The sequence below is a fragment of the Miniopterus natalensis genome, chromosome 1 (assembly GCF_054644295.1).
Source record: "Miniopterus natalensis isolate mMinNat1 chromosome 1, mMinNat1.hap1, whole genome shotgun sequence".
NCBI classification, from domain to species: Eukaryota; Metazoa; Chordata; class Mammalia; order Chiroptera; family Miniopteridae; genus Miniopterus; species Miniopterus natalensis.
The window spans coordinates 37481683-37625861 of NC_142081.1; the positions used below are offsets into that span (position 1 = coordinate 37481683).

General features: G+C 36.2%; 3 protein-coding genes and 2 pseudogenes across 4 annotated transcripts in view; 4 read left to right on the top strand and 1 right to left on the bottom strand.

Annotated features, from left to right (window-relative positions):
* Positions 1 to 8004: 8004 nt before the first annotated feature.
* On the top strand, positions 8005 to 8482 carry LOC107525973 (small ribosomal subunit protein eS24 pseudogene; annotated as a pseudogene).
* Positions 8483 to 14399: 5917 nt separating this feature from the next.
* Positions 14400 to 35130, top strand: SAV1 (salvador family WW domain containing protein 1). The gene is made up of 5 exons (XM_016198099.2): positions 14400 to 14514; positions 17031 to 17474; positions 25286 to 25556; positions 28430 to 28573; positions 33694 to 35130. Exons 1-5 carry the CDS (start codon positions 14421 to 14423, stop codon positions 33896 to 33898), a joined length of 1158 nt encoding a protein of 385 aa, XP_016053585.1. The 5' UTR covers positions 14400 to 14420; the 3' UTR covers positions 33899 to 35130.
* A 917-nt stretch (positions 35131 to 36047) lies between these two features.
* ATL1 (atlastin GTPase 1) lies at positions 36048 to 71483 on the bottom strand. Of its 2 annotated transcripts, XM_016198097.2 has the most exons (14): positions 71341 to 71483; positions 63507 to 63754; positions 60025 to 60159; positions 59475 to 59579; positions 57692 to 57742; positions 55214 to 55270; positions 50756 to 50848; positions 49530 to 49668; positions 44262 to 44389; positions 43130 to 43186; positions 42263 to 42334; positions 40362 to 40793; positions 38736 to 38750; positions 36048 to 36828 (listed from the first exon to the last, which is right to left on the bottom strand). In XM_016198097.2, the coding sequence occupies exons 1-14, from the start codon at positions 71372 to 71374 to the stop codon at positions 36718 to 36720; spliced, it is 1677 nt and encodes a 558-aa protein (XP_016053583.1). In that variant the 5' UTR covers positions 71375 to 71483; the 3' UTR covers positions 36048 to 36717. The 2 variants fall into 2 exon arrangements, with proteins under 2 accessions (XP_016053583.1, XP_016053584.1); XM_016198098.2 differs by lacking the exon at positions 38736 to 38750.
* Positions 71484 to 88429: 16946 nt separating this feature from the next.
* Positions 88430 to 144179, top strand: part of MAP4K5 (mitogen-activated protein kinase kinase kinase kinase 5) — a 92464-nt gene continuing 36714 nt past the window's right edge. The window contains exons 1-13 of the mRNA XM_087820563.1: positions 88430 to 88628; positions 109586 to 109643; positions 115575 to 115665; positions 116155 to 116219; positions 119868 to 119923; positions 126426 to 126473; positions 126562 to 126604; positions 127712 to 127784; positions 131555 to 131686; positions 133672 to 133734; positions 135633 to 135714; positions 136503 to 136619; positions 142213 to 142291. Of these exons, the coding sequence (XP_087676689.1) occupies positions 88521 to 88628; positions 109586 to 109643; positions 115575 to 115665; positions 116155 to 116219; positions 119868 to 119923; positions 126426 to 126473; positions 126562 to 126604; positions 127712 to 127784; positions 131555 to 131686; positions 133672 to 133734; positions 135633 to 135714; positions 136503 to 136619; positions 142213 to 142291 (1015 nt within the window). The 5' untranslated portion in view covers positions 88430 to 88520. The remainder of the gene's footprint in view (positions 88629 to 109585; positions 109644 to 115574; positions 115666 to 116154; positions 116220 to 119867; positions 119924 to 126425; positions 126474 to 126561; positions 126605 to 127711; positions 127785 to 131554; positions 131687 to 133671; positions 133735 to 135632; positions 135715 to 136502; positions 136620 to 142212; positions 142292 to 144179) is intronic.
* On the top strand, positions 94908 to 98866 carry LOC107525858 (large ribosomal subunit protein uL6 pseudogene; annotated as a pseudogene).

Sequence of the window (144179 nt, forward strand, 5' to 3'; positions counted from 1 at the left end):
GCACAAGTAGCAGCCAACTATGGTTTTCTGAGTAGCTCATGCTGGGAGGCTCTGGGCAAGGCACTGACACAGGCTGACTCTGCACCTCCCCAGCGGCCACAGAGACAGTGCACCCAGTGGTCAGACTCAACCACACTGGATCACAACCCTACCACATCCACGAGTGACACACTCAAGGGGTGCACTTGGTGAACACCAAGGCACCACTGAAGTAAATCCTGCTCCATAGGGGTGTCTCCATCACAGCAGCTCTTTGGCTGTAGTTGCAGCTGGTCCTCACAGCCGATTGGCGTGGGGATGAATTCCTCCCAGTGACGCCAACAGCAACCAAGGCTCAACTACAACAGGACAGAGCCCACAGCCCACACAGGGGAGCACCTAGAAGGCCAAGCTCAGGTGACTGGGGAGGCTGAGCCACTGGACCCTACAGGACACCTACTACACAAAGCCATGCTATAAATTCCAGGAAACATAGCTGCTCTACCTAATACATAGAAACAAACACCAGGAATCAGCCAAAATGTGGAGGCAAAGAAACATGTCACAAAGGAAAGAAGAGAAGAAATCTCTAGAAGAGGAACTAAATGAAATAGATCCAAGCAAGCTAACAGATAGAGTTCAGAATTTTGTTTATAAGGATGTTTAAGCAGATTATTAGGAAAATAATGAGAAAAATCAGTAACATAATAAAGTATCAATTTGAAATGAAGGCTACACGAACTGAAATGAAGAATAATTTACAGGGAATCAACAGCAGAGTAGAGGACGCTGAGAATCAAATCAGTAATTTGGAACATGAGGAAACAAAAAACACCCAACCAGAAGAACAAAAAGAAAGAAGAATCCAGAAATATGAAGATAGTATAAGGAGCCTCTGGGACAACTTCAAGAGGCCCAACATTCATATTATTGGGGTGCCACAAGGGGAAGAAAGAGACCAAGAAATTGAAAACCTATTTGAAAAAATAATTACAGAAAACTTCCCCTACCTGAGGAAAGAAATCAACTTACAAGTCCAGGAAGCACAGAGGGTCCCAAACAAGAGGAACACAAAGAGGCTCACAGCAAGACACATCATCATTAAAATGCCAAAGGTTACAGACAGAGAGAATCTTAAAAGCAGCAAGAGAAAAGCAGTTAGTTACCTACAAGGGAGCATCCATATGACTGTCAGCTGATTTCTCAACAGAAACTTTGCAGGCCAGAAGGGAGTGGCAAGAAATATTCAAAGTGATGAAAAACATGGAACTACAACCAAGTTTGCTTTATCCAGCAAAGCTATCATTTAGAATGAAGGTCAAGTAAAGAGCTTCACAGATAAGAAAAAGCTAAAGGAGTTCATCACCACCAGACCAACACTACAGGAAAAGTTGAAGGGTCTTCTTTAAGAAGCAGCTAACGAACAAAAGAATCTGACGAACTAAATAGATCCAGAGACATTGACGCATGCAACAGACGATCATATTTCAGAGGAAAGAGGGAAGGGGGGTGGAGGTTGGGAAGAGATGAACCAAAGAAGTTATATGCATATATGCATAACCCATGGACACAGTTAATAACGGGGTGAAGGCCTGGGGGGAGGGTGGGAGCAAAGTGGAGGGGGTCAGTTGGGGGGGAAAATGGGACACCTGTAATACTCTCAACAATAAAGATTTTTTAAAATACCAAAAAAAAAAAAAAAAAAGATTTTGGAGTAACTTCTATATGGTACTGAAAAAAAAAAAAAAACCCTGGTAGCCTAGAATTCTTTACCCAATAAAATAAAAACAAAAACAAAATAATGTGAGAGAAAAAAAGTGAAGTAACTTTTCCAGAACATAAGCAAACTTTAATATTATAAGACCAGTAAACCTGCACAAGAAGTGTTAAGGAAATTTTTTACATAAATAGAAAATGACACCAAAAAATTAGCAAATCTGGATCTAAAGAAAAAAATGAAGGGCACTGGAAATGCTAACTATATGGGCAAATGTATTCTTTCCCCTCTTGCTGCTATAACAAATTATCACAAATTTAATGGGTTTAACAATATAAATTTATCTAACAGTCCTGTAAGTCAGGAAGTCCAACACAGGTCTCATTGGGCTAAAATAAAGGTATAGGTAGGGGCTGCATTCTTCTCTGGAGTCTCTAGAAGAGCATCCATTTCTTTATGTTTTCCAGTTTCTAGAGGTTATGGTCCTCTTCTTTCCATTTCAAAGCAAGCAATATGAATTTCTCTGACCTTTTTCCCATAGTCACATCTTACTCCAATTATAGTTGGGAAAAGTTGTCTGCTGTTAGAGACTCGTGATTAAACTGGACCCACCTCAACAATCCAGGATACTGTCCCTATCTCAATATCCTTAACCCAATCATGTCTGCAGAGTTCTCTTTGTCATGGAAAGTAACATATTCACAAATTCTGAGGATTAAAACATGGCCATCTTTTAAGTTTCTGTTGTTAATCCTCACCCAAGGATATTCTTCCATTGACTTTTTTAGACAAAGTGGAAGGGAGGGGAAGAGAGAGAGGGAGAGAAACATCGATGGGTGAGAGACACATTGATTGGTTGCCTCCCACACCCACCCTACTGAGGGCCCAGGATTAAGCCTGCAACCCAGGTACATGCCCTTGACCAGGAATCGAACCTGCAACCCTTTGGTATGCAGGCTGATGCTCTAACCACCAAACCACACCAGCCAGGGCAAGACATGGACATGTTTGAGGGGCTATTAGTCTGTCTATCACAGATGTAGAAGACTTGAACACTATCAACAAACTTGAATTTACATTATAGAACCTTCCACTCAACAGCAGCAGAATATACATCTGGGCCATGAAACTAGTCTGAATACATTTAAGAGGATTCAAGTCATATAAAACATTCTTTTTAAAATATATATATGTTTTTATTGATTTAGAGAGGAAGGGAGAGGTAGAGATAGATAGATACATCAGTGATGAGGAAGGGTCACTGATAGGCTGCCTCCTACGCTCCACGCTCCCCTACTGGGAATTGTGCCTGCAACCCAAGCATGTGCCCTGAACTGGAATCGAACTGTGACCTGGTTCATGGATTGATGCTCAATCACAGAGCCACATTGGCCAGGCAAAACACATTCTCTTTTAAGGGACTTTTACCAAGTATCATGAATTCTCAAAATTCAACAATAAATAAATCAATAAAATTTGGCAAAGATTTGAACAAGTACCAAGTAAGATATTAAGAATGGCAAACAAGCACATGAAAAGAAATTTCAATCTCATTAGTTATTAGGGAAAAGCTAATTAAAACCACAATAAGATAGCACTACATATCTATTAGAATGGCTGAAACAACTGAACAAGACAAGTGTGGGTGAGAATATTGAGACTGTAAAATGGTACAACTACTTCAAAGAACAGTTTGACAGATTCTTTAAAAGTTAAAAATATACTTATCACATTACCCAGTCATTGCTTTCCTAAGTATTTAACCAAGAGAAATGAAAGCACATTTTCATACAAAGGCATGTACATGAATGTTTACAGCAGCTTTATTAATAATGACCCCAAACTGAAAACAGCCCAAAATATCCATCAATAGGTGAATGGATAAACAAACTGTGGCATGTCCATACAATGAATTACTATTCCAATTAAAAAGAATAAGTTACTATACATACATGGATGAATCTCAAAATAATTATTTTAAGTAAAAGAAACAAGAATAAAAGAGTACATACTGTATAATTTCATTTATAGAAACTTCAAGTACCTGAAAACTAATCTATAGTGACAGAAAACAGACAAAATGGGAGGTTGTGGGAAGGAGCAGAAAGGGGGATATAAAAGAGGACAGGAAACTTTTGGAGGTGATGGCTCTGTTAATTATTTTGGTCATGGTCATGGTTTCTCAGCTTTTATACATCAAAAACTTATCAAGTTGCATGCTTTAAACACGTGCATTTTATTGTATGTCAATTATACCTCAATAAAGCCATTATGGAAAAAAAATGAAAAGGTAACCTGATAGAAACTTGCATTAGAACACAGGTGGAAAAAGAATGAGTAAGAATGTGTTAATCATGATCTGTGTTCAGGTATCTGTATATTAATCTGTATAGTATGATATTTCTATTTCTTTCTTATAATTTTTTCCCAGTTGCTTCTCTCATTTTAGTCACAAAATAACATAGTGAGTTGCCGTTTTAGCATGAGATATAAGCAATTCCAGGAATCTTTACACCTACTACTTGATGCTTTTTTTTTTTTTTTAACTCCAAAACACATTGATATGATACTCTAACTAACTCAGAGAGTTCAAAGTGGAACTTATGCATTTCTGTTTTTTAAAATCAGGTAACATATTCCTTCAGTGCCTTCTTATGCTACTAAAATCCATCAACATTGCTAATATACATACTTTTCTGTCAGGTTCAGGATACTTAGGTGAGATGAAAAGAGAGGTAGAGGACATATTCTGTACCCTAGAAAAGTTTACAGACTACTTATATAAAAAAGAACATAAAGTAGAGATTAAAAAGAGACTAATACACTGCTGATGGAAATTTAGTAATCAAAACCTTGAGAGTATTTGCAAAGTCACTGGTTAGTTTCCTGCTGTAACAAATTACCACACATTTAGTGGCATAAAATACCACAAATTTATTACTTATGTTTCCGGAGCTTAGAAGTTCAAAATCAGTCTCATTGGGCTAAAGTCCAAGTGTCTGCAGGACTGATTACTTCTGGAGGCTGTGAGGGGAGAATTTCCTTGACTTTTTCAGCTTCTGGAGGCTACCTGTGTTCCTTAACTCATGGCTTCTTCCTCACATCACTCCAACTTCTATCACATGCCTATTTCTACTCTTATAAGGACGCTTGTGATTACATTGGGCCCACCTAGAAAACACAAGATAATTTCCCCATCTTGACATTCTTAAGTTAATCACATCTTCAAAATCCCTTTTGCCATGTTAACATATTCATAGGTTCTGGGAACTAGGATGTGAACATATTTGGAGTGCCATTGTCTATCCTACCACATTCTTTGACCCAGAGATGATTCTTCTAAGCATTTATTTACTATTTATCTATTTATCTATTTATCGATTTATCGATTTATTTATTTATTTATTTATTTATTATGGTTTTATTGATTTTAGAGAGAGGAAGGGAGAGGGAGAGAGAAAAACATCAATGATGAGAGAGAGTCATGGATGGGCTGCCTCCTACACACTCCCCACTGACGACTGAGCCCACAACTCGGGCATGTGCTCTGACCAGGAATCGAACTATGATCTCCTGGTTCATAGGTCGATGCTCAACCACTGAGTCACCCCAGCTGGGCTTCTAAACTTTTAATCCAAAGCAAATGTGCATAAGGATTCAACTATAAAGATATTCACCCAGGGAACTAATCACTGACTTGATCCTGGAAGAAAGAATTTCTCTACATCCATTAACAAAAGCTACAGTGATTCTCCTTTATCTGTACCATTCTAGCCATGGATTGTAATATTACATTAAGTAGTCAGTAGTTCAAATATTAGTTATTAATATTACTATTAGAATTCAACAAAGTTTGGGATTCAGATTGGAGCAGTTTTTACATGAGAGAAGTGGAAACAGTAAAGAAAATAGGTTGAAATTTGTCTTTTTCTCCTATATTTTCCGTCATTGTAATTCCAAATCAAAAATATCATCAAAGTTGTCACTGGAAAGATCAATTATACTATAACAGAATGGATGCAAGATTTTTCAGGATGATCACTTAGTAAGTTATGTAATGTCTAATCACTAGAGTGTACACCTGAAACCAATATAATAATGTCAACTGTAATTGAACAATAAAAAAAGTTATTTAAAATTTTAAAAAATAAATAAAATTTTTAAAGAGAAAATTGTCTTGATTGAGAGGTATAATCAATTCAGTTATATTAACTAATCATATATGAGATAATCAGTCCCTAGCATGCAAGTCTACATATACATGCTTTAAATTTGGAGGAGACTATTATGGAAATTCTGAACATTAGTTTGCTGAGCAGCCTAATAGCACTGTGAGTTTAACAGTGAAGTACATCAGTAAAACACAATATTCGAACGCTACTACTGAGATTTGGAATAGAGGTTCCAAATAGAATCTCTCAATAGAAGTTCTAGGAATTCATAGGCCTCTCATGAATCTTAAGGGGAAAAATCTGTCATTTGTATGCCTTTTATTTATACTATCCTTTTCTTTTTCTTTTCTACTGATTTCTGGGACAGTCCCTTCATCTTTTTTCAATGGCTCATGGTTTGTTTTTACTGTATTCCATGTCTTCTGACATGCTGCTTCCACATTACTTAACTTTCTCAATTGCATCATTTCCACCTCTACTCCAACTACTGGCTAATGTGGTCACACCTGGTAATTTATCATTTAAAACTCTTGAAATTCCTCAGACCACAACCTCCTGTTCATGCCCTCCCATTTCCTCACTCCACTCAATCTGTTCTTTGTCTACATTGTTATTTCTAGTTTCTCAGTCCTGATCAGCATGAGATAAACGGCATCACCAGCCAAACACAAAGGATCTTGATATTTAATGTCCTGTTCAGACCTGCTTTGACTAAAAGCATGATTTGGGTTAAGTGTTAAAGATATTAAACTCTTTAAAGTAAAAAAATTTAAAGATGTATTTGACCTGGGAAAGCACAAGGCAAAGTCTGATTTCTTTAAAATCTTAATTCTCACAATTGTTTAAGCTTTTCCATATTAAAGTGTATTTTAATGCTTACCACCAGTCCATTTTCAACTGCTCCGCCAATCCCGACTTTTAAATTTTGACTAATCTCAAAGAGTCAAAATCCAATGGTTTGTTGGATTTCATTCTCAAGAAGGTCTTTTTAGAAGGGCCCACATTGCTATATTCCCCCAAGTTTTTCATGTTTTACTGCCTTTCATTTTTCCTTGAATCTTCAACCTTTGTCATCTTCTTAATTTGTTCCAAACTGTACAGATTTCTTAAACTGCATCTTTTCCTAGGTACTTCCTACTAGAGTCTACTTAAATCCTATTCCATTATGGACTGATTGAGTTCCAGATGTACAGTCATGGTACTGAAACTTAAATTTATTATTTTCTTGAGTTAGACTATTTCTTTAATCCCTATTTCCTGCTTTTGTTTTGTTTGTTCTTTGTATGTAGGAGAGTTTATTCTCTCATTTTGTTAGAACTAATCTTCTGATCATTTACTAGGATAGGCTATATGGGAAGTATACTTTCTGAGTTCCTTCATGTCCAAAAATGTCTTTATTCTCCCCTTGCTTTTTATTGATATTTTGGATGAATATGGAATTGTAAAATAAAACTGATTTTCCCTCATTTATTTGAAGGCATTGTTCCATTGTCTCTTAAGAGTCCTTGTTGATGATGAAAAACCTGATACTAGTCTGCTTCTTATTCCTTTATAATTGGCCTTTGCTTCCCTTTAAGTGAAGCTTTTAGGATCTCCTCTTTATCCTTGATGTTCTAAGGTTGAGACATGAATCTTTTTTCATTATTTTCAAGGGGAACTTGAGATATCCTTTCAATTCAGAAATTCCTTTCCTTCATCTTTGAAAAAAATATCTTGTATTACTTTTTTATGATGTCCTCTCCGTTTTCTCTATTATCTCTTTCTGGAACTCACATTTTCAGGATATGGGGCTTCTTATAGAGAGACTATTATTTCCCCTTATATTTCCTGTTTCTGTCTTCTGTTTTCTGGGAGATTTGTTCAACTTTACCTTCCTTTCTTCTGAATATTTTATTTGGCAACCCCTATCTTTAAATTCCAGGAGCTCTTTATTGTGCTCTGATTGTTTCTTTTTCATAGCATCCTTTTGTTGATTTATGGATGCAATATCTTTTCACAAATATCTCTGTTCATGGTAATACGTATTGTTGCTTAAAGTATTCATCTATCTTCTGAATTCTTTCTTTTCTTTGGAGTCTATTTTTTCTGTTTATCTGCTCTCTCACATGTTGCATTTTTTCCTAAAATTTCTAGTGATCTTTGGTTGCACATTTATATTTAAGAATGACACATTTTTTTAAAACACGCACATCACTTGGCCTCCCTGTCTGCTTGAAGATCAATCTCCATCATGAATGACACAGTAACTATCTGGACCAGAAAGTCCATGATCAAGACTGCTTCAGCAGAAATATATGGGCACTGACATCCTTCACCCTGGGAAGGCACAGTACCCAAGACAGAAATTTGGGAAAAACTAGCCAAAACTTTTAAGACCACACCAGATGTCATCTTTGTGTTTGGATTCAGAACTTATTTTGGTGGTGGCAAGGCCACTGGCTTTGGCATGATTTATTTTTCCTTGGATTACGCAAAGAAAAATGAACCCATACATAGACTTGCAAGACATGGCCTGTATGAGAACACCTCAAGAAAACAAAGAAAGGAACGCAAGAACAGAATGAAGAAAGTCAGGGGGACTGCAAAAGCCAATGCTGGTGCTGGCAAAAAGTGAGCTGGGAATTGAACAACAGAAAGAGTAGACTCTTCAGTGACTTTATCTGTGGTGATTGTTCAGATTTTTCATAAGAGGATTAATAAACTAAGAATTTAAAATAAAAAACACTTGGGAGCCCATATAAAGGATCAAGGCCTATGAGAGGAGTTGGCTGTTTTGTTGCAGGACTTACAAATGTTAGAATGTCAAGATCTTTGTTGCAGAGCCATTCAATTTCTCCAGTAAAGAACCCAAATATTCCCTTTCTGTGAGATAGGACCTAGCTGCCTGAAATTCTGAGGGCAGGGGGCAAAGGATGAAGTTTTGACTTTTAATTAATGTCTATTTTCAACTCCACATTTATTTCCTATTCTTTAATTAAACCAGATACTTGTGAGCCCCAAGCCTCTCCTAGGTCTTTGGCTGTATGTGTGTTCACATATATTTTAGGATGCAGCTACCTTTATACTGTTTCATCTGTTCTCTTCACCTCCTTTCCACCTCACCTTAATCCCATCACTCTCTGGTTGAAATTTATTAATGTCATGTCCACTGATGGCTCATATTTTGTTCCCATAATATTTATGGGCTTACTCCCCTTTTATTCTTTCTTCATCAATTAAGTAGTGTTCCAGGAAGGGGAGGAGTTATAGTTATGGCCATTCTCCATACGGAACAGGACATTTCCTTTTCCCCCCCTTAATCCTTTGTACTTTCGTCCAACCGCAAGAATTGTATTTAAACTGCTCTCTTGAAAATATTTCAAACAAATGTACTTTTCATTCCCTCCTTCCCCATAAATCATGTTTACCTTGCACCCTAAGGCTAAAAGCTTATTATCCCAGAGAAAAGGGTCAGTAGAGCCTTCAAGAAAGCAGTCCAGCCCTGGTAGATTTTGCTCAGTGGTCAGAGCATCAGCCAGCAGATGGAAGGGTCGTGGGTCTATACATGATCAAGGGCATGTACTGTGGTTGCAGGCTTGATCACCAGCCTGGGTTGGGGCACGTGCAGGAGGCAACCATATGTGTCTCTCTCTCTTACTCCCCTCCTCCTCCCTCTCCTCTACTCTCCCTAAAAATTCAATGGAAAAAATATCCTTAGGTGAGGATTGAAAAAAAAGTAAGTCTACAAGATAGGGAAGAGATGATGCAGAGTAAGTTGCCATAAGTCATGACCTGGAATTAGAGTATTTTGGTAGGGAGAAGAAAGACAGAACAGAGAGAGTAGGCCCCAATTTCCATTCAGGACTCTTGTAGAGCATCTCTGCAGGTGCCCTCTGTATCAGCATGGAGTGGCCATAGCAAGAGAGAAATAGTGGCATGACCTATTTAGGCAGATGAAGTAGATACAGTGTTTCTAAGGATCCCTTGGTTCCCAGGTGATGTAGAAAGGAATGCAGGTGTTTCCACATTAGATAAAAATCAGTAGATACTCCATAATGAGGGCCCTCAGTAAATTTTTACTGAGTTCTCAAAAAAAAGAATCTTACTACTAGCCAAGTAAAAACTGATCATTGCAAAGAGTAGTTAAACATAAAGTTGAAAATGGCTAAAGGTAACACCCAATTTTGGAAGAAACATAAAAGTTTCTAGGGCTAGAGAGACAAAGATACAGAATGGCCTATAAGAACAGCCAACTGAATTCTAAGGATAGCATTGCCAAGAATAAAAGACTCATTTTGGCTAGCTGTGAAGGTTTCAGAGGACCTCTAAATCCAGGTAATAACAATATATAGGAAGAAGAGCTAAGCTTTGGGACACCAAATTTCCCAGCTTGACTTCTTTTGATCAGATTTGTGATACTAATTCTCTACATTACTTGGCCGGGGGGGGGGGGGGGGGGGAGGGTACTTAGTTGCTAATATTAAGCATTTTATTTTCAGACCTGTGTACACATCACACATCCTTATCCTTCATAGAAAACAGCTGAAGCTTCTGCCTACAAGGGTACTCAGGAATGTATCCTCCCAGATTTAAAAAGCAAAACTTTGGGGGCTTGAAGAGTCCTAGATTCTAGCATAATTATTGTTTCTTTCTGAGACAGATTAAGTTTATCTTGTTACATGACCAAAAAGAGTGGGTTGGAGAGTAGAAGTTCCTCTCCAATTTATTTATTTTTTGAAGAAGCTCCATATGTAGGGCTTATTTCCATTTGGTTCTTTCTTGGACAACCCTTTATTAGATAATTCACCCTTTTAAATTTTACATGATTCTAGTAAGAGAAAGAAAAATAGCATAAGAACCTTGCCTCTCTTTGAAAGCAGCAATCAGGCATGAAATTTTATTTTATGGTAATGATGATTTTATATAATGCCAATATGCTAACACTTCCTTTAGCAGTTGGTGTTTTTTTTGTTTGTTTGTTTTTATCCTCACCTGAGGATATGTTTTAATTGATTTTTAGAGACAGGGAGAGAGAGAAACATGGGTCGGTTGCCTCTCACAACCTTTTTATTGTATGGACAATGATCCAACCAACTGAGCCACTTGGCCAGGGCAGCAGTTTTTAAATTAAAACATAACAATAAAGATAAATTTTTAAAGAAGAAAATCACCTATATGCCTATTGTCTTACTTGGGTAGCTTTTTTATTTCTGTATATTTTCTTCTGCCTATGTGGCACAAAAATGTAGAGATGAAAGACACTTTGGAATTCAACTTGTCCAATTTCTTCATTTTCAGATGAGGAAACTAAAACCCAGAGAGCTATGAGGTTAGCTCAGAATAATACCTTATTGCCTCCTTTAAAAGAAATTTTAATATTAAATTTTAAAAAATTATTGTTGATAAGACATGAGTAACTCCCTAATTGTCAATTTTCTCCACTGAGAACACAACTGCAAGGGGGGGGGGGATCTCTATTTTGTAATATAGTATTAGCCTTATCAAGAGCAATGTCTGAAGAATTATAGCTGCAAAATCTGGACTCCTAAAAACTCCCAGAAATCCAGGAATTTCTAGAAAACAGATGTGAATGCAAAGTATCTATATTTAAGCATTTGGAATCAAAGTTCACATACTGCTATGTGTTGCTACTGCTGATGCTGCCTGCAGATTGTTGATTCTGAAATGTATCCTCCTTGATAAAAAGGCAAATTATAGCTCTTAAAAAGGGCACCTAATTGCGCCTTTCTCTCTGCTGCAATTCAAATAATTGAAATAGCATTGAAAAGGGGAGTACTTTGTACAGAACATGGATGGTTTTCAAAACAACTGTGTCAGAAACACTCTGGACTCACATTAGTAGGATTCTTAATGTGCCATAGCAGGAAAAGGTCCAATATGCAAATAGAAAACTCCAGTTCTGAGACTAGCCACTAACCAGGAATATAATCTGAGGCAAACATTTAATGTTTCTAGTTTTGTTACCACATCAATAAAATGAGGCTAGCTTAGCTGATCTCAGAATTCTTTTCCCATTATAAAATTCTATGACTCTATGCGAAAGGTATCCTGTTATTTCAATCTGTGGGGAAACCCCAGGTGTGAAGAGCTGGCTTTATTAACACTGTCCTGATATCCTTTTGTTCTCTTATCCTTCTGAGGTAAGGCCTGGGCAGAAACCTGGCACTTCATTGGCACCCCCTTCCCTCCTTAATCTCCTGCCATCCTACCCTTATCTGTAACAAAACCCCATTGTCTCTTCAGTTATGTTTCATTACTTTTTCTTCTCCATCCACACTATCAACAGTTTAGTACTGGTCCTCGTACCAGGACCATAGGAACAAGTACCTGCTTTTCTCATGTTCTTTTCAGGGTCCAATCTGCTATTCTATTGAGCTCCATTCTGTTCTATTGTTAAAATTTACATCCTGATGGGAATGATCCTTGAGTTCTCTCTCTCTCTCTCACATTCTGTATTCAATCTGTCAGCAAATCTTGTTGGCTGTCTTTAAAATATGTCCAAAATCTGCCCACCTCTCATCATCTCCACTGCTGTTACCCTGGCCCTAGCCAGCAAGAGCTTCTGACTGATTTTCCTCACTTTTACTCTTGTTCCCTTCCAGCCTATTCTCAACACAGCATCCAAAGCAATCCTACCCGAACATTAACTTAGATCGTAAAGTGAAATTCCTTACAGTGACCTACAAGGCGCTAGGTGCCCTATTCATTGTTATCTGACTTTATTTCACACTGCTCTCCTCTACTCCAGCGACACAGATCTTCTTTATCTCCAAGTTGCTATGAACATGGCAACTTGCAGTGACTTTGCGCTTGCTTTCTGCCTGGAATACCAGATACCAATTCCCTCTCTTCCTCACTACACTCCAAGGTCCCCTTCTCTGGTCCTTCCATCTCACTGTCTAAAATCCCAAGCCCTCTTTTTCTTGTTTTGTTTTCACGTCAGCACTTATCACTATGTAACCCTTTTCTTATTTTCCTTCTTTATTGTCTCTCTTCCCCACAAGAGTAAGGAATGTTGTCTGTTTTGTTTACTGCTCTATGTCCCAAGCACCTAGAACAGGGCCAAGCATACTGGGTGTTTAATAAATTTTTGTTGGTTCTGGAATGAATGGAGAGCTCTGTACCAAGCAAGGGACGATAACAGCAAGCATGTGTACTAAGAAATTCCTTGTCTGTTAGTTGTTTTAGGTTTCTTGTAAGATGTTTTTGACCTCAGGGAAAACGTTCTCCATGATTAAAGACTTAATTTGGTCACTAGGAGCTGGATCCCATCTTTTCTCCTGAATGTTACCCTGTAAGTTTGACAGCTCTGCTAAAGTTATATAGAAGAAAGTAAGGTAAGTACTAGGTAAGGTAAGGTAAGTACTAGGTAAGGTAAGGTAAAGTAAGGTAAGTACTAGGTAAGGTAAGGTAAATCTAAAGTAAGTACTTTAGATTTAAAATTTCAGATCTTGGCCTTTAATGCTCAAAACCCTCAAAATTCTAAGATTGTAATACTCCGCTCCAAGAGGAAGTATGGGGCCATTAAGTATAATAATGACAGTGATGATCAAATAAAATTTTCTAATGTCAAATTTATCTTAAATAAGAGGTAGCAGTAGACACTCCATTTTTCCCCTCTGTTTTTTCCTTTATCAGAGAGACGCACTCCCTGGCACACAGGAGATTACAGAGTTATATTTCATTTGTTTTGGGCAGAGCAATGTTTTCAACAAAAAGAGACATCTAGATTTTGGGGAGGGGGACCCTAGCCTGGGGGTTGGGGTCCTTCCACTCTATTCGCATTCTGAGGGACCCGAATTTACCAGCCCAAGAAACTCCAAGGGGACGTCCGCGCTCCAGGATGACGACGGGAGCGCGTCTCGGGGTGCCGCCGGCTCCCTCAGAGTCCTGAGGAGAAAATCTGTGGCAGGAGGGGGCTGCGCGGCGTGAGCTCGCGACCTCCCGCGCGCAGTGTGGCCGGCTTTGTCCTTGTCCTTCCCCGTCCCCGGGACCTGCTTCTCGCTGAGGAGACGGGAAGGCGGCCGCTGCTCCTCGGGGCCGGCTGCGGGGCCAGCCCGTTAGCTCCGAGCGGACCGAAGTCGCGCAGCCCGAGCCGCGCCCCAGCCGGGGTGGGGGAGGGGCGGCAGCGGCGACAGCGCTGCGTCGAGTTTCCCAGAATTCCCAGCGGCCGCGGGGAAAGTTTACGGGACGTAGGCGGCGGCGGCCGTAGCGGTAGCGGTTGTTCGGCGGCCCGAGGCGGACCATGGCCCTGGCCCGGCGTCTCTGGCCTCTCCTCAAGGAGTCCTCGGGCGGCGTCGCGCAGCAGGCAGACTTCCGGGAAGGAACTGACAAGCGACTGAGCGGCGGCCGGCGCGCTTAGCGCCCCGAACATGCGGCAGTCCCTGCGGGCGACCCCGGGCTGCGGAGAGGCGGCGGCAGCGGCGGCGGCGGCGGCGGCTCGGGAGGGAAGGAGGCGGCGGCGCCGGCGCCGGCGGCGGCGCGAACGGCCCGTGCCCGGCGCGGAGCCTTAGGGAGGCTGCTTGGCGCGGTGTGGGGCCTCGTCGACCAGGATGCTGTCCCGAAAGAAAACCAAGAACGAAGTGTCCAAGCCTGCCGAGGTGCAGGGGAAGTACGTGAAGAAGGAGACGTCGCCTCTGCTGCGGAGTGAGTGTCGAGCGGGGCGCACCCTTACCTGTCCCGGGCGGCCGCGCCTCCCCACGCCTTTTCATTCCTGCTGATCTCTGTGAAATACTGTTTTTTTGCATTTCATTTTGCCTGAAGCCGTGTTTGTTATTTGAAACCGATAAAGACTAAGAAACTTTAGTTCCCCCTCCTCCCTTCGGCCCCCCTAAAAATAACAAACTTCCCGGCCCTCTGTGACAGAGTTGTTTTACAGGAGAAAGAGGCTCTTTAGGAAAAACTTAAATTACTGATCCCTCTGATGCTATAGGAGTAAAAGTGAGTAGACGGGGACACTTTTTTCTCTTGTAGAGACGTGGAGATACGCCTTGTGTTTGTAAACATTGCGGGTGTCACTCGCTCACGCTGGGCGTTGTGCGAACTTGGGCTGGAATTCCTTCGCTCTGCTGCTGGACGCAGACGCGGGAGGTGAAGGCTGAAGGTCGCTGTTGTAGCCGCTACCCAAAGCCTCATCAGTCTTAGATCTCAGAGTAGAGGAACCAAAATCACGTGTATTTGGCTGTATTCATGAGAATTGCTTCAAATAAAAATCCCCAGGGACCCCCCCCCCCAAAAGACAAACATACTCAAAATGATTTCTGACATATTTTAGGAGAAATGACCAAAAAGTGGTTTTTTGAAGACTTTAATAGGATGTATTTCTACTGCCCCATCCCTTGCACTTTTTTTTCTCTTCAGTTTAAGTATTAGACTCTGGCTTTTCAGCTTAATCTTTTAAATTTTTAGTTATTGCTATCTTTTGAATTTTTAATACTGTGTGTTCAGAACATTTGTGATGTAAGGAGCTAATATTTTGGGTGCTTATACTGCATGCTGGCCCTTTGTGTAAGTTTCCTTCTTGGAAGCTGTAGTAACCTTGTGACTTAACCATTACCTCATATTATAATTGGGAAAGCTGTTCATAGAGATTCCTAATATTTGCCCAAAATCACACAGAAAGGGGTGGAGAGCATGTTTTTCCATTAAAATCACATCATCAACCTTCTAGATTTAACCTTGTATTTTCAGTACTTTCTTTTAGAACAACAAAGTAGATTAAATGGGTACACCAGTAACCAGAAACTTGGTTTTTAAACCTTATTTTAACAGTTCATTTTTCAGTTACACATTCTTTTACATTTTTGGCAAAGTTTATGATAGCTTGCAGTGTGCTGCCAATAGTTTATTAAACATTGCTTGAAATAATGAAATATGTTTGTCATACCTTTAAGTAAATAATATAGTATTTTGTTTTTGTTTTGTTTTATCAAATGTTGAACCTTGTTTATTTAGATACTAATTTCTGTCTAGAATTTGCTTCTGAAGCTTATTAACAAGTACCCTCTAATATTGTTTACTTAATGAACGAACAAAACAATCTCCAAGTCCAATTTTCTTCATGTTTTAAGGGTATTTTTCTTTCTAACCAGGAATGTCTAAGCTATTTAAGTTCTGTATTCTGAAATACTATATCCTGAAAGCCATTGTTCTACTGTTATCTTCTGTTTTGAATTATAATTACTTGTTTTAAAGGAGCCATAGTTTCAGGCTTGGCGTTTTTTGAACTAATTCAACATTGTGTACCTCTGTGAAATGAAATCTTATTATTTTTTAATTTTCATAGCTAAATTTTTGCCTTTCCCTTTTGCCATAATACCATATTAGTGTTATGTAATTCCAGGAGTAGGAAGACCAGGTTAATAATTTAAAAATCTTTATATGTTTGGGAATAGCAATATGTTCTATTTTTAAAAAAATAGTTTGTTTCCTATTTTTACACATTTATTCATGAGTATTTCATTAATATGTATTTCATAGCTAAGTTTATTGATACTTCATCATAATATATATGGTAGTATGCAGAATATATTTGATTTTATACATTTATACAAATTATAAATTCATTGGAGTGGAAAAATATTAGCCTCAATTAAAAAAATTTTTTTTAATCCTCACTCGAGGATATGTTTCTTGAGTTTGAGAGAGAGAGGAAGGGAGAAAGAGAGAGAAGGAGACATCAGTGTGAGAAACATCATTATTCCATTGCCTCCCATATGCATCCCAACCAGGAATCGAATCAACTTTTTGGTGTATGGGACAGTGTTCCAACCAACTGAGCCACCCAGCCAGGGCAGCTGCAATTTTAAAATATCCAAGTACTGTCTTTTTTATTATTATTATTTATTGATTTTTAGAGAGGGGAAGAGAGAGCAAGAGAAACGTTGACTTGTTTTCCACTTATTTATACATACATTGGTTGATTCTTCTATGTGCCCTGACCTGGGATTGAACCTGAAACTTTGGTGCATTGGGATTACGCTCCAACCAACTGAGCTACCTGGCCATGGTCCCAAGTACTATCTTAAATCAAAAATATTAATTGTGTTTTCTTAAGTCCATTGAAATTTCACAATTTGGGGTGATTGATAGAAATGAACAACTTTTAAAAAGTGTATTTATTACTTATTGAAGTGGTCATTTTATTACTTGTTTGATTGTAGATCTCACGCCGTCATTCATCCGGCACGGTCCAACAATTCCAAGACGAACTGATATCTGTCTTCCAGATTCAAGCCCTAGTGCTTTTTCAGCTTCTGGAGATGGAATAGTTTCAAGAAACCAGAGTTTCCTTAGAACTCCAATTCAAAGAACACCTCATGAAATAATGAGAAGAGAAAGCAACAGATTATCAGCACCTTCTTATCTTGCCAGGAGTCTAGCAGATGTCCCTAGGGAATATGGCTCGTCTCAGTCATTTTTAACAGAAGTTAATTTTGCTGTTGAAAATGGAGACTCTGGATCCCGATATTATTATTCAGATAATTATTTTGATGGTCAGCGAAGGCGCCCACTTGGAGATCGTACACATGAAGATTACAGATACTATGAATACAACCATGATCTCTTCCAAAGACTGCCACAGAATCAGGGGAGGCATGCTTCAGGTAACTTAAATTTATAATTGCTACATTATATTTATTAACACTTAATTTAAAAGATGCTCTTTTCTGGATTTGCTTAGAAAGTCAACAGCTATTCCTAGAGAAATCCTTCTTCACTTTGCCAGCCTTGCTAAGCCAACTTGCAAATAATTATTAACCTACACTGAGGGAAAGAATTTTGTATTCCTTTATTTTATTAACTCATTTTATAAAAACTTGGCACTTATTTGAAGGCTATCTTTACTGTTAATACTATGAACCTTGAAAACCTAGACAACTTTATGTCTACAGTTAGATTGATTCTAGGTTTAGGTTTGGTAGAATGGAAAGATTAGGGTTTCAGAAAAACTGGACTTAAATGGGGGAAAGGCAAGGCAGATAGGAAGAATTGGGCATGGTAGAGGACTACAGGTACCATGGGCAACTGCATCATTACTTAGCTAGAACCTGCACTGTTTCTCTTAACAAAACTACTTTCGTAGTTCAATAATTAGTTCACAAGTTGGTCAGACAGACTTACTGTGAAATAGTTAATTGTGTGTTAAGCATGTCTTTTTGTTCATTTTTGAAATGGGCAAAAATATTAGTCATAAATTTTTGAAATCTGCTTTCCATATTTGCTGACTTAGGGATTCTTATGCAAGGAGCTGAAGAGAGAGGAGAAATGCACACAGTTTGCTTTAGTCCTAAAGTACTGAAATACACCAAATAAATTGAAGCAAGCTGAAAATTAAACTTTTTCATCTGACTATTTTTTTCCTTTAAATTTTGGCAGGTTAAAAATAAAAAAATATGGGAAACATTTACTTTGTAGTCCACAAAATTTCAAATAAGGTGACTTAGGAACACTTGGGAGCATGAGTGTTTTGAGTGTAGAAAAATTTTATTCATTTAATATGAATCATATGTTTAGCATTTTCCCTGACCTTGTTGCTCCTCTCTGGTACCTTATTTGAGGGAACAAAACCAATATATGCAAAATAATCACAAAACAATTTGTATACTTTGTGGTATAATACAGAGTCAGAGAGAGACAGTCAGGGAAGGCTGGAATACTTAGAGGATGATTTGTGGAAGAGATAGGACTTCCGTCTGTGTTTTGAGCTTGAACTTTATTAATGGGGTAGAGGAAGGACATTTTAGGTTTAAAATTGGAAGTAACCCAGTAAAAACAGAGTAGACATCATGTAAGTCCAAGGAACTATGTAGTTTTGCCTAGTTTGAAGAAATGGTATAAGGCGGAATGGAGATTTGTGGTCCAACAGGCTGTAGGATTTAAACTTGAGTCAAGCAGAATCATTGCAGATTTCAAAAAGGCAAATCATTTTATGAAAGCACTGTTTAAAGATTAGTTTACTAGTTATACTTGGGGTACATTCCTTGAGAAAAGAGGACTGCAGGTACCAGTGGTATTGAAAGGAAAGCACAAATCTATGACATTTTTGAAGGAAAAATGAGACAAGTGTGGGTTTGGGAAAGAGTAAATCACTAAAGTTTTGAAAATTGAGTAGTGTACCAAGCAAAATAGAGACAGACTCATAGATAGAAAGCAGGCAGACAGCAGCTTGGGGGGCAGGGGTAGAGGGTAGTGGAGGGATTGAGAGACAAAGAAAAAAAGATAACTCTTGGTCTTGGACAACAGTGTGTTGATTTTGGGGGTGGAGGGGGATGGGTGGAGGTGAAAGGGCATAGAGGGAATAAATGGTGATGGAAAAATAAAATTAGTTTTAAAAATTGAGTAGTGTGGAATAGTTGGTAAGAGCAGCTTATTTTGTGAAAGTCAACATTGAAGTCTCATTGGAAAATTGAAGAGGAGAGGTTTTCTAGGTACGTAGAAATACTGTAAAGAGCATGGGTGAGTGCTTTTTAAATTTTTTGTTGTTAATTTTCACAGGAAGATATTTTTTCCGTTGATTTTGTAGAGAGAGTGGAAGGGAGGGAGAGAAACAGAGAAACATTAATGTGAGAGAGACACATTGATTGGTTGCCTCCCTTATGTGCCCCGGAAATCAAGCCTGCAACCGAGATATGTGCCCTTGACAGAAATTGAACCTTGGCCCTTCAGTCCCCTGGCGGATGCTCTCACCACTGAGCCAAACCAGCAGTGCGCCTTTTTAATTTTTAAAGAGGTTCTAGGCTAAAGGATTAGACAATTGCATACTCCAGTGTTTATTTTGGCTCTTTCCAATATGTAGTTTTAAACCTCAGAAATAATCTATCCAACCAAATTGTAGTAAGTTTTAAAATAAAGTTCATTTATATATTTTAGAGTAATATCTGCTTATTATAGGAAATTTACAAAAATGCAGAAAATAAAGTACCCATCATACCAGAGATTCTTAATAGTTTTTTTCATGACATTCTTTTTCTTTACACTGTTATAATTAAAATCTATAGTTTTGTATCTATCTTACTTGAATGAGTTTCTTAATGTAATTGCTATTTATTAGTAGTTCAGTGACTCTTAACTCTATAATCTTTCATTTGGTGCATGTTTGGGAGCTGATACTTTAAATGTTAATGAGGACCTGACCTAGGCTGGGGACATTTCGAAAGGGAAGAAGTAGGACATATCTGCATTGATGGGACTTGGCCACTAATGGGGTTGTAAGGATGAGGGAAAGAGAATAGTCATATATGACCCATTAGCATAGACCTGACTATATAGGAGGAGCTTCAAAAATAAGTGGTTGAATAAGTGAATTAATCCAGAGAGTTCAAGTCTGGAGTCTTAAAACAGTTTTGGTAGCTAACAGGTAGCACAAATAATAGCTTATAACAATCTGTTTACCAATAATACAGATTGTTGTTCTTCATACTCACCTTTCCTATGTATATTTATATTACAAAAATCACAGATAGCTCCTAACACTTTTCTGCCTGAATGTAAGTGTGAAGAATTAATAATACCAAGTTAAAATCTTGTTTTAAAATTCTTATTTGCAAAATATTGAGAAAATACTTTAAGAAATAAATTTCTACTGATCTTCTCAGGACCAGTCTGACAGTTTTTGAAAGTCTAATGACAGACTTTAAAACAATTTTCCAGACCTTGAGAGCATTATGCTAAGTGAAATAAGCCAGTCAGAGAAAGAAAAGTACCTTACGATTTCAGTCGTATGGGGAATCTAATGAACAAAATGAGCTATTGAGCAAAATAGAGACAGACCCAGCTGGGGCGGGGGCTGGGACCGGAGCCGGGGCCAGGGCCAGGGCCTGGGGCTGGGTGGAGGTGGAGGATGGAGGGATTGAGGAAAAACTCGGACCCAGACAAGTGTGGGAATCATGGGGTGGTATGAGGTTGGTGGCTTAGGGTATAGGGGGATAAATGATGATGGATGGAGACTTGACTTTGGGTGGTGAACACTCAGTACAGTGTACAGATGAATGTGTTGAAGAATTGTGCACCTGAAACCTGTATAATTTTGTTAACCAGTGTCACCCAATAAATTCAATAAAAAGGAAAAAAATTTTTCCAATCAAGATTTAGAAATAAAATATAATTTAATTAGATACTTGCAATAAGACTTAATGTTTTATCATTTAGAAAAAAACAGTGCTTTGAGGGAGTGTCTTAAGTGGCAGGGAAGGATTAATAACCAATTATTAATGAAACAGAAAAGCCTAACAACTGTGTTTTCCAGAAGGAAAAAAATTTGAACATGAGACAATAGCTGGAAGTTTCATAAATTCATCTTGAAAAGATTTGAAACTTACTATATTTTCAAGATTTATGCTGGAGAGATTTCAAGGAATTTGAATGAAATGAAAGGAGAAAGTAAGTTTGTGGGAGGGTAAGGATTTATTTTCACAAACTTTAAATTTTGATTGCTGTTACTAATGTAATAAGCATAAAAAATGTGTGGAAGGAGATAGGTTTGTAGTGCGTTAGAGTAGTAATTGCTACCAATTAGTTACTGTTTATACTTTCCGGGACACCTATCTCAAGGGTTAACTTCATATTATTTTATTTAGCAGAAGTATAAAAGCAAGTTTTGTAACATCTTAAAGGGCTTTAGGGCCTAGTAAGTTCTTCATTTAGCTGTGAAAGTTAACCTTTAACATTTTGGCCAACATATCTGTCAGACACTTATTGTATGTTCCAAAGGAAGGAATCCTGTTAACAGGAAGTCTTTAGTTAGAATGCTAAAGGCAGATTGAATTCCTTTGTTTTGCTCTTAAGTAATTTAATTTTATACAGTTTTAAGTAACAAACTTTAAAATTTATTTTTAAAGACATCAAGCTATAAAAATCAAAATGCAGTGTCAGACTTTACAAAAAAAAACACTGGAGTTTCTCTTTCTTCCAGGATATGCATAAATACAGGGTGTCCCCCAAAAATGTATAGACATTTTAACAGCTGATAGCTTGATTTTGAAAATGAAATGTATTCTAATAAACACTGCCTTTATAATTATTTAAAGTATGTGTATACATTTTTTTTGGACACCCTATATTTAGTAAACCAGAGTCATCTTTTGAGGAGGGGTTCATAATCTTTAGGGATACAACTTTATTTGTAATTATTTTACAGAGGAGGCAGTTGGCTTGCTTCAATACTTAGATCTCTTTAACAACATCTTGATTATAACATGTGCTATAATGTTTAGTATTTATTACCCTGGAGCTTGTAGACCTTCAGTAGCGTTCCAGATTCCATTTTGTTCTCTGTAGCTCCTACAAAATTAGGAAACTAGAATTTTTGAGCTTTTCTGTAAGGGCAGATCTCATAGGTATCTGCCTGGTTATATGAGAGTTAAGTTCTTTAGAGACATAATTAGTGAAAGCTGGGTAGACAAAAAAGATAATTCTTTTTCCGTGTCTTTGGAAAATCAGGTATGGGGTCAGCAAAAGTAGGTTTACAGTTAGTTGTGAGCACCCGAAATACAGAATAAATAAAGCTATTGTAATAATCATAAACTGCATGTATTTTTCCATACACACTTGCCCACCCCTGTATTTAGCTTATGAATGTTTTATTTTATATAAATGAAAGGTGTGTGATTAGTTCCTGCAAATGGAAGTTATTTTGAGGATTATGAATGCCACTCATTCTTTCCTGGGACCAATTGAAATTATGAAAAGCTTTTTTTTTCCCTTGTAGCTCAGAAACAAGTTCTCATTTTCCACTGATTGTGTTCAAAATTGATAGTTGCTTTTTTTTTTTTATTAGTAGCAGTCATATTTTTCTTTGCAAAAGTATAGATGATCTTTTGTTGCTAAGATTACATGGTTAGTAATATTGTCATTTGACCTTATACCATCTGTGTAGCCTTTGGTAAAATAACTTACTTGAACCTTGGTTTCCTCATTGTAAATTGGTAGTGATTCTACTACCTCATTAGAGTTGTTTTGAGTATGAAATGGTACATATGGAAAGGACCAGGGGCAGAATAGACACTCATAATTGTTAATGTTCATGCCTTTTTCCAGATTTGGCGTGTTTGCTACTGAAGTTTCAACTTTCTGGCTGAATTATGTGTATTATATAGGGTGGGGCAAAAGTAGGTTTACAGTTGTGAGTACGCAAAACAGAGTTTATTCTTGTGTTATTATTTATTAATTATTATTTTCCATACAAACAACTGTAAACCTAGTCTTGCCTCACCTTGTGTGTGTGTATAATTTTTTATTTTAAAATTACTGTCCTTGGTTTGTGGCTAGTGGTACAGTTTTAGTGATGGAAGTATGAGAAAGCGTAGAGCCATTGCATGCTTACACAATGTGATTTCAAAGTTATTAGCTATGTGTGTATCTTTAGTACATTGGCTTATTTTTTTTCTGTTTAAATATTTCCTTTTTGAAATTTCATAAGCTACACTTGTTAAGTAAACCTTCAGTTGTAGTTTGACAGAAGCCAAGGTCAGTTTCATCAAAACGTTTTGTTCTGTTCTATGGTCACCATCTGCTTTAGGAAGGTACCCTTTTCTTCCCAAAGAGTACTGAGCAAAAGTGATTGTTTTCTTTCTTTCATTTTCCTTTTTTCCCAGAACACTTTATAAGTGGCGTTGTGTACATTCTATTGTGTCACACATAATGATTGATTTCTCTATGATGTTAAAATTGATCATGGGATTAGATGTCAACCCCATTCATTCATCATGAAGTTCTCCTTCAGCCTTTTACCTAATGATTTGGCAGCTATTAATGATCAATAGCTAGATCCAGTATTTCATTAGGTGTTGCAAATTGATGATACTCCAGTTCTGTCATTTCTTCTCTATTAGTTGGAATTCTGTAATGAACTTTTCCTTATCAATTACTTGATTGTTCATATAAGATAGGGTAAATGCTAGATCTTTCCTTTTATTTACTGTTGTTTCAGAATAGTGATTTGGTACCCTAGCCACCTCCAAATGTAACCACTGAGTTTGTATTTTAGTATCTTTATGAACTCAGGGATTTATTATTTTTTTTAGTTGAACTCTGAGCTTTATTTGGTTAAGAACCCTTTGCTAACAAAAGGTTACCAAAATTTATCCTACTTTTTCTTTAAAAAGTTTTATAGTTTTGCCCGGCCGGGCGTGGCTCAGCAGTTGAGCATCAACCTAGGATCCAGGAGATTGGGGTTCTATTCCCGGTCAGGGCACATGCCCGGGTTGCGGGCTAGGCAGCCGATCAGTGACTCTCTTATCATTGATGTTTCTCTCTCTCTCTCTCCCTCTTCCTTCCCTCTCTTTGAAATCAATAAAGATACGTTAAAAAAAAAAATTTATAGTTTTATGCTTTACATTTGATATATGATCCATCTAAGTTCATTTTTATATAAGGTAGTAGGTATAGATTGTGATTAATTTTTTTGCATATGGATGTCCAGTTGTTCCAACATCATTTGTTGATAAAACTATCCTTTCTCAATTGAATTGCCTTTTCATCTTTGTCAAAAATTTATTGACCATGTATGTGTAGAAGTATTTCGGGAATCTCTGTTTCATTGATCTGTTTGTCCTTTTGACATTACCACACTGTCTTGATTACTGTATGTTTATAGTAAGTCTTAAAATCAGGTATACCATGAGTTCTCCAACTTTATTCTTCCTTTTAAAAATTGTCCTGGTTTCTCTAGTTCTTTTGCCTTTTTATGTCTGTATCTGTCTATACCTACAAAAACTCCTGTTGGAATTTGATTGAAATTACCTTAAACCTAAATGTCATTTCAAGAAAAACTGACACCTTAATAATTTTGAGTCTTCCAATCCATTACTGTTGGTAGGACCTCTTTCATTTTTTTCCTCAGTGTTTTGTAGTTTTCAGCATACAGTTCTTACATGTGTTTTGCTCAGTTTATATGTAAATGTTTGATTTTTTAGAGCTATTATAAATGGTATAAGTAGTTAAATGTTTTCAGTTATTGTTAGTATATATTTTTTTGGTGACCTTATACCCTGCTACCTTGATAAACTTATTTAGTAGTTCTGGGGCACAGCCAGATTATTTTTAAGAAATTATAAACTGGGAATCATTTTACAAATTCATTTTGCTGTTTTAGATGAAATGTCAAATCTAAAATCTTGAATGAGGTGAAATTTTCTTTTCCTCACTTTTCCTTTAGCAGTATATATATTTAAGTAGCTTCACTAGTAGTTAAATGGTGATGGAAGTATCAACTAAAAACACCCAACTTCAAAGAAGGAGACTATTTTCTCCTTGTAATACTGGCTAGTTTTATGAAGAATTTTATTTATAATGATAAAATTATGAATTTTAACAGAAGAGTATAATCAGGATAGCTAATTTTGTAACTGTTTTTCAAACAGCATCTTTTAGCTTTGAATAATTGTTTTATTTATTCTCTTTTTCTCTTTCTCCTCAGGTATAGGGAGAGTTGCTGCTACATCTTTAGGAAATTTAACTAACCATGGTTCTGAAGATTTACCACTTCCTCCTGGCTGGTCTGTGGACTGGACAATGAGAGGGAGAAAATATTATATAGATCACAACACAAATACAACTCATTGGAGCCATCCTCTTGAGCGAGAAGGACTTCCTCCAGGATGGGAGCGAGTTGAGTCATCAGAATTTGGAACCTATTACGTAGATCACACAAATAAGAAGGCTCAATATAGACATCCCTGTGCTCCTAGGTATCGACTTTATTTTCAACCTTTTGTTTTGAGATTGTCTAATGTTAGATTGTGACAACATATTTTCATCAAAGAGAAAGGTATCCTGAAGTCTGATATTTGAAAGCTTTATTTTTCAGTGTTTATGATACCTTTCTCTGGACTTTTTTTTTCTTTTTCTTTTAGTAATGAATGACTTTATAATTTAAAAAAGCTTTTTTCTTTAAAGAACCTCAGAAACAGTATCAGTATTCTTATGATCAGATTCTGCTTTAGTATGCCAGAATGTTTTTGCTATAGATACCGAGAAATTGAAATAAATAAAATATCTGTCTCTTTATATTTAAATTCCTATAAATAATACAGACCTACCTCCTAATGTGTCAAAGTATACTTTTTGGATTGTAACATCTTGCTGTTTTTCTTCAATTTCAGACATTTTATGTTCTGTTTTTCACCATTACCAGGCAAGGAAAAGAAAATTGGAACTGCACAAAACATCGTCAATCTTGATTATGGCCAGACTTCTGGCCCTCTTAATACTATAGCCAATAGTCACATGTGACTGTTGAGCACTTGAAATTTTATTAATCCAAATTGAGGTGTGCTGTGAATGTAAAATACACACTGGATTTCAAAGTACATTAAAAAAGCTAGTATTAGGTTAGTAATGAATTTGCAGATATTCCCGATTAACTACATTAAAAAAAAAATTTGATCTTAGAAAAAGGGAGAGAGAGAAACATCAATCATTGCAGGGTTTGAACCCAAAACCTGGTCATGTGCCCTGCCTGGGAATCGAACCCACCCCCTTTTGGTGTCTGGGACGATGCTCCAACCAACTGAGCCACACTGGGCAGTGCCCAGTTAACTATATTTGAGCTTTCAAGAACTGAACCATAAGATTAAAAGCTGTGTATACTATCATCAGCATGTTAATAGGTGGTGGTTAGAATCATCTAGCATAATACAGATCTTTGGTAATTGCAGACATTTGCATTTTTTAGAATAATTAAAATCATGAAAACATTTTAATATCACCACGAAAACTAAGCTTTATCATTGTATTGTTTTAATCATTTTACATACATGTTTGGACTTCTTAATTCAAATTTGAAAAGCGGTTTTTTCCAGTGATTCCAGTTAGTGCCACGCAGTCGTCATGTATTGAACAACTGAGGATGTCACCTTCAAAAGAACCAAACCAACTGCTCTGCCTGTGTTGGGCTCTGGCCCCTTCCCCTACTCTTTGTACCATCTCAGACAAGCTTATGCCTCCCTGGCCTCCATTTTGAGACCTGTGACATGGGAGTAATTCAGAGCTACCCACCCAAGGGCAGGAATGAGTCCCACTTATTCCTGCTGTGTCCCCAGCACCCAACACAGAGATGGGCCTGAAGTGGGAGTGTAGCAGATGTTTTGTTGAATGAATGATGGGAAAAATATATGGTTATAGTTTCACCAGGTAGCAGAGGACTTTGTGGTTCAGACAACCAGATTTGAAAGTATATTGAGTTTATTTTTCTGTTCTTTATCATTAACCTTATATAATTACAGATTTTTTTTACTTTACAAAGCATTTCATAATTAGTTAATACACTTTTCTCAGCAACTCTATAGACATTAAACAGGAGTGAATAAATATCTTCCTTAAGCTCACATATGTAGGTAGTGTTAATAGCTGTTTGTCTATATTTTGCTAACCCTTATACAGAACTCTATATTAGGTCACTTAATCCTGAGAACAATCATCTTTGGTATGAATTGATTCCATTTTAAAAATAAGGAGGCTGAGGCTTAGAGAAGCAAAGCAGTTTGCTTACATTCGTACAGTTTCTAAATGGCCAACCCCCCTAGACATATCTAACTTCAAAGCCTTTTTTTTCCCATCCCCCAATTGTGCTATCAAGGAATATTTTACTTTGCACCTACTTATGAAAGAAGAGCTGAAGATAAAATTCAGTGCCATTTGCACATTGATTTTTAAATTGTTAAGCACAGTCTAAATCTGACACTTATTTTAATCCCAGTTTAGTATTGCAATAACCTTTTCTGATATACACTTTAAATATTAATGTTGGGAAGCAGGCCCTTCCATTTTTATTTCCAAGACTGGAGTAGACCATTTTGACCTCCTAAAATTCACCCTTTGGTTCAGTACTCTCCCTAGCATTTTTCTATATAACAGCCTCTTCCCTGTGTTGCTATTACTCGCTACCCCCAACATATACTAGCCATTAGAATTCATTAAAAACATGGTAGGTTTTTTTATGTTTTTTGTGTGTGGTTTTTTTAAGTCTGACTTAAAATAGGTTCTAATCAACTCTAATTCCCATATGCTCTCTTAAGGGAAAAGCAGAAAGGAAATATTACAGTTAATGTGGATATTTCAAGCACTCCTATTGTACTACATATTCCAAACCTCCTTTTCAGCCTAAAGGATATAGAAAATACCCGTTGTAATTTTGAGAGAACCTATCAACTTTTCCAACATGAATTTGCACCTGATTACTAGTAATTACTGGAATTTATGATTCTGGTTTTAAGCCTCTATATAAAGCTTACAACGTACCTCCAACTTTTTTATAGCCTTTGAAGTCATCCTTGAAAAGACTAAATACCAGCCAGAAGAAGTTTCTTAAAAATATGCAAAGATTTAGCTTAGTTTACATCCATCACTAGTGGCCTACTAGTTTCTAAGAGAAGGTGGATTTTAATTCCTCTATAGTATGATAAAAAATAAAAGCCAGACATAATGGTTTTTTAGGTGATAGAAGGAACTGAGTTTGGGTAGGAGGCTCATTAAAACATGCTTAAATATTATTCGTTCTTTATAATGTCTTGTTTAAGTTTAGGGCCTTTATCCTAATGAATGTCGATTTTTTTCTTCTTAGTGTACCTCGATATGATCAACCTCCTCCTGTCACATATCAGCCACAGCAGACTGAAAGAAATCAATCCCTTCTGGTACCTGCAAACCCATATCATACTGCAGAAATTCCTGACTGGCTTCAGGTTTATGCTCGAGCCCCTGTGAAGTAAGTGAATTTACAGCACAAATTTTTGTTGAGGGATGAGTAGAGGACTGAATGGAGTCTGTGGGCTGGTTAACACCCTCCCCCCACCCCAGCACCATGTTTTGTCTCTTAATAATTGATCTTATAAATAATACTTCTGTTGGAAGAAAGGATATCACAGTTTATAAAGCTGATTAGAAATATGTTCTACAAACACTTTGAATCTTCATTTTGTATGCAGACCTATAATATATTAAGGATACAATAAGAAGCTTACATTCTGATAGGGGAGATTAAGTTGTAAATAAGTGATATAATACCTTGTGATAGAAATGAGGACCCAGGTAAGTCCTAAGTACATGGGTGAAACAAAACAGTACACAAAGGTGTTTAAGTTATATGGGTAGTGGCTGCAAGTTCTGGGATAAAATGATCTAAATTCACTGGTACTTTTTAGCTGTGTAACCCTGGGCAGGGTGTTTAATTTTGTTTTGTCTTCCGTAAATTGGGAATAGTAGTAGTACCTACTCTTAAGGTTATTAAGAATTTAATAAAATGATGCATCTAAAGTATATACCACAGTGCTTTGCACATGGAGAGAACTTAGTAAATTATTATTACTATTGAGGATAGAAGTATAGAGTAGTGGTTAAGATTGCCCAGGAAGGAAACTGAGTGTGATTTCTGGCTCCTACTTACTGAATGACCTACTTACTGAATGACCTTGTGCAAGTCACTGAACTTAGATCTAAGTGTTTTCTCTACTGAAACATGGGGGATAGTAAACTTGCCTACCTTTCTTGGTGTGGTGAGGCTTAAAAGTGATCATGCATTTTTAAAGCACATGGTGCAGTGGCTGCCATGTGTAAGCCCTTACTATGAGTGGGGCAAGGAAAGCTGCACTGGAAAGGGAAATACATGTGCTAGTTTTTAAAGATGGTTATGAGCTTGCCAGGCTCATTGAGGATATTTATTGGGTGCCATAGTAGGCACTGTTCTTGGAATGTGATCATGAATGAATGAATGAATGAAATCTTGCCCTCAGAGAGCTTTTCTCTTCTGGGGAAACAGAAGTTGGTACTCCAATCAATAACCCAATGTGATGATTAGTAATAATGTTATATACAAAGTGCTATGATTTCAGAAAAGAGGGTGTTTGAAAGTAAATAGTTACTGATTATCCAGTGCTTTCTGTGTTCCTTACTGTGCTAAACTTTTAGGCAGGTTATTTCATATAATCTTCCCCAAACTCACTTTACAAATGAAAAAAGCAGAGACTTTATCTTTGCTCAGATCACACAACTATTACGTGGTAGATTTCGAACCTTTATCTCTAACTTCAAAGATCATTAACTTTTGTCATTGGTACTTTCTTATTTAATATTGTCATTTACTTAGCAGCTATTAAATTTCTAGTACTTTGGTAGGCATTTTACACATAATTATTTCATGTTAACTATGTAAGGTAACATTCAGTTACCAGTTTTTATAGTCTTACTCTTAATTTCCCTTTTGTATTTCAGAAACCAAAATTATCAGCATAAAATAGCCCAAAGGATAGTTTTAGAGAGTTTAAGATGATTAGACAATGAGTTTGGAATAAAATAATTAAATCTTTGATATTCAAATAAAAGGAATGTAAAATCTCTCATATAGACACTTTTTGAAATAGTAACTCTTTTCTATAATTATAAAGGATGATCACTGAAATAAAATTTCCAAGGGGTCTAAATTTTTACCTTCTGGCTATGTATTTATGAGCCCTTTGTGTTTATGTGTTGTGTGTGTGTGAATATACCTTAAATTATTTTTTATTGCTTAGAGCCATTTGTTCTTATTAGCTTCTTTTTAGGCTTTTAATTTGAATAGTTGGCACGCTACCTAAAGGATATGCCTTATAATTATTTGACCATGATTATTCTCATTTAGGCCAGTTTAACATTCTCATAGTTATTGATCATTAATGAATTATTAATTAATAGCTGTTGATCTATGGCCTGATGCAGAGAGACAAGGGGATCCTACAAGAGGGTTGTAGTCTGAAAGTATCAGTGGTTCCCCCCCCCAGTCAAATATTATGTAATTTTTAAAGATTTTTTTTTTTTTCTTAATCTTCACCGGAGGACATTTTTTTCCATTGCTTTTCAGAGAGAGTGAGGAGGGTGGGGGAGAGAGAGAGAAAGAAACACTTGTGTGAGAGAGAGACATCGATTGGTTGCCTCCTGTATGCACCCCGGCCAGAATAGGGGTTCGAGCCTGCAACTGAGGTACGTGCCCTTGACTGGAATCGAACCCGAGACCCTTCAATCCCCAGGCTGATGCTCTAGCCACTGAGAAAACCAGCTAGGTCTGAAGAATTTTTAATTGTAGATATTATTCTGCAGGGTATATATAGTGCTAATCTAAAGTGTGGTTTTAGTTGACTTAAAATTAGGTACACATTGATCCAAAGAAGTTTAGCATGGTTTGGTGTCTTGGCTTCTTTATCTGATTATATCTGTATAGTAAAAGAATGGGATTAGGAATGTGATAGCAGATGGACTTTTCTTTCCTTTTTCCCTTTTCTCTTTTTATTTTTATTGGGTAACATTGGTTAATAAAATGTATAGGTTTCAGGTATACAATTCTGTAATACATCATCTGTATATTGTACATCATCTGTATATTGTTCACCACACCAAATCAGGTGAAGTCTCCTTCCATCACTGTTTATCCTCCCTATGCCCTCTTCTACCTCCCCCACTTCCCTTCCCCTCTGGTAATCACCATGCTGCTGTCTCTATGAGTTTGGTTTTTTTCTTAATCTCTCCTCCTCTCACTCTTGAATGACACTTGACCCACTACTGTGTATAGCCTTTGTTCATATGATGATCCTAAGTCAAATATAATATGTGTATGTATTTTTATTCTCCTTAAGCCTGGAAGAATATGTGCCTAACTGTTAACCTTTGCTATTTGGGGGAGTTGATAAAATTGAAGAGGGTTTTGTTATTTCTACTTTATAGTCATAGTTAGAAAAAATAACATAAAAAGCTTTTCTTTTGGGGAAAAAAGATAGTACTTAGATGGGATTCCTTATTTCTTATGAAAAGAAAGACTCCCAAAGATTATAGTCCCTTTCCTATCTGGTTCTATGAGATAGCTACAAAACTTTAGGAAATTAGCAACTCTTTTTTTTTTTTCAAATAGCTCAGAAATCTCCCAGAATGGGCAGACTGGAAAAAGGGAGCAAATATTTCTTTGCTAAAAGAACTTAAGAGGTCTAGAAACCTGTTGCTTTTTAGTTGCTCCTGAATTTTTATCCCTAAAGAGTATGGAAATGGTTAATATGGTTCTGTCAACAAAGGGTTAGATGTTACCTGTGAATTAGATGATGGAGAATCAATTATTTAACTTATCAAAAAGAGGGTTTTAGCCAAAAAACTAGCCTTTCTTCCTCTTGTTTAACAACTGACCATTTTCTAAGTTCCTGAAATTTTTAATTCTATCTCTAGCAGTAACTTACCAAAATACTGTTAGCATATACTTCCAGAACTTGACTTAGATTATGTTCCAAATTATTATTTATTAATTTTAGTGAAGTTGTTTCTGAGTCTCACAAGTCTGTAATGCATCATCTGTATAACTGTTCTTAAGCCAAATTATCAGATAAAATTATAAGATTTAATCTTTAGCAGGAAAAAGATGGTCAGGAACTTCCTTCCTAATATTCCTCACACATACCGCAACACCAGTCTCCAGCAGCATTGTGGCATGGATTCTCTTTCGTTCCTGTTGCTTGGTGATCCTGCGGCATTACCATTGACCCAACTGTGGGACTAAGTGGAAAGAAATAGTGGGTGTACTGTTATAGGGGGCAGATGCAGGGAATTTAGACTACATTATAATACTTGGAGCTGAGAAAGGCAGTACTTTGGGCTCCTAGAGGCAGCACCCACTGCAGTGTGAACACATTTTTTGGTAGCATTATAGCAATAGTTATTTGCATATAGGGTTATTTATAAGTAGTGTTTGAATAGAATACTGTCCTAGGAAAAACAGCAAAAGAGATGCTATAGACATAGGCTACTGGAGTGGTTTTTACAGCCTATTTGTCTAGTCTTAGTATTAATAGTAAAAACTATTACTCTGAAGCATCTCGGCCCACAGTTCTCTGCCTTTCTGATCTTTTAGTCACTAAACAATTTTGCAAGCTATAGATAGATAGATAGATGATAGGTAGGTAGGAAGGTAGGTAGGTAGATAGATTGATTTATATAGCCTCTTTGTGTTTCAGTTTTTTCATATGTAAAATAAGAAAATTGGATTAGAGTGCTGTCTTCAAGGCGTCTTTCAATTCAAAGTGTGAATTACTGCTTTAGTAGTTTTAGTAGTTTGTGGCATACTACCATCTCAGTATGTCATCTACTTACCATTGAAGAAGGCCTTCTGAGATACAAATGTAAATATAATTTTACGAGTCCTTCCCCACATTGTGGGATCTTCAACAGTCTACTTTCTCATTTTGAAAAGAGCTCATTTTCTTTCTGCTTGAGTTTTTCTGTTGTGTGTGTGTGTGTGTGTGTGGTTTTTTTTAAATACTGTATACTTAGCCTTAGGAAAACTCAACCCAGGAATGATGGTTCCTATTCATTCCTCTTCTCTTTAGTTCCTTCTTTGCTGTAGTGAACAGCATTCCACAAAAAACTCTATCAACACTAATGACACAAATGACTGTGCCCATTTTATGTATTGTTGTTTGCAGGCACTGTGTGGTCTAAAGCATTCTTAAGTTCCTGACAATTAACTTTGGATTAACTTATGAGTAGCATAGAATGTCTTATTCAGGAATTATAGAACCACAGAGGTTTTAAATCTGTTGTTTATTGCTATCTAGTGTTAATAGTAGAAAAACTGATACTTAAAATTGAAAGAAGGGGGTATTTTTAAACTTAAATTGAAATGAAATAATAATAGTTTTCTCCTCTCCCTAAAAAATAGTATATTTAATTAGCAGTTAATAACTCAGTTATTTTCAGTTATAGCTCATGGTTTATATAATTTTAATAAAGTTGATATTTATAAAAATAGACCAGTTGATTACTATAAATACATATTTATATGTGTATTCTGAATATATGTATGATTGTGTTTTAAAACAGATATGACCATATTCTGAAGTGGGAACTCTTCCAGCTAGCTGACCTGGATACATACCAGGGAATGCTAAAGTTGCTTTTCATGAAAGAACTGGAACAGATTGTCAAAATGTATGAAGCCTACAGACAGGCTCTTCTCACAGAGTTGGAAAACCGCAAGCAGAGGCAGCAGTGGTATGCCCAGCAGCAGCATGGCAAGAATTTTTAAGTAAACTTAAAAAAAATAAAAATACAATTTAAGTTTTATAAGGGCTTTAAAATATTTTCGCAAATAAAAGACTGCAAACAAGTACTTTGGTTAATAAAGGCAGCTTTTTAGAAATTATAAGATTCTAATTTTACAATGTATTTTGTTATTAAAAATACTCTTTTATTGAGACAAAAAAAGTGTTTATCATTTTAAGAGTCAAAATGGCAAACTTCTAAATGCTGCATATTAGGCAACTGCTTTGAATTTTCTCAGTGGAGACAAATTCAGCAAGGTGTCATTATAACGAGATATTAAATAGGAAATGATCACTCGGTAAATAAACTCTTACAGTAGCAGTACTTTTCTTTAAAAAACAGAGTGAGAGATAACCTATGCAGTATTTAAAAAAAGATGTTTCCTGCTTTAGTGTGGAACATTGTCTGGAATCAAATGCTTTAAATGTTACTATTGTGTATAGTTCAAAACATAAAATGGGATTTGGGACCTTTGTTGTCATAAATTTTTATATGTAATTTATGAGATTCCCTTCCGCCCAAAATGTAGAGAACCCCTTTAAATGTGATGAGAAAGTATTTTTTTTAGTATGAAATGGTGAAGGGCCTGTAATCTTTCAGGAATAAATTTTGGCATGGGGCCTTAGCCTGTATGGGAAAGGTGTGTACAGCACTCACAGTTGCTAACATCACTTCCTTCCTTTTGGCCAAGGCTCTTGGGGCATTTAGGAGCATGGCTCCGATGAGACAGTGGAGGGCTCCCTATAGCATAGCGTGCTGTCATCCTAACAAGCTGGGTTGAGCTGCCAAAAATGACAATCAGGGATTCATTAAGAAATCTTGGTCAATAAATTGATTTTACTTATCTTTTATCTTTTAAGAGTTTGTCACAGAACTTAAAACCCAGTATTTCTTTCCCAGTTTTTTTTCTTTTGATTTGATAGTTACTAAAACATTGTTCATAATTTGCATAGTACATTTGATTGCAGATACATTTATGGCACTTTTAGCCTATAAATCTTTAGAATTCCATGAATTTCAACATTAGTTGAAGTAGCTCTTCAGTTATATTTACATGTGTTGTAAATATGTAAATATATTTTTAGTTTAGGTAATCTTCCAAAATACAAAGCACTCCCAGTTACATAGCAATGAGTTTGAATTGTTGATAAAATGTTGGAAATATTAAATGTTTGATTTTATACAACAAGCTTATTAAATATATTTTTGTGGAAACTACATGTTTTGAGTCCATGTTTTATACATAGTGTTTTAAATATTTGATTTTTTCCATTCATAAGACTCATTGTCAAAGGAAGCAGTATATTGAAAGGAGTATTGAAAAAACAAATAAGCTAGTGGAATTTTATCAGTGGGAAAAGTTACTTTGTAGGGCATGTGATCAAACTTTTCTAAGATTTAAGCTTATATATCTTATGAACTGTCACATACTCTTCTAATTATTTTCTGTTGCTCCTTACTTTATATTACTATTTAATTACGGCTTAGCCATTTCTAAGAAAGTTGGAAAATTACTGTTTTAGAGCTCCCAGGTAAAAGGCATTACTTTTCTTTTTTTCATTACCACACTTTTTTTTTCTCTGAAAGCTTTGCTCAATGAAATTCCACTAGAGATTTTAGTAATTAGAAATACAGTATAGAAACACTGTTTTAAAAGAACTAGAAGATACTGAAAAGGATTAGCATATGTTTCTTAAAATGGAAATCTAAATTTATAATGTGGTCAGCATTAAAGAAAATGCATTTTATTTATTTACTTACTTACTTTTTGTTAATCCTCACCTGAGAATATTTTTTCCATTGATATTTTAGAAAGAGTGGAAGGGAGGGGGAGAGAGAGAGAAACATTGATGTGAGAGAGACACATCGATTGGTTGCCTCCCTAATGTGCCCCGACCAGGCCAGGGATCTAGCTTACAACGGAGGTGTGTGCCCTTGACTGGAATTGAACCTGAGATCCTTCATTCCGTGGGCGAACGCTCTTAACCACTGAGCCAAACCAGCCAGGGCATGCATTTTGAATTTTTAAAAGAGAGATAAACCGAAATCATTCTTTATCAACACCTCCCAACACATTTCCAAATTCAGTAGGCATGTTTTTTTTAACCTTAGGAACCAGAATAAACTTTTAATAGTAGTTCACATATTAAAAGAATAAACTTATGATGAATACATTTCTTTGTGTACCAAATGAAAAAATATACAATGCAGAAACTCAGATACATACAAAGTGATTTTTTTGTGCGTTTTTGATCAAGAGGTTTATAGTCTATATTAAATCATAATATAAAAGAAGCAATACATAGTTTTTGATAAAGCTCCCTTAAATGTCTTTAAAAATAAGAGTTTATGATATATGTAAGATGATATAGACTGAATCAAGCCTGTTGAGTTCTGATGCTGTGCTTTTAACAAATAACTGTGAAATAATTTTAAAATTCTTTAGAAATTAAATGAGCATATCCAAACATGGAGTAATATTACTACATGGTTTAATTATAACCCAGTAGGAGAATTTAGTTAATTCAAGCAGAACACATGTACTGTCATCATAAATAGACAAATAACTTTAAATTATAACAGCATATTTGAAGACAAAATCAGGAAACGGTACATGTTAACAAAATGACAATAACCATGCATACATACATCTATTAAACACTGAAATAAAAGAACTAAACCACTTTGCAGTCTTCAGAGGTGTTTGGTATTTTACTCTGTTCTGTTGGAAGCACTGTGAATGTTTACATGGAGACATGTAACTGACAATTGGTCATGCACCTGTATTTTTTCAAATTTGGATTAAATTTTCTTCTTTTCTGATTGTTCAGTAGTTTCTGACTTTGGTGCAGGAAAAGCTTGATGATACAGATGTCTGTGGGTTGCTGCTGCATTGTAAAGCTTGTATAAAGCCTAAAAATACAAGAATACAGATTATAAAACATTAAAAACACAGATGTAAACATTTTCCTTTTAAGTGTAATTAGTTTATGGTACTATATAAAATTTAGCAAGCTAAATTTGGAATCTATATCATTAATCTATATAGGATATAAATTAATAACTGATATCTTAGAACCCAAAAGTATTTTCAACTCTATAATGTGTATGCAACTACCTTTGTGGATTGATCTTCATGACAAATGTCTTATTGTCAGACTGCATTTCCTTTTACCTTGTATACTTCTTGGAGCATGTTGAGAACTTGTCAGTTTTAGAGGAATTATATGGGCTTGTAACTTCTGACTGTCGATAGCTACTTTATTGTACATAGCTAGACCACTTGTTATCAGGACTTCCTTATAGGTTTTTCAGAAAGGAGCCACTTTTATTCTCCATTATTTCCTGATATAGTCATGCAAATAAGCACATGTCACCCCTCCCTCCTTCACACTGGGGTCCCCCCCTCAAACATTTTCTTGCCTTGTTTCTATTAATTCCTATTTTAAAAACCTTATTCAGAAACATTACTTCAGAAAGCCTTTCATCATTAAAACTACCTCTGTGATTGTTCTTTGTATCTGTTTTACAGTGTCTGAATCAGGAATTTTACATACTGCTTTATATAAGTGTTCATAAATATTTTTATGTTCTCTCCCCCCCCTCCCCCCCCGGACCTAGTGTCTACAATTCATTCCCTCTTCTGACTTTCACATAACGAACACTCACTTAAGACCGATGTATGTAATCCAGGAGTCTGTAAAAAAGTCTGAATATTTTTTAAAGCTGGATAAAAGCTTGATATTCTTTAAATAGTAATTGATTCCCAGGAAATACCATTAATTTTTATCTTTTTGAGTCTGTATGGCTACTTTGTTAAGTCTAATGGTACCATCTTTAGTTTTATGAATGCATATTGGTGCAACATGGCATTGTCCAAGTTCTATTATATTCTGATTCTAACACATTTAGTTTAATCCCTGTTCTCTTACATTTTTTTCCTTAAGTTTTGGTTTACAAAGTTGAAATTTATTTTTACTTTCGTGAATTTGTTTTACTGAATTTTATATAAAATAATTTCTTATTAACTTGTAAATATTAAGTGTATCATTGGTATTTGATTACAGGACATAATCCAGTCACATGTAGCAGCAGAAACTGAGGAAAGAATTGTGCTATCTCTGTAGTTGTCCAAGATCAGTTTTGCTTCCTGAACACAGTGACCTAAATGACTCCAGAGATAAATGTAACAAATGATTCTTTTTTGGAGGCTCAGATTCTTTCCTCAGATACAGAGTTTGCACATGTGGAAAGTGATAGAGTGGAAGGGTGGTGGGAGAAATGAACGCCAATTTATAGGTCATGTCTAAGGTATGCCAAGGAAGTTACGCTGCATACTGGCCTGGAACCTGCTTAAAGTGTATAGGTAACTGTCACTCAAAAGCCAACGTTAAAAACAACTTCTAGAGGTTGTAGCTCCATTTAAATGCTCTCCAGTAGTTAAGTTTCCTCAAGATTCATAATTCTACTTGTTTCATTCTTACGCAGAGCAAAATACAGAATGTTGGAGCTTAGGAATTTTGAAATTTCCTACATGTTTAGGAAACAAAACATAAGATATTCATGATATTCATGATAATCTAATTTTGTTTCATATGCATATCAAATCACATGATGTCTGGAATAAATTAAATATTGTTTTAAAACCATGTTAAAAATTCACAATTAAAATGATAAAAGCAAGGAGAACATAGGAGCAGAAGTTACCAAAGATTTTCTAATCTATATATATTTAGACATCCTTTAATGGCTAATCGGTTTATAAAATAAGAATATCATGATGTTTACAAATATATAGCTCTTAGAGAAATTTAACTTACCTCATTTGTGCTTCCCTGTGGCAAAGGCAGTTTAAAAGGGAGAAAAGAAAAGTATATATACAGTTTCATTAATAGCATTATGATATTCAGCTTTGTTTACAGTATTAATTTGTGAGCATTTAAGAACAAATACTCCTGCAAATTTTTTGTTTATTTTACATATTTTATATGAATCTTTCGAAGAACCCAATTCTGTATCCCTTATAGGTTTCAGCATCAAATTCTAGGAGGGCATTGGGATTTTCTTCACATAGCCCCTGTTATACCTTTTGAGGTTGAGGGGCTTTTTGAGACAGTGGCTCAGAGGATCTAGTTTTTAATTCATTTATTTTTTTAAATTCTCACCCAATTTTAAGAGAAAAAGGAAGGGAGAGAGAGAAACGGATGTAAGAGAGAATCATCAGTCGGCTGCCTCCTGTACGTGCTCCGACTGGGGATCGAACCTGCAACCTAGGTATGTGCCCTGACCGGGAATCTAACCCGAAACGTTTTGGTGTATAGGACCATGCTCCAACCAGTTGAGCTCTGGCCAGGGCTTTAATTCTTTCTTTTCCCATATTGCTACCATTAGTTTATCTCAACTAGATTTTTCAAAGGCATATGATAATTCCATTAAAGTTCTGTTTCAAAGAGTATATATTGCCCTGGCTGGCGTGCCTCCGTGGTTAGAGCATCGGCTCGTGCACCGAAGGGTTGCCGGTTTGATTCCTTGTCAATGTTTCTCTCTCCCTTTCCCTTCTTCTCTAAAAATCAATAAAACTTTTTATTTTATTTTATAGAATATATGTAAGTATACCCTTTATGCTGGGAGAATTGTTACTACTTGCTGCTCCAGACCATAAATGTTCAGAAGTTTTAACTCCAAAATTTTCTGAAGAATCTCAACTTTAACTTCACTAAGTTCCCCTAAATTTTCATGAGGTAACTGGAGTCACTTCCAGAATGACATAGTGAGTTGATTATTGTTCTAGGTATGTTTATAATTTTCTCCCCTGTCCATAATCAATTATTTAAACAATGGACCATGGTGAGCCTGACTCCCTAGGTTATGGTTAATTGGACCTTAAAGGACAACTGACTGATGAGCAGCTGATGAAGAGATTGACCTGGACACATGTGTTAAGGCCTGGTGCAAATGTGTAGTTCAAATAAAGAATCTAAAGTAATCAGATGATGCTCTTAGGAGGTGGTACTCAAAGAGACAGTGATACAACAACTTACCATAGTGGTTCATATATGATCCTAACAAAGTCAATGCTGGTCAAATAATAGGTTGTAAGTATGAAGTAAGGCTAGCATATGATTGAATCATAATCAGCTAAATAGAAACAACTGTGTTTTCTCATACTTCTTTTAACAACTTTTAACTTTTAGGATAAGAAAAAAACACTTCCTAATCCGTGTAGTTTTGAAAAATACTGGAAAACAGTTGTTGGGACTTCACACATTGTATTATGTAGTTAGTTGTTTGTATCTGGCCATCTTTACAGACTCTCAAGTTCTTGAAAACTGGGCCCCAAGTCATGTTCATCTGTTTATTTCCAACGTCTTAACATAATGTCCTGTATATCGATGGCATTCAAATGTGTGCTGAATTTAGTTGAAAAGAATTAAAAGTGTTCCTACCTGGTCCCACAAGGCTGCAGCCACCTGGTCTATTACAGCTCCCAGCTCTCGGTATTCTCCAGAGTACCGGATGTATGCCCAGGTGCACAGGGTGATAAGGGTCAGTCCCATTATCATATTGCACAAGCTAGCTATGATGTCCAAACCAATGAATCCAGTCACACCAGCAATCACATATGTGATAAAGATGACGACAAACAGTGTGGCTGGAGTACGAGCTGCATGGAAGATATTTTTGCTATCATTGTGCTTGATATACTGGATATAAAGTTCATCTATTTCATTCTCCAACTGCTGCAGGTAACGCCGGCTAAATTCCTCCCCACCCATCTTCTTCACCCCTCGGAACAGCTTCACAGATTCTTCCTTAAGCTCCAGATGTTTGGTCTGCAGGTCAGTAGGGGCCAGAAATGGTTTGTCACCACCACAAATCTGTATCAAAAGCAGAAGTATTGTTTATGCGATGCAGAGTAAAATTAGCAACTGTGTCAAACACTTTCACTTAGTTAAATTTGTCAGAACACATTAATAATCAAGGAGCCTGCATATATGTTTTGTCAACCCATATCTTTCCACAGTTTGTAACTATCAGGTATGACTATAAGAGGGACAGGTGCTTTATAGGTGACTTACATAAGTCACTCTTAATGTTTATTTTCTTTTTGACATTGTAAAGAATATCGATAACTTAATTCAAGTTCCTCCAGATGAACAGGCATGACACAAAGTGAACTGCAAACTGAGTTCATTTACAGAATGCATCCAAACTGAAGAAAACTAGTCCCGTTAGGAAATTTTCTCTAACTGTACTGAAGTAATTTTGACCAATGAAGTTTAATTTAAAACAAGGAGAAGTTCTCTGAAGCTCTAAAGTAAAATCATTTAAAGTTTTCTTTGTCAGTTTCACTGTTGTTTCAATGGAACCCATTCAGTATTTTCTTCAAGAGGCTAAATGGAAACATTAAATGTTCGTGGACCACGTTTTTCATTTTCTTAAGAAGTTACGAGGGAAATCTCACTCATGCCCATTCACTTTGGTTATTTGAGATTTAACTATATAGAGGATACTCTTATTCCAATTACCCCTTAGTTATGTCATAAACACCATTTCATATACTGTATTTTCGACTCTAGGACTCCATCAATTTTGAATGTAATTTTGATTTTATAACATTTTCAGGGGGAAAATGGCCCATCAGAGTAGATGTACACAATAATTATTAGGTGCATCCTCACTGAGAATGTTAAAAAGAAAAAATATGGTATGTAGAAATACTGGCCCTTGAGGTTTAATTTCTCTTTTCCTAACAGGTTTTTATATTTAAGATAGAAATTCTGGAACTGTGGAATAAAGGAAGGTGTAGTGGAGAGAGTAGCATGTTATTTCAGCCACTGAATCTTATAAATTAGAAGCTCTGGCAAAAAAAATAAAAAGTAAATAAAAACGTGTATTAAATATAGACGTAATGCCCGGCCGGGCGTGGCTCAGCGGTTGAGCGTTGACCTAGGATCCAGGCGATCAGGGTTTGATTCCTGGTCAGGGCACATGCCCGGGTTGTGGGCGAGGCAGCCGATCAATGACTCTCATCATTGATGTTTCTATCTCTCTCTCTCCCTCTCCTTTCCTCTCTCTGAAATCAATAAAGATATATTTAAAAATATATATATATATATCGAAGTAACATTTAAAATATGTTGAAAACTGTGCATACATAGTGTTCTGTTCTTGGTTTCTTTGAAATATTTTAGGAATACAATAAACAAATGTGGTACACATAGGCTGAGAAGATTAAATCAGAGCCCCCTCTTTCCTGTGTATACAGTATAACTGGAAGAAAAAGGAGTGAGCTCACGGAAGAAATACAGATTTTATTTAAAACATTTAAAATATAATTTCTTACCTCTTCCATTTTTTTGTTGTATGTATCCTTGGCATTTGCCACGGCCGCTAAATTGTTAGCTTCTGCTGTGGCCTTTGAATAAAGTACAAAATTCTATGTAAAATGAAATTCATACTAACTTACACAGGCAGTTCTCATTTCATTTATAAGCATGTGCAAGAACTCAAGGTCATCAAATAATTTGAAATCATTGAAATATTTCCACTACATTTTTAAAAATTAGTAAAACTAAAATTTCAAAATGCATAATACACAGATGTTTACTCAATAAACTGTAGTTCTAAAATGAATTTTCACTTGGAAGAATTTTTTCTCTTAAAAAATATTTTTAAGCCTCTCACCAGATTGGGCAGGGAAGGCGAATCTATCAATCTGAACACATGGGAAATAATATATATTACATTTTATATATACTAATATATACATATGTCAAATTTACGGACTGTTACTGATAAAACAATGTATCTGAACAAAAAGGAACTATTAACGTAAAAAAAATTTTTTAAATAAGTAAGGAAAAGGCTAGTTTCATCACCTGTTTAAAACCCGGACCTGCTTTTTTACTTCTTGTTACATGTGTGAATCTAAGCAAATTTAGTACAAAGAAAATGAAAATTCTCTGGTATAAAGTGTGTGTATCTAAGCACATGAGGATGCTCTACATTTATGTGCAAATGTTTAGCTGAACACACAACATGGGCAGCTATTAGAAAAGTAATCTAATAAATCATTCTGTCGACTGTTTTAATTTGGTGGTTTCTGACAACCAGACTGGAGCCTATCTTTTGCTTAGATTAGCAGAAAGCTAAGGAAAGCTTAGCTGTAATGACAGGTATGTTTAAAGTATGCCTCCTGATTAATAAATACCTGTAACATGGATTTGGGATGTGGTAATTCTTCACCTTGATAAATCTTTATATAAGCCTAGAAAGAAAGAGAGAAAAAGACTTATGTTCAAGTAATTCTGTTCAATATATCTCTAATTCTGTTCAATTGTATTCTAAGGTCTAAGGTCTTGGCAGTTTCGGGAACATCATCTTTTTCTCATACTTCAGTTCCCTCTTCCTTAGTTCTTGTTCCCTTTTCCTGAAACGCCCTCTTCACACATCTCCACTTGCCAGTCCTACTCCTCCTTAAAGGCTTAACTCACCTCTACCTCCTTTAAAACTTTCTCAGATCCCTCTGCTAGGAATTTGTACCTGCTGACATAATAAGCCTCATGGAACAGATTTGTGTAAGGGTCCTGAATCTCCTAAATTCTAAGCTCCTCCACAATGTTATGCACAGTAAGAATTCAGCTTTTAGATAAAATGTCGTTTATTGCTGAGAGTAATGAAGGTAAGTAACCACATAGGAGCTGTATGACTGCATTTTCAATGACAAAATGTTAATTTTAAAAATCAATATTTTAGTCCTTGGAGCATCAATACACAAATTAGATTGGTAACTGAAATTCTTCACTATATTTGTGGATCGGTAAAAAGCAAAAATGTGTTGTATTTGGTGTTACCAGAGGCAAACAAGTAAATGCAAATTTAAAATAATTCCACTTCAAATTGGCCCTTGGTGCAGAGTGGGAAATGTGGAAGCATTTTCTCCAGTGGGAAGGCAAGGTATAGCCCCTTTGAGAAAATCTTCAAAATGAAGGTAAAATTCAGTTAAAGTCATGACTGAGGACTGTGGAATGGACCCTGGGAAACAGCCACCCCCCCAAAAAAAAAGATTTTTCCAACTCTTAGATACATTCACATTTCAAAATGTATTTCCCTCTAGATAAAAGGGGACAGTAAAGTTACCTCAAGGAGTTTTCTCAAAAAATTGCAGAAAGCAAGTTCCTCTTGGGAATCACATAATTTTTCATCATTTGTGTAGATTCCCCATACCTTTGCCCCCATATTACAGAGTCTATAATTTTTGCTGTTGTAGTTTCAAGTAGAAATTACAGTCCAAACATGTCAAATCTAAGTACTCACAAATGCGCTAGAAATGAGAGCAATACCTTGAAGTATTCCACCAGACCTCGGCAGGTGATTTTGTTCCCATTGATCTCTTTAATATCTAGGCTTTCAGGACTAAGGAGCCAAGGAATGAGTATTTTCAAGTTTTTGATGAATTCATCATCTATTTCTACAAGTAAAAGCAAATTCATCATTATTTTTTAAATTCTATCTAGTCCTCCATGCCATACAATAATACATCCTTTGATTTCCTGTATTTCTTCCCCAGCTATCACTTTCCTATCATCTAAACAACTCCTGAAACCCACTTTTCTTAGGGCAAATGATCCTTTCACCAAACTTGCTACTGCTGCTCTTATCTCCAATTACACATTTATCTTGTCTTCCACCTATGAAATAGCTTTCTTGATATTAAACAATATACAAATATTTTACACTCTTCATATAAACATTTCTTGTATTCAAGTCTTACTTGTGGTTTTATTATAGGCTCATAAATGGAGCAAAAGGCAGATATTTCCCAGCTAAGAAGATGTATTCCTGCCAGAAAATGTATCCAAAATTGTTCTCCGTTTATTGTGTCCACCTTATGAAAAGTATCTAGAACTGGGTATGGAGTGATAACTAGGAACTCAATGAAGTTCAACAAGGAAGCGATGATGATGCTGCCTCTAGTGGTGGAACTCAGCAACACAAAGTAACATGGCAAGAAATCATGGAGGTCTAATGGTGAGCAGATCAGAGGTAGCTGGCGTTATTTATCATGTTTGGCACAAGTGATTACACATAACCTATGTTATAGCTTTAGGTTAATCTTAACATTAGAGACTTAGCAAAGTAACAAAGAAAATAGATCTTCAGAGAGGTCTTTTGAACACTGATAATTTCTTAAATCATTATTACAAAATGTACGGAAAAATACACATAATATATATAAAGGCAACATATGTCCAGAGATTTGATATCTAAGTAAATACAGTAACTAACTGCATATAATTTTTAAAAATCTGAATTTCAGCAGAGTCAATGAGTTTTCGGGATTGGGGATTGGTGATTTCCGAGATCTTAAGGGTAAAGATGAAAACCTTATGATTGTGTTTGCCATTTTCTCTGCTTGTTTTTATAACTTCTATATATATTGAAATACCAATTTACATAAGAAATTATGTTTCTCTTCTTGTTTTCTGCTTTTATGACATGCATGAGCAGATGTTGGAAATCCTTCAGGCTTATTTTGCTTTTGAACAGCTTTGAAATTTTAGTGCCCATGTTTTATCACTATTTGTATAGGAGTTTACTCAACTTTATTTTGCTCTTTGCATTTGTACCAAATTTTACTTATAATTTTGTTTTGTATTATATATAGATTTATTCAAATGTATTTATTATTGTGGTCTGCTATTTAGTTGCCAGCATTCACTGAAATACAGTACTGGTATTGGTATTATGTCACCACCTTCCCGTGTTGTGTTTTGTTGCCCGCTATGTATCTGTGTTTCCTGACACTCTTAAGTTTCTTTTTTGCTATATGATTTTACGCTTTTTTCAACATCCGATAGATATCTACAATGTATGAATTTTTTCTGAATTTCTGTATAAAACAAAAAAGGCTTTCTCCTTATAAAATCATTTTTAAATCACTTTCAAAACTTAACCCCCCCCCCCAATTTCCTTATAAAGTTGAAATGGAATAAGATATACATGTGTATCTAATTCACCAGCAAGTGTAGTAATTATCATTATAAATAATCAGTGTATTTGGATTAAAAATGAGTTCTAAAGATGGCATTAGCTATAGTCTAACTTTGTTCTCACTGAGACCAATGCCAGGTATTTCAATTTTGCATTCAGAAAATATGAACAATATATTCATAACATGCACAAGTGGTGAGCTCTTGCTAACCATATTAGTTGAACACAGTAAATACATGAGCCAGAACATCTGCAGACCAGTTCAGATCAAATCGAAGTATACTAGTCAACTTTGGCCCACTGCAACTGTTCAATAAATATGTGTGGGTAGATGATTATTCAGGATGATGTTCTGTTTTCATCATTTCGTCAATAACTTTTGCTACAAGAGTAAAACCTTGCTAGGAATTCAGGGGTTAGGCCAAAGTGGTTATCTGTCACAATAATTGAGGACATGATACATCACTTTACAAGATCTCTGCAGGGCAGATGCACTGGGGCAGTGCTGCCGTGTAAATTAGCCAAGGAAGATATTTTCTTGGGATTACCTGACCCTGACAAATCTTTAGAAACAGCTTTTTAAAAATAATCACTTTGCGATGGTGTTGGTTATGCTTTCTGAAGTCTTAACTGGAACAGCTAAGACTACAGCTTCACAGTTTATGGTGTGGTTACCTGACATTCTACTTGTGGCACTATAACACAGCAACCTCAAAAAAAGGTAACTCCTTGTTTACTAAAAGATCAGATTTGCTCTGCTGGGGAGGTATCCTGTAGGCACTTGGTAAGGAGTAGTTGAGTGCTGCATGAGTGAGTGTGATTCAGTGCTTTTGGTCCTTTTGATTTCCTATCTGGGAAGTTATTATATCAACTGCAATTAAATTTAATCATAGTATTTTAAGTTTTAAATAACACTGAAAATAGTAAGACAATTTCAGTAATGTGAGGCACCATGAACAAATAGTAATTATAACAATTATTACTATTAATAATGAACTTGAGCCCAGCCAGGCGTGGCTCAGCGGTTGAGCGTGAACCTAGGATCCAGGAGATCGGGGTTCGATTCCTGGTCACGGCACATGCCCGGGTTGCGGGCTGCAGCTGATCAATGGCTCTCTCATCATAGATATTTCTATCTCTCTCTCTCCCTCTCCCTTCCTCTCTGTAAAATCAATAAAAGATATATTTAAAAATAATAATAATAATGAACTTGAAAGTTATATCTGTAAGTGTGTGAAAAGTGTGAGAAACTTTTATCAAAGAACTATTTTTGCAGTTTTTTGTTCAGACATTTCTTCCCCAGAGGCAAACACTCAGATGCCAGCCCTCTGGAGAACAGAATGACCAGCACACAAGACATCCTAGATGGAAATCACACCAAACTGTAAGATTCAGGATGGGATGGAAAACAACACATGCCCAAGGAGAAACAGGCAAAACAGAACATTTTGTCACAGCAGGAGTCTGCAGCAGTCCTATAAACCTCATCAAAATGGAATTTTTTGATGGGAAACTAAAGCTGTCTTTCATTGCTCTTTCTCTCAGGCTATCTACCTTGAAAAACTCATAACTTATGGGTAACTGTAAACCAACTGTGTGGGTCAATACATGTTTAGACGTGAATAAAATTTGATGGAGCCCGGCTGGGCGTGGCTCAGTGGTCAAGCATTGACCTAGGATCCAGGCGATCGAGGTTCGATTCCAGGTCAGGGCACATGCCTGGGTTGCAGGCTCGATCCCCAGCCAGGGGCGTGCAGGAGGCAGCCGATCAATGACTCTCTCATCATTGATGTTTCTATCTCTGTCTCCCTCTCCTTTCTGCTCTCTGAAATCAATAAAGATATATTAAAAAAAAAAAAAAATTTGGTGAACAGATTTGTTAAAAAGTGGGACTCCATATCTGCATGACTTGTCTTAAACTCTCTCCCTGAGATCTTTCATTGCAAAATGTATCAGTTAATTTAAGAACTGCAGATGTATACTAGAGGAACAGAACAAGCCAGAGAACTCTTTGTCCAATAAAGAACTGTTGTTGAAGGCCTGCCCCTCCTCTGCCTGTTTATGGCTCCCCAACTCCAGAGAAGAAAGAAAGGCCTTGTGGGAGCCCTCTTTTTATATAATTTATTCAAAACACATGGAAGCCATTAGGTAATTGCATAGTATCAAGAGATCTGTGTGCTCACTCATGGATTAGAATTCATAAATGACAGAGGAATTGTAGGATCCTGGAATCCATGCATTAATAGCCTTCTGCTATTTCTTCTGTTATAAAAAAGGTAAGATAATTTAAAACATGTATAAAAACTGCTGATGAGTGAAAATTTGGGGATTCTATTTATGATACTAACTGCCATAGTTAAATATGAAGTATCTGATGCAAATGCCGTGGATCGGCTTTGGGGAGGGGTGGGAGATAGGTTTGATTTTCAAACCTGCCAGTTCCATAAAACTGGATATGTTATGTTGTCCTTTTTTATTTATTTATTTATTTATTTATTTATTTATTTATTTATTAAATATACCTTTATTGATTTCAGAGAGAGGAAGGGAGAGGGAGAGAGAGAGAGACAGAAACATCAATGATGAGAGAGTCACTGATCGGCTGCAGCCCGCAACCCGGGCACGTGTCCTGACCGGGAATTGAACCCTGATCGCCTGGATCCTAGGTCCACACTTTAACCACTGAGCCACGCCCGGCCAGGCTGTTGTCCTCTTTTAAAAAGTAACTTGAAAGCCCTTTGAGAACAACTGTGCTAGAAAATTTATGTCACTGTCTCACCACCTTGGCACAAAGCAGAAAAGCCACAGTATATTAAGCAAATATCTGAACTCAGTGGTGTACTCAGTGCTAGGCTTACAAGTTAAGTTAGAAATGTCTTTGTACTACCTCGTATTAACTACAAAGCAAATATCTAAAGACTTGATGATTCTCTATTAGGAAAGATTAACTTTTGCTTCCCCATACCCCTACTTCCACCCCCCTCTTTAACAAAAGTTGCTTTGGAATCTTAAAATGTTAGGCATGCCTCTGTTCAAGAAAGAATTACACACTACTAGTACATACTATTCGAAAAACATTCTAGTGCTTTTGGTCTTTAAAACTGGTCCTCGTGCAGAAGAGGATCTCATTTTTAGTGAAGCTTTTAATAATTTATAATTAAATTCTTTTAGTAGCAGTTTTAAAGAGCTTGAATTCAGTACTATGCAATATTTCAATCTCTAATTACATAACTTAATGCAACAACCCAATAATATAGACATCTATTTGTCCCCTTTAGTGTAAATAAGAAAAATTACTTAGGATGACATTAAGGAGCATTTCTCAATGCACAGAGGTGAGCGGGAACCTCTGCGAAAGGGTAAAGGTTACTGCCTCCCAAGTGAACTCTGGATTTAGCCTGTTTTCTCCATGTACCCATTAGCTGCCACAGAATCCCACAGCTCACCACGGAGGCGCTCTAGCACCAGCCCAGAAATCTTAGTTCTCCTGACAGTTTCTAATCATCAGCCTCACTTCGGTGAATGAACTAAACAAGCAGTCGTAAGCCCAGTAGATAAATGACATTTTTATAATCAGACTGAATGATGTAAACATATTCATTAAAAGTCAGACAAACCTTTCAATTTTCCATCAAAGTTTGGATTGGTAGCTACTTTTAAGCCAGGGTGAGGTAGCAGAAAACAGGAAATTTTGGTGAAACAGGAATGGATGTGTTTTCGAACGTTCTGTAGTTCTTCATGCTGGTTCCCTGAGACCTGTGGTAGTAAATTATCCTGAAGTTTAAACTACTTTAAATATAAATTGAACTCCAAATAATTCTGTGGCACTTTTTATTTTCTGTCTATCTGGTCCCACAATTATAAAAATGACATGACAGAGCTGATACTAAAGAAAGAATAAAATCTTGGGTGAATCTGCCACACTGCCATACCTAAGTATTGTATAAGTATGGCATTATTATAATAAGTAACAAATGTCTATTCTTATAGTAACTCAGATGGGCCTTCCCATTTTTAATACAAATTAGTGAGTTTTACTTGAGTTAGTTCCTACAAATTCCAATTTTAATTCAAAGTACTCACAGGAGGCATAAATAGATTATAAAATATTCTTCCCTTCTTTTCAGGGGATACTCAAGACAGCTTCTTGTCACCTGGTAGGTATATATTCAAATTCTAGAAAGGCATCTGAATGGATGGGTGTTTATAAACTAAATTGCACCTTTTCCCCCCACATGTATTTGACAGTTAATAGTACAGATTACTCCCAAAGTAATTATAAACCTAAAAAAGTAAGCTCAGAGATCCGAATTATAAAGAAAAATTTTTAATCTCAATATTTTTTTCAAATTTCTCAGTAGGTATTTTTTGTGGTATCTGTTCAATGTAAATCATTCAATACTAAACTATCATGGCATAAAAAATGGAAAGTCTTCTAATTTTACTTTCTGTGAACTACTAGCAAAATCTTCTAATATTGGGGGTTTCAAAATTAGATATTTCTGTTAAATACATTTAAATCTCTCCTAAAACATGAGTCCAGATATTTGTATCATTGGTCTTGAACTAATTTCATTCTTCAAATTGCAAGTTTTATTTTTAGGAATAAATCATTGTTTTATAGATATCTACAAAAGAGCTCTTTATCTGTATCATAATTATTGAAAATATCTGAAAATTGTAATTTTGAAACTATTTTATTAAATACCTGTCTTAGTTTGTTCATAGAGATACTGTGAGTGTCAAGTGAGATTATGGCTACTGAGTATCCAGCAAATCATTCAACAAAAATAATTTTAGATTACTACTGGTGAAATTTCATGCGCCTAAATATCTAACAAACCTTGAGGCGTTTTTCCAAGAATTTGGAGCCACCATCAGATCCATATGAAAATTCGTATGGGAAACTCCAGTCTCGAACAAGAAATATCAGACTCTAAGAAATAATTAGAAGAAAGAATTGATAAGTGGACTCAAAGTTGCCTCCCTCTTAATTGAAACCAATTGAATGATACTGTCATTTGAATAGTATTCTTTACCAGTCTATGGAATTAAAAGCAAACATAAAATCTTCGAAAGTTTCTGAGCAGTCTCTCCTCTATTGGATTATCCTACCTATTTCCACAAAGTGTAAACCAAAAGCTGCCTGAGCCCAGTCGGGTGTGGCTCGGCAGCTGGGCATCGACCTAGGATCCAGGAGATCGCGGTTCAATTCCCAGCTGGGGCACATGCCTGGGTTGCGGGTTCGATCCCCAGTTGGTGGCTGCAGGAGGCAGCCGAACAATGGCGACTCATCATTGATATTTCTATCTCTCTCCCTCTCCCTTCCTCTCTCCGAAATCAATAAAGATATATATATATATATATATATATATATATATATATATATATATGCATATATATGTGTGTGTGTGTGTGTGTGTGTGTGTGTATAAAGCTGCCTGAAAACTTACCACAGGTACATAGTGCTATTTAGCCAATTTGAGGGCATCTCTCTCAAGATTGAAGTTTTGAGGGAATTTTTCTTCTATTATCTCTTAGATATTTTCCCTCTATTACATGTGTCCCACTCTTCTACAGGGGCTCTCATTATGCATAAACGGTATAAAAAGGGGTGGTAATCCAGGTTTTGTGGGGCTTAAAACTTATACAATCGAGGGGGGGGAGCTCAATAAGAAACAGGACACAAAATTGGGCTTAAAAGTGAATATTTATTTAGAATGAGAAAAATAAATTACTAATTCAAAAAAGCTGACAAATCTCTCTCTTACACACACTCACTCCAGAAAAATAACTAACCTACCTTTGTAATACCTTTTTCCCCTCCAGTTTCTGGCTGTATGATTTGATCACTTCTTCATATGATGATTTTGAAATATTTTCTGTTAGAAAGCTAATTCAGCCTTCTAATAACACCACATTTTTTATTATAAAACATTTTTTATTATTGATAGTTTAGAAATGTTTCAGCTTCACAACTTTTATTTGTAATGTCATGTACATTTTTAGTTTCCACATCTGTCAACTAGGGATAATAACAGAACCCACCTCACAGGACTACTAAATGAGATAATATATAAGGCATTTAGAACAGTACTTGACACATAATTAGTGCTCTGTTAGTTACTTGATTTTTATTTTAATGGCCACATAGTATTTTAGCACATGGATAGGCCATAGTTTATTGTGCCATTTTCCTAGATGTCTTCCAGTTTTTCCACTCTTCAAATAAAATCATTGATAGTCATCTTTGAAGTTAAATATTTGTTCATATCCAGAAGGATTTTTATCAGGGACTATGTTTCCCAAATTGGAACAATCATTAAAATCATTTAGGAGGTCTTTAAAAGTACAGAATTCTTGGGCCCCACCCCAGACTTATTGTAAGCAAAGTAATATTATTAGCTTTCATTTATTGAGTTCCTATCATATGCCAACTACAATACCAGCAATTGTACATATGCTATTTCATGTATTCCTACAACAACACTAAAAGATAGGTTATAATTTATTATTCTTTTCCGTAGAGATATGTAAAAATCACCTCCACCCTCAGCTGACATTAAGTAACTTGCTCAAAGTCACACAGCCAGAGATGAAAGAGCATGTAAACTTGGGTCTTATTTCAAAATCCCTGCTGCATTGCCTCTCAAAGTTAAGTATAAAACATGTAGTTTACAACCTTAGGGCTGATTAAAGTATGCTTTTTATAAATTAGATTAAGAGATACTTTAATTTTTAATTTCTGGAGGGGGAGGAATGCAGGAAATCAGAAAAAATAATATTTTTATGAAATTAGCTATCTTTAAATGATCCTTCTAAAAGTTTACATTTTCTTACCTAGCCAGTATGGCTTAGTTGGTTGGAGCATCATCTTGTAACACTAAAAGGTGGCAGGTTCAATTCCTGATCAGTAAAGGGAAGGCAATCAATCAATGTTCTCTCTCACATGGATGTTTCTCTCCCTCTCTCTCTCTCTCTCTCTCTCTCTCTCTCTCTCTCTCTCTCTCTCTCTCTCTCTCTCTCCCTCCCTCTCTCTCTCCCCCCTTCCTCTCTCGAAAGTAAACTTTTAAAAAAAGTTTATATTTTCTGAGTTTCTAACTGAATCTTTTAGTCTTGCCCATTAAAAATTATATCTTTTAACTCTTAATCTACAGGTTCCTCTTCTATCCCCCTTTCCCTTACAGTTGACCTGTTGAAGAACCTAGGAATTTGACCTGTAGAACTTCTCATAACTTGGATGTTGCTGATTGAATATTCATGGTGCAGTTCAACATGTTCTGTTGTCCTCTGGATTTCCAGCAAATTGGCAGCTGGATATAAAGGCTTGATCTGACTCAGGTTTTATTTCTTTGGCAAGACTATGATAAGCAGAGTGTCTTATCAGGAGGTACATACTATATGATTATCTCTCCTTTAATGAAGTTATGTCATCTTTGCTTATCAGAAGCTAATTCTTTGGGAGAGTTCACATTAAGGGCTCCTGGGAGCAATATTTTTTGCATTCTTACAGACTGATAACAGTTTGTGCCATTTATACTTGAAAGTCAATTTTGCTGGATATAAAATCCTTGGCTCACATCTTCTTCCCTTAAAATGGAATGCTTCTTTATTTGCCTTATGGATATTTCTTGTTTCACTAAGGTGGAGCCTCTCCTCTCTTCTCTCTCTCTTCTTGTTTTGTTTTGTGGATTCTTATAGGAAAAGGAGAGAGTCTTATGGAGAGGAGAATTTAAAAACACCTATATCCACTATCTTTAAATATATACCAATTTCTGTCAACATTTTTGTCAAAATAAAATATAACTACTTATATTCAGGACATTTATACCTAAAACATGTATTTTGAAAATAGAAGTTAGCTAGGAAGCAACTTTTACAAAACAGAAGTTCATGAACTAGGATAAATGAAACCAAGTATGTGGATTTGGCCATATCTTGTATTTTTCTTGGGAGATTTTAACTCTCATTTCTTGGTCTTTTTCACTGGAAATCTTCCCAAGTCAACATAATGAGGGCCATGTGTAGAATAGGATCAAATATGAAGTCTTATTTTTTCAAATCAACAATCTACATTCTATTTATCTATCTATAGTGTCAAATTCCCAAGTTCCCTGCCTTATGCTCCCATTCAGTGATGTACTGGTAAACTAGCTCTCCAATAACAACAAAATGCCTTGACTTGTATCATTTGGCAATTTCTGTGATGTAAATATGCACACCATAGCTTATTTCAAGCTACTAACTGTTTAATAATTGGTTAACATAATTCCTGAATATTTACTAATTAGCTCTTGTGAACTGGTATGAACCAGCTAATAAAAGCATACCCATTGGCCCCATCCTTTCCCAAGATAATTTGTATGCTTTATATTTATCATGCATGGAATTCTATGAATTTCAGTCCTTATTTCAAAAGTCATCAGTTTTGTAAGCTGCTGAATCTTGATTTGTTTATAGATCAAGTACAGAGCGCAAATGTTTATTTAAAATCAAGTTCTATTTATCCCTAAAAAAAAAAAAAATTGCTATCTTAAATGTTCTGAGATGTGAATATATTTGCATTTTATCTTTTAATTTCATGATGTGTAGTATTTTTTGGTTTGAATTTGGTTGTTTTAATCTTAAATATTATTAAATAGCATTGGAAGCCACTTTTGCTACTTAATGAGTTTCTCAATTCAGCTTCAGATACTTAGACTTACAAGTCCAAACATGTTTAGAAGTTAGTTGACTCATTTAGTCATAGCTTTTTCTTTTCACTGACATTTCATAATGCCAACTGTTTACCAACAAATGATGATCTCTTAAAGTCTTTTGTTTGTTTACAGTTCTTTTTATTTAACCAAAAGAAGTATCTATCTATCTATCTATCTATCTATCTATCTATCTATCTATCTATCTAATCTAATCTAATCTAATCTAATCTATCTATCTGAGCATTGGTTGGTATATCTGGCAATGTGTAAGAAGCAGTAATACCTGCTGATAAGACTTAATATTCCTTTCCAGAATTTACAGTGCAGTTCCCTAGTCTATGCCAACGGGTCCTGAGAGTAACAAATTCAGAGAAGAGAAAAATCAAAGCAAATAGCCTAATTACCATAAAACACTTCAATTATCAGCCTGAAAAATTATTTTTAAAAAGACAACAGAATCTAGTAGGTATTGTAAATCATACAGAAGATTGTAAGCAGGCAGTGGTTTCATTCTTCCTCACCTCCTCTCAATTAATTAAAATACCTGCTATGGTCTTCAGGAAAATTTAATAGGAATTTACCATAATTTAACCCCAACTCACCTGAAATGGCTTCAGAAATGTTTCCTCCATTGCCAGCCTGCCATACTCAGTGAAAAGCTAGAAGGAAAATCACACACACACACACACACACACACACACACACACACACACACGAAGAAAACTTCAGTATCTGCAAAGTTTTACTTCTTGACTTTCTTCCATTCATACTTTTCCCCCAAGCTGTAAGATACTACTATATTATTAAGATCACAATAATCATTTTAAGGAACTAAGTATTAGATAAAACAGTACAGTAATTAGGTATTTTTAAATTAAGGACATAAAGTACATTTTAAAAAATAAAGTTTCCATTTTAAAGCTAACATCTTTCAGATCTAGAATACAGGACAATTTTTTTTGTAGGGAAGATGGGGAGAAAGAAGCATGCTAAATGACCTTTCAAAGCAGAACTTGCATAATTAGACCAGAGAGCAATAAATTACATAGGATATATTTATAAAAGTTGTTGCCTGAGGACAGTTAATGGCACAATGGCCTGGTTATTACAAAGGCATATAGGTATTTGGCTTAAAAACTGAAAAATCAAATTCACTGCTGTCCCTTATTTTTTATTGCTCCCAACTGAGAGGCACTATAGCAGTTTTTGTGTTACCAGCAATGGGAGGTTTTGGAGAACAAAGACCTAAGGGGGTGACTGTGATTGGGCCTCTGGTGAGCTTCATCCAGAGTGGCTGAGTGGGTTTTCCCCTGTGTGCACAGAAAATGCCACTGCATACACAAGGGCAATAAGCCACAGACTTCTCAGAGCTGGGAAGAAGCTGACACAGAGGATTCCCATCCCTTCCCCATTTAGAGGGGCTTCCAGGGTATCACACTGTTTCTTCTGTGGGAGCTATGGGAGTCTAAAAAGCAAAGGGTAGTTACTAGACGTCTGATTAGAGTGAGTAAGTAAAAGTCTGGAATGTCATATCTAAAAGGCAGCTGGTCCAGGGATTAGACACTCTCATTAGAATAATCTACTAACTTCAATTGAATTCACAATATTTTTTGAGGAAGACTGAGGTGTTGTCATTTGTAGGAAAAATTTTAAATGATCTCAAAAAAGACAATTTACTCAAAGTCCAAAATCAGTCCTTTTTAAGAAATTTCTAAAACTGGTATTGAACAAGTATATGCCTGAAGAAGTAATTGTACTTATTATGTAAGAAACATCTAAAAATTATTCAGCATATTGCCTATTTCTCATAAATGGTCAGTGAGATGTACAAGAAATATATTTGGGCCCTGGCCAGTGTGGTCAGTTGGTCAGAGAGTCATCCCATACACCAAAGGTGGTGAGTTGAATCCCCAGTCAGGGCATCCCATACACCAAAGGTGGTGAGTTGAATCCCCAGTCAGGGCATCCCATACATCAAAAGGTGGTGAGTTGAATACCCAGGTTTCGGGTTTGATCCCCAGTTAGGGCACATGCAGGAGGCAACAGATTGATGTTTCTCTCTCACATCAATGTTTTTCTCTCTCTCTCTAAGATCAATACCAAAAATAAATAAATAAAATAAAATATGTAAATAATAAAAAACTGATAAAAAAAAGAAGAAAAGGAAAATATTTGGGAGTAATGCTGGTTGTGAATGCAAATGATTTTTCTGACATTACAGATTACACTGCTTTATCATCCTTTGTTATCTGTTAAATTTGTACATGGCACTTATTGCTAAGATAAAATAATACACTGAAAGCAAAATTTTCTATAAAATATGCAGAAGGCAACTATTAGAGAAACAACAGGCCTTGCTATGTAACCAATATAACATGAATTGAAAGGGAGCAGAATGCTACAGAGATGTGAAGTATCTTTAGAAAATAGCTAACCTTTTACTTGAGCTTTAAATGCTGCTTGGAGAGTAAAAGGAACACTGAGCCCAGTCAGATGACCATATTTTTACTCCCACTCTACCACTAATTAGCCACAAGAATTTAGGCAAGTCATTTATTTCTTTCGGCCAAATTTTCCTCATGTATAAAATATGAAGTATAAATTAGGTGTCAGTGAGGTCTTTTTCAGATCTAAAATAGAATTCTATGAGTTATCATGAGGTAGCTCCTCATAGCTCTTAGGTATGAAGTGGTTCACAGGAAAAATAAACAACACTGGCATACAACCGATATCATAGTAGTAATCACTAAATTCCTGATCTGAAGACTTCAGCTTCACATTTTGGGTCATTTTTAAACCAAAGATTCTTTTTCCATTCTAACTTGCCACATACTTTCATATACAGTGTCAAAAGCAAGCAGTTTTACAGAAACAAGGGAATTTGGAAACTGATTTAGATAGAACATAACCATACAAGGCTGGAACAAGAAACCTGGAAATAGGACAACCTCCATTTGGTTGTTTTTAAATCTTTCTGAATTGTTAAGTTTTCCAAGTAGAAGACCCAACAAAATCCTGAAGTTCCGCTATACATGCTTAAAAGATTACTAGATATTTAAAGAGTGTATAAATATTGTTACCTGGAGGTGCTGAAGATCATCCTCTTGGACATTTTGGGATAAGTTATATACCTTGATTAAGAAATAAAGTTAAAATGAGGAGATGATTAGCATCATCCTCAGCACTCATTTTGTCATTCTCTATATTCCTAAATATCTATCATCACAAATTTGAACTCTCGTACATATATTCTCATATAATGATATTTATAAGACCTTAATCAAGGAGTAAAAGAAGATTGAGAGACAATAAACCATGTACAATGATCATAAAATTGTTCCAGAAATGCAACAGCCACCTGTCTAGAGGCAGAATATTAAAATTACTTCATGTACCTAATTTAGCAATTAATCAATGAAGCACTTCTTCCTGTAAATACAGGCAATCTAAATCTGAATAACCCACATATAAAACTGCCTTGAAAAGTTATGTTCACTTCTTCACAACTGACTATCTTAGTCATGTCTACAGAAAGTTTCATCCCGTGGAAGTTAGGTTCTGAATATCACGCTGACACCTGTAAACATATGTATTACTGCTTCATGAACAGGTCACTTCATCTAGGTGACATTTTTTTGAGGGGGATAAATATCAGTAACTTCAAGGAGAAGTTAAGGATGTGTATATCTTTATGTACTATCACAAACAGTATACCTTTAAATAGATCATTTCTCAGAAAACAACAAATAGTCATTACTAAAAGAACTTAGATTTTTCAGCGAAAATATTGAATATCTTCAGGTAAAATATAAATAGTAAATAATAAATATTAAAATGGCAAAGTCAATCTGGTTTTAATTGGCTTGGGTAAATGGCTTATACTGCTGATTATGAAGAAATTCGGTAAGTCAGTATTTTAAAGGGTCATTCATTTAAGAATACTTTTTTAAAGCTAGTCAACCATAGGTTATAATCATGGCTTTTTATCTTAAAGTCCTTTATTTAAAAAATCCAGACTTCCTTATATTCACCCTCTCCTGGTTGGCCTGCCCACACATGATGACTTCACTGCTGGTTCACTAGCTCCATTTTCTCTGCTTGCGCATAATTTCAGCCTTGACTTACTCATCCCCACCACTTTGTCTTTCCTACCTTTTAAAACTATCCTACCTTTCTTTTAACAGTCTGTTTCTTGCCTATATCCCTTCTTGCTCTGTACAGTAAACAGAAAATAATTTTAAATTGTCTTAAAACTTTTTATGCTATGTGTTCTGTGGTTATAGTAAAATTCTCAAAGGACTTTTAGGACAACTTTTAAAGCCTACAATAACCTCAATGACAGTACTTTTAAAAAGACAGAGAAAGAAAAAAGGAAAGGAAAGGAAGATAAAAATTTTTACAAGAAGATACCTACTTTTCTAAATGTATTTTAAGATTTTAAAAGCTATGAACACATATGTTTGTTACATTTAGAAATGTTTCTACTAGCCATATAAAATAAAATTTTACATTTATAAATCTTCTTTCATTAAATACAATTTATAATAAGTGATTCCAATGTCTCTGCATACATTATAAGACTTAATATTATCGAGTTTATTACATGCTTTAAACAGAAAAAAATATCAATAATATTACTTTTTCTGATTAAAGCAATTTGAAAACTTATCAGAAATTAGATGACAATAATAAAAACAATTCTACTCTTACAGAAATCTTAAGAACTGGTATGCTAATTGGGCAAATAATATACATGAATTAGCATTTCTGTTTATCTCAGTAGTACACATATGTAGAAATGCATATATTCATAATTTTTAGTGAAAGAAACATCCATAAAAATGGATTTCTTTTATTCCATACCTGTATTGAGCTGATCATTGTGCTAAGGGCAAATACTGTGGCCGAATCTCTCAAAGTTGACTGACTATCAAAGGTTCCCTGAGTATCCATCAGTAGCACTGCAACCTACAGGCAAGTAGAGAATGTAATTGAAATTTTATAGAGCATGTAGAGTACTAGGGCTAGCACAAAGTTAACACCATAAGAACTAAAGTAAACCATTAATAATGAATACTTTATTTTTTACATGTGCCATAAGTGCCACAGGAAAAAAAATATTAAGTAGCTGCTGAATACTGTAATGATTAATTTTCACTGGCAACCCACCATAACAGACACAACATTGAAACAAGGTTTAGATGTTAGTTGATCTGCTGTTCCATTGTCTCTACAATTTTGCCTGTGCTGATCACTAGAGAGGGAAATAGGGAACATGCAATAGGATGCTACTCACTTCCCTTTTAATATGATATCAAGTGGCCAAAAATTAGTTTTCAAAAGTTTTTGAGGATTCTGAGGAGTGGAAACTATTGCAAGTGAAAAATCTATTTTCTTTAAGTTCACATCATACCTTTTTACCATCAGGTTTATTGATAAGGAAGACTTCACTCCATATCTGGATTCCTGTGGTCTCTCGCTCAGACCCACCTCTCCATGAAAAACCAGTCAATGGTTCATTGTAATCTCCAACCCAATCAACTGATTCCTATAAAATTAAGAAAGTCTAAGATACGAAACTACATATGTAGTATAGTATTTTCCATTCATCCATTTAGGTTTGAACCTTTCTCCAACTCTAGTCAAGAGGAAACAACATGTGCACATTCATTGTATTGACACAATTACTTTACTAATTCATCCAAAAAGTAATGACAGAGGAGCAACCATCTGCCATGTTTTATGCTAGGTCCTGGGGATATAAAGATATTCCAGACCAGAGGAAGCTCATAGCCTAACAGGGAGACAGATATGCTAACAAACCATTATAATGCATATATACATGCCAAAATGGGAGTGTATATTAGGCATAAATGGAAGCATAAGAAAATAACTGACTCTTGGTCAGGTAAGACTTCAAACAAGAGGTGATGTTTGAGCTAAGAGTTGATGGATGTTTAAGAATTTTCCAGGTGAGCAAACTTGGGAAGGGCATTCCAGAAAAAAAGAAATAAAGATATGAGAGAACATATATCAGGATATTAACAATAACATACACAAATTCTCTGGTATTGGGAGAGGAAGGAGTGAATAGTAGAAGAGGTACCTACTAGAAGGTGCAAAAAACCAGAAACAAGACAAATCTGTTACACTTTAATCTGAGCAAATGTCTTTTAACACAAGCAACATGGCAAGTGTTACTGAACATTTCACTCAAATGTTTAACAGTTAAAACTATGAATATGCCTAAAACTGTATAATACCAAAGAATTTAAAGTATACTAATTTTGTTCATTCAATTTCCCCACCTGTGTTAAGTAGCACACTAATGCTGGTATGCTGGAAATAGAGAATGATAAGAGTTTTGCTTGCTTTCAAAGCCTATGTTAGCAATTCTGTTCTGAACTGACACTAAAGATACAAGATGTTAAAATTAACATTACAAAATTGTTCAAAAATAACCCAACTCTAAAAGATCAATCCAAAATGGATAATTATGGCATAAATACATAGTACAACGTTTCTTTGGGTAGTGTGTCTATTCTGCCTCAAAATTCATATTTGTGTCAGAATGCTATGGATAAAAGGGTAGAAAAAAATACCGGTATGCTCTCCACTCCCAACTCTCTGTTCCCAGCTTAAACCTCTTTTTTATCCCTCTGCTTCTGGTTTATCCTGGGTCCCTTAGAGTCTCATTTCTGTGCCACACTGTTGTCTCAAATGTTATGACATTGTTGGTTGCCTCTGAGGGTGGAGTGAGGGTGAGAACTGAGTGGGAAAAGATAAGAGAGAGCTTTCTAGGGTAAAGGCAAGATACACTTCATAAGATTTGGAGCTACAGAGGTATATGCATTTTCAAAAAAAAATAAGCAAATGTACTATTGAGATTTGCAGATGTAGCTGTATGTAAATTTTACAACAAAAAAGTTAAATACTGAAATCTATAGTGATGCTTGTATATTGGGAATATTTATGGGGAAGTAAACTACTATCAGCGATTTACTTTTAAATGAATCAAAAAAATAAGATGAAGCAATGGATGGAAAGAATAGTTGGAGACATGTGATAAAGCAAGAATATTAATGTTAATGGTAGAATCTCGGTAGTAGATACTCAGGTGTTTACTGTAAAATTCTTTTAACTTTGCTGCATGCTTGAAAAATGTCATAATAGATGTTGGGGGGAAATGATTACAATAAAGGAGTTATGACACACCATTATGGTTAGTTAATATTTGACAAAAGAGGCAAGAGCATACAATGGAGTAAAGACAGTTTCTTCAATAAGTGGTGCTGGGAAAATTGGACAGCTACATGCAAAAAAATGAAACTAGACCACTTTCACCATACACAAAAATAAACTCAAAATGGATAAAAGACTTAAACATAAGTCACGAAACATAAAAATCCTGGAAGAAAATGTAGGCAGTAAAGTCACAGACATCCCATGTAGTGGAATTTTCACTGATACAACTCCTAGGGCAAGAGAAACAAAAGAAAAAATAAACATATGGGACTACATCAGACAAAAAGCTTCTGCACAGCAAAAGAAAACAGCCTCAAAATACAAAGGAACCCCATGGTCTGGGAAAACATATTTGCCAAGGATGTATCTGATAAGGGGTAATTTCCAAAGTGTACAAAGAACTCATATTAGTTAGCAAGAGGAAGACAAACAACCCAATTAAGAAATGGGAATAGGACCTGAATAGACACTTCTCCAGAGAAGACAGACAGATGGCCAAGAAACACATGAGAAAATGCTCCAACGTCGCTAATCATCAGAGAGATGCAAATTAAAACCACAATGAGGTATCACTTCACGCCTGTCAGAATGGCTCCATCAACCACATGTGCTGGCGAGGGTGTGCAGAAAGGGGAACCCTAGTACACTGCTGGTGGGAATGCAGACTGGTGCAGTCACTGTGGAAAACAGTATAGAGGTTCCTCAAAAAATTAAAAATGGAGCTGCCTTTTGACCCAGTGATCCCTCTCCTAGGAATGGGATCCCACTCCTAAGAATCCTGAAACATTAATCAAGAAAGAATATATACACCCCTATGTTCATAGCAGCACAGTTTACAATAGCTAAGATCTGGAAACAGCCCAAGTGCCCATCAGTAGATGAGTGGATAAAAAAGCTGTGGGACATTTACACCATGGAATACTATGCAGCTGTAAAGAAGGATCTCGAACCCTTTGGGACAGTATGAATGGACCTGGAGAATATTATGCTAAGTGAAATAAGCCAGGCAGAGAAAGACAAACATCACATGATCTCGCTTATATGTGGAATCTAAAGAACTTAATAAACTGATGAACAGAAATGATTCAATGACATGGAAGCATAGATCAGACTGATAAAGGTCAGAGGGATGGAGGAGGGCAGGTGGGTGTAGGGAGAGATTAGCCAAAGAATTTATATGCATATATGCACAACCCAAGGACACAGACAATAGTGGGGAGAGGGAGGGGGGAGGGGACAGGGTGGAATGGGTCATTGGTGAGAAAAAGGGATATCTGTAATATTTTAAACAAAAATAAACAAAACAAAAAAGAAGAAGAAAGAAAAGAAAAGTATACCTGCAAAAAAAAAGTTATGACAAAAGTTATTTGACATTTTAAACCCTATAACATGTAAAGTTTATAATCATATTACTATGCGGTGTCCATTTTTAAGAGTAAAAAAATAAGTTATGTTCTAAGGGAAATGTAGCAAAGCATAGCTTTGATTCAAAGCACCAAAGTTGGAATGATTATACTATAGCATTTTAAAACTAGTGCATATTTAGGATACATAACAATAGAAACGGAAACAATGGACACTACTAAATAAAAACACAACTTGACAGAAGCACAGAAACAGAAAACTTAAAAAAAAAAATCTCTTACATACCTGGTTGTACATGTATCTCAACATGAAGTCCATTAGGAATGATTTTCCTTTTCTAAATGCTCCAGCAACAGAGACAGCAACAACCTCCTTGTCTCTGACAGCCTCTGAGAGAAGGATTCGATTTAGTGCAGTTTCATCTAACTCAAAGGAATGGTGATCTTTGACTACCAGGACTTGGACTGGTCCTGCCTTTTTCACCGGTTCCTCCTCTTCTGAGCTCCATTCATTTGTCTTTTCTGAAAATCCACCTGTTGAATAAACAGCAATATAGTCAAGTAATCATCTCAAAATACCAAGAAATGTGTATGTACCTCTCAACTCTCCAACATCTGAAACAGGAAAACAGTACAATTAGAAATGCTCCTTTTAAATGGCACATGTTAATGTCATTCACACCATATCTCAGACAGATTTATATCTAAGTCTTCCTGATCATGTGACCAAATAAAACAATTTCATTTTCAAAACAGTTCTACATCAGTGCAGAGATTTCTGTTTGCAGAGCAAGAAAGAAAATAAAAACAAAAGAGTCTACTTTCAGAAAAGAGGAATAAAATGGCTTTAGTGGACACGTTCTTCATCCCCTAGAAATAAGTTCAGTTATTCACATGAAGGAGTCTTGCAAAACTTTTTAGAGCTGAACATACATAGGAGGAAATATATAAAGGGACTCAGAATCACATATTCTTGAAACTGGAACAAATCTCTAAAGCATCTTGTTCAGCTCCCTCTAATGCATTCATCCCATCTACAAAATCCTACACTCTTGTCTAAAAGTATACCTCACAGCAATGGAAGTTACAGAGAATTAAATTAGGTAGGGCCATATTGCAGAAGATCTTCAAGTCCATGGCAAAGAGGTCTAGAAATAATCCAGTAAAAAAATAAAAAAATTTTGAAAGTTACTTTATGCGGAGATCTTACCAAGAAACAGCATGAACCTAGGAAATTACTAAGCCTCTCAGTTTCTTCATCTGTAGAATGGAAACTACTAATAGTACCTATTTAATAGGGTTGGTGTAGATTAAGGGAGTTGATAAGTGCTGAGAACTGTGCTGTCACAGAGTAAGCTCATAAAGATTAGCTATCATCATCATCATCACCACCACTACCTTGGGACCACTGATTGATTTAAGTTTTCCTGGAAGAAGTTCTGCATACTTTCTATAAATTTGTGTGTGTGTGTGCATACTTGCGAGTTTTCTGAGTTTTCTAAGATGGTAAATTTTATGTTATGTGTATTTTACCACAATAAAAAAAATGAAAAAAAATACCTGTAAAACTTTAAAACCAAATATTATAGAAGAATATTTTATATCTTTGAGATAGGGGAAGATTTAAGTTATAAAGAGTATAAACCATAAAGTAAAATATATTAAATAAAGTACTTTTAAATATAAAATTTCTATTTATTAAAAGATATCATCAAGAGAGCAAAGTCATATCACAAAGTGGCAAAAGATATACTTAAGACAAATAACCAACAAAGGGTTTATGTAAAAATATTTAAAAGTTGTACAAAGAAAAGGTGGAAGATAACCCAGTAAAAGACAGACAAAGGGCTAAACAGGCATAAGTAGAAAATATGAATGACTAATAAATATATAAAAATAGGCTCATACCTCATTGGTAATCAGTAAAATGCAGATTTAAAACTTAATGAGGTATTGTTTCACACCTACTATGCCAAGTGTAGGTGAGGGTATGGAGTAAGCAAAATACTTTGTGGAAAAATTAATAGTCTAGGTTCCATTTATATTAGGTTCTTAAAAGTGTAAAACGAAATAATATGTAATATTAAATATATACATATATTGTATATATGTATTAAAAATTATAAGAAAATGAGAAACACCAAATTTATAAGTGTTCATCTGTGGAGAGGGGTTAAGGAGAGGCTGCCATTAAGGAGGGGCATATAGACAGTGTCAAAATATTGATAAAGTATATTTCTTCAACTGGGGAGGGAGGATTACAGGTGCTTACTATTATTCTTTTTTAAAACTCAACATCTATGTTTTATTTGTTCTTTTGTATATAGATATTCTTCATCAAATTTTAAATTATTATTATTAACCCTCACCCGAGGATATTTTTTCCATTGCTTTTCAGAGATAGTGGAAAGGAGAGAGAGAGAGAGAGAGAGAGAGAGAGAAACATTAATGTGAGTGAGACACATCGATTGGTTGCCTCCCACATACATCCCAACCAGGGCCAGGCACTGAGCCTGCAACCAAGGTACAAGCCCCTGGCTGGAATCGAACCCAGGACCCTTTAGTCCATGGGCTGACACTCTAACCACTGAGCCAAACCGGCCAGGGCTCATTAGAATTTTTATGTAAAAGAAGAAGAGCTTCTAAATTTAAAAATACCCCAACTTTTTTAATGACTAAAAGTAACTCACAGTAGATCATTTTCCTGATAATTACAGGTTCTACTTACAGTCTAGTCACTGGTTATAAGATAATAAAGGCTGCAGGATTTGAAATAGAGCAAAGCTATAAGCCAGGAGACATTAAGACAAAGTGTAAGCAGATACAAAGTATAAACTATATATATATATGAAAATGTGTTTGAAAAAAGACGTAGGGAAGGAAAATTAAATTAGAAAAATGAGGAAGGAGATTCTGTAGGGAAGTACATATATAATCCATTAAAAATTTTATTTTGCTTCAGGAGGAACATATATATAGAAAATGAGGCAAGTAAAAGGAACAAATAGTCTCATCTCATGAAAAATGTAATACATGCAATGGGAAAAGAAAGATCAGAAGGTAACTATATTTATTGAAGATTGTTTCCATATTTTTCCAAAGAAGTTTTATAAACAGGTATATGAAAAGATGTTCACCCGGCCAGGCGTGGCTCAGTGGTTGAGCGTCAACCTAGAATCCAGGTGATAGGGGTTCGATTCCTGGTCAGGGCACATGCCTGGGTTGAGGGCTCGATCCCCAGTGGGGGGGGGTGGTGCAGGAGGCAGCCGATCAATGACTCTCTCTCATCACTGATGTTTCTATTTCTCTCTCTCTCCCTCTCCTTTCCTGTCTCTGAAATCAGTAAAGATATATTTTTTAAAAAAATAAAAATGTTCAACATCACTAGTCATTAAGGAAATTCAATTAAAATGAAAACGAGATACCACCCCATGCCTACTAGAATAGTCATCATCAAAAAGACAAGAGGTAACACGTGCTGGTGATAATATAGAGAAAGGGGACCCTATGCACTCTAAGTGGGATTGTACATTGCTTTGGCCACTATGGAAAACAGTATGAAGATTCCTCAAGAACTTGAAAATAGAACTAGTTAAATATATGATCCAGCAGTTTTACTTCTGGGAATATATCCAAAGGAAATGAAAACACTAACTCACAAAGATATCTTTACCCCCATGTTCAGAGCACCATTATTTACAATAGCCAAGACATGGAAATAACCTAAGTACCCATTGATGGATAAATGGATAAAGAGGTTGTGATTTTATATATTTATATATATAATATACATATATGATTCAGCCATAGAAAACAAGGAAATCTTACCATTTGGGACAGTAAGGATGGACCTTGAAAGCATTATGCCAGGAGACGTAAGTCAGACAGAGAAAGACAAATACTGTATGATCTCACTTATATGTGGAATCTAACCAACTAACCAACCAACAAATTCATAGAAAAAGAGATCAGATTTGTAGTTACCAGAGGTGAGGGGCTGGGGGCAGGGGGCATTGGAGGAAGTTAGTCAAAAGGTACAAACTTCCATTTATAAGATAAATCAGTACTAGAGATGTGATGTACACCATGGTGACTATAGTTAACACTGCTGTATGATATATGTATAACAAAGTTAAGAGAGCAGATCCTAGGAGTTCTCATCACAAGGGGGAATTTTTTCCTCTCTTGTTATTGTATCTATATGAGATGATGGATGTGGTAATCATTTCACAATATATGTAAATCAAACCATCATGCTATACACCTTATACCTGTACAGTGATGTCAATTATTTCTTAATAAACCTGGAAAAATTGTTTTTAACATTTCCTCAAAAAACAGAAACCTAAAAATTAATATTCAGCAAGTAGACATTTGCTGCACTTATTGTGAAGCTAAGATAGTTTTTTGTTTGTTTTTTTTTTTATTGCCAGGAAAAGCTGAAATTTTAGTGCAAATACTATTTTTCTAAAGCAACATTGCAGATACACTTTCTGTTATGTTGGGGAAAACTCAAATTCCTATGTGGTATCCCAAGTTTTTAAGCAACTGTAATCACAAAAGCAAATAAACAAAAAAGGGTACACTTCTGTTTTGTTTCTGGTAGTACTTAAGCTCCAAGCCCAACACTGAAAGACTGTTTTCTGGGCTACTGCCTCCTGATATTCATCTGTCCCCTTTACTTTTCACACTAGCACATTCTTTGCCTTCTTTTCTAGTCCAAGGTGATCAAATTTATAGAGCCTCGATTTCTTACACCAGCTTAAACCTGGTAGGTTTATTGTGGCCCCTTTTGGGTTACAATTTCAGTTTCTTCTCATCACATGGGCCGGGGAGGCAAGGGACTCTAAACTTCAATCTTAGGTCTGTAACAAAAAGTGTGGAACCTCTAGCAAGTAACTCATGCTGAGTCAGATTCCTAATATATTGAAAAATGGATAATGCCTATCTTTGAAGAATTAATTTTTAAAAGCTTAAATTTATTCAAACTTTAGGTCAGTGTAGATTTAGGTACAGGTGGTGGGATTCTCAGCCCTACTCACAGCCTGCTTCCCAGTTGTACCTCTGGGTATGACCCTCTAATATCATCCCCAGTTCTGGGCATCAGCAGAAATGCTTTTCTGCTTTCTAGCTTCCATGGCCCTTGTAGAATCTGACAGGTCTCTGACCACTCAGGTAGTAATATACCTGTTATGTGGTCCTACTAGGTCCTTATTTAAATTTTAGGTCTCCCGTACAGATTTTACATATATATCTCTTGCCTTTTTCTTGTAAATCACTGTATCTTCCAATTCTGGATAGTCTACCTTTGTCCTCTGCTCTTGGCTTTCTAATTTGTCTGGGAAATAATTATGTAGGTAGATGATAAAGTCAGTCTTTTATAGCTATCACCTGGGTTTTTTCTTATCAGTGACCTCTGGCTTTTACAAAGACCTGTTCTCTGTATTCCCATGACACCACGCCCCATTATCTTATAAAACACTCCACAGCATCATGTTACAGAAAATAAATTAGAAGACAGCTCTAGGTTCTAATCTTAGTCCTCCAACTTGCCAAGTATGTGACTTTTGCCAAGTTATTTAATCTTCAGGGTACTCAGTTTTTTCATTTGCAAAACAGGGAACACATCCTGCCAGTTTAAGAGACTAAAGATCATATGCAATAATGCAGGTGATTGTGTCTTGAAAGTTGTACATCTATACAATGCAGAAAATATTAGCCACTTGACAAAGAGGCAGTTTATAGCAGAGTGATCAAGATAAAAGAATCTGAATTCTAACTGCCAGAGTTGGAATCTTGGCCCTATCATTTACCTTTTAATATGTAAAATAAGGATTATAGTACCTACCTCATTGATATTAGCTCAATGAAATTAGTTATTATTGGTATTATTAAATGTCTACTATGTGTTAGGCATTCTACTTGGTGCTGGTAATTGGCTAACACTTTGCCAAAAACCTCTATCTCCTACTCCACATGTTACATTTTCTAAGTCATTTATGTCATATATACTTTACGGCAAAGAAAAATCTAAGCAATAAAGCATTTCCATAAAGCACCAAGATAAGACTCCACAATTCCACTATTTCTTTTCTGTGAACATTTCCAGTGAACATACAGTGACTCTAGTTTTTCTTTTTCTAATTCATCATGAGTTGAAACTCTTTTGGTGTCTTCTGGGTAATCTGTCTGGGATATGTTTCTATCAAATATAAATAATTGATGATAGTGTTTCTGAAAGTAGCATCCAAAGACTACCTGCTTTTCAATCACCTAAGATGCTAATTAAAAGGCAGATTCCTGGACCCCATTTCAGATCTATTGATTCAAAACCTTTGGCTAGAAGATATGGGAATCTGCATGTCTAATAAGTTCTCAATGTGATTTTTATGCAAATCCCATTTGAGAAACACATTCCCAAGACAGAAAAAACCTCCACTAAACAAGAAATCTATAACTAAAGGAAATACTGAAGAACAATGACCCAAAGCTTTGTGAAGGAGAAATTCTTTAATCCTCACCATGTATTTTCACATGCCTGTCTCCAACCAGGGTGGAGTCCACCATGCATGAAGATCAAGACCAAAACTGACTTGAAGAGACGTACCTTGAGTGTTGAAGAAATTCTTATTCTAGAAGCCAAGGGGAGGCGGGAAGGGGACACTGAAAAAGCTTACCCATATATCAGAAGAAGCAAGGAAAACAGTGTTATTGCAATAGTCACACCTACAAAAATGAGGGTTTGGTGATCTCAGTGAAATGGAACCACTTTCTTCTAAGTTCAGACAACTAAAAACAGACCTCCCTGCTATAACTCCCCACAAGCCTTGGATAATCTCTCATATGTAAACCTTTTCTACTGGGAGTTAAGTTGATCCTGTGACCAATCTGAGCAAGGAGAAATATGGCCTTTTGATAAAAGCACACCGAAATAACCAATTAAAATTAAAATGTATACCTCTTGGTCTGATTGACAGTTATAGATCTCACTGAGACATGGAAGATAATCCGGGAGCTCTGAATATCTAGTGGGCATAAACTTTCCAAATAATCATAATTCAAAACTAGCGAACAAAACATTTCTCTACCCACCAAGCCACGGTAGCTTAAGATCTGCTCTGGTTCAGATAATAAAATGTCCTATAAGGCTTTAGTTTCTAATGTGGTAGCGAGTTTAGTACTGTGACTGGAAGAAATCCAGAGCCCAAGGCGAAAAAAGACGCCCCACCTGCCCACCCTGAGCATCCTAAACCGACTCCGAGCAGCAGAGCGGGCGGGGCGCGGTTTCTCCTGCATCACTGCGCTCTCTGCTCCGCCCGCGCGAGCGCCGCCCACCCGTTCACGGCGCGAACCCCCTGGGCCTAGCCTCTCCTTCCCCCTCCCCTCGGCCTGGTGCTGAATCATAAGCCCAATATCTCCAAAAGGTAAAGTCAAAGAACAATGCCACCCTGAATGCGGTGCCAAGTTGGGGTGGGGCAGAAGGCTGGAAACCACAACTCTGCTTCCCTCTCCCCAAATTCCCCACCCAAACCCCAAATAAAACGGGTACTGCAGCACTGGGGACTCCCAAGCAGGAGTCCCTTCTGGGCCGCTCAGGTCTGCACCGCTCTCGTGCTCTCCCTGGGCCCGGCGGGCTCCCCTTCATTGTTCCAGCGCCCGCCCGCCCGGAGCCCGAGCCCCAGCAGGCAGGAGAGCTCGCAGTTCCCCTGGAAGCGGGGCGCTGAGGACCCCCTATCCCTTGCCCCTCTCCCTGGGGTAACAACAGGCCCCTGCCCGCCCTCATCTCCTTCCTGCCAACCTATCGCTAAAGCGGAACCAGCCAGTCCCTCAGGCCGGCGGTGGGTGCTGTCCAAATGCTGGGAAGAGGCAGACCAGGGAGGCGGGGGAGGAACAGGGGGCTCCGGCCTGCGCGAAGCTGCAGCCCTCGCCCACGGCGCGATTCGGTTACGTGGGTGCAGCTCTGCCATGGTTCCTCTGGCCCAACAGGGCGCAGCTCGGCCGTGGCCATTTCCCAGCCCTGGATGCTGGCGCCGAGCAGTCCTTGGCCCTCCTGGTCTCCAGCAACAGCAAGTAGAGGGCCCGTCCCGTGCGGGCTGCAGAAGTCACCACATACTACTCACCCCAGCTGTTTCTGTCCGTGTGGTTCTTGGCCATGGTGGTCCGGCGGCTGGTGGCAGTGAGGCGCTGTCACCGCGCTCTCGCCTCCGGGCGCGCAGGTTGCTGGCAGCGGGAGGCTGTGCCCGCCCTGGGCGCAGTTCTCTCAGACGCTGAGGATGTTGCTGTGGCGCTGGTGGGAAGGAGTGGGGAGGAGAAGGGAGGAGAAAACCGATGAACCAAGCTCAGCATCACAAGCTCGAACTCACACAAATACCAGCGTCACACCCTGCCTACCTCAGCCCACCCCAGAGCGCGAAGACAGCGACAGACGATGAACTGCAACAATTTCAATAGAAAACAAGCACACAAATGAACAGCACCCCCTCGCAGGCAATCTCAAGGAATTTAACAGCATCACCTAGTCACACAAGTACACAAACCAGTATACTGCATTATGCTGGATGTTCAAATACCTGTTTCCCAGAACAATTATGCATTAGTACAAACATGCTGGCAACATTTATATAGCTTAAAAAGTTAAAATAATCCGCATTTATCTACTAGGCACCATTTCCCCCCACTTGAAAAGCAAGGTCATGTTAGTAAAAAGGGTATTGTGCATTTTGTACCTGTCTACCAAACAGGCCTATCTTTTAAAACTGGGATAGCAAAATTAGGTCAAGAAGATCAAGATAAATGAAAGCTGAAGATTCATCATAATCTGTAAATGTTTAGTGGGCAAAATTTCCCACTAGATTTGCAGATACAAAGTCTGGATTTATATTGGCAACTATTTGAAGTGAAGTCATGCTACATAGTCTGGGTGAGTCGTGGCAGCCACAAAGGCTGCAGACAATTTGAAGGGAAAGTAAAAGGCAATAAATACTTAAAAAAATATGTTCAATCTCTCTCTTTTCACTAATTTCTTCCTCTCTACCTACAAATTCAGTTTTCAGTATCCTAGAAACACTGTGCCTTCATGCTTCTTTATCTCCAAGACCCCAGCATCCCATTCCTCACCGCCTCAGTTTCCTCCTGCACCTGGTTGCTGGCCACACTCTACACATCAGGTTTGCCTAGGAGATTGCTGCTAGCCTCTTAATTACCGGGCCCTTAGTTCCTGCCTACTCCTCCTCACTAGCACCCCCTCACTCTATGTGGTCTTAATATAGTTTACTATGGTGTCTTCAGACAGGACCTCCATGCTGAGGATTCCCAAGCCTACACTTCTAGTCTTAAACTCTCTTGAGAATCACCATAACAGAACTGAATTTATAACTGCCTGAGCTCATCCTCACTTTTTCTACTGACACTTCGAAATCAACATGTCAGAAAACAGCCTTACCTACGAATGCCAAATTTTATGCATTCTGTATTTCAGTTAACATTTCTAGTGACCTCAGAACTGTGAACACTATCAACCAAGTTTACATGATAATTTTAAAGGGGACTGTGTTCATTAGAATTGCATTCCCCCAAACACTAATGAAACAATATAAGAAGATAGAAATTATCTCACCACTGAACCTACAAACCAAATTCATAGTACAAAAAGAAGTGTGTTCTGTACTTCTTGTATTTCTTTGCTGTAATTCCCAGCTCACATTCCAAACTGATAATCCCTTTCAGGTGAATCCCATTAAAAAAGAATAGAGTAGCCTGGCTGGTGTGGCTCAGTGGTTGAGCATTGACCTATGAACCAGGTCATGGTTTGATTCCTGGTCAGGGCACATACTCGGTTTGCAGGCTCAATCCCCAGTAGGGGGCATGAGGAGGCAGCCGATCAATGACTCTCTCTCATCATTGATGTTTCTCTCTCCTTCTCCCTTCCTCTCTTTGAAATCAATAAAAACATATATTTTTAAAAAAGAGTAGATTCCACAAAACAATTGTTCTATAACTTCCTATCTATTCCTAATTGAAAAAAATATTTTTAAAAAACCTTTTTCCATTGTAATTAATAAGTAATCTGTGGGATAGTTCTCTGTGTGAATATCTTGGCCAAGAACTTTTCATTCCATGGTTGTTAGCATTCACTGACTACCCTCACCTGAATCAATTTTACATTAGTGACTTTAAAATAGTGATCTAAAAATAATTATATTATTTATTTTACATTTAGTAGCTGGCATTCTCCTCCCATCTTTATTTGTTACATACAGTTATGGATTCATGAAACCTATGACAAAAATTTTTTTGGATTGTGTTGCTCTGAATCACCATAATTATTCTTTCTCATACTCAAATTGCCCTAAATTTGGCCAATGGGAGCCTCTTCAAGTCAACCTAGTATCCTTTTTCTTTTTTTAACAATATGTTTTTATTGTTTTCAGAGAAAGGAAAGGAGAGGGAGAGACATCAACGATGAGAGTCATTGGTCAGCTGCCTCCTGCACGCCCCCTGCTGGGGGTCAAGCCTGCAACCCAGGCATGTGTCCCCATGGAAATCAAACTGAGATCTCCTGAATCATAGGTACTCAACCATTGAGCCATGCCAGCCAGGCAACCCTGTATCCTTGTTTGTTCTATTTGTCTTTGATCACTACTTTGTTTTCTGGCACAGGAAAATGGTTCAAGCTTCCCTGCCTCAGAACTAGAATTAGCTCTAGCTCCTTTTGTTGTTGTTGTTGTTCTTTATTGTTCTTGTTTTACAGATGTCCCCATTTTCCCCTCCTTTGCTCGGCTCCACCCAACTCCCACCCCGCTTCCCTCTGGGGGTGATCACACTGTTGTCTGTGTCTATGGGTAATGAATACATGTTCTTTGGCTATCCCTTCACCTTCTTTCATCCAGTCCCTCCTTCCCTCTCCCCTCTGACAGCTGTCAGTCTGTTCCATGTATCCATGACTCTGTTTCAATTTTGTTCATCAGTTTATTTTGTCCATTAGATTCCACATATAAGTGAGATCATACGGTATTTGTCTTTCTCTGACTGACTCATTTCACTTAGCATAATAATTTCCAAGTCCATCAATGCTGTTAAAAAAGTAAGATTTCTTTCTTTTTATGGCCAAGTAGTATTCCACTGTGTAAATGTATCACAGATTTTTAAAATCTACTTATCTACTGATGGGCATGTGGGCTGTGTCCAGATCTTGGCTATTGTAAATAACGCTATGAACATAGGGGTGCACATAGTCTTTCGAATTGGTGTTTCAGGATTCTTAGGATATATTCCCAGAAGTGGTATTGCTGGGTTGAAAGGCAGTTCCATTTTTAATTTTTTGAGGAAATTCCATACTGTTTTCTACAGTGGCTGCACCAGTCTGCATTCCCACCAACAGTGCCCTAGGGTTCCCTTTTCTCCACATGGTCAGCACTTACTGGTTTATTGATGGTAGCCATTCTGGCAGGTGTGAGGTGATATCTCATTGTGGTTTTAATTTGCATCTCTCTGATGATTAGTGACGTTGAACATTTTTTCATGTCTATTGGCCATCTGTATGTCCTCTTTGGAGACGTGTCTATTCAAGTCCTTTGCCCATTTTTTAATTGGATTGTTTCCCTGGCACTGAGTTGTATAAGTTATTTATATACCTTGGAGATTAACCCCTAAGCCAATGTGTCATTGGCAAATATGTTCTCCCATACAGTGGGCTTCCTTTTCATTTGGTTGATGGTTTCTTTTGCTGTGCAGAAGCTTTTAATTTTTTTTTTTTTGTTTAAAATATTACAGATGTCCCTTTTTCTCCCCAATGACCCACTCCACCCCGTCCCTTCCCCCTCCCCAGTCCCTCTCCCCACCGTTGTCCGTGTCCTTGGGTTGTGCATATTTGCATATAAATTCTTTGGTTACTCTCTCCCCCTCCACCCACCAGCCCTCCTCCATCCCTCTGACATTCGTCAGTCTCCTCTGTGCTTCCATGTCATTGAATCTATTCTGTTCATCAGTTTATTAAGTTCATTAGATTCCACGTATAGGCGAGATCATGTGATGTTTGTCTTTCTCTGCCTGGCTTATTTCACTTAGCATAATATTCTCCAAGTCCATCCATACTGTCCCAAAGGGTAAGAGATTCTTCTTCTTTACAGCTGAGAAGCTTTTAATTTTGATGTAGTCCCATTTGTTTATTTTTTTCCCCTTTATTTCCCTTGCCCTAGGAGACATATCAGCAAAAATATTGCTACGGGATGTCTGATATTTTACCACCTATGTTTTCTTCTAGGATTTTTATGGTTTTATGACTTACATTCAAGTCTTTTATCCATTTTGAGTTTATTCCTGTGTCTGGTGTAAGTTGGTGGTCTAGTTCCATTTTTTTGCATGTACCTGTTCAATTTTCCCAACACCATTTATTTTTTTTAAATGTTTTTATTGATTTCAGAGAGAGGAAGGGAGAGGGAGAGAAAGAAACATCAATGATGAGAGAGAATAATTGATCACTGCCTACTGCTTGCCCCCTACAGGGATTGAGCCCACAACCTGGGCATGTGCCCTGATCAGAATCGAACTGTGACCTCAAGTTTCATGGGTCGACGCTCAACCACTGAACCACACCAGCTGGGCCCTACACCATTTATTGAAGAGCTTTTTACCCCATTGTATGCTCTTGCCTCCTTTGTCAAATATTAATTGACCTTATAGGTATGGGTTGATTTCTGGGCTCTCTGTTCTGTTCCATTGAACTATATTCCTGTTCTTATGCCAGTACCAGTCTGTTTTGATTACAATAGTCTTGTAGCATAGTTTGATATTAGGTATTGTGATCCCTCCAGCTTTGTTCTTCTTTCACAAGATTGCTGAGGCTATTCAGAATCTTTTTTGGTTCCATATAAATTTTTGGAATATTTGTTCTAGATATGTGAAATATACCATTGGCATCTTAATAGGAATTGCATTGAATCTATAGCTTGCTTTCGGTATTATGGACATTTTAATGATGTTCATTCTTCCAATCCATAAATACAGTATATGCTTCCCCTTATTCATATCTTCCTCAATTTCTTTCTTCAGTGTCCTATAGTTTTCTGAGTACAGGTCTTTTACCTCTTTGGTTAAACTTATCCCTAGGTACCCTATTTTTTGTTGTTGTTGCAATAGTAAATGGGATTTTCTTAATTTTCTCTTTCTGATAGTTTATTATTGTGTAGAGAAATGCCACCGATTTCTGAATATTAATTTTGTATACTGCTACTTTGCTGAATTCATTTATTAGATCTAGTAGTTTTTGATAAAGTCTTTAGAGTTCCCTATGTACAATATCAGGTTATCTGTGAATGACAATTTTACTTCCTCCTTTCCAATGTGGATGCCTCTTATGTTTTCTTCTTGGCTGATTGCTGTGGCTAGGCCTTCCAGCACTATGTTGAGTAAGTGTTGTGAAAGTGGACATCCCTGTTTTGTTCCTAATCTTAAGGAAAATGCTTTTAGTTTTTGCCCATTGAATATGATGTTGGCTATAGGTTTCTTATATAAGGCCTTTATTACATTGAGGTATGTTCTCTCTATTCCCACTTTGCTGAGACATTTTATCATAAAGGGGTGCTGGATTTTATCAAATGCTTTTTCTGCATTTATTGTATGATGTGTTTTTTGTCCTTCATTTTGTTTATGTGGTGTATCACATTTATTGATTTTCAGATATTGTACCAACTTTGCATCCCTGGAATAAATGCCACTTGATCATGAAGTATGATCTTTTTAATGTATTGCTGGATCCAGTTTGCTAATATTTTGTTGAGGATTTTGGCATCTATGTTCATCAGAAATATTGGCCTATAATTTTCTTTGTAGTGTCTTTATCTGGTCTTGGAATTAGGACAATGCTGGCTTCATAAAATGAGTTAGGAAGTTTTAGCTCCTTTGAATTTTTTAGAATGGTTTGAGGATAGGTGTTAGTTCTTTGAATGCTTGGTAAAATTGACCTGTGAAGCCATCCAGTTCAGGACTTTTATTTGTTGGGAGTTTTTTAAATTACTGCTTCAATTTCACTAGTTGTAATCTGTCTATTCAGATTCTCTGGTTCTTCCTGAATCAGTTTTGGAAGATTGTATGTTTCTATGAATTTATCCATTTCTTCCAGATTGTCTAATCTGTTGGCATAGAGTTGTTCATAATATTTTCTCACAATCCTTTGTATTTCTTTGGTGTCAGTTGTTACTTCTCCTCTTTCCTTTTTGATTTTATTTGGGTCCTCTCTCTTTTTCTCTTGATGAGTCTGGTTAAAGGTTTTTCAATCTTGTTTATCTTTTCAAAGAACCAGCTCTTGGTTTCACTGATCTTTTGTATTGTGTTTTTTTTTAAATATTCTATTTCATTTATTTCTGCCCTGATCTTTATTATTTCCTTCCTCCTACTCTCTTTGGGCTTTGTTTGTGTTTTGTGTAGCTTGTTAAAAGTGAGGAACCTTCCTAGAAGCACTCTAGCAGACTTTTCCTCATGTATCATTGTCCACAATTATCTAAGCCTAAGTCATTCCTTTAAAAAGAGGAATGAAGATAGGCCAATAAAGACTTCACTACTAGGATTAGGGAGTAGCTCAGTCTCCTCTCACGGACATAGCCACTCAGAAAAGGTCAACAAAATTGTGGTTCTGAATAGTAAGGAAAGAAGAGAGAGGATAGGATTCAAGTTCTTAGTGGTATTACCTTTACTGGGTTGCTGCAATTTCCTGCTGTCGAGTAACAATGGACATGTGAACACCAAGAGTTACCCTAGCATATACCTGGGGTTCCAGACATAATTCTTCTTGTTCTCTTTGTGGAGCAATAACCAATTTACCCTTGGTAATTAGGTCCAATTGCCCCAATCAGTATAATGATGCCCTCTAAGTTGGCTCAGTGATCTTAAGACATCATATCAGTCAGGTGGTAGTTTAAGCTTATTTAAGTATGACTGTGTTATCTGGAAATATCTGTGCCTTGGGTATTAGGGCCTTCAGATCCACCAAGTGCAATGTTTTAAAGGCAAAATTATAGAAACAAGTTGTAGAGATGAAAATTCTTCAAGTGAGTTATTAGAGATAATAGGAGAGCCACTCCTAAATCCACTCCCTGGTTCCTAGGCCCATATACAAGGGTAGGCAAAGTAGGTTTGTAGTTGTGAGTATGCAAAAGTTTATTCTTGTATTATTACTTATTAATTATTGTATTATTTATTTGTATTACAACTGTAAACCTACTTTTGCAAACCCCTGTGTTCTGAATATGGGGTAGATGGCCACATATATTGGCTACTGGGTCAAGTCCTATATCATGTCCTTACAAGGGTTTATCTCTCAGCCAGTACCACAACTGATCCCGCAGTAGGCCTTTCCTCCATTCTATCAAATTAGCTGCTTCTAAGTGATGGGTTTGAGGTAAGATCAGTTAATTCCATGGGCATGACTCCATTGTCATACTCCCCTCATAGAAAAATGAGTTCCTTGCTCAAATTTAATGTTGTTTTTGATACATGGTGATGAAATAAGGCATTCTGTAAGTCCATGAATTATGGTACTAGTAGAGCTTTTCAGGCAGAGAAGGTAAACCTGTTTCTGGAATATGTATCTATTCCTGTGAGGACAAATCACTCTTCTCTCCATCATGGAAGGGATCTAGTGTAATTAAACTGCCACCATGTGGTTGACCAGTCTATATATAGGGAATAGTACCATTCTGAAGTCTCTGCAGTGACCTCTGCTATAAGCAGGTTAAACACTCCACACTGGCAATAACCATAATATCCTTGGCAAGTGGAAGTCCACGCTACTGAATCCATGTTTAGCCTCCATTCCTATTCCCACATGGGTCCACCTAACTAGCACCAAGGTGAATGGGTAGAAGCTGACTGACACCCATAGGACAAGTCATCTTGTATACCTCATTATTGGGATGAATACCTTCTTGTAGGCAAATACGTTAAAATTTTAATAATCCACAGACACTCTCTAAAATTATTTTGGCATGAGCCAAACAGATGAGTTAAAACGGAAAGACTTATATCTTTCAGATCTTTAATGATGACACTAATCCCTGTAATCCCTCCACTGATAAAGTTTAATTTTGATTTCTACTTTGGCACAGGGGAGGGTAAATTAGCTAGAAAGGTTTCACGTGGCCCTTCCAATCATAATAGCTCTTATACCATATAAACCTAAAGTAGGGATTCTGCTACCTGATATAGCTCTTCCCACATACATTTTGGGACTGTAAAAACAACCCCACATAGGTCTTAAAATACATTGTACCCACTATGAAATGGACCTGAATCAAGACGACACTTGACTTGCTTAAGTTTCAACTCTGATCACTGGAATTTTGGTGGTATTTTGAGATTGCAGGGATTAATATTTGGGGCCAATATTTATTAATCTCTAGAATTCCCCAATCTTCAGCTCTCATTCACCCTGGTAAAAGGTCACAAGTTCCTCTGGGATTGCCTCAGGGAGATTCACTGTTCATACCACGCTACCTTCCTCAAAGGAACCTGGCCTCTCTCTCTCAACTAAGGGACTCCTGGTTTGTGAACTGGCTAGAATCTAGGAATTAGGTGATATGTCTTGGATCTCTGTTACAGTGATTTCAGTTAGGTTTCTGCTAATCAGGTCTAGAATTTTTCTGCTTAGTATGTCAAGTATCACTTAAGTAGGCTGCTGCTTTCATTTATTCCTAGAGACTTGGTGATTATAGACCACCACCAAAGATCCCTGTAGTCAAACACCCTGATTATCACTTCTTCCTAGTAATTGTGTCGAATATGTCTTTGACAGGAATCCCCACCTGGCCTTAATCAGGATCTCAATATTCCCACTGAATCATGGATCCCAATTTCACTGGGCCATCTCCATCATCAATCTCCAACCGAGAACAGTCACCAGAGAATGTTTCAAAGATATATGTGGCTCTTTACTCAATGCATTGATAAAAGTAATTCTGATGGACCCTCCTAGGGATGGTATGAATAGAGCATAACTACACAGGATGCACATAATAGAGCAAGTCCAACATTCCCATCTCCCTGAATCTCAGATTCCTGCCTCTACAGTATGACAGGGAAGTTCTGGCATCTCAGCATATAAACTACTACCTTCAAGTAACCAATTTAGAAGGACTACCAGTTGCTCAAGTCAACAAATCAAATCTGAACCTCAGTAAAGTATCTGGCAAGATCCTGTAATTCTTTCAGTGCATAAGCTCTCTTCTTCAAGAACAGGTCTTGTCCTCCATCAGGGCTATGCTGAAATCTAACTCTTACCCAAAGTTCTCAGCCTTATTCACATCTGTCTAAATGCCCCCATTTCATGCAGCAGGGTCCTAGTTCTTCTCTACCTGTGCTCTTACCTTCAAATAACAGATCTAGGTCTCACATTTTATTGACATTGCAACTCTGTGGCCTTTACCATTAGGCCCTGGGCTCATCCTCAGCCATATCTGCCCTGCAGCTATAAGAGATAATGGGTTTCTTCCAAGCTGTCAAAGCAGCTTTCCGGTTTTCTACTCAAGCCTTAAGTTTGGAATTCAAGGCTCTGTCCTTTCCCCCATGTACTCTCAAAGAAGCAGTCAGAGCAGATGATAGCACAGTTTTTAGTAATCATCACTGTCAAAGCAGCTAAGTGCTGGCGGTTGGTCTTCCAATGCTATGCTCTCCATCAGCATTCCATCACATGCCACTATTGATAATTATTTGAGCAATTGTAATGCTACTCCATGCTACGAAATAACATTGTTCCACTTTCCATGACAAATAGTTTATACAGGTAATCATCAGATATGTGAGTAATACCATCCCAGAAAGCGAGGGTTTCTTTCCTGAGGTTATTTCCAATCCGTGTTCTGGCAAGAAAAAGGTAGCACAGAAAGAGAAGCTAATAAAAGGACTATTTATAAAATGAGGACAGGGTTAAAGGAACCAACAAGGGATAGTGAAGCACCCTGAAATTAGCAACAGTGGGGAGCCATTATCATCCTTGCCTTAAAGGGGCAAGGAAAAAAAGAGCTATTAGAATCCTGAAAGAGCTGTATAGCTGTAGGACAGGGCCACAGACAGGCATTGTAGCCTCTTCTGCATTAGTTTCTCAGAATACTAGTCTACATGAGGGGTAAGCAAACTTTAGGCACCCCTTCTGAACATTATACTCATGTTGTGAGGAAATTGTTAAGGAACAACATAGGTTATTTGTAATATATATCTTTTCTTAGTTACTGAATTTGCGGACAGGACTAATTTTTGAATTGAATACAGGAGCTCTGTTACCAATTCTTACACAAACCTTAAAATCACCATGTCAGGATCAGGGTAATAGAAACAGCATTTTAACACATCAGATGAGCAAGTCAAGTTGCATAAGAAAGGGTTGTGCACTGCCTTCCTCAACTCTTCTTTTTTAAAACAAAACATTTTTTTTTATTGGTTCTAGAAAGAGGAGAAGGGAGAGGGAGAGAGAGAAAGAAACATTAGTCGGCTGCCTCCACAGGTGCCTTCACTTGGGACCAAACCAGCAAGCTTTTGGCGCACGAGATGATGCTCAACCAACTGAGCTACCCTGGCAGGCTCAACTCTTCTTTTTAAAAAGCCCATTCTATATTAATATATGGTGATGGGAGAAGATAAGACTTTGGATGGTGGGCACATAGAGCAATATTTAGATCTTGTAACATAGAAACCCACACCTGAAAACTTTATTTTCATATTAACCACTGTCATCCCAATAAAAAAAATACAAAAAAATAAACACCCATCCTAATGAGCTTTTTGTTTCACTTGTTACATTTTCATTTATATTTTACGTCCTTTTTGTTTTTAAAGTGTTTATTTATAGATTAAACAGTACATTAGACTGATTCTGAATGAGATACATGTTCTACTGCTATCCAGAACAAAATAGAATTCTCCTATATGTACTTTGAGAAAGTGGTTTTTGCCTCATAGAAAACTGGCCGTAATTAGCAAGAGAAATAATAGGGCATTTTAAAAAATTTATTGATTTGAGAGAGAGAAGCATTAATTTGTTGTTCCACTTATTTATGTATTCATTGGTTAATTCTTGTATGTGCCCGGATTGGGAACAAACCTGCAAGCTTGGGGTATCAGGATGATGCTCTAACCAACTGAGCTGCCTGGCCAGGGCCAAGAAATAACAGTTTTAGATTAACTATTTGAAAATCCATATCATAGTTATGGCAGATGTCTTCCAACACTTAACTGATATATATCTATATCTATATCTATATCTATATATATATCTATATATCTATATTTGTTTATAAGGTATTTCTTTCCATACTTACATAAGGGATTGCTGCATAATTTCTAAACAGATGTTTATTGAATTTTTAATACTATCATAAGTTTTATATTTTTATTATTTTAAAAAAATTTATCTTTATTGTTGAAAGTATTACAGGTGTCCCATTTTCCCCCCCAACTGACCCCCTCCACCTCACTCCCACCCCCTCCCCAGGCCTTCACCCTGTTATTGACTGGGTTATGCATATATGCATATAACTTCTTTGGTCAATCTCTTCCCACACTCCACCCCCCTTCCCTCTGAAATATGATCGTCTGTTGCCTGCGTCAATGTCTCTGGATCTATTTAGTTTATCAGATTGTTTTGTTCATTAGCTTCTTAAAGAAGACCCTTCAACATTTCCTGGACTGGTGGTGATGAACTCCTTTAGCTTTTTCTTATCTGTGAAGCTCTTTATATGACCTTCAATTTTAAATGATAGCTTTGCTGGGTAGAGCAATCTTGGTTGTAGTTCTGTTTTTCATCACTTTGAATATTTCTTGCCACTCCCTTCTGTCTTCAAGGTTTCTGTTGAGAAATCAGCTGACAGTCGTATGGGTGCTCCCTTGTAGGTAACTAACTGCTTTTCTCTTGCTGCTTTTAAGATTCTTTGTCTTTAACCTTTGGCATTTTAATTATGATGTGTCCTGCTGTGGGACTCTTTGGGTTCCTCTTGTTTGGGATGCTCTGTGCTTCCTGGACTTGTAAGTAAGTCTATTTCTTTCACCAGGTAGGGGAAGTTTTCTGTCATTATTTTTTCAAATAGGTTTTCAATTTCTTGCTCTCTTTCCTCTCCTTCTGGCACCCCAATAACACAAATGTTGGATCTCTTGAAGTTGTCCCAGAGGCTCCTTATACTAGCTTCATACTTCTGGATTTTTTTCTTTTTGCTCTTCTGGTTGGGTGTTTTTTGTTTCCTCATGTTCCAAATTGCTGATTTGATTCTCAGCGTCCTCCACTTCACTGTTGATTCCATGTAAATTATTCTTCATTTCAGTTCATGTAGCCTTCATTTCAAATTGGTACTTTATTATGTCATCGATTTTCTGTTATTTTCGTCATACTCTTACTTATATGGTTGAGCATCCTTATAAATAAAATTCTGAACTCTGTATCTGTTAGCTTGCTTGGATCTATTTCATTTAGTTCCTCTTCTAGAGATTTCTTCTGTTATTTCCTTTGTGACATGTTTCTTTGCCTCCGCATTTTGGCTGATTCCTGGTGTTTGTTTCTATGTATTAGGTAGAGCTGCTATGTCTCCTGGAATTTACAGAGTGGCTTTGTGTAGTAGGTGTCCTGTAGGGTCCAGTGGCTCAGCCTCCCCAGTCACCTGAGCTGTGCCTTCTAGGTGCCCCCTGTGTGGGCTGTGGGCTCTGTCCTGTTGTAGCTGAGCCTTGGTTGCTGTTGGCATCACTAGGAGGAATTCACCCCCAGGCCAACTGGCTGTGAAGACCAGCTGCAACTACAGCCAAAGAGCTGCTGTGATGGAGACACCCCTATGGAGCACAATTTACTTCAGTGGAGCTTTGGTGTTCACCAAGTGTGCCCCTTGAGTGTGTCACTCGTGGATGTGGTAGGGTTGTAATTCAGCATGGTCGAGTCGGACCACCAGGTGCACCATCTCTGGGGCCTCCGGGGAGGTGTAGAGTCAGCCTGTGCTAGTGCCTTGCCCAGGGCCACGCAGCATGAGCCACTCAGCAAACTGTAGTTGGTTGCTACTTGTGCTGGGCTTGGCGTTGTCCAGGAGAGGCCACGCTATGAACCAATGCAGGCTGCCACTAGTGCGAGGCCTGGGGCCATACTTATCAAGCCCTATTGGGCCCGCTGCTGCTTGTTTGAGAGACTTTAGGAAAGTCCTAAGCATGAGGCTTGAGAGGCCACTTGCACAGAAAAGCCCCTGGAAATGGCCTAGATGGGCTTGCAGGTAGGGAGGGGTGGGGCCTCCAGGAATCACCTGGGCGGAGCCAAAGGTGTGAGTCAGGTGCTGGCAATTCAAATATGGCACCTGCCTGCCTGCTATGTGGTGGGAAGGTTCACCAAAGGAGCAATGGCCTCTGCCAGCTCCTCTGCCTAGGAGAAAGCTGTACCTCCACCTCGCCCCAATTTCAGGCAGGTTAGTTCCTCCCCAAGTGTCCCAGGTTCCTTTCAAGCTGCTGCCCTGTGCTGGGGCTCAGAGGGAGCGCATCTGAGTGAGTCCGTGTGCGGGCCCTTTAAGAGAAGCTGCCGGGGCTCCTGCAGCCTCCGCGAACCTCAGTGACAGTCCCCACAGGTTTTCACAGTCCGAGGTTGTAGGAGCACCGGGCTGGGGGCCTGATGTGGGGCTGGGACCCCCTCACTCCTCCGGGAAACTGCCGCCACCGAGATATCCCTCCCAGGTTTAAACAGCAGCACCAGGTGTGGGCCCGCAGCTGCGTCTCCGGGATTCAGCCCAGATCCACCCTCGTCTCGGCCCCTCCTACCGGTCTCAGTGCTTCTTCAGTTCCCTGGTTGTAGGGCTTCTGTTCATCTAGATTTTAGGAGGTTCTGAGTGATGGCTGTTTTGTATTTTAGTTATAATATTGAAGTGGCGCGGGAGGCGGCCGGTACAGCTGCTACCTATGCCGCCATCTTGTTCCCTCTCTTTAACTCATTTATATTTAACAAACCTACAGAGCAACGAACTCAGTCGCATAGTTACACTTTGCAACTAGTTTATGTTAGAAGTGTCATCAGATTATATTGCTTAAATCTATATGTTCTAGAGACTAAAATATTTTCCTTACGCTTTGTTCTGTCACACTTGAGGGGTTTAATTAGCCATTCTGTCTTGCATAGTAAATTGTGAATCTTACCTAGATAGAAGTTAAAAATTTTTATGTTTCCAATTTTTAAAAATTCAGCCTTGTCTAAAGTTGAAACCATAGGCCATAGATTACAATTAGCATTTCATGAAAAAATTTGAAAGAAGGAAATAACATTGCAAAGCATAGAACAAACCCTTATGGGTTGCTTATAGATTTGAGTAAAAGTTGGAACATAGTTACATATCAGATATTATGAAGACACTAAGAAAGTAAGATAATTAGGTTGGAATGAAAGCCTATCAAGCCATATTTATTCTTATTCTAAACCTTATCGTTATAAAATTGGGTAGTTTGTAAAAAACTCTCCTGTTAGTTATAATTTATTATTATGTAACTGTCAACCTTGAAACTATGTGCTTAATTGTTTAGGAAGTAAAATTAAATTTATGCACTATATGTTTATTTTATGGAAATTGAATTTTAATTTCTTTACCAACCATGTAATATTTAACCACTAGCAATGACTTCACTGATCTTACTAAAATTAACTTGACCAGTATTTTAAAATCCTTAAGATTCTTTTGGAGTTAGTATAAAGTAAATGCTTTCCTCTTTGCATCAATTGTGGTACAAGTAAAATAATGATTATAGCAGACACATTTTTGAACAACCACATAGAATCTCAACTTTTTCCATGCTATCCACCTCTGAGTTGATGGTCAAAGCATATGGATCTGTCATTACTGGCAACATAAAATATCTTCACTCCAAGGTCTTGTTGAAACCTCTGACCTCAAATTTTCTACTGCTTAATTCATATCAAACATTGTGTTTCAAGAATAACATGCTTGAAGGGTTATCAGAAGGAAATTATCCTTGTTTCAAACTGGGAATTCAAAGTTTCCACTTTATGAAGGCTCATGCGGTAAATTTTTCTGAAGTCTTAGTACTAGGGAAAAAAATATGCCTCTCTTTTGATTTCAATCTCAAAAACACTATAAAACCCTCTGTTTTGGCTAATTTGTTACACTGTTCCACTATCCTATTTTCCCTCTCTTTAACATCATACCTATTGTCTCATTTACTTATTTTTGTCTGTGTTATAGTATGTATTTCCTGTGTGATGCCTCAAATTCTCTGTAGAATAATCCTCGGTAGAATAATTCTCTGTATAAATAAGTAAGAATAAATAAATTTCAGACTAGAGAAAGGATCAATGCTTATCGGGTCAGAGAAGAAAAAAGAATCTATGACAGTAAACAAGTACTAGGATACCAGCAGAACATTTGAAAAGATTTTGAGTCATTGAAGCCAAAAGTATGTGTCCACCAAAACAAGTGCCAAAAAGCTCTGAAAGAAGGAACTGTTCTTCAACAATTTTTTCAATACAGCAAACACATAGGCTTTGTCCACAGAGCATGTAAGTCCGAGCTTACTTATGTTCCCTAAATAAGTGCCCTTTGTGCAGGGAGCACAAGAAAATACATATATTCCATGCCCTGTTAAGGTGTGAATTTAATTTCTACACTATACGGTTGATTACAATGATCAACAAGAAACATACTGCCCAAGAACAAAATTGAAATGGATGTTCAAAGCCACAAGCCAACATCTGCTCTTTTGCGATTTTTCAGTCAGTAAATGTGTTGACTGTGCGTTATCTGGCTTTTCCGTTCAAAACTTCTACTGGGCTCTAGAAATAACTTTGCCAGTATACGTAAGTCCAGCAAATTTATTTCTACCTTCATAACAAGACTGGAACTGAAACTGAGGAACAGCTTGTGAAAAGCAGCCAAATTACTTCCCTGAACTCCTGTTTGCTATGGAAGTATTTTTAAACCTCTTACATTTGATGACTCTCTCCATAATCCTAAAAAGTGCTTTACAAACACTTTCTTGGATGTCAGATACAAAAGTTTATCCCTTTCAAGCTGCAGATAAGGACGGTGAGATATTGCCCAATACGTCTTGTCCCAGATTACATACTGGGGAAGTGGTAGAACCAGAACCAGGCTGTGGTCCCTGCCTCTGTTTGTTCTAGCTTCTGCTGAACTCCTGATCCCGTCAAAGGGGCAATACCCGAGGTGAGACAGCGTGCGCGTCCAACAGGAATAAACGCCACTGACACTTCCCGGGAATTCAAGATTTCAGAACCGTCTCGGGAAAACTCCGCGGAAGACAGGTTGTGTAGGTGTACAGGGCAGCCTTAAACTGGTGCCACCGGGAATCGTTTGCAAAACAGGAAGGTGCAGTAGGGTGTGCCGCGACTTAGTTAACCTGGCACTCCCCCACCTCCTTCCCAGCACCCCAATGTCAGGTTACTTCTGGCCCAGCGCCCTCAACGTCCTTTTTCCCGTGACCTGGGAGCGCTGCGTTCCCATCGCCCTCGCGCCCACCCTTCTCCGTCTACCCGTCACTAAGTTTACCTGACAAATCTCGGGGCTGTTTAGCGGAGGCCAGTCGGCCCACGAATGAACGCCAAGGGCGCCCCTAATCTCTGCGAGGGGGTAAGAGAGCCTGGGCCCTGACGAGACGCGCCCGGCCAGGCTGCCGTGTCCCGGCCAGGCCTCAGGGCGGCACTCTGGTCCCGCGGCCGGCGCGCTCGGGCGGGCCGCTGGGCGCAGACACACGCTGGCCGGGAACGTGTCTCCCGGTGACGCAGCCCCGGGTGGCGAACGTGGTGCGGCGGCCGCGGCCACCGTACGCGCCTCCGCCGCCCGTGAGGACGTGCGGTGCAACGGGAGGCGGCGGCGCAAGACTTGGAGCGGCGGGCGGGCGCTGGGAAGCAGGACGCAGGCGCCGGGACGTAGGACGCAGGCGCCAGCGAGGAAGTAGGTCTCGGGCGCGGCGCTCAACAAAGCGGGGCCGCCCCCCTCAGGTACCGAGCCCGCCCCGGTGACCGGCGGGCGGGGAAGCCGGGCCGGACAGTTCGCGGTCGGCTGCGGAGGGAAAGGGCTGCGGCCGGAACGGAGCTGCGGGACGCCGGGGACTCTTCCTGGTCCGCTTCTTCGTGGCCCCCGGCCGGGCGGGCGGAAGGAAGGGGGCTGGGCTGCTCGGGGTCGTAGCCCGCGGCGCCGACCCGCCTTTGCTTGTCCCTTGTGCAGGCGGAGCTGCGGGCAGAGGCTCCATGTTGGGAAGCGGCGCCGCTTGTCCTTGTTAGCGGGAATCGGGGCGCCGCGGGCAGAGCCGGCGGGGGGCCGGGCGCTGAGCGAAGATGGAGGCCCCGCTGCGGCCTGCCGCGGACATCCTGAGGCGGAACCCGCAGCATGACTTCGAGCTCGTCCAGAGGGTCGGCAGCGGCACCTACGGGGACGTCTACAAGGTGAGACGGCCCGGCCCCGAGCCCGGCTCTTTTCCCGCGGTCGCTGGCTCCCGGGAAGAGGGTTTTTTGGCGCTGTGTGAGGACTGGACAGGATGCTTTTATTGTTGCATCTTGGAGATGAAGCGGCCGGGGTCCCGTTTACTCGGTTCAGAGCGCCCTATATGCTCATTGCTTGCTCAAATCGCTACCAATCAGCGGAATTAACCACACCTTTGCAAACCGCTGTTGTACTTTTTTGTGGTATAAAGGCATTTTAACGCTTATGTACGGTATTGAAGGGAGTTTGAATCTGCTAATAGAGTTGCATTTGAGGATGTTCTAGCCTTTGCATGGAAAAATGCTTCATGGAAGGCTGTAGGTAGGAAAGAATATTTGCATTCCGACATTTGCTCTTAAAAAACACACACTTTAAAACGGATGAGCTTAATTTAAAAAGTATGAAATGCTGTCTCTCAATTATAACTGTACACAGACCAATACTGAGTACAAAATGACATGAGCACAAACATTATCCTATGTAGAAAGATGCTTTTCCTGGCAGAAGTTTCATCATTTTTATCTGGTCGATGATTTTTCTCTCTCTACTTTCTGGGATTTATAACATCTCATGCTCAAGAGTGGATAAGAGCTGCAGTTTTTAATTGTGCTCTTTTCATTGTTTGAGACAAATGATGAGGGTGAGTTACTATTAATTTGGGATTTAAGAAAGCTTAGAGAAGCAAACCCAATTCCTTAAGTCGGCTGAGTTCTTCAAGGATCAGGAGGAAGGTGATTGTTTCTGATTGCCTCATGCTTTTTGTTCTCTGTTCCAAAAAGGGAGCATTAGTGCAACTCATGAGCATACTAAGGGAAATTTCTTTTGATTTTGCAACAACTTTGTTTATTGGATTTAATCATGATATATATATCCCATTATTCCAAACAACACTCCTGCATGTACCTGAAAGGGCCTTATATGATTAATCAGTAGACTCCTTTGGAGTACGTTGTTTTGCACAGGTGGTGATCCAGAAGGAAAACCTTCTTTCTTCCTACTTTTCTGCTTTTGTTTAATATGCTCCCTATTAATACTAACAATTTAAGGTGGTGGTATGACAGCTCTAGCGCTGTTTAATTCTACTGGGATGGATTGTAAAGTGTAGGCTTTTTATTTCTTAAAAAGCCTGTTTTAGATATGGGGTGTTGAATTATGAGGTAGGTCCCAGCTCTTGCCTTTCATACCTTTGAATTCAAAGTGGATAATTATAACAGAATCCTCTTTTGCTTTATGTAGAATTAGTAGTAATTAATTCAGCTGTTTATCCATGGATTAGTCATTTTGTGGAATGCTCTTTAAAAAATTGCAATTTCTATTTGCCTTCTGAGTCTCACTCTTTAGTCATCTTTGTCTTATGATTCATTATGTATATAAATGTTTTCCCCACAAAAATCCAAAGACCTCTACTTTTTTTTCTTTATAAATCTAACAACTAAAGCATCTCTCTGGAGCGGGACTTGATTCTTGCCAGGGAAAGTAAAGGGTTATATTAAAGGGACAGCAAATGCTTGCCTTTCACCCAGGTACCCTATGTCTCTCTTCCACAGTTTCTAAACAGAGGATCAAAGACTGAATATTTATCCTTAACCACCTTTACTGCCACCCCTCCCCCACAATCCCCTTGCCTCACATTCATTCTGCCTTCCCTTTGCATGTATACTCATACACTAGGCCAGCCTCTGATTCCTAAACATTTTCAACTCTGGTCCCTTGTCTTTTGTTTTCCTTTGCTCTAATTACCTGGAATCACCTATCACCCTCATTTCAACCTGTTGCTCTTTTACCTGTCCAGGAAAGCCTAACTGAAAAGCTCTAGGAGCTTCAGCATCACTACCCCCACCCCTTCTTTCCAACCTCATCTACAGCTCTCCCCTTCCCTTTTTCCTTCATTCTCTTCTAGCCACATTGGCCTGCTTGCTCTTCCTTAAACATAATAAGCATTTTCCCCTCTTTGGGCCTTTGTTCTTGCTATTTCCTTTGCTCAGAATGTCTTTCCTCAAAGAGCCACATGGCTTGCTCCCTTCCCCACTAGCTTTTACACCTTCTCCATCTTTTTTTCCTACTTCATTTTTTCATTTGCACTTATCACCATTATGCATAATGTTTTACTTATTTTTTCTTGTTTATTATCTATATCAGTCCAGTACCATACTCTATGAGGGCAGGAGTTTTATCTGTTTTGTTCACTGCTCTATGTCTAACAGCACCTAGAATTATGAGTAGGAAGAGAGTAAAAATCTGTTGAAAGAATGAATGAATATCAGTAATTCTATCACCTAGTTCTGTGGGCATATGTTTTTGACGTAACAACAGTAAGTTAGCATTTAATTCTCTGTATTCCTGTGATGCCTATTGTGATGCCCTGTGTATGTACTTTAATTACAAATTTCAATTATTTGAGTTCTCTAGGAAAAATATTTCTGGAAAAGTATTTCATAGCATAGCTATTTTCAGCACTTGAATAAGTCCTACAGTTTATATTTACTCTTTAATATGCCTAAAAACATGTACCATTCAGCTGTGGTGCTGAAGTTTTTAAGCTCAGAGCAGTTTAGAGTAATTTTGCTCTTTATCACTGTGTTTCTAGTGAGCTGAAAACCGTAGGAAGTTTTATAAGTATTATAAGTGATATAAACTAGTAATATAATTACAGTGAAGAATAATGAAGGTAAATTAGTCACTGTTCTAGTCAGATATTATCTCTACTTTTTTTTTTTTTTTTTACATCTGAGATACCTTACAAAGCAGGAGCTTTAAAAGGGCTACAGTTTTGAGATTCTTTGTAAATTATTTTTATGTTCTTCAAAACCATAGATCCCCTCTGAAGCACCTATCTTTCCTGAGAATCCCCAAGATGGGAGAGCACAATCTTAAACTGGCTGTTCCATGGTTGAAAGAAGGGGAATATAAAGTTTCATTTAGATAGATGGAATAAATCATTGAGAACGAGAACAAGAAATGGTGGAAGGGAGAGAAACAGAAAAGAAATGTGGTTGAAGATGGATAAAAGATTAAATTTCAACTGAGCAAATTTTATTTCTAATTGCTGTTAATTTTTAAATCTAACAGGAAGAGGAAGTCTGGAGATTTAGTGTCTCTATTACCTTCTGCCTTCTGATCTAGGCAGTTACAGTATCGTGATATAGTTCATCATCACCGTAAAAGACATTTGGGTGGTTTTTATTGAAATATTTGTGTCAAAATTATTCCCATTCTAAATTCCAGAGAAGTTCTAGGAATCATTTTTACCTTATGTGATATAAATATCCCATCTATTTTTTTCCTAACCTGTTTTGCTTTTTCTGATTGATTATGAAAGTATAATAATGTTTAGGTCCAGGAGGACAGGAACAGATATCCCTTGCTTATCACTGTACAGTAGAAGATAGGTAGATGTTCAGTAAGTATTTGTTGAACCGCCTGGCCAGTGTGGCTCAGTGGCTGAGCATTGACCCATGCACCAGGAGTTCGCCAGTTTGATTCCTGATCAGGGAACATGCCCGGGGTTGCAGGCTTGTGCAGGAGGCAACCGATTGATGTTAATGTTTCTCTCTCATCGATGTTTCTCTTTCTCTCTCCCTCTCCAGTCAATAAAAACTTATTTAAAAAATATATTTGTCGAATGACATTAGGTATAGAAAATTACCCAGAGGTAAACAGTGTTAATGATTTAATATAGTTTATTTCAGGCTTTTTTCCTAAATGTTTTTAAACCATTATTTTTCTAAAAATGGCTTTTATAAACTGGGATTATGATATACCTCTTTTTTCTAGTTGATTGGAACAAACAGCATTTCCCCTGGTTATTAAATAGTCTTCAAAAATACCATTTTTAAAAGATCATTGAACAAGCCCTCATTTAGTTAGTCATTCTAAGTTTCATATATGTTGTTTCCAATTTAAACATTTTTTTGCAGAAAATTCTAAATAATGCTACAATTTGTATAGAAATCTTTGGCATGTAGTCTTATCACGTGGGTTCCTCTGGATGCTCGATAAACTGGAACCACTGTAGTGAATCCCTATTTTACATATCCCTTTCTCTTCCCCAAGGCAGAACTCACAATTGAATGGCTTTAGGCACTTCAGAGCATATTCCAAGATTCCATTCTATAAAGACAAAGCTTAATACATCACTCCACTTCTGTAAGCATTCATTTATTTAAAAAATATTTATTAAAAAAATAAAATTAAAAAAAGAAAAATATTTATTGTGTCAACTCTGGGTTAGGGTATGGGGATGCAAACATGAAAAAGCACACTGTCAACAAGGAATATGTAGTTTAGCCAGGAAAACAGACATGTAAACAGTCACAGTTTGGTAAGTGCCACAGTAGAAGAGAAGTAGAAGAAAAATGTCCAATTCTGTCTTTATTGGGGTATAGGAGAAGGGAGAAGAGGGGAGAGAACCGTGATGTGAACTAGAGAGGATTAACAGAGGAAGGGACATTAACTGAATGCAGGGTGATTTCCAGGTGGACAAGATGGGAAAGATGCTCCAGGCTGTGGGAATAGCGGCACACCTGGCAGCTTGAGAAACCATGGTGCATTTTGAGGGATCCGCATCTGCATTCCAAGTTCGGTGTGACCAAACCTGGCAGATTTCATAGATGGAGAGCACAGGCCCTTTTCTGGCAGAAAAGGACCAGATAAAGGACCTTGTGTGTCGTGTCAGAATTTGGACTTCTTCCTGTAAACTGAAGAAACAATTTAGGAAAGAATCTTTCATGATGTAGAGCAGGGATGGGGAACCTTTATTCTGCCAAGGGCCATTTGGATATTTATAGCATCATTTGTGGGCCATACAAAATTATCAACTTAAAGATTAGCCTGCTATATTTGGTCAAACGTTTAAGTGAATTTATTAAATGTTGAGCCCCTCCTGCAGTTGCCTTGGTGGGGCCAGACCAAATGATTTCGAGAGCCTAATACAGCGGCTGGATGTTCCCTACCCCTGATGTAGAGAATGGATTAGACAAAGTTGCTGGAAGTATAAGGACCAGTTACTGAATAATCCAGATGAAAATTTATGCAAGTATAAATTTAGGTACTGGAGATGAAAGGAAAGGATGGATTTGAGTCATGTTTAGAAGGTGATCAATATTCCCTGGTGATTGATGATGGAAAAACAGGTCATCAATGGCATTTCAAATTTCTGGCTTGGGTGACTACATTGGTGCCATCAACAGATTTAGGAAATACCAGATTTGTGGGGTCTGGATCTTGTGTTTGGTTTTGGACATATGTCATTGCATAAGTGGATACATCTCATAAATGGTAGGAAATGCAGCTCTGGCTTTCAGAGATCTGGACTGGGGATACTGGTTTGGAAATCATCGTCACATTATGGGGAGGTACCTGTGAAGTATATGTGAGGCAACCCAGGAGAGTTTGTAGGAGAGTTGAGAAATGGCTGTAGTGTCAAAGTGGCAGAAGAAAATAATATATATTGAAAGTGTCTGAGAAGAAACAAAGAGGTATAAGGAAATTGTTTTCGTAGATATCAAGAGTTTCAAGAGTCCATCTATATCATCCGCATCTGTTCTTGTTGCCTTCCACTCTGACTGCGGTAAGAAAAATGTATTGATTTTCAAAAAAATATAAATCTCAGGTTTTGTGTCCTTCCCCCTTTATTCTCCTTGTCCATAGAATAAAGTCTTAGAATAGTATGCCTTTTAAGGGGCTGGCTACCATTCTGAACTTCTTTCCACTCCTTATGTGCACTATACTCTCTGTCCTTCCTTCAGGTTTTTGCAGGTACTATTTCCTTTTCCTAGAGCACTCTTCCTCTTCTTCTTGTTCATCTGTTATCTTCTACTCCTTGGGTTTCCTTTTAAACATTGTATTTTCAGGGAGGCCTTTCCTGTCCCTAACACAGGTCATATCTATCTCATGATTTCTTAATAATACTCATCATTCATCATTCCTAATTGTTGCTGTCAGTCTTCCTGCTCTACTCAAAGTGCATAAGAACAGGGACCTTGCGTTTACCACTGAATCAGCTAGCCTGGCATAGTGCCTAGCATATAGTATGTGTTCAATAAATGTTTTGAAGGAGTGAGTAACAGAGTGGTCATGTAAGTAAGGAGTTGAAGGGGTTTATTAAGAGCAAAAGAGTTGAGGTGTGAATGGTAAATAAGGAAGTAGAGGCAATGTAGATCACTCCTGGAAGCAGCTTAGCTATGAAGGGAAAAAGAAATGAGACACACAAATATTTTTTCCCAGTTTCTGTTTCTTTTTCCTTCCATTGAAACTGATTACAGCTTTCAGTTATTATTATTTAAGTTTGTTTTATCACCCAAGTAACCAGGAGTGTTGCTGAATTTACAGAAGGAAATCACAATTTGGGAGGAATTGAGAATTTAGAAAGGAGATTAAAGGCAAAAACAGGATGGGATTGTTAGCAACCAAGGTAAGGTATAAATTTAAAGCCACCTTTCTTCCCTTTCTTCCTCCCTCCCTCCCTCTTTCCTTCTCTTCCTCTTTGATGTAGAGCCACCATTGATTTTCAGCCTCAGTTATTCCCCTTTGAGTTTGGTTAGGATGAGTCACATTGATGAATTAGGAGCTGGAATGGAGCAGGGTGGGTGACGGAGTGAAAAGGAGTATTTAACAATTTAATATTTTAAATATTTAACCAATATTTATAGAGGGCCTCCTATGTGCTGGACATTGTTCTAGGTCCTTGGGATACATCAGTGAACAAAGGAGAAAAAGATTCTTGCCATCAGGAATCTGGGAGGAGAGAGACAAGCGATAAACATAAGTTATATGATATGTTAGAAGATGATTAAAGATATGGAAAGAAGAAAAAAATGAACCAATGTGTTACTTCTCTCACACATATGCACCCTTTTTTTTTTTGGTTCCCTATGCCACCTCGTCCCTCTTTTCTAACCCTTCTTCTTACCAATGTCAGGAGGAGCCAATGTGAGCATGACTTAATATAATAGACATAACTTTCAGTAAATTAGTAACAACTTTTGCATTTTAAGCTTTTTAGCTCCTATCCTAATTGTAATACACAGTGGAGATGCTTGGGTCCCTTACCATTTTTTCTCCCCAGGAATAATTTTCTGTTATTATTTCTGCAATAGCATAGATCCATGGGTAGGACTTGCCTTCCTATTTTGTCTCTCTCTTCTTTGCTTCAGCATAGGTAGCCTTCTAAGTAATGTGTTCATTTTAGAAAAATTTGTTATGGGAATAAATGAAAATTGCCTCTATCTACTTTGCCATAATATAAGTATTGTTATGTATAGCTTTCTAAACTTTTAAAAACTCATATTAAGGACATATACATAAATCATACATTATATATAAGCATATGTACAATTATTTGTACAATTTTTATTCTGTAGTATATATATTTGATAATATACTTTTTTGTTTTAACAGTACATCACAAACCATTTTTCATGTCAGTAAATATACACATTTAATATTTGTGTATTGTTTCCTTGTATTGTTATATAACTTTTAATCCATTATTGTTGAATAAATGGATTCTTTCTAGTATTTCCCTGTTATAAGCAATGCTGTGATTAGTGTCCTTGAACAAATTCTTTTCACACATCCTTAATTATTTCTTTAAGTAAATTCCTAGAATTAATTTTTTTAAGTTTGTTTCAGTGGTTTGACCAATTATTCCCCCCAAAGTTGCGCCCACCAACAGTGATTGAGAGTCCACATCTTCCCTACCTCTTAATCTTAAACCCATTCCTTCCTTCCCTTCACCATTAAAACCTCCAGATATTTAGTTCAGTTTAAGTAATCTTCTGGAAGGATCTCATTTTTCAGTAAAAATTAATCTGTATTAGGAAAGTGTTAGAAAAATCATTTTCAGAGGCAAGTGTCCTAACAGACTAAGGCTTTGGTGTGTGCTGAGATATAAGTCATGTGGCCAAATTTGGAGTCACTCTAATGGGCAGGCCTCAGGCTCCAAATATATCTGCCTGGTAGGGGGGGAAACCCTGCAGTATGTCCTCCTGCCTTGGAAGAAGAAGCACCTCTGCAGACCTCTTTAACTGTGTGGAAGATGGCTTGGAAATAACTTGCTCCACAGAGGACCTCTCTCACATGCATTTGTTTCCTGACCTATCCTTGACAAATGGTCATTGAACATATTTAAATAAATAGGACATACTATGTTTAGAAGCAGTTGGTTTCTTTTTACAACTTTCTTGTATTATCTAAAATCTGTACCATTGAAAATGTGTCCATTGAAACAGGGCAGGTACATCTCTGCTGTCTCCCCACCGATACTACTCTCATACCTAAAGTATCTGATGCATAAGAAGTATTCAGTGAATAAATGTTAAAATAATTAATGACCAGGCTTTAAGTTTTTAATGTGAAGGATATGCTGTAAGTAGCTCCCCCTTTGTTATTCTTTGTTTGCCTAAATCTGGTAATCTTACTGGAAGTGGTTTCCTTGAAATTTACTTAACTGCATGGTATATAGCGTGTATAGTGTCTATAACCTCCCTTTTCCCCAGGAGGGTTTACACAGAAGTAAAGCGAAGCACTTTACTTTGCTCTTGTTAGAGGATAAAGTATTACATTCTGTTTTGAATATAACACTTTTAATATTTATTTTTAAATTTAAAAAATATGACTTTATAGAATATGAAAAATGAAAAGTCACCTGTAGTATCATGAATCTAATATTTTAATTACTGTCATTTTTGTTGGATGGCAAACTTTGAGAACATAGTCAAAGTAAGTAGTAACCAGAATGTTAGCAAGGGTCTGCAACCTGAATGTGGCATGTAGAAGAAATTAGCATGTTTAAATCCATAGGTGGAAGGGGCTTTTATATTTTTATTTGAGCATGGCTAAAATTAGAACCTAGGCCCCCAGGCTGCCATAGGGACTCATCTGTCATAGTGGGAGCAATAGACTAAATCAACATTATCTCACAAACCAAAACTGGGACTAATGAGGAAAAATTATAGAAAAGTAGATTTGCTTATCATAAAAAAGTCTTTATACAACTAACGTTATCCAAATAATGTATCAGGTTGACCACATGACCTCCGTAGAATTGCTTTTTAGAAAGGAGATTGAATTAGATGATTTCCAAAAATTCTCCAAACTGGAATTCTAATAGAACAGTATCTCTTGAATAGTTTTAGTTTTAGATTTGTTTATTTTCACTATCCTTTAAATGTGAGTAATATTTTAGGATTTTGTTCATGACTCTTTTCTTGTAACTATAGACCCTTCCTAAGTAATGCTATCTACCTGTCTGGATTCAGTAATGTTAATGATGCCCAAATCTTTATCCAATCCAGGTTAGCTCTTGAGCTTCAGAAGCTGTCTACTAAGTGGCTTATATGATATCACCAGTTAGTTTTCCATAGGAATCTAAAATTTAAATGTGTCCAAATCTCAACTTGTTGTCTATGTCCCTTCACTGCCCTCCCCCATAAAATATGTTTATCTTGCTCTTTGCTGCATCTGCTTCGAGGATGAAGAACGTTCTTAGCAATCAGACTGTCGATATCCCAGAAAATGTCAACATCACTCTAAAGGGATGCACAGTTATTGTGAAGGGCCCAGGAGGCACCCTGTAGAAGGGATTTCAGTTGCATCAATGTAGAACTCAGTCTCCTTGGAAAGAAAAAGAGCCGGTTCTGGGTTGACAAACAGTAGGGAAATAGAAAGGAACTGGCCACTGTTTGCACTCTCTGCAGTCATGTATAGAACATGATCAAGGGTATTACACTGGGTTTCCATTACAAGGTGAGGTCTCTGTATGCTCACTTCCCCATCAACATCATTATTCAGGAGAATGGTTCTCTTGTTGAAATCAGAAATTTCTTGGGTAAAAAATACATCTGCAGAGTTCAGATGAGATCAGGCATTTTCTTGTTCAGTAAGTATCTCAAGCCCAGAAAGATGAGTTGATTCTTGAAACAACATTGAACTTGTGATTCAGCAAGCCATAACAGCTAAAAACAAGGATATCAGAAAAAATTTGGATGGTATCTGTTTCTGAAAAAGGAACAGTTCGGCAGGCTGATGGATAAGATCTGAGTTGTCCAGCTATAGAAACAGTGAGATGCTGAATGATTTGTCATACTTTTTTGCAATATTTTATGCAATAAAAGCCTCATATTGATTTTGGGAGGAAATGTTTTCATCTTCCTATAATTGTCATCTTAATGAGTGGAACCACACTCTTTTTGTGCAATCCAAAATCAAGGGTTTATCCTTGATGTGCTGTTTCTTTGCATTTCATATTAAATACTTTACCAGTTTGTAATGGAGACAGGCTTGGACTACAGCATAGCAGAGGAGATAGAAGGAAGTAAATGGATTTGGTGTATGGTTAAGCCATCAGGATTTGCTGATCATATATCAGATGCGAAGAATATGAAGGAAAGAAATGAAAGACCTTGGGTTTTGGATTTAAGTAACTAGATGGATGCCATACATTTTATTTAGATTGGGAAGGTGTGGGGATGAATGAGTTTGTGGAGCAGGTATTCACCGAGTGTTCAGTGTTAAATATGTTAAGGTTGAGATGCCTGTCAGGTTTCCATGGTTTTAGGAATCTAGCTCACTGAAGAGAGATTTTTCCTGGAGATAGTTGTTAAAGGAGAAAGTTAGATAAAAAAAAGTGAAATTCCATCATCACTCAGGATAGTTAAGAGAGGAAGAAGTGAAAAAGAGGCTGAGGCATTATTGACTGTTTGAAGACAGAGGAGCAAAAGAGTCCTTATGAAGAGCTGAAGAATGAAAAAATCAGACCAAGTGGACAATGTTACTGTTTTGTGTGTGTGTGCCTTTTTAAAAAAATGTATCTATTGATTTTAGAGAGGAAGGGAGAGGGGGAGAGAGGGAGAAACATCAATGATGAGTCATTGTTGGCTGCCTCCTGCATGCTCCATACTGGGGATCAAGCCCTCAACCTGGCCATGTGCCCTGACCGGGAATCGAACCTCAATTGCATGAATCATAGGTTGATGCTCAACTGCTGAGTCACCCTGGCTGGGTGAGAATGTTATAGTTTGAGATTTGTGTTATGATTGGAAATTAAGACCAGTTAGCATGATTTTGTAATATTTTTCCATTAACATTTAGCTATTTGATACCAGTATGGAATTAGTGGGGTACTTGGGTTTAATCAAATTAAGATTTTGCCAGGCTAATATGACGGAGGGAAAGAGGGTAAGGAAGTCAAAGATGTTTCAAGAGAGTGATTATAAATAGCATGATGGATCTTGGAATCCTTACAAGTTAGAGGTGAGGAATTGAGAGGTAATTAATTGGTAGTCATAGAGGAATGCATTGGGTTCATGAAAGAATTGCTGGAATGGAAGGACCAAAGTAAGTGAACTGAAAGGATAGAAGATTATGATCAAGAAGTACAGTGTTTGAAATCAAGATTCAAATAGGATGTCAAGGAATGAGAAGTCAAAGGAGATCTGGATGTTGAAGCCTCTTAGAATGGTGGTGAGAGAGGAGTGGAGAGGAAGATTATGAGCCAAGGGCCATAAAGTCAATATGAGCAGGGAGCAGTGACCAAGAAGTTAGTAGATAATAGCTACAAGAGGATAGTGGGTAATAGTCTGTGCTGAGCTTCAAAGGAATCTTACCTCTCACCGTATCTTCTTTATACTCTTATGTTACCTAATATAAACTCTTATGTTACCTAATATAAGACAATTTTACTTCTTTGAAATGCCCATGCTTTCTCCTTTCTTTATACCTTTGCCTGGAATTTTGCCATAATCCCTTACCCCCCACTACTCCCAGGTAGATCTCATTAAGAATCAATTTAGATTTACTTTTTGGAAGCTTTCTCCAATCATCTTTGACTGAGCTCAGAATCCTGGTAGGTTGTCTTGTATCACCTTGGGAGCATTTCTCACACTGTATTGTATTTACTGTTCACTTTGCTGTCTCTCCAACTGATAAAAGCTCCCTGAGAGCAAGAACAATTTTATTTCTTTACATGCCTAGTATCAACAATAATGCCTGGCACATAGTAAGTATTCAGTAATATTTGTTGAATGAACCAGTCAGAAACAATGTTCCATAAAGAAATCAGGTATAGAGGTTTTACAGCCTATGAAATAATTGACGGTTTACTTCTTTTATGGACAAACCAGCTACTTTATATCCCTTCAAACCTTACAGGTGCTGTGTTGCCACTTTTGTATTGAAGTTCACATTATTTAATCTGGAATGCATCATTCTGACTCTGAGGAGTAGTCACTGGCCACTTGAGTTTGCTTGTTAAATATTGAAACATCTGAATTTTCTCTTGTTATGTTAAAGAATATTTTTAGTGGAAGGGGGCATATTTAAAACTGATGCCCCCAGTTGGCTTAGAGGAAGAGTGCATGCTTATTTATTTACTTAAATTTAATTAATTTATTTTTCTTCTATTTTCTAGTCAGTTCGTTTTAAACTAAGAATATGTCTATGGCCCCTCTTTTGTATAATTTGGAATTGGCAAACCAGCGATGACCCAATATTGTAGTTTTTCCCCTTTTTTTTTTAAAGGATTGATTTTTTTTTTTTTTTTTTAACGTATCTTTATTGATTTCAGAGAGAGGAAAGGAGGGGGAGAGAGAGAGATAGAAACATCAATGATGAGAGAGTCATTGATCGGCTCCCTAGCCCGCAACCCAGGCATGTGCCCTGACCGGGAATCGCACCCCGATCTCCTGGATCCTAGGTTGATGCTCAACCATTGAGCCACGCCCGGCTGGGCCCCTTAATATATCTTTGAACTTTGCTATGTTAAAACAGCTCAGGACAAATATGGAAAACTCTTATGCCAGCCAGATGGTTATCTATGGGAAGATGAGGCTTACATAAGACAGGCAAAATCTACCCTAGCTAGTATGGCTCAGCTGGTTGGGCTGTCGTCTGGTACACTGAGGTTGCGGGTCATGGGTTGTATTCCCAGTCAGGGCACATATCCAGGTTGCAGGTTCACTCACTGGTTAGGGTGCTTGTTTAAAACTGATATCCCCAGTTGTCTTCATAGAAAAGTTTTCTGACCCTAAAAACATGCTGGGAGGAAGTTAAAGGCATAGGATGAAGGGCCTAATAATGTGAAGAACAGTAAAGCGGAATACAAAAGCAAACGGGAGAGAAAAACAGACAAGAGAGACAGACAGACATCAATGTGAGATACAAACATCCATTGGTTGCCTCCTTCTGTACATGCCCGGCTAGGTTGCCATAGCTTTTAGATGACTCGTTACTTGCTGGTTTCATTTTTTTTTACCCTAGTTTAAAAAAGTTGCCCTGGCCCGTGTGGCTCAGTTGGTTGGGCGTCCCATGCACCAAAAGGTTGCAGGTTCCTTTCCAATCAGGGCATGTGCCCTGGTTGCAGCTCAGTCCCAAGTAGGGGACATGCAGGAGGCAGCTTATCAGTGTTTCTCTCTCCCTGTCCCTCTCCCTTCCTCTCTCTCTATAAAAATCAATGAAAACATTTTTTTTTAAAATATATCTTTTATTGATTTCAGAGAGAGGAAAGGAGAGGGAGAGAGATGTAGAAACATCAATGACGAGAAAGTCATTGATCGAGCCCACAACCCGGGCATGTGCCCTGACTAAGAATCGAACCCTGATCACCTGGATCCTAGGTCGATGCTCAACCACTGAGCCACGCACGGCCGGGCCATTTCTTAAAAAATTATCAGAGGGAAGGTGGGGCGGAAAGAGATTAACCAAAGAACTTACATGCATATATGCATAACCTATGGACACAGGCAATAGTGCTGTGAAGTCTAGGGGAGGAGGTGGGGGGGTCATTGGAGGAGAAGAAAGGGACATCTATAATACTTTCAACAATAAAGATAAATTTAAAAAATTATCTTCTGACTTCATGGCTACCGAGATGTACTGTGCATTAAGTCATATATTACTCTTTGTTGAAAATTTGTAGTTAAAATGTATAGGCATAGAGTTTTCCCTTTAATTATTTGTCCCATTGAAAGTTTCACAACATGTAGGAAAGTTCATGGCTGATAAAACAGCAACTGGATAATATTGTTGAAATAGAAATGGCTTAGAAAGATCAGCATCTTTAATTTTTTTTCTTGGTGCAAGTGGAAATCTGAGGGTAACTTTTTCCTGGGAATTTAAAAGTCCAAGACAGGAGAGTTTCAATTAAAATATTTCTCCAGTAGAAAATTGACTTGAAAATATTAATTAGGAAGTTAGAACTGCATTGGCAATGAGAGTAGAAACTTAAGTAACTGGAAAGGCTGTTTTATGGATTTATGGTGACATTGATCAACATAATTAATCTTTTTCCACTCAATTTCAGTTCTTGATTAGTTAAGAGTTAAATAAGAGATTTACTATAGTAAAATATTTTATTAGATTTTTGGGTGTTTAGTATGCTCTTAAGCCCAATATTAGTGTATACCAGTAATCTAAAATGAGTAGGAATCGGAAATATATTTAGATCCTTTTTGTAGAAGTGCTGTAGTACTTCTGTTAGTTTCTTCTGCAAACATAATGCAGGCTTTTCAAATTCTTATGTGTTAAAATTAAAAACAAAAGTAATTGAGAATATCACACTTGTTGCAGGGAAATATTGGGTTTCAAAAACCAGTGTTACATATGACTGCTTTGGATTTTTGTGTGAAATCGTATAGTTAAATATCTGAAAGATCTCTTTAGTACATTGAATCTGTAAAGTCTCTGTTTAGACGATCTTTTTTTCTGAAAGCCTCTTTGCCTTTCATTATAAAAGAGCCTGGTACTGCTTTCTGTTTTAAAAATCCAGCTGGAAAATTACAGAGTAAGAACATTTGCCAATTAGTTCTTCATTTGGAGAGAACAGAAATATGTCTTCAAAATGGAGACTGACATTTACATCTTTATTCTATCAATGGGAGTTAGAGCTTACAGTATTTTCTTTACTTTTTACTTAACTACATATACAGGGTGTCCAAAAAAAAAAGTGTACACACTTTTACAGCGGATAGCTCAATTTTGAAAATGAAATGTATTTTAATGAACACTGCCTTTATAATTATTCAAAGTGTGTGTATACATTTTTTTGGGACACCCTGTATTTTTAAAACCTCTGCATGGTGTAGCTGAATTTTAAAATACTGTCTTTATTTTATATGCTTCTATGATTGTTACTCAAATCCTCCAAAGATATATTTTTTTCTGAACCCCTCAGAATCTGTTCTAAAAAAAATATATCAAGGTGTCTTTGGTTCTTGCATGATTTTGGTTCTATTAAATTGAAACAATGTATTTATGTGGATTCTAATCATAAAAATTGACTCAAATGTGCCTGAAAGTATATACTTAAAATAATTTTACATGTGTTCTTTTAAAAATAATTAAGAGACTTAATTTTTAGTGCAGTATTACATTTACAGAATAATTGAACAAATAGTACATAGAGTTATATTCTCCATACCCCCCCCACCCCCCCCACCCAGTTTCTCTTATTATTAACATCTTGTATGATGGGTACATTTATTACAATTATTGAACCAATATTGATATATTATTATTATAATCCATAGTTTACATTAAGATTCACTCTTTGTGTTGTATATAGTTTTATAGGTTTTGACAAATATATAATTGACATGTATCCACCATTACAATTTCATACAGAATAGTTTCACCACACTGAAAATTCCCTGTGTTTCACCTATTCATCACTCTTCACCTAAACCCCTGGCAACCATTGTTCTTTTTACTCTTTTTATAGTTTTGCCTTTTCCAGACTGTCATTTAGTTGGAATCATAGTATGTGGCCTTTTCAGACTGGCTTCTTTCACTTAACAGTATGCATTTAGGGTTCATCCGTATCTTTTCATGGCTTGATGACTCATTTATTTTTATCACTGAATAATATTTCATTGTATAGATGTGCAGTTTATTTACCCATTGAAGGACATCTTGATTGCTCCAGTTTGGGTGATTATGAATAAAGCCTGCTATATACATTCTTGTGTAGGCTTTTGTGTGGACATAGGTTTTTAACTTAATTGGGTAAATGCCTAAAAGTAGGGAATTGCCGCATCATACGGTAAGACTATTTAGCTTTGTAAGAAGAAGCTGTGAGACTGTCAGTATATATGTTCTTAAGAATTAATCTAATTTAGTTTGGAAGGATATACTCTAAATTATTCACAGGAGTTGTCTCAGGCAGATGAAATTAGGAGACTGACATCTTCTACTTATATTACTTGAATTATTAAAAACAATATTTTGTAGTAATTTTTTACAAATTTTTCTCCAAATGTTTATTTAACTCTTAGTAATAAAAATTGAAAATGAGTCAACATAAATGAAAACTAATACACCATTTAAAACAATATATTATCAGTCTCATAGCACTTTGAGTTGTAGAGGATTTTAATGTTCTAATTTTTTTAAGTAAAGAGAGTACTTTCGTATTTTTTAATTTAATTTTATTTTTTTTTGTTAACCCTCACCGGAGGATATTTTTTTCTATTGATTTTTTTAGAGAGAGTAGATGAGGGGGAGGGAGAGAGGAGAGAGAGAGGTCCATATAAGAGAGACACACCAATTGGTTGCCTCCCACACACCTGGGTTGGGAATCAAACGTGCAACCCAGGCATGTGCCCTTGACTGGGAATCAAACGCCAGACCTTCGGTATTCAGGCTGACACTCGAACCATTGAGCAACACTAGCCAGGGCTCATTTATATTTTTTTATATCTTTATTATTTATTTTTAATATGTTTTTACTGATTTCAGAGAAAGGAAAGGAGAGGGAGAGAGAGAGATAGAAACATCAGTGATAAGAGAGTCATTGACCAGTTGCCGTCTGCATGCTTCCTACTGGAGATCAAGCCTACAACCTGGGCATGTGCCCTGACTGGTAATTGAACCTTGACCCCCTGGATCATAGGTCCATGCTCAACCACTGAGCCATGCCAGCTGGCCAAGGGCTCATATTTTTTAAAGTAAAGAGAGTACAATCATAATTTGCCACTCAACAAATTTATAGAGCATCTACCTCACAGACCTTCAAAAAATCATGCCCAGAGCCAAAAAGAGAACACACTTAATCTAGCCTTGGGATATTAGGCAAGACTCCCTGGAAGAGGTGATACCTAAATTTCATTCTGAAGGACAATCCAGACTAACTGAGCTAAGGGGGAGCAGGGACGAGTGCAGGGGAAGGTGAATATACCAGAATGAGGACAGTGTTTTCAGACTGGAGACCAGGTCATTTGCTTCTGATTAATCTGACTGAAACTGAAAATAATTGTTCCGGACTCTCAGAGAAGCATATTAGGTTTTTTCATTTTGTTGGCACTTGCTTGATAATTTGTAATTGAAAAGTATAGACTCGTATTTTCTTTTGGTTTCCATTGACTGGCAGTGTGTATTGCCCTAATGCCTGTTTTGCTTGGAAAACAGAAGTAATAAGCTGAAGATATTTTGTTGTTGGAAATGTGTCAGCAGCTATCAGTGTCATATGAGTTAAACATTGCATATCTTACCTGAATTTTAGAACCTTGAATGGTTCAACTGTCACTATTTGTGAATGTACATATGTGTTACTTTCTTACACTATCTATGTCTCATACTTAAACTTTCTTCCCAATATGTAATCTTCTACTCTATGTCAATAGATGTTTTTCTGTTTTTTAGGATTCCAATGAAGTTTTTAAAATTACCACTTTTAGGGGGATGGGGAAAGAGGGAAAACCAGAAGATGTACTGACATTTAGGGATAGAAGTGGATATGTTCAACCCTGAAATTATTTCTTTAATACTTTAAATATGTAAGAGTTCACATTCTGTTACATTGAAAATCATCATAGAAAATAACTTAGTTTAATGTAAAAGATGACTAGTGTATTACTTGTGAATTATTCAACAAAAGTCACCCCTGAGATCTGTTAAATATTCAGTTAACACTTTTCTTTAGTACCTGTTGCATTTACTTAAAAAAAAAACTGTACTAAAACTAGCAATGAAGGAGTAGAGGAGATGGATTCAAGAGATGTTTAGGGGATGTAATAACAGAGTTTGCAGACTGATTGCATATGATAAGTTGAATAAGTCTTTGACTAGCTCATGTCCACATGAACCTATTGCATTTAAAAAAGGAAAAGAGAGTTCTAATATACTGGAAGGAGCATTGGAACCTTGACATCAGAATACAGTTCTTGAATTCTAACTGTGACTCTTACCCCTGTGAACAGGATGGCCTTGGGCAAGTCACTTAACTTTTCTAAGCAAAGTCTTTATGCTTTTAAAGAAATATAATTAAGTAATGAATATAAAAGTTCCTCCAAACTACAAGCTTTCCGGATATAATTGCCATCATTATTATAGAATTCACATCTTACTACCCGCTGAACAAAATTCCCAGGAGGTCAGTTATTATTACTTACTTTGTAACTTCTTGTTTTCTGTACTGAATCTCACTGGCATGTGAAGTGTTGAGCAGTGGACAGCCTAAATCTGCATGCATATAACTTTCTATAACCCAAGAGAGATCGAAATGCTGAAAGATTTTAGGATCCTGGGAGAAGACCCAAAGCTAAGTGACAGTTCTTTTGTCCAAGGGAAAAAAAGAGGAGAAGGGTAGGAATGGTGTAAAATTTTGGCTGACCAGTCCAGTTTCTCTATATGCATTAGTGATTGGGGAAGGGGATAGGTGGGAGTAATTAAAATGTCCATTCTCTCTTCCTGAGACCCCTCCTTACCCTATTTACCACAGCAGATGCGGAAAATGTGAACTTCGCATCATAAAATATTTGAGACTTCTACTGTAAAACAACGTTTTTCTTTTTTTCCTGTTTGTGACTATACCTCTGTAGTTCCCTCCCCCATCCTATTCTTTTACTCACCCTCTGTATATCATTTCTAAAAGTATCCCTTGTAAGCTGTCTTCCCCACATTCTTTGTCATCCTTCTTTCTATTCCTTTTTTCTTGAAATATCCTCTGATAAAATGACGTTTAATCCAGTAAATTAATAATCATACTTTCCTGTTTTATCATACACTCCTTATTTTTTATGCCAAATATGAAAGTTCACATTCAAATCTAATATAATAAGTGAACGATGTCATAAATTATTAAATTGCGTTTCCACATATGTGGTACCCCGGGTGCAATGAAAATGAGCACCCATATTAGCGATGATGTATAATGGTGCAACCCTTTTAAGCTATTTAGGCAGTATGTGTTAATGGCCTTTTAAATGTTCATATTCATACCCTTTGACCTAGTAATTTCATACTTTAGAATCTATTTGAAAGAAATAATCTTAAAAATGAAAAGGTATCTGTAACATCCTTAATGTTTAGCAGTAAAGAAGACTGATTATATAGTCATTTAAAATTATGTATAGCATGGAGGAATTACATAACTTTAAAAACAGAATAAAAATTTGTGCCTACAATAGAACTTGACAGATACAGATTTAGCATCTAAGGTTGGTGAAAATATAAATTCACATAATTTATTTTAGAGTAGTATGCCAACATATCAGTTTTAAATCCACATACCTTTTGACCTAACCATTATTCTTGTATTGATAAATTAATATGTGCTAAAATATTTGCAGTGATGATCATTGCAACACTAATTACAGTAAGTCTCTAATATTTTAAGTGGTAGTTTTTCTTCTAGGAATTTATCTGAAGGAAATAATCAAAACTGTGGATAGATATAAATCTAATATATATTTGTCCCTCTATTAATAATTATAAGGTAATATTAAAATCCTGAATGTCCAAGAGTAACAGATTAATTAAATAAATTATATATTCCATCATTGGAAAATTAGGCAGCATTGCAAAGCATCTTGTAGAAGATTGTGATGGCATCATCTTCTACAACACATACACACTCTCATGCACACACGCATGCATACACAGGCCAGAAAAACAAACACACATTAAATGTTAAGTTTTTAATTTTTTTCCTCCAGGTTGAAAGATACAGGCTATTTGTTTTTTTAATTATTTTTTAATCCTTGCCTGAAGGGAAATTTACTATTTATTTATTTATTCATTTATATTTTTCTTTAATGACCTATGACTGGACTTATCAAATATATAACAACCTTGAATATTTTCCCTTGCTTTTCTTTTTTTTTAAGTTAAAACTTTATTGAAATAACATCTGTTACCGTTGTTGGGGTTCTTGGGCTCCCCAAGATAGAAATCGAGAGGAAGCCTCAGAAATTTCCAGACAGATTTTATTAAGCTTATGCTGGAGCACAAGAGAGGCAGCACTGAGGAAAGAAAGGTCCTCTGAACTGGCTCAGGGGCCTCCTCTGCTTCGTTGTTTTTATAAGCTGGGGGCAAAGCAGACTTGTGTGAAAAGGCAGGCTTTTAAATAAAATTTAAAAGTGAGCTTGGGAATTTTCTATGTCAGGGTATTGAGAAGTAAGAGATTAGACAGGGGAGATGAGGAGTGGTTGCATTCTTGTGGTGGGCCTGTTTTTTCTGACCATCATGCAACCTTCGGATCCCAGTGAGGGGCCACGAGGTAATGCTGTATGATGGTTTTTTTGTCTGGTGTCCTTGGGATCCTCGGCTTAGATCCCTCTGCTGTCTCACATTGGTTAATAACAATACATAAATTTCAGGTGTACAACATTATAATTCAACATCTGTATACTGTATTGCATGCTCACCACCCAAAGTCATGAGTGTTTTTTTAACTAAAAAATATTAACAAGTATAAAGAACAGACTTGGAGGAAGTACATCAACATTTTAAACAGTAGCTGTTTTTAAGTGGTGGAACTAAAGGTAATATTTTGTATGTTTTCCTGTAATGAAAAAATGAGTATACTCATTTCATTGAACTTTTGTTTTGTAGCTTTATTAAAAGCATGATTGATAACAAACTAACATAATACCAAGTAACTTTTATATAGTTAATAAACTTTTAAAACATTTTATTTTCATTTTAGGCCAGAAATATACATACAGGAGAGTTGGCTGCAGTAAAAATTATCAAATTGGAACCTGGTATGTATTAAAACTCTCTACAGTTTTTGAACACTTTTCTTGTGCAGTTCATGAATATATGGAACTTAAAAGCATTTTCCATATTTCCTTTCTTCCAAAAGAAATGTTTATGTGTTGTCAGGGCAATAGGATGTCTCAAATATGGTTAGATTAAATTGCATTTGGGTGTTATTAGTTAAAGATAATGTTGATGTAATAGTTTTGTTGCTAAATAAAATTTCAAATGTGCACATTCAAAAATTGGAAGACACATTGACAATGTTAAAGTAATTTTAAGTTATAGTGAAATAGCTGAACTGCAAGTATTAACTTCTATGAGAATTTGATTAGGAAAGTATTCACTGATTTTTGGGGGATGGATATTGAGTGATATTCGGCAAAATGATACTTGAAAATTTTTTTTAAAATATGTTTTTATTGATTTTTAGAGAGAGGAAGGGAGAGGGATAGAGAGGTAGAAACATCGGCTGCCTCCTGCATACCCCCTACTAGGGGATCAAGCCCGCAACCTGGGCATGTGTCCTGACCGGGAATCAAATTGGTGACCTCTTGGTTCATGGGTCAACACTCAACCACACCAGCCAGGCCATAATGATATTTTATATGCCAGCTGAGGTCTGGCTGATTGATTTAGTTTTAATAATTCTGGTCTTAGCCTAATGCTTTTTTCTGTCAGAAGGCTGTTTGTTTTAAAACATACTGAGTAATTTGCTTTGAAACAAAAGTGCTGTATAAAACTTGAAGATTCCACACATAAGTGAGATCTGTTATACTTAAAATGCCCTCAATGCCCATCCATATTGTCGCAATTAAAAGTTTCTAATGAGAGCAATAATAGCTTTTATTTTCTCCAAGTTTTTTTTTTATTGTGTTAAAATATACATTACATAAAATTCACCATCTAAGCCATTTTTAAGTATAGTTTAGTGGTATAAATTACATTGATAATGTGCTATCATCACCATCATCCAACTCCAGAATTCTTTTCATCTTGTAAAACTGAAACTCTATACCCAGTAAACAGTAACTTCCCATTCCCCTCTTACCCCCAACCACCATTCTGTCTTCTGTCTCTGCTTCTGACTACTTTAGGTTCTTCAAATACAGTGTTTTCATCATCTGTGCTTTAGAATTGAGGAATTGATATTCTGTTTGGGTTGTTTCATTACATTTTCTGGGGGGTTTTCTTCTGTTTCTTACCATTAAAAAATATGTTTTCTATATGACCATACATTTTTATAGCATGGTATTTTAGCATTTTTCAGTAAAGGCAGAGTAAATGGTGTTTTTCACACTTTCAGAGCAGATTTAAGGGAATATTTAGGTGAAAAATCTGATGGTATGCTAATGAATTTTCCCAGCATTCAGTTACTTCAAATAATTCTGGAGACAGCTGTATTTCAGAAATGAATTCTTAACTATACACAGCTTTTTTAAAAATTGCACTAAAGCCAGTATATTACAAAAGTGCTTCCTTGTATTGATTTAACAGATGAGCTGGTTTAGAATTGTTTTTAGACATGAAAAGATAATTATTTGCCAGTAGACTTACAAAAAGCCTTATGTCTGATAAAACATAAGACTTTTTTTTAAGTAAATGAAAATGCAGCTGTAAACTTAATAATACTCCAGTTAAAAATAATTGAAGTTTATAGTAATTTTAGGGTCTTGAATTTTATTAATGATTTACTGACTTACCCCTGGCAATTTAAATTTATAATATTATATTTAAAATTGTACTTAAAAATTGCTTTTGAGGCTTTTCCTAATACTCATAAAAATTCTAAAGTGAACATTAGAGTCAACAATAAAAATAGATTAGCACAGAGAATTGGTTTTTTAATTAGTCACAAAATCATTTTAAAAGATAATGAGTCAGCATTCCTTCCTATGTCCCTTTGTTTTTATTATTTTTATACACAGATAATTATTTCTAAGAATGATTTAACCACTTCTTTATCTCATTTTGATAGTAGGTGCTTGTTAAATATAGGCACCATCTTACAAATAAAGTTTGACATACCAGTGATTAGTATTGAAAATAAATAATATATATTAGTGGTACCATTTTGGTTTTCAGTTGCATATTCCATCTCCTTGGTCAGGCATCAGAACTACTCTAGAAAAGCAGGCAGGTAGTATGATGATGTTTGTCACCATGTTTTCCTTCCATGTCTGAATTTCAGCTTGCCCTCTAACTCAATTTACAGATGTTCATTTGCTCAAACAAGTCTGTAGCTAGTGGCAGCCAAAAGCCAGAACAGGAGCAAGATTCTTGGAAAAGTTAATCATCAGAACCCTACTTTCCTTTCCCCTCTCTTCTTTCTTCCAATTATCCTTTTATGGTACAACTATATGATATTTTAAAATTATGCAAATTATAGTTTGTTAAAAATTGTGAGTCTTGCTTACAAGGATGGAATTTTATTAAATTACCACCCAGAGTGCAATATACTTAAATGCTAAATTGAAATATTCACAAAATAGTTCATTATGTTTAAATAAAGTAACAAGTCAAATGTATTTCATTAGTGTAGATAGTTTTCAAAATAAGAATCTTTGAATAGATGTTTATAACTTTTCTCAGTTTTGTCTTGTTTCCTGGAAGTATAAGCACAGAAAGAAGAAAAATTTTTTAAAAAGTCAAGAAGTCTATAAAGATTTAAACAGCTGTTAGTTTGCCTTGTTAATGTTCTTCAAAGAAATTCCAAAGTAGGGGCTTTGGCCAAATAGGACAAATGTCAACTATTCTGGTTAAGTGCTGTGTTCTTGCTGTTCAGTATTGGCTTCTATTTTGAAATCTAATAAATTTGATTTTTAAAAATAATCTGTAAAGTAAAATATTGGTACCTTATCTTTACTATTTGGAAAGTTCAAGCCTGAATTGGTAGAAAATGTTAATTTGAGGTCACAAATGCCCACCAAATATATCCTTATATTGGTTTTAAATAATAGATACAGAAAACTAATATGGTTAAATAGATATTGTCTGCTATTTAACAGGTAAAAATCACTTTTAATTCTAGGGTACTCTTTTTCAGGTAGATACCAATTTGCTTTTGACCACAAGATAAAATTGAAATGTAAACATTTTTTGTTACTATGTAATAAAAAAGGTGAACTACAGTGCCATGTTTTAAATTAGTGAATTTAAAACAGATAGGGTTTTTCTCTTTAGGTGAATTTTCAGAATCTAAGGCATCCCAAAGAAAATGTTTTGTTAGAATTGACTGTCCTATTTATTTGCATTCTACATTCATTTTGCTGAGTTGAAAAAATTGGATTTTTTTGTGTTTTTATTTTTCAGTATTGCTTTGGCTCTTTGAGGTGTATCTTTCCATTTTTTTGTGTCATCAGTTTTTTTTCTTCAGTGTCTTAGAGTTTTCTGAGTACAGGTCATTTACCTCCTTGGTAAAATTTATTCCTAGATAATTTATTAATTTTGATGCAATTGTTAATGGAATTGTTTCCTTAATTTCTTTATCTGACTATTTATTATTGATATATAAAAATGCAATCAATTTCTGTATTAATTTTGCATCCTGCAACTTTACCAAATTCATTTATTAGTTCTAATAGTTTTTGGTGGACTCCTTAGGGTTCTTTATAATAGTACTATATTATCTGCAAACAACAACAATAAATATTGTTTGTCTTGAATTGGAATCACATTATGTGTATTGCTTTAAAAACCTTAGTTTTCTTAGTTGCAAATGTCTCTTCAGGTGGCACACCCAGCCATGTAGCAGAAGCTAATGTAGTCTTCTCACCTTTAACTCAAGCTTGAAAGAATTCCCACACATAAAGTTCCAAGAAATTAGAGCTCAGAGTCAAAAATCACAGAAGACACAAGGAATTAAGGTGCCTTGAGCAAGAGTCAGCAGAAACAACAACAGAATAGACCCATAAAGACATCAGATTTTGGAATTATATATTCTACATATGATATTATTAGATAAATAAAAGAATGATTTGAAACTGTGAGTAAAAACTCTATTTGGTGCATACTGAAAAAACTTTTAATTATAAAATGTTGCATTATGCACTTATGTTTAAAGTATATGTAATCATTTATGTAATACACATTTTTCCCAGTGTTACAAATAAAAACTAGGTTTTCTTTAGAGATTTTTTTACTCAGATTTTTATTGTTTGCAGATTGTACCCATATTTGGTTTATCTAATTCCTTAAAATTGTTAACACTAAATCCTTTCACTGAATTATTAATTGATATTTACATGAACTATTGAAAAGAGTACCTAAATGATTATAAATAAATTTGTTGTATATTAGCTACACTAAAGATATGTATAAACCACATCAGCAATGATAGGTTCTTTAATAGGTCTTTTATGACATGGCAACAATATTTAAACCTTTCTTTTGACTTTGAATTGAAAGGGGAAAATACTTTGATTTGTATTAGACTTTTATTTGAAGGCCTAGTTTATGAGTATTTACTTCTCAGCCTTGTATGTTTTTCTAAAATGACTTAAAGTTAGAGCCAGAGCCTATCTGGACACTGTTTTTTTTAATCGTCATTCACGGATATGTTTATTGATTTTAAACAATAAACACCGACGACGTGAGAGACATCAGTGGGTTACCTCCCATATGCGCCCTGCCTGGGAATTGAATCCACAACCTAGGCATGCGCCCTAACCAGAAATCAAACCCACAACTTTTTGGTGTATGGGAGGACGCTCCAACCAATGGAGCCACCCAACCAGGGCTGGACACCACTGGTTTTAAACCTAAAGTTACTTTACAAAAGACCAATTCAAAACAGTATCTAATGAAAAATATCTTACAATGATGATCTAAATAAGGAACACGTTTGTTTGAATCTTTCTCATCTCCAACATACAGTAATTGCTCTTGCACTTATTCTGTGTCAGACATTGTACTCAGTGCACCATATGCATTAGCTCTTTTTCACAACATTCTCAACTGAGCATTGCATAAACAGAAACACGGGGGCCTAAGAATCTGTTACAGAAATGGCCAGCTACTCGGTATTACTGACATTAAGGAATGTTTAGGAAAGTGGTAGATAAGGAAGCTAAGTACTGTATGTGGAATAAATCCACATGTTACTTAGCAGATTCAGCTGTGGCTCAGAGGGTTAAAGTTGTCCAAGGTGACATTGAGAGTGAGTGGCTGAATCAGGATTTGAATTCAGGTGTCCAAGTGTATCTAATCTAGAGCTGGAGCTCTTAATTTCTACATTATATTGCTTTCACATAATACACATGCAATGATTTTATCAACACATACTCCTTTTACTGAAATAAATACTACTTCTGTGCAAAATGAAGTTCAGTGATGATGATATTTTAGGCAGTATTCCCATGATAACCATAAAATTCTCATAAATAATCAGTATTTCATTTTAATATAACTTTTTCTTGTTAAACAATTCAAACAGGTTTATGATAGACATATTGGAAAATGCAAATCAAAAAAGAAAGCAAAATTACTTTTAATTTTACCACCCAGACAGAAACCTGGTGTATGTTTTTAAGATATTTTTTCTGTGTACATATGTACTTACATAATTATATAAAATATCCCTTCACTTAATATATCCTGAACATATTTTCATATCAAAACCTGTTTGTATCTATGTTGTAATATCTATAACTATACCATAGTTATTCAACCATTCTTTCATTATTAAGTCACACTGTAGAGAACATTCATCTCTGCATATCTCAAGAAAAAAGTTGTTGAAGTAAAATGATTTCAAAGATTTTGTGTATTTTTAAGGTTTCTGGCTTTATAGAAAGAATGTACCAGTTTACATTCCTATTGAAGTATTAAGAATGTATAATTCCTCATCTCTAATACTTATTGTAAAGTTTTCCTTCCTCCCATTTATAGAGACGCAAAATCTAACATGATGACCAAGTTATTATTTTGTTTTTCAGGAGATGATTTTTCTTTGATTCAACAAGAAATATTTATGGTTAAAGAATGTAAACATTGCAACATTGTTGCCTATTTTGGGAGCTATCTCAGGTAAAAAAAGCTTCTGTTCTCTCTTTGTATTTATATGTCTTTGCTATCACTCTCCCTCCCTTTTATGTCAGTGCTGTTATATATGAAAATTTTAAAAATTGTCTCAAGTTCTAAAATTTCTTGTTTCCTGTTATATTAATAGTGATATCTCCACTTATGCAATTATACCTTATCTGGCAACCTTAGTGAAATACTGTGAATGATTACAAGTAAGTGTTTTAGCTTAAAGAAGTGGTGTATTCTAGACTATATAAGATGGGAACAAAGCTGAAGTAATATGTTTTTCTGTAGCTTGAAGAGAGACTGCCATACCCAATACATTCAATAAAAAGGAAAAATAAATGAAAAAGAGAGACTGCCAGGGCAGTTCTCTGTAGCACTCTGAAATTCATCCTAAATCTTGGTGTGATGAAGAGGGAGAGCCTTCATGATGTGTCAGTGATTGAGAGAATTACTAGCTAATGTACTTTTCTTTCTCTTTCATATTAGTCGGGAAAAACTGTGGATTTGTATGGAATACTGTGGCGGCGGATCACTTCAAGATATTTACCACGGTACTATTAATTTGTCTTTATAGTTTAAGACTGACTCTGATTTTAGTGGCTGTTGTTTGACTTGTCTAGTTAACTAGGGATATTAAGAGGTAGATTTACTGTTCTACATTCTTCTGTTCTGTTCCTGGAGTATGTCATAAGAGAAATCTAAATTTAATTTTTTGATGGTTATTCAGTTAAATTTGCTGGAGCCTGAACTGCAAAATTCAAAAGTACTTGAACAATCCATATTTTACTTTTTAGATGTAGTCCTTTAGGAAAGTATTTTATCTACCAATGAAACTGCCTAAACTTCCTTGTAAATAAGAATTGAAATGCAAAGGGTAAACTCCCTCATAAAGAAAATTATATGTCTGTCTTAATAATTAACTATCTAGGAAAGAATTTAGTTGCTATAATATTTTTGTATTAAAAATGTATAATTTTTAAAAATATAGAGTATTTTATTTAGCATTCTGTTAATTTAGGCCGTTTTTTTAGTTGAATTTGATTTAGCCTCATAATATTTAGAAATAGTTTTCGTTTTGGTTCTACAGTTTAGCTTCCAGTTTGTTTTGTTGTTGACAATTTCCTGAGTTTCTAGAGTTTATGAGACTGAGCATAGATCCTTATAGAATAACTTTTCTTTATTTAACTGGATATGGAATAGTAAAATCCTATTGCAACCATGCATTGTATAACTTTTATGTATTTTTAAGCATTTAAGTACTTTTAAACGTTTCTTTGCTGAAATCTTTATATTGAAAGCCTTATCAAATTTCATGCAATTTACAAATGCAGTTTACAAATGCAACCATAGTAGATGTAAAAACAAGTGCCACCGCAGTTTAAATAATACCTGTAGCTTGTGGAGGTCGAATTTTTAATTGTCAATCAATAGAGCAGTGGTTAAGTATACACTGCATCTATAATATGGAATACTGTGAAGCACTTAAAAAGATGAAATAGTTCCATTTATATTAACCTGGATATATCTTCCCAAGGACTTTTTTTTAAATGGAAAAAATGACTCATGAAAAAATTTGTATAGCATAATAAATCATACTTAGTTAGCCTTTTTAAAAGGATATGTATGAATGTAAATGCATACCAAAATAAAAGGATACATATCACATTGATAAGTCATTACCTCTAGGGAGGAGAAGTGGGACTCATAAATAAAAGTTTGAATTATAATATAAATGTATTGATATATTAATTATACATTAATAAATAGAATAATTATCTAATTTTGTCACAACAAATAACCCATGACAAAAAAAGGTTGTGATGTTTAAACTCTGGTAACTGCTTCTTTTTTTCTTTTTAAGAGAGGGAGGAAGGGAAAAAGAAATAAATACATCGATCGGTTGTCTTCCATAGGTGCCCCAACTAGGATTGCCTCTTTTTACTTAAAGTAATATTTAATACCACATAATTCCAAATATACAAAATAATAAAGTGTTTAAAGCAAGAACTAACCACATGTTTTAAAAGAGAAAAGTAAGTTTTATGTTCTTATTTAGTAGCCTTTAATTTTCTTATGACTGTTCTCTTTTATTTTACCCTATTGTTGATTTTAAAGAATTATTGGTAGAAAATAGCTCTATGCCACTTGATTAAAAAGTCTTTTCTGTGACCCCAGCTGGTTAGCTCAGTTGGTTAGAGTGTCATCCCAATAACACCAAGGTTGTGGGTTTGATCCCCAGTTAGGACACATACAGGAACCAGCCAGTGATGCATAAATAAGTGGAACAACAAATTGATGTCTCTCTCTCTCTCCTTTCCTCCTCTTTTCTCCCTCCCTCCCCCTCGCCCCTTCCTCTCTCTAAAAATCAATAAAAACAAAAACTAAAAAAGTTTTTTTATATGATTTTTATGAAGATCTTCCCCTCTCTCTCCCCCGCCCTCCTCCTTTCTCCCCCTCACCCCTTTCTCTCTCTCTAAAAATCAATAAAAACAAAAACTAAAAAAGTTTTTTATATGACTTTATGAAGAATTATCTTTTATAGAGTTTTTATATAGTAATTATAATTTTTATTCATTCACATTATTACAGAATTGAGAACTCAAGAATATGGATAAATAAAACTATATAGTTGTCATTTTTCACTATTTCTTGTGTTAAACTTAAAGAATTGTTTTGGACATTAATTTTATCTTCATGAAATTTCTACTTGCCATTATTAAAACCTGATACTTGTTGAATTCAGTTGAACCTAAGAAGTATTCATTTCTGTAAATAGTGTATTAGATAGCATAGTAATCAAGAACATCTACACTTATGATAAACTGTTAATAAAGTGGTTTTCCTTCTTTTACTAGCATTTCATCATGTTACTAAGAATCAAAAGTTTATGTTTCTGAATAGGTATAGAGAGCCAGTGATTAAAATGTGCAGTAAAATATTTCTCTTACGTAAAGATTACAAGTAAGTACCTCAGTTGGTTTCACCACCCTAGATTTCAAATATTCTCTTCATGGTACTGGATACATTTCCAAAACCTCTGGTTGGGTACTTGCAGAAGGATTTTGTATTTTATAATAGGGAGAGATCTGGTTGCCAGAAGTGATGTGCTTGCTTTTTAAATTTTTAGATAAGGTACTGGATCAAGCTTCTCTGTTTTGATAGCTTTAGTAAAGAATTATACTAAAGAAATAATATCTTGCCCTGGCCGGGTGGCTCAGTTGGTTTGGCATTGTCCTATGCACTGAAAGGTTGCCAGTTCGGTTCCAGGTTAGGGCACATGCCAAATTTCAGGCTCCATTCCTGGTATGGAGCATGCAGGAGGCCACTGATCGATGTTCCACTCTCACATGGATGTTCTCTCTCTCCCCCTTCCTCTCACTCTAAAAAAATTAATAAAAAATTTTTTTAAAAAGGAAATGGGTACTATCATTAAAAAGAAGAAGAAGAAGAAATAATATCTTGACCTTTTAAAAAGTATCTGATGTCTTTCATTCAGTACATTTCAACAGTCTCTTTATGGCTCTCTACTTCACTGTATAGCTCTATTTAATTATATGTTTTTCTCATTTCTTCACTTTATTTTTGAAAAATTGTTCAGGATTTAGATCATGTCCATTGCTTTCTATAGAACAGCCTGTGATGCCTAGTAATGTGATTTGCACATAAGGGGTACTTAATATTTTCACTGACCAAAGTTGTTATGGAGTAGATCTTTCATTTTAAAAGTACAGTTCTAATTCTCATCTTTCCTTTTTGTTGTTTTCTGATTATAAGAATAATTTATGTTCATGATGAGACATCACCCAACGATATATACAGAAGTTTTGTAATAACTTTTAATGGTCATTTTAAAGGAACTTTTTTTGTTTTGTTTTGTTAATCCTCACCTGAGGATATTTTTTCCATTGAGTTTTAGAGAGTAGAAGGAAAGGGGGTTGCTGAGAGAGAAAAACACCGATGTGAGAGAGAGACACCGATTGGTTGCTTCCCGCACATGCCCTAACTGGGATCAACCTGCAGCTCAGGTACATGCCCTTGACTGGGAATCGAACAGTCGACCCTTCAGTGTGCAGGCCATTGCTCCAACCACTGAGTCGCACCAGCCAAGGCAATAGTTTGTCATTTTAAAAGTAGACTGTTTTTAATCTGTTTTATTCAAATGTATTACAGTGTGGGTTTGTGTTTTTTTTTCTTTCTAGTTACTGGACCATTATCAGAGTTGCAAATAGCCTATGTATGCAGAGAAACTTTACAGGTACTACATTTACTTATGTAGCTAAAAAGGCAGTTCTTATTTCATAATTGAAAACTATAAAATGGCGATCTACGCAAAAAAATGAAAACCAAATTTTTCTGCTAACTTCTAATGTAATTTTGTAAACCTAGTTATTTCTTTTGTGAATGACTGACAAGAATTCATTTAAGCTGATGCTGGTATACACAGTAGTCTTCTGCCATTTCTCCCCAAAATAAAGTAAATTAGCATAACAATTACCCAGAATGATATCTGGAAATCCTAGTTCTGTATGATATTAATAAAAGCCATTGATAGCAGAATCTTTTTTATAAGCTCGGTAAACATTGTATTAAGTGGAAGGTTTTTTTATTTATTTCAGATCTGTGAGTGCTTTTAGTTTGTTAAAATAGATTGTGAATCTTCCATAGGAGTATAGAGTATGCAGCATTTCTGCCAATTTATCTTTTCAGTGTCCTGAAGGACTGTTCATTGAGAAAATTAGCAATTAACAATTTTGTTCATATACTTTAAGGCATTTAAAGTAGGAAGAGGGTTTAAGCTGTAGTGTTTGTGTTTTTTATTTTGTTAATTTACAACTGATAATTGTTAATTGATGCTTCTATCCCTACATTTCCTAGATTGTGTAGTTTGTTCAGAAGTGAAATTGATGTTCTATGTGTTCTTCCATGTAGGAGAGATTGACCTGATTTCAGAGAAAGCTCTAGTCATTTTGAAAAGATTTGGTTTCCACATGCTTTAAAAGACATACCATGTCAGATTTTATTGTTAGATATATGAATGTAAATTCCTTTTATATATATGTAGAATTTCTTAATATTCACATAACATAGAAATCTCTTTGTATCCACATAAAATACAAAGCTAATTATACACTCAGAGAATTATTGACAGGTTAACTTTTTTATGTTTTAATTTCCAAAGTTCATTGCTTGTATGAGTAATGGACAGAGTACAGAATGGAAACAATAACTAGCATTTGTATTCTGGTCCTGGTATATGACCATAATCTCTTCTACAGTTCTAGTTCCTCAAGGACAAAATGAGTACTTGGAAGGGATCACCTCCAAGATTAGTTCCAATTTTAAAATTCTGTTATGCTCACGAACTTCCACATCTGGTGTCTGCCAACAGATGAATGGTTAAAGAAGGTGTGATACACATACACACACGTTGGTGCACACACGCGTGCACGCACACATAATCACAATGGAATATTATTCAACCATAAAAATGAATGTGGAGGACATTTTGCTAAATGAAATTAGCCGGGTACAGAAAGACAAATAATACATGATCTTATCTGCAGAATCTAGTTGAATTCACAGCTGCAGAGAGTAGAATGGTGGTTACCAGGGACTTGGTGAAGGCAGGGAAGAGAAATGGGGAGATGTTAGTCAAAGAGTGTCAAGTTGCAGTCATGTAGATTGACTGATTACTGATGTACAGCATGATGACTAAAGTTAATAATGCTGCACTGAATACCAAAAGTATGCTAAGAGAATAAATTTCAGGTGCTCTCATCACAAAACATAGCAACTGTATGAGATGATATGTTAACTACTTTGACTCAGGTAATCATTTCATTGTATATGCATATCAAATCATCATGTTGTACACCTTAAATATATACAATTTAATAAAAAAATTTTTAAAGAAAGGACAGAAATTGTCAGAATGGAAAAAAGCAAAATCCAAATAGATGCTACCTACAAGAAAATACTTTTATAAAGACAAATAAGTTGAAAGTAAGGAAAAGAAACAATTATACCATACTAAATATTCAAAACAATGCCAGAGTGGCCATGTTAATATCAGACAAAGTAGACTTCAAAGCAAAGACTATTACTAAAGAAGGTCATTTTATCAAAAGACTTAACCCTAAATGTTTATGTTCCTCATAAAACACAGCTCAAAATAAATGAGCAAAAACCAGTAGAACTGCAAGGAAAATAGATTTATGCACAGTTCAATACCCCTCTCACAATAATTTTGAAAAACAAATATGCAGAAAATCAGTATGTATATAGAAAAGTGGAACAATGCAATCAACCAACTTGACATTACTGACATTTTAGTCCAACAACAGTGGGATACATGTGCTTTTCAAATGTCCACAGAGCATTTACCAAGATAGACGGTATTCTGGGCCATAAAAATATGTCTCAATTCATTTAAAAAGATTTAAGTAATACAAAGTATGTTCTCTGACCACATGCAATTAAATTAGAAATCAAACTAAATAAAGTACTGATGAGTAACCCATGGGTTGAAGAAATCAAAAGAGAAACTAAAAAGTATTTTGAACCAAATGAAATGAAAATACAACAAAATTTGATATGCTACTAAGGCAGTACTCAGAGGGAAGTTCATAACACTAAAAAGGTGTTTAACCTCTTTTAGAAAGAAGGAAAGGTCTGAAATCAACATCCTCAATTTCCACTTTAAGAAACTAGAAAAAGATGAGATTAAATGCAAAGTAAGCAAAGAAAGAAAATAATGAAGATCAGAGTGGAAAACATGAGAAAAATCAATGAAACAAAAATATTCTTTGAGGTTAATAAAATTGATAAACCTTTAGCCAGATTGATCAAGAAAAATAAAAAGAGAAGACACAAATTACTAATATTATGACAGAATCTATAAATATTAAGAGGATAACAAGGATAATCAGTACCCAAGGATATTATCAACAGCTTTATGCCAATAAAACCTACAACTTAGATGAAATAGACAATTTCCTTGAAAGGCACAAAACTACCAAAGTTCAGTCAGTCAGAAATCATCTGAATAGTTTATATCTGTTCCCACAAATAAATCTCCAAGGTAGATAATGTCATGGATAAATTCTGTCAAGCATTTAAGGAAGAAGTAATGCCAATTCTATGCAAACTCTTCTAGAAAAATGAAGAATAGAGAATACTTCCCAAGTCATTTTATAGGCCAGCATTGATCTGAAGCCAAAATCAGACATTACAAGAGAATACAACTATAGACTAATATTCTTCATAAACATAGATGCAGAAATTAGTAAGGAAAATAAAATGTTAACAGTAGCAATCCAACATTATATAAAAACGATAATACTTCATGAACAAGGTGGGGTGGTGGGTGGTGGGCGGTATCCTAGAATGCAGTGTTGTAACATTTAAAAATCATTTCAAGTAGTTGTCTATATTAGCAAACAAAAATAAAAACCACATGATCATCTAGACACAGAAAAAGCATTTAGCAAAATCCAACATTCATTTGTGATAAAAATTTTCAGCATTCTGGGAATAGAACAGAACTTGTTCAACCTGATAAAGAGCAGCTATGAAAAGCCTACAACTGTGTCACTCTTAGTGGTAAAGATTAGATACTTTCCCACCAAGGTCAATCAAACAAGGCAAGGTGTCTGCTCTCACCAGTTCTTTACAACATTGTGCTAGAGGTTTTGGCCATTGCATAAAGAAAAAACAGTGAAATAAAAGGCATCTGAATTAGAAAGTAAGAAGTAAAACTCTTTATTCAGAGAGTACAGAATTATCTATGTAGAAAATAGAATTGAATGTACAAAGTAGCTACTAGAGCTAATAAGTATAGCTAGAAAGGTTGTAGGATTCAAGATCAATATACAAAATCAATTGGGTTTCTATACACTAGCAATAGACATTCAAAAATAAAAATTTTTAAAAATACCGCTTATAAAAATAAGATTCTTAGGGATATACATATATCATAAAAGATGCATAAACATCTGTGTGCTGAAAACTATAAAACTGCTGAGAGAAATTATAAAAGATTTACCTAAATAAACAGAGAACTATAACAGAAAACTCAATACAATAAAATGTTAGTTCTACCCAGATTGACCTATAGATTCAATGCAATTTCAATCAAGGAAGCTTTTTGTTATAGAAATTGACAGGCTCATTCTAAAATTCCTATGGAAATAGGAAGGGCCTGGATAGTCAAACAACTTTGAAAAAGAAGAACAGAATTTGAAGTCTGCAGTAGCAATTTCAGTACTTAAAAGCCACTAATCAAATCATAGTGGTATTGGCATAAGGGTAGATAAGTAGTTCAGTGGAGAAAGGATATGGTTTTTCAGTAAATGATACTGGAATAATTGGACATCCATATACAAACAAGTGAACCTCAAACCATACTTCACACCATATATAAAAATCTCATACACCTAAATATAAAATATAAAACTAGAAATTCTAGAAGAGAACATTGGAGAAAATTTTGCAATGTTGAGTTAAGCAAAACCTTTTCAGACATAACGTGAAAAGCATGATCCATAAGATAAGAACTTGGTAAATTAGACTTCATCAAAATTAAAACTGTCCTCTTCAAGAGGCACTGTTAAGAGAATGAAAGGACAAGCTACAGACTGAAAGTAGAAATTTGCAAATACAGATCTGATCAGGGACTTGTAGCCACAGTATATAAAGAGCTCTCAAAACTCAGTAGTAAAAACAACCACCCAATAAGCAAATGGACAAGAGATTTAACCAGACACTTCACCAAGGAAGATATATGGATGGAAAAGATGCTCAACATCATTAGTTATTAGAAAAGTGTGTATTAAAACCACACTGAGATAACACACCAATTAGAATGGCTAAAATGAAAAAGACTGACTTAAGAAGGTTGGTGAGGATGTGGATTAATGGGAACTCTCATACATTGATGGTTTCAGTGTAAAATGGTATAGCTGCTTTGGAAAACAGTTTGGCAGTCCCCAGAAGTTTAACTTGTACCACCATATGATCCAGCTGTTAACACTGCTAGGTATTTACCCAAGAGGAAAAAAATCATGCAACAGCTGTACATGAATCTTCACAGCAGCTTTATTTATAAATAGCCCCACAATGGAAACAACCCAAATGTCTGTGAACAGGCGAATGGATAAACAAATTTTGGTATATCTGTATAGTGGACTACTACTCAGTAATAAAGAATGAACTATTGATATACACATTAACAAGGAATGTCACATTGATTATTGTGAAAGATCCAGACAAAGAAGAATACACTGTATGATTACTTTTACATAAAACTCATTAATTCAGAAATGATCTATAGTAACAGAAATCAAATCAGGATCAATGGCTGTTAATATCACTAAAAGACAACCAGACATTGTGTAATTCCTAATGGATGTCAGCACAGCTGAACAGTCATCTTTCTCAGAGGTCTGAATTTCAGTTTCACAGGATACTTTTTCCAGGCTTCTGAGTATTAATAATTCTAGTCTCTTCTCTCACCTACTCCCCCAGGTCCTAGGGTTTTGGTAGCAGCTTCCCGCAGTTGCTGCTGCTGTAATACGTTAGCATTCTGTCTGTTCCCTTTTAGTTCTTTGTTCAAATAACTTGTTTTTCAGTCTCCTGACTGGACTTTGACTGGTATAGCACCACCCATGAGGTAATTTTACCAAAATAATTAAATCTTGAATCTCATCAAGACCCTAGATATAAGTGCTCATTTACTGGTAATACAGGGGGTCAGAGGAACATATAAAACAACATCATTGGGATGTAACTAGCAAAATCTGAATCCTGGGAGACTGCACAGGATAAACAGCACTTTCTTTAACAAAAACTTACAAGGAAAAAGTAGTAAGATATGGCAGAGGATCCTGTAGATTAAGAGAGAAGTAGGAATCATGTCAACAAATTGCAGTGTCCAAACCTTGTTTGGATCCCACTATAAACAATTGTGAACACTGGATATTTGGTAATATTAAAGAGTTGTTAGCCCGGCCGGGCGTGGCTCAGTGGTTGAGCGTCGGCCTAGGATCCAGGCGATCCAGGTTCGATTCCCGGTCAGGGCACATGCCCGGGTTGCGGGCTACAGCCGATCAGCGACTCTCTCATCATTGATGTTTCTATCTCTCTCTCTCCCTCTCCTTTCCTCTCTCTGAAATCAATAAAGATATATTTAAAAAAAAAAAAAAAGTTGTTAATTATAAGAAAATAATACCAGTGTGGTTATGTGTTTTTTTAAAAATTCACTGTCTTAGTGAATGAAATTATACAATCTGAGTCATTCGGAATAATATGGTAGTGTGGAGAGGGGTGTGTGTGGTGTGTGAGGGTCAAGATGAAACAAGACTGACCATGACTTCATAGTTGTTGAGTTTAGATGATGGCTACATAGGGATTCATTGTATTGTTACTCAGGCTTTATATGTGAAGTTTTCTATAATAAAAAATATTTTAATGGAAAAAAAAGAAAGCAGATTATTGTGTGTGTGAGAAACTTTTGGAATCAATGCATATGTCCATTTTCTTCATTGTGGAGATGGTGTTACAGTAAAATATTTCTAATTTTTATCAGAAAATGAATTTGAAATCTTAAAATATAGTAAACACTGACGAGTAACAAGAAACTCATGTAGGGTTTTCCCCCTGCAAAAAAGACATACTGGTTTTTCTTAATAAGAATTCAAGTAGGAAATTTAGGCGCCAAGTTTGCAGTTTTGCTAATGCTACCTTTTTTTTAACTTTAGGGTCTTGCCTACTTGCATACTAAAGGCAAAATGCATAGAGATATCAAAGTAAGTTTGTTTAATGTGTTCAAATTTATAATTTTATTGGAATGAATTTTATGATACTAATTAAATAGTATTTGTATTTTTGTTTCAGGGTGCAAATATTTTATTGACAGATCATGGTGATGTAAAATTAGGTATGTTATATTTCAAATTTCTAACATTTCCCCCCCCCCAATTTTAATAAACTTTAAATTTAATGTTATGCAGGTTTAATATTCATATCAAGAGCCGCAATAATGTTCATCTTTTGACCCAGCAGTTTTACTCCTGAGACTCAGTTTAAGGGGATTAATCCTAAAGATTAAAAAAAACATATTCACAGGAAGGTTAACCATAACATTATATATATATATATATATATATATATATGTATGTGTACACACACACACACACACACAAAAGAAAAAACTGAGAACATAGCTCTAGCAATAGAAAAACTTAAGTTGTGATAAATCCACTTAAGGAACATTATTCAGTTAATAGTTAAGCCCTGGCCAGGTCAGGCAGTTGGTTGGAGTGTCATCCCGTGCATGGGAAAGTTATGGGTTCGATCCCCAGTTGGGACGAGTGTGGGAGACAACTGATCTATGTTTCTCTCTCACATCATTGTTTGTGTCTCTCTCCTCCTTCCTCTCTCTCTAAAATCAGTAAAAGCGTATCCTCGAGTGAGGATTTAAAAATAAATTAATAGTTAAGAGGAGTAAGAGTAAAGACGAGTAAAATCCTCTGGTCTGTTATGTGACAAAAATGAACTGTATTTGTATTTAATTTTTTATAACCGTGTTTGGCAACAGCAATAAAAAAGTTTATACAAAGAAAAATAACTTTTTTGCCTGGCCAAAGCCCACTGGGGTGCACTCAAAAAAAAAAACACCCAGCTTTTTTATAATAGCACCAAAATACTCACCTGGTTATGTTAGAATAAAAGGAATTCAGGTGGGTGTTTTATTTTTTGTTCTTTTTTTCAAATTAACTTTAATATGCTTGTAATAAAAATATTTTTATTAACCTTGTTCTTAATAAAGTATATTTTCATTTTAGTAAAGCACCAATAAATTATTTTCTTTTAATGGGTGTGTTAAAAACTAAGCAAGAAGGGATTTAGGTATTCTATTTTTATACATTTCCCTAGCATTACTATCTGAATTATTAATAACATCATGCTAAGGGTGAAACTTAGAAATGTTAATGCTTTTATTGAAAAGAACTAAAATTCTCTGTTTTATTTTTTCCCCCACCAGCTGACTTTGGTGTAGCTGCAAAAATAACAGCTACCATTGCAAAGAGAAAATCTTTCATTGGCACGCCTTACTGGTAAGACAGATTTATATTATGATTGAATTTTGTGCATTTTCATTTCTGTAGGAAGTCTGAAGGCTTGCATGCTCCTTGATACTATCATAGTTTTAATTGGGTTTGGAAACTGATACTCATTTTCATTGTCCATCTTTCCCTGTGTTAAATAAAGTGCTAATAATTCCTGTTGTCTCTGGGACCTTGTTTTGAGAGCATTCATAGGTATGAGGTGTTTCAAAAGAAAGGCACATAATTTCTTGTCATTTTGTTACCCTTTCTTTTGGTACTGCTTCTGTTTTCATTTAGGACTTTGCTATCTGGTTGTTAAAACTCATGCATCCTATCCTAATAATCTTTCTAAAGATTATTAGAAAGCTTTCAACCCTGGTTGGTGTGGCTCAGTTTGTTGAGCATGGTCCTGTCCTGTGCACCGAAAGGTTGCTGGTTTGATTCTCTGTCAGGGCACATACCCAGGTTTCAGGTTCCATGCCTGGTCTGGGTGTGTGCAGGAAGCAACAAAACCAATCAGTATTTCTCTCTCACACAGATATTTCTCTCTCTCCCTCTCCCTCTCCCTTCCTCCTTCTCTAAAATAAAAAAACTTATTAAATAAATAAGTAAATAAATAAAACACTACTTTCATTAATGAAGACATAATTGAAATATAATAGAAAGCCGTGTAATAAATTTCAGTGTGTAAATCATTTAGTGAATATTATAAATGGTGCCATTTAAAGTTTGATGAGCCTGACTGGGCATGGCTCAGCGGGTGAGCATCGACCTAGGATCCAGGGGATTGAGGTACGATTCCCGGTCGGGGCACATGCCCGGGTTGTGGGCTCGATCAGTAACTCTCTTATCACTGATGTTTCTATCTCTCTCTCCCTCTCCTTTCCTCTCTCTGAAATCAATAAAGATATATTTTAAAAAGTAAATTAAAAAAAAAGTTTGATGAAAAGTAGAATTTTTTTATTATTTGGATAATTTTTTTTTTAAAGAAATTTAAAGTAGCTCCATACCTCATATTAGTATCAAAATAAATTATATATGGAAATAGTCAAATATAAAAGTAAAACCAAAAAAAAATACAGTGACTATCTGCTTTAAGAGTTGAGTAAGCCTTTCTTGGCATAAAAGCATAAAATATTAAAGGGAAAAACTGATAGATTTAACTACACGTAAACTTAAAGCTATTATATGTCTGCCAGCTTAAAAGGGAAAGGCAAGTAACAAACCAGGAACTAGTGGCTAAAATATGACAAACTAGATTTTAATATCTTTAATATGTAAGATCTTAATAAATCAGTAAAAAGAGTGTTTCCTTAGAAGCAGAATTATTAAAATCATCCATATAATATCATAAAATACAAAAAATGTTTCCCCCAATGACGACCAAAACTGCAAATTAAATAAATAATGACGTTCTTTTAAGAGCTGTATCAAATACTTCAATAATGAAAACTAGAGGGAACATTATATGCATATCCAATAGGAATTAGTTAAGGAAATTATGTACATTCATTCAAATCAATGGAATAAATGCTGGTATTAAAAATCCTGTTGTAAAAGATGAATGGTTAGTGGGTAGGCCCATGATATAATGTTAATTTTAAAAAGGAAGATTAAAAGTAGCATATGCAATATAATACCATTTTATAGAAGATATGTGTATGTTTTAAATTTATGGATGAAAATATTTGAAACAGTGGTTCTCTTTGGGTGATATCTTTAACTTGTTTTCTTCCATATTTTTTCATATATTCTAAATTCTCTTCAGTTAACACATAGCACTTTTAACAACAGAAAAAAAGTTTCAATAAATATTTAAATAAAGTTAAAAGAGAACATAGGTGAATTAGATTACCTATAAAATTTCATTCGTCATATGCTTGTTTCCCTCTTCAGTCTCTTTTCTCTGACTGTCCTTCCTATGAACACTCTTCTTTAGTCAAAATTATCAGTTTTTTGTACCCTGACTATTCCAGATATTGGTTATTACCTTTTTAGTATATGTGTCTTCTGTTCCTCTGTGTTTATCTTAACTCCTGTCTGCCTGAAGAGTGGCACACACCCTGCCTGCCTTCACCATGGCAGACTGATTGATCACATCTGTTTTCCACTGAATGAGGAAGTGTAACAGTCCTGATCAGCTTGGTGCTGCAGGTAGCCACTATTAACTGACTAGTGGGCAGAGGAAATGACACCCATATGCTTTCTCTGGATTCCAGCTCAGCTTCTTTCCTTCTGAAATTTGCCTTCAGTCACCTTGCTCCATGGAGATCATTTTCTTTTTGTTCCTATACCCATTGTTATGTATGTAGTACTGTACATGTACATATTGGCATTTTTAGTATATGTATTTTATATTCTTAACCACACTTAAGTTGAGAGACATTTTGTTATATAACTTTTTGTGACAAGTGCATATAAAAACAACTCCTGCCTTGCGAGTATTCAATATAAATATAAATTAATTTTAAAATAGTAAACATTAAAAAGATAAAAGAATATTTCCCCTGAGCAATATCATTTATGCTTTATAACTTCAGATGCCATCGTTATACACCACTGACTCCCAAGTAGATAACTCCAACTCAGCTACTCAGTTGATTTTCAGTCTTGTATATATTCAACAGTTGTTTGATAATAGCTCTACTTGCTATGCACATTTTATACTCATGTCAGTCTCTTTAGTCAACCCCTTTTATTCTGTCCCCTCTGCCACTGCCGTCGAAAAAATCCTGTTTTTTCCCTTGTATTTTTTAAATAAACTTATAATTCATCTGCCTAATGCAGGTTTCACTTCTCACACTATCCGTCATGTTGCCATGAGTTTTAAATCAAGTTTACCCCCATAATTATTCTTTTATTTTCATGGTAAAGTTTAAACTTTCTTATATAATCAGTAGGCCATTCATTGTCCATTTAGTACCATCTCTGATGTTCATTTTCCAAATACTTTATTGACCCTCTCAAACTGTCTGTGGTGAATGACCTGTTGGTAAAATAAATTAAAAATGAAATAATGAAAAATGATCATGTATTGGATGGGAATAAATTCTTACTCTCAATTTCCATTCTTTTTTTTTTTTTAATATATCTTTATTGATTTCAGAGAGAGGAAAGGAGAGGGAGAGAGAGAGACAGAAACATCAATGATGAGAGAGTCATTGATCGAGCCCGCAACCCGGGCATGTGCCCTGACCGGGAATTGAACCCCGATCTCCTGGATCCCAGGTCGACGCTCAACCGCTGAGCCACGCCTGGCCGGGCTCAATTTCCATTCTTATCACAGATTTATAACAAGCAGTTTATGCCCCATATCAGTATGTAGATCATAGAGTAGCAGTCCTATCACTTCTCCAGGTATTTCATGTTCTCTCCCCATCTCCCTTCATTTACACTTACTTGTTTCTCTGATTAAAATGTTACAACTCCCCATTCGTCTTAGCTCCCTGCTAATTAATTCTTCATTTTAAACCAAAACATTTTATTTTAATTCTTTAAGTTTCATCTCCTTTGGGAACTTTTCTCTGACCTTCACAGGGATTTTGTTGTTCTTTTTCTTTTCCCATATTATATAAGAAGATTCAAGATTTTTAAATAATGAATTTAAAGAGTGTGTGTGTCTGTGTATGTATGAGGTCTTTATAAGTCTTTCTAAATAAAGCTTCTTCTTAGCAGATGCCTCTCAGCTACTTTTCCTCCAAAAAGTCTAGCGAATATGACAAAAGTAGCAGATTTCATATCATTTTTTTATTATAAGAAAATTCACTGATTCCTTCTAGGATGGCCCCAGAAGTTGCAGCAGTAGAAAAGAATGGTGGCTACAACCAACTCTGTGATATCTGGGCAGTAGGAATAACAGCAATTGAACTTGGAGAACTTCAACCACCTATGTTTGATCTTCATCCGATGAGGTGTTCTCACTATTTATAATTATACGGTTATTAATGGTCTTCTGGGAGAGTGAGATATTGATAACTTCGCTATCCCAAACTCATTTTCAACTATGTTAAAATAGTAAAGGTATTGTAAGTGATTTGTAGATAATCTCAGCTAAAACCTGCTCTCTTGTATTGCTGTTCGTAAAACAATAGGGAGCTAATAGTCTATACTGTCTGAAGTCTTTTTTAAGTCATTACATTCATTTTTCTATCAGTTGAACTTGTTTCTTTTTTTTGTCTAAATAGAATTATATACAAATAATAGAATGCAGGTGAGATTTTTTTCATGCTGTTTTTTTGTTTTTTGTTGTTTTTTCACTTTTTCTCGGGATAAAGAGGTATGCTTAGTTTAATTATAATTTGCATTTTAGGGTAAATTGTCTCTCAGGAAAAAAAAATTGAGAGCCTTTGAAAGGGCTTTTAATATTTTGAAGGAAAAGATAAATTTGGGCTAAATTTAGATTTTTAAAGTAAATAGTTAAAAAAAAAAAATCAACAGAATGGGGAACTTGTTTTCCTAACATGGTAGATAGAAGCATATATATTACATAAGGAACTCATTCAAAGAGTTTATAGACAAAATATAGATTGTTTATGAACAAGTACCAGATACTGAAGAAACATGGAAAACTATTTGACCTCACAAGTAACTAAAGTTATACAAGTTAAGAGGTATTTACATTTAGGTGGAATGCCAAAAAGTGCAGACTTTTAGGAAAATAATTTAGACATTATTTGTTATGGGCCATCCAAATGTTACAGTGATTTCACTAGGAAAATTACACTTAGGAAATAATTCAAGAAAAAAAAAACCACTAAGAATTACCCATTTCAGGATAACAGGAGGAAAATCTAAATGTCCAATAGTTGGTGAATTGTTAAGCAAATTATTTAGCAGGTAAGGGCAGCTATTACATATGTATAAAACAAAGCAACATGGAAAATTGATTATTAGTAAAAAAAAGAAAAAGCAGAACATCCCACACTAAAGAGAAAGTAAATGCCAGGATGATCTCAGATTCCCTTTTGGAGAAGTTTTAACTCCTGTTGTATAAACCAGAGACCCTATGTTTCCTGGACGAGCCAAAAAAAAAAGCAGAACATAATATTACCCAATACAATGATGTAGTAATTGGTTATTAAGATAAAGACTAAAAAGAAAAACAGAAAATTTCAAATAATGTCTTAGGGTTGTAGGAATATAGACCTTTATTTCTTTTTCAATTTTCCTTTATATATGAACCATTAATTTTTAAAATGAGAAAATATTTTTGGTATTTAAAAAAGAGACAAACAGTTTGCTTAGAAACCTGAAAGGGGTTTTTTTAGGAGATAATGAAATAGAACATTTTAGAACTTCCTTCTTAAATCCTCCATTCTTCCACCCCGGTAGTCCATAAAAAATGGGTCAAAGGTAGACTTGTAGAGAAAGAAAGCCCTCTTGTAGGTTGACTTCTGTATCATTCATAATGAGAGAATGTGGAAAATTATTGTCCAGAAAGGGAAACAGGCTACAAAGTGAATATGATTTGCTTGTACACCCAAAATAATTGTAGAGGCAAATCTTCAGTTAACAATTGTAGAGGCTTAATCTTCATAAAACCTAGTGTGAGGTTTGTGCTACAGAATGATACACAATTTATAGACTTGTACCTGAGGTATAATACTAGTTATATATGTAACAGTATGGTAACAAAACCCTTCTCTAACATTTGATAGCTTTGCCATGTGAATAAGAGCTTGTTTGAAAGTTAAAGGTCCTTTCTCTAGCCAAGGGAAATTTTCCATAGGCTTTCCAAAATATTAAAAAAATGATTTACGTATTTCATACCAGTTTTCATCAGTGTCTACATATGTAGTAATCTTGTATAAATTTATTACAGAATATTCATTCTGATTATTAGATGTAGTAATAAAAGTATTTTGGTACTGCTTTTTAACTGAAGTTTTTATTTCAGGGCCCTGTTCTTAATGTCAAAAAGTAATTTTCAGCCCCCAAAACTAAAAGACAAAACAAAATGGTAAGTTAAATAATATGTTATTTATAGAATTTTACAGTTGAAAGGGACACAGGTTTAGTTCTCTTATTCTATGGATGATGAAACTGAAGCCCAGAGGCATTAAACAACAGTTTACCTGAACTTATACATGTAATTTACTTGCAAAGCTATGACAAAGATCTAGGTTTAACTGGTCAGTGTTCCTTTGTAATGTACTACTCTCTTGAAAAACTCTGATCATAGTCTTATGTTCTGGCAATTTGGGCAAGAGAGTAGTGAGGAAAGAATTTCAAATAAATACATTAAAATTTTGAAGATTCATATTTTTACTCAATACTTTCATTAATTACATGTTGACTTTTCTGAAAGATCATATGAAAAGTTTTCCCAGATACCATGGCACTTAAAATTAATCTTTAATCACTTCTCTACCATCCTTCCCTAATATACAAAAAGGTTATTATTTTCATTCTAACCTCTTCTTTCTCATACAAAGTAAAACAGTTTGAATATTCTTATAGTTCATAAGGACATTTTCAATTGGGTGATAAAAAATGAAAATTGTTTTTCGGGTAATGTCCTTCCGTACATTTAATTTTTTTAAAAATATGCAAATAAGTTTCCAAGTGCTTAAATTCAGTAGTTTTTCATCTAGATTACAGGGATCTCTTTAAGAGTCCATGGACCCCCGAAATTCTGTACGTATGTATACTCATTTTTCTGGCAAGACAGTTCATATCTTATTTCAGATTCTAAGAGTCCCAGTTCCCAAAATAGGTTCTAAACTACTGTTTTATTTTTTATTAGCCTGTCTGTGAATAGTATTACTTAGGAGCCAGGGCAATCAAGATGATGCCAGGAGTAGAAAGCATATCACACTGTGGAAATAAGAGTTTATATTCTGCTAGCTGTATTCTTTTGTATTGATACAGGCTTCTTCCTATTCCTTATTACCCCAAGTTCCTAAGCAACTGAAACTGGAGGGCTTTATGGTAGGAGGGACTGAATATTTATTCAGAAATGAATGACGCCCAGCTGGGCGTGGTTCAGCGATTGAGTGTGGACGTAGGATCCAGAAATGAATGACTATTAGCTGTAGGCTCTGAATTCACAGTCAGATTCTAGAGCAGTCATTACCATTAAAGTACCTTTGCCAGTCTCAGGTACTATATAACTCCATGCTAACTCTGCCACAAGTCACCAAATGTAACACAGTGATGTGATTTCTCTGAAGAAAACTAATGTGTGTTTGCTGTCATTGGTAATGAATAAGGTTATTTTCTTTGGTTCTTGCCCAGTCCCTCCTCAGTGGAATTTTGGCTATGATGCAAATATCCCTCTTTGCTATTAGTTAATAATCCAGACATGATTCCTTTAATTAGTCTTTTTCTTTTCCCCACTTCATCAATGCAGGTGACAGGAAAACTCTTCTGGTTGCTAAAATCATTCCTTCCTTGCCCCCATTTCTAAGAAATTCAGTGACCTTCTACTTTTACATTAGCCACCCTGTCTCGGTGCCATTCAACTCTTTTGGTATAGCAAAACATTTGCGTACAATATAAATTAGGCAATAAGAAAAGGTCATTTTGATTCCTAAATTTAATTCCTGAAACATGAGATTATGAATCCTGTGTAAATGATACAGCTATGCATTTCTACTTTTTAGAGTACTTTTTAGAGCTCATATACTACTATTCTGTTAGCTAATTGAATTTTACTTAGGAGATGAAACTGACACACGTTTTCAAGGAATATACTGTGCTTTGGATTTAGTTTTTTGGCTTATATAGAACTAAGAGGCCTAAGGGGAAAATCATGTGTTTCAGACTTTCTAACTACTTGTAAGTTAACTTTATTTAGTAACACCAAAAAACTAATATTAGTGAAATATTTTTGTACATGTCTCTCTTTATTTGAAGGTCATCAACATTCCATAATTTTGTCAAAATAGCACTAACCAAAAACCCAAAAAAAAGACCAACTGCTGAAAGACTTCTGACTGTAAGTCATTGAAATTATAGGGTAATTTTCTGTAGTTGTGCCTTAATTAGGCATATCACTAGGACATAAGTATTTAGGTTTTTTAATATAAAAATGTTAGTGATCTCTTACAGCAGGGGTCAGCAAACTTTCTATAAAGAGCCAGATAGTAAGAATTTCAGGCTATGCGGGGCCATATAGCCTCGGTTGCAACTACTCAGTTTTGCCCTTGTAACATAAAAACATCCATAGATAGTACACAGAAATGGGTGCGACTTTTAATACCCAATAAAACTTTATTTACAGAAAGAGGCAGTGCACCAGATTTTGCCCATGGGCTGTATGTAGTTTGCCAACCCCTGCCTTAGAGAAAACTGTTAAAAATGTTGCTGTCATCTAAAATTAATTGCTTTTCTTGGCTGCTTCTATAAATTTATAGTATGTTTTGTGTGTATATGTGTTTGTTAAATCTTTTATAGTACCAAAAAATCAATGATTAAGCAATATGAGAAAACTTTCAGTATCATCATTTCACTGTATGACTTTGTACATTAACATAATTTTATCAGTAATATTATGAGTAATATTCATGTTATAAACTTACCCCACAAAGAGTCTTTAGTTTTATAATATATAATTATGGATTCTCTGATTAATATTTTTGCTAATACATTCTCTAATTTATTTGTATTAGTAGGCTCCCATATGCTTGTCTCTAATATTTACTGAATGGAAAAGTACAAATAGCATTTCTGTAAGCCATAGATGTAAAGCACACTCATGAAATTATTTTGTTTTGTTTCACCTAGCACACTTTTGTAGGGCAGCCAGGTCTTTCTAGGGCCCTAGCAGTTGAACTTTTGGACAAAGTGAACAATCCAGACAACCATGCACATTACACTGAAGGAGACGACGATGACTTTGAGGTAAGGACTATTTGCAATCTAATATTTTAAAATAAATGTTTAATATGGCCTTAAAGCTTGTTTTCTAATTCACTTGTTTAAGTTAGTTAAAACAGGTTTAGCTACAAAGATTGATTAGCAATGTAAACTACACTTACCCTAAATATAATTGCCAGTTGATACTTTAAAATTGTGGCATAATATACATAACAATCATTTCTTAATCCTACTTCTTACCAGACTTATGCAGTTTCTTTATTATATACATCATTAACAGAATACAAGTATTTTTTAAAATTAAGTTGAGGCCCTAGCCAGTTTTGCTCAGTGGTTAGAGCATCAGCCCAGGGACTGAAGGGTTCCGGGTTCAATTCTAGCCAAGGTCACATACCTGGGTTGCAGGCTTGATCCCAAGCCCTGGTCAGGGCATGGGTGGAAGGTGGCGGCCAATTGATGTGTCCCTCTCACATCAATGTTTTTCTCTTTCCCTTCCACTCTCTCTGAAGAGCAATGGAAAAGATACCTCAGGTGAGGATTTAAAAAAAAAAATTAAGCTGAGGTTTTCATAGGAATTTTATCATTTCCAATACTTGTTCAGAACTATTATTTCTTACATAATTACATGCAAAGCTATTTATAACTATGCTGCTTTCTCTGAAAATTTATTGTTGCTGAAAATATTGTCAAATTATTTTGAATATACTGTATTTAACAATATAACTTGTAAATCAGGAATGAGGGACTTCCTCCCCATTGGCGAGTATCTGTTTATGCCTATATATGACAACTATATTTTTTCACCAGTGTCTCTTCCTCTTCTTATGATTCTCTTTTTTTTTTTTGGTTTCTTAGAATCTGTCTCCTCACTTCTCTTTATGTCTTTATTTATTTTTATATTTCTAACTTCATTTTTGGTAAGACTATAGAACTAAACTTTATGTGTTATTTATTGAAGGATTTTCTACTTCATGTTCTTAAGTTTCAAATTATGTGAGTATCATGATAACTATTAACACTCATTGGGTAGTCATTGTTTGCCAAGTATTAGGTCAGATAATTTTCATGTGAACTCACCTAATACCTAGAACAGTCCTTTGCAATAGATATTACTATCCTACAAATGAGGAAATGAAAAAGAAAGGATGGAAGTAATTTGCCCAAGATCATGTGGCTAATAAGTAGTAGAACCAGGATTTGGATCCAGGCAACCTAATTCTAGAGCCTACTCTCTTAATTAATACACCATCATTTCTGTGTATTACTTAATAGAAATAGTCATTAAACAATCTTTGAAAACTAATCATTCAAAACACATCATTGCTTAGTATAGTCTTATCATAGGTACCCAATGAATATTTTGTTGCATATTAAATGAACTTTGGTTGAAAATATTAAATAAGTCAGCCATACATAAATTTTTTTCTGCTTAAAACATTTTCAGACTTGTAATAATAAAAATTTAATCCCTTAAATTTTATTTTTATTTTATTTTATTTTTAAACATATCTTTATTGATTTCAGAGAGAGGAAAGGAAGGGGGAGAGAGAGAGATAGAAACATCAATGATGAGAAAGTCATTGATGGGCTGCCTAGCCCGCAACCCGGGCATGTGCCCTGACCGGGAATCGAACCCTGATCTCCTGGATCCTAGGTCAATGCTCAACCGCTGAGCCACACCCAGCTGGGCAATCCCTTAAATTTTAAAAAATTAAAATTGTTTCACCTTAAATGTAGAATTCCTATTACTTGATTCTCTAATTAATCTTTGACTGGTTATATAAATAACAAAACTTTTATTCCCCCATACCATTTTACTTGGCTTCCCAAATCTTTAACTTCTACTCTCTCTATTTCTGTTTAGTGACATCACCATACTTTTCAGTCTTGAAATATAAAACCTTGTGCCAGGCAGTTGGGGGACATAATGGTGTATGAGATTTGACACTATCCCTGCCTTTAAAGAACTTACATGGTCTCAAAGGAAATTCAGAAATATAAATAAGTAATTTACAAGTGTGATACCTGTTATGGACTGGGAAATACAAGGTGCTGTTGATTCATGTTATAGGGACAAGAAAGGACTCACTCTAGAAGTGACATGTATGCTGAAAACCTGAAGGGTAAACTGAATTAGAGTAAGAGAGCAGGCAAAAGTGTTTTGAGCAAAGGAAATAATAGTATGTTTGAAGGCCTGGTGATATGAGAGAAGGCAGTGTATTTGATGAAGTAAAGATAAGTCAGTTTTGTTAGAGCAGAAAACAAGGAAGGAAGTGGTGGGAGACGAAGTTAGACACTAGCCATTTCAAACCATGTTGAAAGTTTTGGGCTTTGGCCTAAGGGCAGTAGAAGCTGTTGAGGGTAAAGTAGTGACATACTTAGATATGCTTTTTAAGATCTTTATATCTTCAGAATGGTGATTCCATTCCAGAAAACCTGTTAAGAGGCTGTGGAAGGTATCCAGAATAGAGATAGTGGTGTTTTAAACTAGGATGATAGAGCAAAGATGGAGAACAGTGGACTAATTCAAGAATTATATGAGCAAGACAGTGATTGGATGAAGACATGAGAGGCGGCGTGTGTGAAAAGGGTTATTCCAAATTTTGACTTGAACAACTGGAGAGATTGAGCTAGGAACTCTAGAGTAAAATCAGATTTGGGAAGAAAGATGAGTTTAGTTTTATATATGGTCATTTTTGATGTTGCACAAGACTTCCAGATGGAGAAATCTCATAAAGAGTGAGAGCTATGTGGTTGTAGCATGTGGAGAAAAGTTCAGACTAGAGATATAAATTCGAAAGGCATTAGATATAGATGTAGTTACTACCTTAAGGGGTAGGTGAGATCACCCAAAGGAAGCATGTAGAATGAGAAGAGGGCCTAAGACAGCATCCTGAGATTTCTCCCAAAATTTAAGCAAGTAAGCTATGGGGAATGGCCAAGGATTGATAAAGAACATTAAAATCAGGAAGGAAAAAAAGGAAGGAAGGAAAGTTTCAATGAGAATACTGTCTAGAAATTGAGTTAAAGAAATCATTGGATATAAGTAGTAGTGCTTAATTACTTTAAAAGGACAATTTGCAAATAGTAGACATGAAACTAGATTGGAGTAGTTTAAAAGATAAGTATAGCAATTCACTTACGAAATTCAGGTGGGAAATGGGTAGGATAGAGCAATAGCTGGAGAAAAATGAGTTGGTGAGGGGTTTTTTGATTGTTTTATGTGGGGCAAAAAGTTTGAATAGGATTAAGTGCTTCTGAAAGGATCCAGTAAATAGAGAAGAATGACAAGAAGCAAGATGAATGGGTAAAGACCCTGAGAAGGAAGGAGAGACTGGGATCTTGATTTTGATGAGGAACTTGATCTGAGATAAACACACTTTCCTTGCATTAAGAGAGGTAGCTCAGAGGGTAGCTAGTAGTTTTCTAGTTGATATTTCTGTTTTCTCTGTGAAATAAGTGGCAAGGTTATCTTCTGAAAGTGGGAAGGAACATGGATGGGTTTGAAGAGTGTGAAGAAGGTGTGTCGAGGTGAATTTATGGGTTAAATTACTAGAAAAGTGTTTTTGGGAAAAGCTGAAGCCTCAGAGGAGATACATTTTCAATGTATTCTACTGTGTAATTTTCCTCCAGCAGTGATTGGTACCCCAGATGTAAACACAAAGGTAGCTAGTTTAATTCTCTCAGGGTTGTCGTTTTAGCATGCCAGTGTACTGAAGGACAGTGAGGCAAAGGGAATTTAGTATATTGAAAAGAGATTGCTTGAAATAGTGCTTTATCAGATATAAACTGGGTAGGAAGAAAAGTGAAGATAGGAGAAATGCTTATAGAGAGTGAAAAAGTAACGGATCGATGGACTTAAGATTCTAATGTGAATGTTAAAGTTAAATGGGAATAAATTAGAGAGTGAGTGCAAAGGATGAGAAGTTTGAAGTAAAGTGTGAATTTGTATATCAGAACTGATGACAGGGTCCAGGGTGTGAGCTTACGAGTAGAGAGTGCCTTTAAGTATGTCTTTAGAGATGAGGGCAGAAAACTTAAATCCAGAACAATGGGCTTTTGACGTATGTTGTTATGATAGTGGGTCTTAAAGTAGAGAAAAAAACATAGCCACTGTCTGAGTAATCAGTGAATGACAGTCATCAGAAATTTGGTAGGGGTTGAGCTGAAGGCATAGTTTCCAAAGGGTCAGGAACTTATACAAAAGGGTGGAAGTAGTATGCTTCTCGCTTGATTTACTACAACATTCTTTATTTAGTCTCTCTGCATCCAGTATTTTTCCCTGCCATTCCCCCTTACACACTTACAGATTACTCTTTTTTTAAAAAAAAAAATGTTTTAATTTATTTTAGAGAGGAAAGGAGGGGGAGAGAGAAAGAGAAATATCGATGTGAGAGAGAAACATTGATCGGCTGCCTCCCACACTCATGTGCCCTGTCTGGGAATTGAACCAGGGACCTTTCGGTGCATAGGTTGACACTTAACCAACTGAGCCACACCAGCCAGGGATATCAGATTACTTTTAAAGATGACTCTGGTGATGCCACTCCCTCTGTAAAATCTCCCAAAAGTACCTTTGTCAGGAAAATAAAATTAAGAGCCCTAGCCTAATGATCCCGCTCATCCTCAGTCTCTTTCCAGTTTTGTCATCTCTTCACTTAATCTTCACTATAGCCAAATAATAACTAATTGCAATTCTTCTAACACTCCACAGTTTCCTTTACTCCTTGCCTCACTTTGTTCATATCCTTTCTGCTGTCCCACGTTATTGCGCATCCAGTGCCTACTTGTCCCTCAAGGCCCCAGGTTAGATTACAGCTCTGTCTTGAAAAAGTACTATACCCCTTCCTCTGGGCATTAATAGTAATCTTCTTAGTGAATGACACTTACCATTTTCTAATCTTATCTTCCTAGACTATAATCTCTTTGAAGATATTTGGCTTTCTTTGAATCTCTTAAATATTTTATACAGTATAGACATGGAATAAGTGAATAAACTTTTTAAAAATTTTTATTTATTGAATTTTTTTAGAGTGAGAGAAGGTAGGGGGTGGAGAGAAACATTGATTTGTTGTTCCACTTAGTTATGCACTCATTGGGTGCTTCTCGTATGTGCCCTGACCTGGGGTGAACCTGCAGCCTTGACATATCAGGACGATGCTCTAACCAACTGTGCCACCTGACGAGGGCTAAGTGATTAAACTTTTAAAGTACCTTAGTGTTCACTGTATTTTTAAATCTTTGTCCTGTAATTTATTAGTAGGTAGTCATGTTTGTCAGTAAGTGAACATTTAATTGAAAAAGAGAAACTTTGACCTTTTAACTTTATCATTGAAATTTTTTTTAAAAAGGTGAAGGGATTAAGAACTACAAATTGGTAGTCACAAAATAGTCCCAGGGATCTAAAGTACAGCATAGGGAATATAGTCAGTAATATTGTAATAACTGTGTATGGTGCCAGGTGGGTACTTGAAATATCAGGGAGAATACTTTGTAAAGTATACAGTTGTCTAACCACTATACTGTACACCTGAAACTAATACAAAATAATATTGAATGTAAACTAATTGAAAATTTAAAAAAATTTTAACTGCGTATGTTATGTTTATATCCACAGCCCCATGCAATCATTCGTCATACCATTAGATCTACAAACCGGAATGCCAGAGCTGAACGGACAGCTTCAGAAATAAATTGTATGTGTTTGGTATACATTTTCAGTTGGTGGTTTTGGAGGGTTGAGCTGGTGGTTCTTGTGGTTTTTTGAAATAATAAAATCTTAAACTGAGGGTACATACTTTAACATATCAGAAGACCTCTAAAATAAAGGTTGCTTTTCTGGTTTATAATGGAATTCCCTTAGTTTACAATAAAACCGTTTTTTATTTTCTAATTACAAAGGTGATATATGTCCATTGCAGAAAATTTGCAAGAGGTAAAAACTAGAAAATCAACATTACTTACAGTCACATCATCCAGTGCCAACCCACAGATAATATTTTGCTGAATTTCCTTCATGCTTTAACACGTATGTTTTTAGATGGCTGACTTTATAATATTCATAAAATTTTACTTAGGTGTTTTCTACATGTCAGCCTAGCCTTTATAACCATTTTGTTTGATGGCTGCATCCTGTTCATTGAGTTGATATGTTATGGTTGAACAGTTCCTTGTTGTTGGACAGTTGGGTTGCTTTTATTTTTTTAGTCAGCTTAACATTAACACTAAAATGAGTCTTTTCTAGAATACATATTTTAAAAGGTTAATTGATTTTTATTCAGTAACTTAATCATTGACAAAAGGTTTGTATCAACAATATTTGTCATTTTAGCCATAGTAATTTAAAAGAATAGATTTGCAAAGAAGTTTTAAGTATGGGTATGTTGATTTAAATGCATGCTTGTTTCAAAAGACATTTCAAGTAGTTTACAGTAAAATATGATAGAAATAAATAATATAAACCTTAATAGAGGAAGATAATTTGTTAAATATCTAGGCTAATTGGAATTATTGTAGCTGAACATTTCAAGTCTGAGTTTTCTTCAACCCAGATATTTCTACCTCTCTGGATACAGCATTGGAAATGTAGGTCAATGGAGAGTAAGAAGAATCCTTGCCATATCAGTTGTTTCAATCATACCTATTTATAGTTAAACCAGTAATTCAAGATTTTATCTCTTTGTTAGTCCCAGATTGCTGATGTTCTTATGCTATCTCCTTATATAATCACAAGTGAAATCTCTGGGCTTCAAATACTAGACAGAAAAGTCCAAAGTTGATATACCATTATAAAGCGCTCTCTTTTGTGTAGCTGCATGGTATTCAATTAATGTAGTCTAATCTATCCATCTTTTCTTGTATAACTTGGGTTTTGTGGTATGTTTAGCAAGGCCTTCTGATGTTAAGGTTATAAAAGAATTTTCCTGTTGTTCTTGTATTTTTATAGTTTCATTTTTTAATATTTAAATCTTTGATATAAGGTATTAATTTATTTGGTAGAAGGTATGAAATATGGATTCAACTTTGTTTTCTTTCCAAATGACTACCCATTTGTCTCATTGCTATTTATTTATGTATTTTAAAATATATCTTTATTGATTTCAGGGAGAGGAAGAGAGAGAGAGAGAGAGAGAGAGAAACGTCAATGATGAGTCATTGATTGGCTGTCTCCTGCACGCCCCCTACTGGGGATCGAGCCTGCAAGCCAGGCATGTGCCCTGACCAGGAATCGAATCTTGGTTTCCTGGGTCATAGGTCGACGCTCAACCTCTGAGCCACACTGACCAGACTCATTCCTATTTATTGAAAACTTAATAATTTCACTAATGGATTTGATATGCCACCTTTATTATGTACTAAATTACTACATATATTTTAAGACTTCCCAGAAATTCTATTCTGTTGCATTAATATGTCTAGTCATATGCCAGTAGCATACTTTTGATTATTATGTCTTTATAATACCTGTTAAAATCTGTTAGAACTAATCCTGCTCCTACTTTCTCCAACCTCCCCCCCACACACACATATCTTGTTGCTGTTCTGTTTTATTATTATATTTGGCTATGGTATTTTCCCCACATG

Excerpts from the sequence above, each read along its gene's own strand:
- ATL1 (XM_016198097.2), bottom strand. The coding sequence starts at position 71,374 with ATGGCCAAGAACCACACGGACAGAAACAGCTGGG. Across the intron at positions 59,580-60,024 it reads ATAAACCTGATGGTAAAAAG|GTTGCAGTGCTACTGATGGA; the intron begins GTATGATGTGAA and ends ACTTGCCTGTAG. Across the intron at positions 49,669-50,755 it reads TCTTGGAAAAACGCCTCAAG|GTCTCAGGGAACCAGCATGA; the intron begins GTTTGTTAGATA and ends TTACTACCACAG.
- SAV1 (XM_016198099.2), top strand. The coding sequence starts at position 14,421 with ATGCTGTCCCGAAAGAAAACCAAGAACGAAGTGTCCAAGCCTGCCGAG. Across the intron at positions 17,475-25,285 it reads TCAGGGGAGGCATGCTTCAG|GTATAGGGAGAGTTGCTGCT; the intron begins GTAACTTAAATT and ends CTTTCTCCTCAG. Across the intron at positions 28,574-33,693 it reads TATGCTCGAGCCCCTGTGAA|ATATGACCATATTCTGAAGT; the intron begins GTAAGTGAATTT and ends GTTTTAAAACAG.